The sequence below is a fragment of the Schistocerca americana genome, chromosome 1, assembly GCF_021461395.2.
Source record: "Schistocerca americana isolate TAMUIC-IGC-003095 chromosome 1, iqSchAmer2.1, whole genome shotgun sequence".
Lineage (NCBI taxonomy): Eukaryota > Metazoa > Arthropoda > Insecta > Orthoptera > Acrididae > Schistocerca > Schistocerca americana.
This window is the reverse complement of record NC_060119.1, coordinates 757,008,087-757,152,265: the sequence shown is the minus strand read 5'-3', so window position 1 is coordinate 757,152,265 and position 144,179 is coordinate 757,008,087.

Genomic DNA, 144,179 nt, shown 5'->3' with positions numbered 1-144,179 from the left:
TTTGACTTACGGGAAATCGTCACGAAAATCTGGAACACCTGAAATGATACTCTCTTGAACAACATCCCTGTCATCTCGCCGCCCCCCCCCCCCCCCGCCCCCTTGCCACCCTAAACTCCGCCTCCCCACACACCGTAACTTGTGATTGGAACATGTTAAACTGCTTTGTATTTCAGAGTATTAATACAGATGTAGAAGTAGATGATGCTATCCACATTGTTGTGCTGCCCTACTCCGAAGACGGTTTGATGCAGCCCTTGATCTCTGCAGTACAGTTGCTACCTACTGTAGTCAAGCCTATAATATCGTGCGGTAAGTAATATTTGTTTGACAGGGTTGTAGAATTCTAGAAAGGGGAAAGACAACCATACTAAGCTTGTTAATGCTTGCTGCGCAATTTTCCACTAGAGGGCGTCTAAAATTTAAAGGAGAATGTTTAGACTGCCGAGACAGGGCAGGTCCATTCGCAATGTCATGCATACATAGTAAGTTATGATGGAGCGGAATCTGTGCCGTGGCGGCAGCCTTGTTTCAATACATATCCCGTCTCTTTTAGTAAAAATTTCCACCAATAATTAGCGTCTGTGTTTTGGCAAAGACACTAGGGCGTTATGTCAGCGCACGTCGGTGAACATTAGCAGTACTTAAACGGAATGTTCCTCCCCCCACCACCGCTGACTTCACTCGTATTGCCGGCCGGAGTGGCCGAGCGGTTCTAGGCGCTTCAGTCTGGAACCGCGCAACCGCTACGGTCGCAGGTTCGAATCCGGCCCGGGGGGGGGGGGGGTGGATGTGTGTGATGTCCTTAGGTTAGTTAGGTTTAAGTAGTTCTACGTTCTAGGGGACTGGTGACCTCAGAAGTTAAGTCCCATAGTGCTCAGAGCCATTTGAACCATTTCACTCGTATTCGGAAGAGTGGCGTTCAAAGTCCCGTTCGGTAATCCAGGTTCATGTTTTTCCGTTTCCCGCCGTTTCCTGAAAACGCTTGAAACTAATGCCTAGATGAATTCTTTGAATGAAGGGAGATGATTTCCTTTCCTCCCACGAGATTTTAATTACAACCCCGTCCCCCGCCTCTCCTTGACACACACAGACACACACACAAACACACACACGTACACGCACATATTACTTTTAAGTATAGAATAAAAGTGGCATTGTCTTTTAGTTATTTAAGATGCCTTCAGATTAATTCTGATGCTTATAAACGCACATCTGTATCATACTAAAATGAATATATATCCAAAGTAATTCCAGTACAGTTTAAAAAAACCGTAATAATGCTCTAAAATAAACCACCTCACACAAAAAGTGAAACACCATGAAGATTTGGTTGGATGTCAATGTAAGTTGATGCATGCACACACCATCCAAGAATGGAAATCATTAGAGTTGGAATTCTCTGTGACATGTCACTAGAGTGGATAAGTATTGTTACCGCTCTTGATAGGATATACAACGGGCATCAATTGCGTCAGATACTGATTGATTAGTGTGAACGACACGTACATGCCGCATACACGTGTGCGACAGCGTTATCAGCATCTGAAAAAGTTTGGAAGGGGCCTTAACATGGGTCTCCATTTGGGCTTCTCGTCACGTTGTGCAATATCCATATTTGTGAGGCAATCGGTTGTGACAGTACCCCGATGTTGGACTGCATAAGAACGTGAGAAATGTATAGTCGTCGTCAAGGTTACTGAAGACCCATGTCTGACCACCACAAATGGATGATCGTATTGTGCACCAAGCACATCGTAACGCTTTCACACCTGCGCCTGCCATCCGAGGACAAGTAATGTACTCCCTGCGGCATCAGAGATTGCACTCTGTCGTCATGCCACGAGTGGCCTACCCGGACCATCCGACCGCCGTGTCATCCTCAGAGGAGGATGCGGATAGGAGGGGCATGGGGTCAACACACCGCTCTCCCGGTCGTTAAAATAGTGTTCTTGACCGAAGCCGGTACTATTCGGTCGAGTAGCTCCTCGATTGGCATCAGGAGGCTGAGTGCACCACGAAAAATGGAAACAGCGCATGGCGGCCGAATGGTCACCCATCCAAATGCCGGCCACGCCCAACAGCGCTTAACTTCGGTGCTTACGGGAACCGGTGTATCCACTGCGGCAAGGCCGTTACCAAGCATTAGGGATTGATGAGTACTATAATTTCAGCCGTCTCCTGGTTATCTTGAATATGATTTGCAGCAGTTTTCAAATACAATGTCCAGATGTGTTTTGAACGTGGGCGAGACGCTTCCTTCCATCCATCCTTAACGGAGGTGGATGCGGCCCAACCTGAGACGATCTTCCCTCTTTCTGTGAGTTCGTGCTATTACAATTTCACTCAGAGTGCCTTAAAGACTTGCACCTCCAACATTGCCGCTTTCTATAGTTACACTTCGTATTCATATTATTTGCAACTGCGGATTCTTTCCGATATTAACTGTGAAGGTATTACTTATTGGTGACACATAAAAATTTGTTCTGCACAGGGGCTTGAAACCGGTTTTCCCTCTTGCTATGAGTGATTGCGTTAACCACTTTGGCTATCCAAGCACACTTCCAGGATCGACACTAAGTTCCATATGTCATACTATCTACAACCCCATCGCTCTCAACTTTACTTGGATTCCCGCCACAGGATTTCAAGGAGGCAGACATATTCAACCTTAGAATTACGATAGTCATTTTGTCTGTCAAGGCTTCTAATATTTTTAACAATGTCTGAAGAAACAGACACTGGTGACGATATTACAATTAAGAATTAATATCTGCACTGCACATTATCTTCTTCTCCCATAGCGTGGTGACCACATCTACCTCTGCTAATGCTGCCGTGCATCCTACTGCCTCATTAAGAGTCTCCAGCAACTTCATGCGAACTCTACGTGACATATCTGAGGGTATCTCAGGTAAACATGCATCTGGTGCCGGTTGTTTGGCTTCCTGCAAAATGGGTTTGTTAGCATGATCATCCTTTTTGAGCTCAAATATAGTGGCATTTATTTTGCGAATAAGGTCTACAAAACCTTCTACTGAGTCTCTGTGCTTTTGAAAGAAATCCTTAAGTTACTCACTGTTGTATTCAGAGAGAATTTTTCTCTGCGATCTCTCCACTAATCATTCCCGTAAGTCATTAAATAACTGTTCTTCCCTCAACTTTTCGTGGTACATAACATACGTCCTAGCGTCTCCTATTAGTTTAGCTTGGCTACACTCAATAGTTGTTCCTCATTCCAGTTCCCTAATCCGTCTCTAAATTGTCTAATGTCACAACCACATCCACCCCTAACTTTTTGAAAATGGGGTAACCAGTATAGTGGTTTTACTAGTGGAAAAGATGGATGTATCAGGAACTGACTGTTCCCTTTTTTGCTCCCTTAGTTACCAAAATTCTGTCTGTTACTGAGCCACTTGTTCTATCATATGCTGAACCGCATATGAAACAGGAACTTGTTTATTCATTTTGTTCATTTACTCCCAGTATCAGTGTCTCTGACCCTGTAAGGAACGTCAGTGTATCATCTTCCGCTTTCAAGCTATGAGTATGGAAACCGACCAAGGTAGAATGACGAGAGGATTGGCACTTTTCATTCTGTTACAAAGGTTAATGCTTTGCTGTGACTCAACCAGCAATCAGTAGCCTTCCCTGGTTTCGATAATTTCAAACAAACAGGAAACTGATAATTACCTCGATACAAATGCGCACTAATCATTGTTAAACTCCTCCCCACTAACATCGGATAGGCGACAAGTGTAGCCCTACCTGGGACTGTCATAAGAAATGAGAGATGTTAACCACTTGCTGTTTTCTGCAATTTCTTGGAGGCGCACAAAACCGTTTATTATGAAACCTTCTGAAGCTGAAGGTACCTGTTCCAACAAGTGCTACCGTTTTATTGTCATGAAGATCCTCAAATACATAATCCCGTTCATATTTTATACGAGATCGTAACAAATGTGTATGAAATTTGGTGTACTTCCTGTGGTCACATAAACACTCTAATATCCATGTGTATGTTTCCAAATCTCAGCTGAGGTACGGTTAAATAACCCCATGCAAAATGAAAAAAAAAGATCACATGACGATTCCTTCATTACCAGCACAGTCTTTCCCTGCTAGTTTATTAAATTTATTTTACATTGAAGTAAGTCACCCTCAGCGCTTTTATTTTCATTGAAAGACGTGAGCAGAACTGTTCTACACGCAATCACGCCTGGTCAGTCACCGGGCAGAGTAGCCGCAGACGAGCTGCAACGACAGACATCTGATTCAGCGCGAGAACAAACGTAGGAATCGACACGTCGCGCTATAGGCGTGGACATGTCGACACTGTAGGGGCCAAACCAAATGTTTGATAATTTGTGGCATAACCGAAGCAGCCAACAGACATTGATGGACATCTCAGCGAAAGTACATTTTTTAATTAAAAGTTCCACTGCCGAAATGACCAGGCTAATAGGAACAAGTGGCTATCGTAGTGTCAGCCGAGCACGATCTTGTACAGACATCAGTTTGAAGTCGCAGCGACCATACTGCAGTAGCTGTTCACACTTTTGCATCGGTAGATTGATAACAGAATGAGCTGCGCAAAGAGTTTAGGTTAACTTAACAACGTTTATTGTCAGGTCTCCAAGTATTGTATATGATATAAATTGATGTCAGGGCATTATTTTTGAGAACTGTAAATCTTGCACTGACATATGAACAGTATATAGTGACAAATAAATGCTGCGGACTGATGACACAGTACGTCGTCTGTGGTTTATCCACTTTCCATTAAAATCCATCTATACCAGTATTTGTTCGTATGAACAGGTTGCAGAATTAAAAGGGGGAGGTCACGACGTTGGGATCACGGATTTACTTCAAACTCCGTGCGCCTTTAATAGGCCATTAAAGCAACATAATGAGCAAGTAGTAAGGTGACAAATCCGAGAAAATCGCAAGAGGAGTTTTACGCGTCTAATATGTAACTGATGTATCTCTGCGAAGCTATTGGTCGACAGAGGTCATTGTCGTGAAGCGGTTAGCATATGTGCATTCTAAGAGGGTCGTGGACGACGAAACGGTTTGAATCCCACTACCACTTATTCTTTAATCTATATTTTTCTCATTACTGATCACATTATTTAATTTATATAGCATTTGAGAGATAATACAACGAAAAAACCCACGTGTATTTTCATGAAGTTGTAGTAAATTTCATATTATTTCACTATCTGCTATTTGTAATTAAATTTTCAAGGACGAAGGACGGACTTAGACAGTCCAAGACAAACCTCGATAAATAATGATGCGAATGACATTATTCGCAATCAGTCATACAGTAAGTCACAATGTCCCACACCACAAGAGAAATGTACAATTACTCATCGGATGCGCTCTCGACGTCATACTTTACAGAATGGTATTTGTCATACAAACATGGAAAGCATAAATCGAAACCTCATGCAAATACACATGGTTTTCTTGATTATATTATCTCTCAAATCCTCCCCATGAACCATTGACCTTGCCGTTGGAGAGGAGGCTTGCGTGCCTTAGTGATACAGGTAGCCGTACCGTAGGTGCAACCACCGGAGAGGTATCTGTTGACAGGCCAAACACACATATGGTTCCTGAAGAGGGGCAGCAGCCTTTTCAGTAGTTGCAAGGGCAGTTGACTGAACTGCCTTGTAACACAAACCAAAACGGCATTGCTGCGCTGGTACTGCGAACAGCTGAGAGCAAGGGAAAACTTCAGCCGTAATTTTTCCCGCGAGCATGCAGCTTTACTGTATGGTTAAATGATGATGGCATGCTCTTGGGTAAAATATCCCGGAGGTAAAATAGTCTCCCATTCGGATATCCGGGGAGGGGGGGGGGGGGGGAACTACTCAGGAAGACGTCGTTATGAGGAGAAACAAAACCGGCGTTCTACGAATCGGAGCGTGGAATGCCAGATTCCTTAATCGGGAAGGTAGGTTAGAAAATTTAAAAAGGGAAATGGATAGGTTGAAGTTAGATATGGTGGAAATTAGTGAAGTTCGGTGGCAGGAGGAAGAAGACTTTTGATCAGGTGAATACAGGGCTATAAATACAAAATCAAATAGGGGTAATGCAGGAGTGGATTTAATAATGAATAAAAAAATAGTAGCACGGGTAAGCTACTACGAACACAAGGGGGAACGCATTATTGTAGCAAGATAGACACGAAGTCCACGCCTACCACAGTAGTACAAGTTTATATGCCAACTAGCTCCGCAGATGACGAAGAAATTGAAGAAATGTATGATGAGATGAAAGAAATCATTCAGATATTGAAGCGAAACGAAAATTTAATATTCATGGTGGCTGGAATTCAATAGTAGGAAAAGGAAGAGAAGGAAAAGTAGTTGGTGAATATGGACTGGGGTAAGGAATGAAAGAGCAAGCCGCCTGGTAGAACTTGCACAGAGCATAACTTAATCATAGCTAACACTTAGTTCAAGAATCGTGAAAGAAGGCTGTATACATGGAAGAGGCCTGGAGATACTGGAAAGTTTCAGATAGATTATATAATGGTAAGACAGAGATTTAGGAACCAGATTTGAAATTGTAAGACATTTCCAGGGGCAGAAAAATTAAAAGAAACATATGGAGAAAAGGGAACCACCTTAGGAATATCAAGAGCTCAAATGATAAACCAGTCCTAAGCAAAGAAGGGAAAGCAGAAAGGTGGAGGGAGTGTATTGAGGGTCTATGCATGGGAGATGCTCTTGAGGGCCATATTATGGAAATAGAAGAGGACGTAGATGAAGATGAGACGGGAGATATGATACTGCGTGAAAAATTTGACAGAGCCCTGAAGGACTTAAGTAGAAACAAGGCCCCGGGAGTAGACGACATTCCGTTAGAACTGCTGATAGCCTTGGGAAAGCCAGACATGATCAAACTCTTCCTTCTGTTGGGCAGGATGTATGAGACAGGCGAAATACCTTCAGACTTCAAGAAGAATGTAATAATCCGAATACCAAAGGAAACAGGTGTTGAAAGGTGTGCAAATTACCGAACTATCAGTTTAATAAGTCACGCTGCAAAATGCTAACACGAAACCTTTACAGAAGAATGGAAAAACTGGTAAAAGTCTACCTTGGGAAAGATCAGTTTGAATTTCGAAGAGATGTAGGAACACGTGAGACAATACTGATTCTACGACATTGAAGCTAGGTCAAGGAAAGGCAAACCTATGTTTATAGCATTTGTAGACTTAGAGAAAGCTTTTGACAATGTTGACTGGAATACTCTCTTTCAAATTTTGAAGGTGGCAGGGGTAAATTACAGGGAACGAAATGCTATTGATAATTTGTACAGAAACCGGAAGACATTTATAAGAGTCGAGGGATACCAAAGGGAAGGAATGGTTGAGAAGGGAGTGAGACAGGGTTGTAGCTTATCCCCGGTGTTATTCAATCTGTATATTGAAGAACCAGTAAAGAAAACTGAAGAAAAATTTCGAGTACAAATTAAAATCCAAGGAGAAGATATAGAAAACTTGAGGTTTGCCTATGACATTGTAATTCTGCCAGAGACTGCAAAGGACTTCGAAGAACAGTTGAATGGAATGGACAGTGTATTGAAAGCAGGCTGTAAGATGAACATCGACAACAGCAAAACGAGGATAATGGAAAGTAGTCGAATTCAATCAGGCAATGCTGAGGGAATTAGACAAGGAAATGAGACAGATAAAGTAGTAGATGAGTTTTACTATTTGGGCAGCAAAATAACTGAGGATGTTCGAAGACTGGCACTGGCAAGGAAAGCGTTCCGGAAGAAGAGAAATCTTTTAACATCGAGTACAGATTTAAGTGTCAGGAAGTCTTTCCTGAAAGTATTTGTATGGAGCGTAGCTGCGTACGGATGTAGTTTAGGCAAGGAGAGAATAGAAGCTTTTGAAATGTGGTGCTGTAAAAGACTGCTGAAGATTAGATAGGTAGATCCCGTAACTAATGACAAGATACTGAATACAATTGGGGAGAAGAGGAATTTGTGGCAGAACTTGACTAGAAGAAGGGATCGGTTGGTAGAACATGGTCTGATGCATCAAGGGATCACAAATTTATTACTTTAGTGAAGCGTGGAGGGAAAAAATCGTATAGGGAGACCAATAGATGAATACACTAAGCAGATTCAGAAGGATGTAGGTTGCGGTAGTTACTCAGTGATGTAGAGGCTTGCACAGGATAGAGTAATATGGAGAGCTGCATCAAACAGTCTTTGGAGTGAAGACCACAACAACCGCAACATCTCTCAAATGTCATATAAATTGAATAATATGACCAGTGATCAAAAAAACAGATGAACAATTAAGTATGAGCGGGAGTCGCACCGTTGCTTCACTGACGTTCGGCTTACGAAGTTCTAACGTTAATCACTTTACCACCATGACCTCTAACGTCCGGCCCCAACGCACAGATACATAAGCCACATAACAGGATGCCTAAAACTTCTCTTGCGATTTTCTCGGAATAGTGCACCTTATAACTTGCAAGTTATGTTGTTTTAATGGCCTACTAAAGGAGTACAAAGTTTGAAGTAAATCCGTGATCCCAATGTTGTGGCCTCCCCTCCCGTTGTAAGCAGCGACTTCCGAACGGTGAGTGGCAAAGGACTGTTAGTAACTTCGCAAGAACGCGCCTGGAGGTTCGCTCTTAATAGGAAATTATTACTGCGGTAGTCTGTTCATCAATATGGTTGCTGATAAACTGCACATGGCATCCATTGTGGGGATATCACACATGGTATTCGGGGAGGTGTTAGAGCTGCGCTTGTCAAATTGCGACCCGCGGCCGCCTGCGGCCCCATTCAAGTATTAGTGCTAGACGTTTGCAAACGTGGCGTTTTGGTCGCTCATACTCGCTTGAGCCTACCGCGCTGGGGCATGGCTTCCACGAATGCGAATGCTCGAAGCCGGCAGGCAGGCCGCGGTCAAACGAGACGCCTAGGACAGCGGTCACTGCACTGCTGTTGCTGCGACCGTTTTGGTAGCGGCTCTGTGTGTCTGCAGGCTGGTGTCGTTCCTGACACAACCCAATCAGCTGATGGAACTACGCTCGCATCAGTTTAGTTAAGCTGTAGCATATTTTTGGATCGTAGTGTCTAATCGCGACATGATTGTGATGGATAAGAGAAAATAGCTTGCTTTATGCAATAGCGATAATTTTGTGATTGTTTGGAGTTCGATAGGAACTTTAACAACCATTTGTTCTAATGATGGTAATCAAAAGACACATTTGTGTTTTTATTATAACGCCATGTATTTTATTGATTCAAATCAACTTGATCTCCTAAGAACTTAGATATCCGACAGGAAAAAAATTATCTCCGAATTTTTCCCTCTTACCGTAATTACGATGAATCGAGTCGTTTCGGATCAAGTCTGCTTCATTCGGGCGAGATAAGCTTCCATGCCGCACTGAAATTTCTGTAGTTTGTCGCACCTGAGGCTGGAACACAAAACATTCTCCTCGCTAAATTAGATAGCATGGGAAAGAGACTACGGTTACTCTGTCATCTCTCATGCCGATAATCGTCTTCGCCACTGTCCATTCAGGTTAAATATAACAGTCAACGTAACCGACAGATTGAGCACTGTATGGGTCACGGTCTAGTCACTCCGGAAAAAGAGACTATTTTGGTTGCTAAACACGGCGGACATTCGCTCAGCAGCCCCGAATAAATATTTACAGCCAATGCAAAAACACAGTAAGATATTACCGCACGTTACGATCTGTTCTAGCTTCGCAGGAACTGATGTTTCTTTACATACCTGGCTAACTGTGTTAAATAATTATTATTATTAAAATTAAATTTTAACGTCCCCACTCTGTCACACACAGAATTCTCAGTAATCAGAAGGGCGACCAGAGAAATGTTAGTATTCTGTGCAACGTCCAAATTTCTACGTTCTCCTCTATGACACGGAGACAACACTCTTTCAGAATTAGTAGTATCTGCAGTTTATAGACGGTACTGTACTGCCAAAATACCGGTGACACTGAAACTGGCGTTTTGCAATAAGTGCAGTTTTCATTTGCTGGGCTGCGCGGGATTAGCACAGCGGTCTGGGGCGCTGCAGTCATGGACTGTGCGGCTGGTCCCGGCAGAGGTTCGAGTCCTCTCTCGGGCAAGGGTGTGTGTGTTTGTCCTTAGGATCATTTAGGTTAAGTTGCGTGAAGAGTAGGGAATGATGACCTTAGCAGTTAAGTCCCATAAGATTTCACACACATTTGAACAACATCATTTGCTGGACACAAGACAACTCAGTACACAGTAAACCAAACGTTCCTCTTCGGGTCTTGTATTGCAATGACTTTTCAGTTTGTGCACCCATAACAAAACAAAATTACACAAAGAGTTAAAAAGAAAACTTAACTGCTGGATGGCCCTAAAAATGCCACGAGTTCTTTTGCAGTATTGTTGTCGTAATCAGTAAGTCTGTCAGAGACGCCTCCCCCCCCCTCCCCCCCTCCCCCCCCTCCCGCCCCCCCAGAAGCATTTCCACGATTTTATCGTACTGCCTAACTAAAGACTGTAGCATTCTAAACAAAGTTTCGCCTACTCTCCGTTCCTTGAATCATGCTTGTCTGAATCGAAGTTTTTTTCATGACAGGGACTGTCTCTTTAACGGCATAAGTCGTGGAATAAACCACAGTAACTTCATTTATCAGCGTCATCGGAAACGTGGTTCATAACTATGTTCAAAACATGTGTAATGTACGGTTCAAATGCCTCTAAGTACTAAGGGACTTAACATCTGAGGTCATCAGTCCCCTAGAACTACTTAAACCTAACTAACCTAAGGACATCACACACATCCATGCCCGAGGCAGGAGTCGAACCTGCGGCCGTAGCGGTCGCGCGGTTCCAGACTGAAGCGCCTAGAACCGCTCGGTCACACCGACCGGCTGTAATGTATGTATAATGCTAAATGGGTACAGTGCATTCCATATAACACAGTATGACAGATGAAATCGTATTAAAATGCTGGACAGTTACTCCTAACATTTTAAATAGTGTTTCCTCAATGTAGTTCTCAATAAATTCCCCAATTTTTTTCTTTGTTCTTAGAAAAGAGAGTTGTCACCAATATCATATTTTGCAGTAACCAATCTTGATAAACAAAATACACAGTAATTGATATGTTACACATTTTTCTATATTTATAGGTCACATATCCGCTGTACATCCTTATGTATTCACGCCTATGGACTGTATAATGCTTGGCATGATACTATTTAATATTTCATTGGCTTATCTTTCACTGTTTCCTGATACTGTCGTAAGATGAGGAAAATGCTGGAGACGCCTACATGTACGAATTCTGTACCGACGTTTACAAGCTCCACACATAAAGCGCGAGATCCTGCATTAATGTAAATGGACGAAGACCTCTTTACTGGGCGAGGCAGCGCACTGGTTAACACATCGCACTCGCATTCGGCCATCCGTATTTCCTTGATTTCCCTAAATTGCTCCAGGAAAATGCCGGGATGGTTGCTCTGAAAAGGCTCGGCCGATTTCCTTCCCCATCCTTGACACAATCTGAGCTTATGCTCCGTCTCTATTGGCACCGACAGGACGGAAACATAATCTTCCTTCCTTTTCCCTCGAAGGTCCCTTACACACATTTCTACGCACCTTTTTAATTACCGTAGCTTACAATGGCACTGGAAATGCTTCAGAACTTATACTTCGTCGTGTCAGACATATGCTTCAAATGTGTGATGGCGGATCCGTGAGGAGAAAGCACATGTAGCGGACATCCATATCAGTCACTAATGAAAATCTCTCGTTGACTAGGTTACCACGATCGTCTTTCGCACTCAGGATATATTCTTTCTAATCAAGTTCCCCTTCCGCACTATCCTTCATCATAATTTCACGTGCCGTGATCCTGGAGCAGGCGAATGAGGGCGTTCGGATTGCTGTGGTAGACAGCGTGAGACGCTCGAGCGAGCTTCAAGAAAGTCGAGTACAGCTGCTCCGCCAGTCCAAAGCACCTTTATCGACTTCTTCCGGACTTACGCAAAACTACATTCGAGCGAGCGTAAACGTCGGATGCAGAGCTCTAAATTGTGCGATCCGTGGCTCTCAGCCGAAGTTTATGATAATAATTATGCGTCTAGCAGCCAACGGCTAAATCCAAAAACGTCAGTGTTAGGAGCTTCTTATCAGTGTAGTTTTCATTGCTCAGTAACAAACAAAAATACTAACAAAGGCTAAACTGACGTTTCTGGAGTCGGAGGTGAGGTAAGCAAAATAGCCGATGCAGAACAACATGGCCGGTAGATGCGTAGTTGGCAGGGCATGCGTGGAGAGAGTGGTGGTGGTGGAGGTTGTGAGCGGGCGATGTAGGAGAAATGCCAATCAATGGAGGGGAAGTGATGTTCTGAACGGAAGCCAACACTCACATTTTTTGTAAAAATTAAGTGGAGCACCTGCATGCCCATTCAAAAAGATTTACTATCACCACTGCTTTGGTTAGCATCTAAAAGGAATTCCGCTGAAAATGCAACAAAAAAAGCGATTTGTTTTCACCTGATTTGTTAGCCATTTGTAACTTGCAGAGAAACGTCATCAGTGGCGAATTTTGAGTAAAACATACATTTCTCTTGCACCCACGTTAAAATTTGCTTCTTTTGCCAAAACACAGCAGAGTTTACACAATGTCACCTCACTAACAAGTTGCGCAGACGCAATTGCCAGAGAATCATTAATTTTATTGAGGAACTGAGGAAAAGTAAGGTCAATAGATTATGAAAAAGCACGCCCTCGGTACAAAAATTGACATGTAATGTCTTCACTTACGTTGTTCCAAAACCCGTAGGATTTCTCCTTTCGCCAGCTACTGATGGCCTTTAAAAATTACATTTTTTCATCTAAAAAGTCTGTAGTTAGTGAAATGACGCAGTAGATAGTGCAGTTTCGCATAATAACTGTAAGGAAAAATACTCTCCTGTTTGTGTGCTATCATTTGCCAAAATCTCATTTCGATATCTCAAACCATTTATGAAGTACGATGAATGTTGTGGATATTTCATTATGGCTTTGTCGCTGGCCGGCATGGTCGCAAATGAGTGTGCTACATCAGACAAATTTTCTCAAGACCTCCACCCAAGTCTGAAGAAAAATTCATTACGGTAGCTAAATTTCATACGCAGCAACCTATTGCGTAATATGCACAAGACGCAAAATCATAGCGACTCCTATTTTTCGTTCCAAACTTTTTCGAACTTCGAGTAGTGTCTTACTTCAGTGTAAATATCACAATAACTGTAACCATTAACGACATGACGGGGACGCCGTCATGAGGTGACATATAAAACTATAATAGTGTAAGGTGTCAGGCAAATCCAACACCTTCCATGAAAACCCTGACATGATAGCAAAGCCGGCAGTATGTCACATAGCTCCGAATAAATTTTGACATTAAATTAACCAAAGTAATACGATCAACGAGTGAGCAAATGGAATACCACAGACTAACACAAGAACGCCTAAATGCATGTCATACCTTCCCACAGTGAAACAGACGCCGTTCCGAGGGGAGAAACGAGAACAGAAGCCGAGAGCAGAACCGTGTTAAGCTAGAAGGCCCTACGATAAGGGACCGACACCTACGTTACCAGCCGACCGCCAAGACCACCCCCCAGTCCATATTAAAAGATAGAGCCCTCCAGAAGAACAGTATAGATCTTATGATAACACTAAAAGGGCCACACTAGCTGCAAGTTTTAGCGTGAGACTTTTTCGCGTCTCTGTTACGTAGCAAACATTAAAAACATTGCCCCACCCCGAAAAGTATAACGTTTCTCATTGGATAGACAGAATTTTTGCAGGCGGAGCTTAAGGTTAACATTGAGACCCAGATTGGTCAGTTGAAAACATAGCCAGATAGCTTTTCTTAAACCAACTTCGGTAAATTGTAGAAAGGAGAAGTTAGAAAGAGTTACTTCCGAGACGGCGAGGTGTGTGGAGCTGCGTTGCCCGCCGCCCCCTGACGCTGCCTAAACACCGACAAGGTAATGAACGCACGTGATGCCGCCCACATAAGAGCTCATGAGGCTTCACTCAGAACAGCAGAAGTCTCATCTGTTACACCCCCTTTTTGCGTAATACTAGTGTTGATCGTCAATTAAGGCTCATGGTATTCACATTTGCTAATTGAAGTTATAATCTGAAACGCGATGATTTTTCTGTTACATAATTATTGAGAAGCCACATGTTGTTGTTGTTGTGGTCTTTAGTCCTGAGACTGGTTTGATGCAACTCTCCATGCTACTCTATCCTGTGCAAGCCTCTTCATCTCCCAGTATGTACTGCAGCCTACATCCTCCTGAATCTGCTCAGTGTATTCATCTCTCGGTCTCCCTCTACGATTTTTACCCTCCACGCTGCGCTCCAATACTAAATTGGTGATCCCTTGATGCCTCAGAACACGCCCTACCAACCGATCCCTTCTTCTAGTCAAGTTGTGCCACAAACTCCTCTTCTCCCCAACCCTATTCAGTACCTCCTCATTAGTTATGTGATCTACCCATCTAATCTTCAGCATTCTTCTGTAGCACCACATTTCGAAAGCTTCTATTCTCTTCTTGTCTAAACTATTTATCGACCATGTTTCACTTCCATACATGGCTACACACCATACAAATACATTCAGAAACGACTTCCTGACACTTAAACCAATACTCGATGTTAACAAATTTCTCTTCTTCAGAAACACTTTCCTTGCCAATGCCAGTCTACATTTTATATCCTCTCTACTTCGACCATCATCAGTTATTTTGCTCCCCAAATAGCAAAACTCCTTTACTACTTTAAGTGTCTCATTTCCTAATCTAATTCCCTCAGCATCACCCGAATTAATTCGACTACATTCCATTATCCTCGTTTTGCTTTTGTTGATGTTCATCTTATAACCTCCTTTCAAGACACTGTCCATTCCGTTCAACTGCTCTTCCAAGTCCTTTGCTGTCTCTGACAGAATTACAATGTCATCGGCGAACCTCGAAGTTTTTATTTCTTCTCAATGGATTTTAATACCTACTCCGAATTTTTCTTTTGTTTCCTTTACTGCTTGCTCAATATACAGATTGAACAACATTGGGGAGAGGCTACAACCCTGTCTCACTCCCTTCCCAACCATTGCTTCCGTTTCATGTCCCTCGACTCTTATAACTGCCATCTGGTTTCTGTACAAATTGTAAATAGCCTTTCGCTCCCTGTATTTTACCCCTGCCACCGTCAGAATTTTAAAGAGAGTATTCCAGTCAACATTGTCAAAAGCTTTCTCTAAGTCTACAAATGCTATAAATGTAGGTTTGCCTTTTCTTAATCTAGCTTCTAAAATAAGTCGTAGGGTCAGTATTGCCTCACGTGTTCCCATATTTCTACGGAATCCAAATTGATCTTCCCCGAGGTCGGCTTCGACCAGTTTTTCCAATCGTCTGTAAAGAATTCGCGTTAGTATTTTGCAGCCGTGACTTATTAAACTGATAGTTCGGTAATTTTCATATCTGTCAACGCCTGCTTTCTTTGGGATTGGAATTATTATATTCTTCTTGAAGTCTGAGGGTATTTCGCCTCTCTCAAACATTTTGCTCACCAGATGGTAGAGTTTTGTCAGGACTGGCTCTCCCAAGGCTGTCAGTAGTTCTAATGGAATGTTGTCTACTCCCGGGCCCTTGTTTCGACTCAGGTCTTTCAGTGCTCTATCAAACTCTTCACGCAGTATCATGTCTCCCATTTCATCTTCATCTACATCCTCTTCCATTTCTATAACATTGCCCTCAAGTACATCGCCCTTGTATAGACCCTCTATCTACTCCTTCCACCTTTCTGCCTTCCCTTCTTTGCTTAGAACTGGGTTTCCATCTGAGCTCTTGATATTCACACAAGTGGTTCTCTTTTCTCCAAACGTCTCTTTAATTTTCCTGTAGCCAGTATCTATCTTACCCCTAGTGAGATATGCCTCTACATCATTACATTTGTCCTCTAGCCATGCCTGCTTAGCCATTTTGCGCTTCCTGTCGATTTCATTTTTGAGACGTTTGTATTCCTTTTTGCCTGCTTCATTTACTGCATTTTTATATTTTCTCCTTTCGTCAATTAAATTCGATATTTCTTCTGTCACCCAAGGTTTTCTACTAGCCCTCGTCTTTTTACCTACTTGATCCTCTGCTGCATTCACTACTTCATCCCTCAAAGCTACCCATTCTTCTTCTACTGTATTTCTTTCCCCGATTCTTGTCAATTGTTCCCTTATGCTCTCCCTGAAATTCTGTACAGCCTCTGGTGTAGTCAGTTTATCCAGGTCCCATCCACTTAAATTCCCACATCAGCCACTGTAATTTACGACAAGTTAAATAAGTAATTAAAGATAATTGAGGGTCACTGTAGACGATTTTTGATAGTTTTCTCTTTTATGAAACTTAATTTAAATCTAGATTATAGTTGTGATATGGCATAGGTCATCCTTCGATCCATTATAGAACTTGGAAACCCATTCAGTGAATATTCGTTCACATTTTTGTTGAACGGAGTTGGTTTTATCATCCTGTATTAAAATATTTCCTTTTATCAATAGTGCGATTTATAAACAATGTTTTGTGAGTAGAATAAAAATCCCAATGGTAAACTTAACTACTTTCTAGATGTTATTTTACCAGCTAACTACAAATAGGAAAGCCTTGAACCCCTTCCACTAAATTTAGTTAGTATTATGATTCTTTTACAGGGAGTGCAGTGGAGCTGACGCTGAAATCATTAAGTATTTGATTATATCATCGCTAGTCTCACTTAACTCTTCTGAACTCCACATGTCACGTGTGGTCCGGCGTCTCCTTACCAGCAGCAGGTCCCAGGTTCAAACTAGTCAATTCCCTAAAAAACACGCTCAGAGCGTCGTTGCGCGAAAGTGGTAGGGAGACACGACTTAGAACAAACAGACACCACGCAGATTGTTAGAATAGTGCAGAACTGAAATTTTATTACCAAATGATTTCTGTAAAATCATTTGAGAAAGACTGCAAGGATATGCGCCTCTACTCTGTCATCGTAGTGTGTTGCTGACTGACCGAAAGCAGGTGGTGACCTCCCTTTCCGAACAAAGGAATGAATTCGCCCAGTGCTTTGAACGAAAACTAGTCACTGCGCATCTGCACCCTATCCTGTGTTCAGTCTCACAAGGGGAGGCCGCCAATTGTGAAATTCAGATTCGATTCATACCGCGCATAATAAAAGCTCATGGCCAGAGGTGTAATGTGGCAAAGTACCAAGATGCGCTTCTCAGCCGTTGTCGAGAAAATCGATAGTTAAAAGAAACCGTTGCACTGAAATACTCTCAACGATTAGTATTCTTCCACAGCGTCCTGGCGCACCGGTAAGCGCTCAGGTCGTGATCAGAAGGTCGCCGGATCGAATCTCGCGCCATGCAAATTTTTTTTATTATTAGTTTTTTGTAATTCAAATATATATATATGCGCAGTATATATATATATATATATATATATATATATATATATATATATATATATAAAGTATTAATGAATTGCTTATGCATGTTGGTGAAGGCGGATCGCTCTCCAATTGTACCGCCTCCATTTTCCGTTTTTTTTAACAGAGTGTACCAAAGCTCTCCCGTCCGCACTGATTTTCGACAACGTTATAAGTTGCGCTAGGGACCGCATCTACCTTCTTTCGAAGTTAGTAGGCAACTACGCTGTTATGCGGCGGCTCGTTTCGGCCCATTCAACACCTGTCATTCAAGTGTAACGAGCGAGTAACGGAGTTTACATTTCATACCTGCCACAGCAAATTTGTGTTCGTGGGGTCTCTATTCAAATTCGAACGTTTGACTTACGCTATACGTATTCGTTTCGGAATATCGTTTCTACGTCTTCCGTTAACTATACGTGGTTAACATTATGAAGACAATTAATAACATTTGTGAAATACAACTTTGTTTGCGGAAAGCATAATGATGTCGCCAGTTTTTCCACGACAAACGACTTTCAACAACTTATTATATGCATAATTGTTGCAACTGATTGCCGGGAATTATCTATATATATATATATATATATATATATATATATATATATATATATATATATATATTTGAATTATAAAAAACAAATACTAAAAAAAAAAGGTTGCATTGCGCGAGATTCGATCCGGCGACCTTCGGATTACGAACCCGAGCGCTTACCGGTGCGCCACGACGCTGTAGAGAAATACTAATCGTAGAGAGTATTTCACCGCAACGGTTTCTTTTAACTGTCGATTTTCTCGACAACGGCTGAGAAGTGCATCTTGGTGCTTTGCCACATTACACCTCTGGCCATGAGCTTTTATTATGCGCGGTATGAATCGAATCTGAATTTCACAATTGGCGGCCTCCCCTTGTCAGAGGGGTAGCCGGCAAAGCCATTGCGAGGCTAGAGGATGTGAGAGGGGGAATGTTTTACTGTGTGTCGCCTAGTGCTGACAGTTGCCGCTGTGCCTCACGTGCACCGCTCAGCTGCTATGGTACAAACCTCAAACGGAAATAATATGGATTCGTTAAGGCGTACTAGAGAGTGTCGTCTTCAAATACAGTACCCATGTGTAGCAAGAAAGATAAAACTAAGTTAAGGCAGTTGTAATATAACGCAACGAGTAAGAGGAAAATGAAATTTTAAACATTTGATACATATTTATGAACCTGTCTCGTGCTGCGTAATACACTTAGATATAAGTAAAGTTGCTGTTATTAATCAATCATCTGCTCATACAGACAAAACAACTTTGTCAGGCAATTGGTTCAAATGGCTCTGAGCACTATGGGACTTGACTTCTGAGGTCATCAGTCCCCTAGAACTTAGAACTACTTAAACCTAACTAACCTAAGGACAACGCACACGTCCATGCCCGAGGCAGGACTCGAACCTGCGACCATAGCGGTCGCGCGGTTTCAGACTGCAGCGCCTAGAACCGCTCGGCCACACGGCCGGCTGTCAGGCAATTACAGTGTCACAACTTCGAGGTTGCTGAGCGTGGAAGCGATGTCAGAGTACACTCGACACGAATTGTTCTGAGTGGTGCCGACATTTAATGATCGGTATTTGGGGGACGACAGCCAATTTAACGCGTCCTTACGATAGATAGTCTGTTGGGACTCACAAAATACTATTTTAAGTAGATTACGATTTTGTAGTAATACAAAAGTTTCTTTTCTGATGGGCCCACAGTGCGTATTAGGTCGAAGAACGACATATTATACATATTAATTCTTCCAATTTTTTACTGACGTTTTATTGACACTTTACAGCTTACGTCTATAGACGTAAGAAACATAAATTTTATGGCAATTTTTTGCGAAAAATTGTACCTTCATTCCAGGATCACGAACACGGAAAAAATGCAGAAACGAGTTTGTCGTGATATACGTATAACGAATTAATAAATTGCCAGTAAGAAGGCAACAAAAGTTGAAAGAATTTATGTAATTAATACTAAGACCGGTACATATTCGACCAGAGGTGCTGCCCCACAATGTCGGTATAGGCTCTTCACCAAAAAAGTTTGATGACCACGTGTAGAGAATAAAATGTCTAATGAAGAACATAATGAAAGGAAGAGAAAGAATGGTTGGACGCATGTTACGGCATGAGTCATTGCTCAATACTTTAGGAGAAGACATGACAGGGAGGAAATAATTGAAGAGGTAAACGTAGATATGAGAACATAAAGCATGTGGATGCAGTAATTATCTTGAAATGAAGGAGATAGCTATCAGCCTTAGGCAACCTTAGGGTTTATGACGAAAACAACAGCTACTCTCGAATGTCAACAACACGTGGTGAAGGTGATCATGTGTACCTCGTGCCAGGAATCAGTAGCAGCTCCAGATGCAGCCGGTGGCAGCCAGTGAAACGAGGGCTTCGCAGTTGAGTGACGGCCCGCAGCCTGCAGCGGCCGGCCAACTCTCTCATTGCATTGCACATTCATTAGGCGGTCGGCAATCGATGGTAAACAGCGCACAGGCTCCGTTATTAACTCCCCAATATTAATACCGGAGGAGGCGGTGGCAGCCGATGACGTCCGTCGGTCCTCAGCAGCAGTGGCAGGATGGGGGGGGGGGGGGGGGGGGGGGCGAGGCTTCCCTGCGGAAAAAAAGAGAGGCGCAGGAGCGGCGCAGCGGAGGAGACATCTGGTGCCATTTCCATCAACAACGTTCGCGGCCTGTCACAGCGCCGAGGGGAGCACACTGAGTGACGAGCAGCAAATTTATTGAATTACAAAAGCGGAGACGCATTCATTTGCATGCATAAAAAATAAATCACACTTTCAAAGTAGGACCGAAGATATAATATCGGGATGCTCCGGAAGGGTGGGCCGCTGGGGTGATGAAACCGCTTTCGCTAATTAATCAACAGATATTAAATTTCTTTTGTGCGTGTAAAAGTGCGCATCCCCCGGCGCTGCTCCGGCTGGTAGTGAAAACTTTACAAGAAGTTGGCTGCCGCCCGCCGAGGCACATCTGTTCCACATTATGTTCGCAGCCTTAGTCTGCTCCGCTCTTTCCATTTGCATACTTCCCCGTGGGATGAATATGCAACGGCCGCGATGCCGCCGCATTTCACGCCTAGATTATTCCGTGTTTCTAATAATAGACGTCGCCAAAATTTTCATCTCCTCGGCGCCGACTTAGTTCAAACAATTACTCGCCACCAGTTAGACAGTGCGTTTTCGTTTCCCTCTGCGAGTACGACGAAGTCAGAACAAGACATTTCGCTTCAGAAAGTAATATCTCTATATTGCAAACTCTCGGCAGTTCATGGTAAATATTTACTATGATTGTAAGTGAATTGCTAATGGCAGTTTCCTCTCTATATTCCAATGTTTTCTCTGGATTTCCGGACCGAGAATACACTTCAAAACCGGCATGTGAACCACAAATTTGATTTCTCTAGGAGAGAAACAATTTAACTACTTGTAAGGCAGAAGACTTTCATTATTTGAATGGCTTAAAATAACAAGTAAAATTTGTGTGAACGAAGATATATGTCCATAAAAGGGCTTCTATAATAATGTCGTTGTATTTAGTATTTACTAATCAGGATTTATTGAGGCATCCTTTTAATAACTGACATTATAAAAATTAGGCCGCTGAGGAGTCTAACAAATGCACGGATTATTTCGTAAATAATGCACACAACTTTTATCTATTTTCTTTCCCATTTATTTTACAGTGTCCCTTCACAGTCCTTCAATATCCTTCTCGGTGACAACGATACAAAGTACGGGAAACTTTGCTCTTCCAAGCAAGGTACAATCTCAGTTCTCCTCTCGATTGATTCAGTTATGGGAGTAAGTAGAAGCATGGTAGCCTCGTGGCTATTCAGTACTGACCGTAAAGTCCTGTTCGCATAGGCTTTCAGTTACACTTCTGATGTGCGGCAAGTGTTACCATAGAGAATGAATAGCTCAGTCTTGGTCAACTTCTATCTGATCTTGTACATTTTCTACGTAGTCTTTGCACACATTCGTCACAAAAAGCGGCCGTGACGCTATGTTGTTCCGTGTGCAGCTCCGTCTGGCATGATTATTCCTTCATGTCCATAAGTAAAATCATTAAATGTTTATCTTTCTCCGAATATGTTTAAAATCTTATGCAGCTCCATCTCACAGGACAATTCCTTCAAGATCATAAACAAAAGCATCAACTGATTTACCTTTCCCTGAACATGTCTAAATTCCTCGTTCATCAAAAAACTTATCTTAATTCCTGCTCAAAGACTGTTACACGTTTCAATAGGTATTCCAAGAAGCCACAGTTTCCACGCTCCTGTTCAACAGTCAAGTAATGTTTAATTATTTCTCAGAATTCATTAATTCTGACGTCGGAAATCCATCATATGTGGCACAGTGACATTTTTCAAGAGCACCTTTCACAAGTTTTACACTTCTCTTATATGTTTACGTATCAGGAATTCGGGGCTTATGTACACCCTACGCCATTTCTTACGATCCTTTGAAAACCATGACAATGGTTAGATTAAGATACTATACTAAGGTCCACAGTTAACTCGCTTCAAATGTCATCTAAGGCTCTCTGGAACTTTATCAAGTACTTGCCATGTAGTGGTTCGCTCTTAATGTAGTGACTCATAATCTCTAAAGTTGCGACACCCTAGATCTACTTCAAGTTTGTGTTACTTAAAAGCAACAAGATGCTTAAAATGTAGCAATACATCCTTATCTGGGCAGTTTGCAAAGCAAAGTTAATTAGACAACTTCACAAATTAAAACTCGAATCGGCAGCTCAAGTTGTGTACGAGAACACGCACGAAGCGAGCTTCTCAGAATATGGATCTCACTACTGAAGATTGCGACTCTTACACTTCCCCAAAATAAGGAAAGTTTGCGCCTATCAGCCCGAAATGGTGGCCAGGAGATGAAAAGCCACAAATCTTAGTACTCCCTGCTCAGAAATACGCTACGTGGAGCGAATGACGCAGCGCTGTCGTAGACGAGAATGTGGCTTATTTCATGAAAAAACAGGGGAATACAACAGAAATTTATTTTCCTTAGTATGCAAAATGCACATTAACAAACACAACCAGCCTAGAAGCCTGCAGCAGTGTCTCCTCGATTGGTCGGCTTCTCCATACACTCATGTTGGCCAGGCAGTACTGCGCTTCTTGTCCACTGACGTTCATGCAGAAAAGGCAAAAATGTCATTCTCAAATACTCTCTCAACAAGAACAGGTTTCAGCTCTACACACAAAAGCGCGAAGCGTGCTACTGCCCTGTTTCCGCGAAAACTGTCAACCTTCTACATCTACATCTATATCTACATCTACATGATTTCTCTACAATTCACATTTAAGTGCTCGGCAGAGGGTTCATCGAACCACAATCATACTATCTCTCTACCATTCCACTCCCGAACAGCGCGCGGGAAAAACGAACACCTAAACCTTTCTGTTCGAGCTCTGATTTCTGTTATTTTATTTTGATGATCATTCCTACTTATGTAGGTTGGGCTCAACAAAATATTTTCGCATTCGGAAGAGAAAGTTGGTGACTGAAATTTCGTAATTAGATCTCGCCGCGACGAAAAACGTCTTTGCTTTAATGACTCCCATCCCAACTCGCGTATCATATCTGCCATACTCTCTCCCCTATTACGTGATAATACAAAACGAGCTGCCCTTTTTTGCACCCCTTTCGATGTCCTCCGTCAATCCCACCTGGTAAGGATCCCACACCGCGCAGCAATATTCTAACAGAGGACGAACGAGTGTAGTGTAAGCTGTCTCTTTAGTGGACTTGTTGCATCTTCTAAGTGTCCTGCCAATGAAACGCAACCTTTGGCTCGCCTTCCCCACAATATTATCTATGTGGTCTTTCCAACTGAAGTTGTTCGTAATTTTAACACCCAGGTACTTAGTTGAATTGACAGCCTTGAGAATTGTACTATTTATCGAGTAATCGAATTCTAACGGATTTCTTTTGGAACTCACGTGGATCACCTCACACTTTTCGTTATTTAGCGTCAACTGCCACCTGCCACACCATACAGCAATCTTTTCCAAATCGCTTTGCAACTGATACTGGTCTTCGGATGACCTTACTAGATGGTAAATTACAGTATCATCTGTGAACAACCTAAGAGAACTGCTCAGATTGTCACCCAGGTCATTAATATAGATCAGGAACAGCAGAGGTCCCAGGACGCTTCCCTGGGGAACACCTGATATCACTTCAGTTTTACTCGATGGTTTGCCGTCTATTACTACGAACTGCGACCTTCCTGACAGGAAATCACGAATCCAGTCGCACAACTGAGACGATACCCCATAGGCCCGCAGCTTGATTAGAAGTCGCTTGTGAGGAACGGTGTCAAAAGCTTTCCGGAAATCTAGAAATACGGAATCAACTTGAGGTCCCCTGTCGATAGCGGCCATTACTTCGTGCGAATAATGCACAAGAACGATGTTTTCTGAAACCATGCTGATTACGTATCAATAGATCGTTCCCTTCGAGGTGATTCATATTGTCTGAATACAGTATATGCTCCAAAACCCTACTGCAAACCGACGTCAATGATATAGGTCTGTAGTTCGATGGCTTACTCCTACTACCCTTCTTAAACACTGGTGCGACCTGCGCAATTTTCCAATCTGTAGGTACAGATCTATCGGTGAGTGAGCGCTTGTATATGATTGCTAAGTAGGGAGCTATTGTATCAGCGTAATCTGAAAGGAACCTAATCGGTATACAATCTGGACCTGAAGACTTGGCCGTATCAAGCGATTTGAGTTGCTTCGCAACCCCTAAAGTATCTGCTTCTAAGAAACTCATGCTAGCAGCTGTTCGTGTTTCAAATTCTGGAATATTCCATTCGTCTTCCCTGGTGAAGGAATTTCGGAAAACTGCGTTCAATAACTCCGCTTTAGCGGCACAGTTGTCGGTAACAGTACCATCGGCACTGCGCAGCGAAGGTATTGACTGCGTCTTGCAACTTGTGTACTTTACATAGGGCCAGAATTTCTTCGGATGTTCTACCAAATTTCGAGACAATGTTTCGTTGTGGAACCTATTAAAGGCATCTCGCATTGAAGTCCTTGCCAAATTTCGCGCGTCTGTAAATTTTAGCCAATCTTCGGGATTTCGCGTTCTTCTGAACTTCGCATGCTTTTTCCGTTGCCTCTGCAAAAGCATTCGGACCCGTTTTGTGTACCATGGCGGATCAGTTCCATCTCTTACCAATTTATGAGGTATGAATCTCTCAAATGCTGTTGCTACTATATCTTTGAATTTGAGCCACATCTCGTTTACATTTGCATAGTCAGCTCGGAAGGAATGGAGATTGTCTCTTAGGAAGGCTTCTAGTGACGCTTTATCCACTTTTTTAAATAAAATTATTTTGCGTTTGTTTCTGGTGGATTTGGAAGAAACGGTATTGAGCCTAGCTACAATGACCTTGTGATCACTAATCCCTGTATCAGTCATGATGCTCTCTATTAGCTCTGGATTGTTTGTGGCTAAGAGGTCAAGTGTGTTTTCGCAACCATTTACAATTCGCGTGGGTTCGTGGGCTAACTGCTCGAAATAATTTTCGGAGAAAGCATTTAGGACAATCTCGGAAGACGTTTTCTGCCTACCACCGGTTTTGATCAAGTATTTTTGCCAATATATCGAGGGAAGATTGAAGTCCCCACCAACTATAATCGTATGAGTGGGATATTTATTTGTTACGAGACTCAAATTTTCTCTGAACAGTTCAACAACTATATCATCGGAGTCTGGGGGTCGGTAGAAGGAGCCAATTATTAACTTAGTTCGGCTATTAACCTCCACCCATACCAATTCGCACGGAGTATCTACTTCGACTTCACTACAAGATAAACCACTACTGACAGATACAAACACTCCACCACCAATTCTGCCTAATCTATCTTTCCTGAACACCGTCTGAGACTTCGTAAAAATTTCTGCAGAACTTATTTCAGGCTTTAGCCAGCTTTCTGTATCTATAACGATTTCATCTTCTGTGCTTTCTATTAGCACTTGAAGCTCAGGGACTTTCCCAGCACAACTACAACAATTTACAACTACAATTCCGACTGTTCCTTGGTCCATGCACCCTTTGAGATTGCAGCCCACCCTGTACTTTCCCGAGGCCTTCTAACGTAAAAAACCGCCCAGTCCACGCCACACAGCCTCCGCTCCCCTTGTAGCCGACAGCTGAGTGTAGTGAACTCCTGACCTATTCAGCGGAACCCGAAACTCCACCACCTATGGCGCAAGTCAAGGACTCTGCAGCCAACACGGTCGCAAAACCGTACGAGCCTCTGATTCAGACCCTCCACCCGGCTCTGCACCAAAGGTCCGCAGTCGGTTCTGTCAACGATGCTGCAGATGGTGAGCTCTGCCTTCATCTCGTTAGCAAGACTGGCAGCCTTCACCAAATCAGATAGCCGCTGGAATCCAGAGAGAATTTCTTCAGATCCAAAGCGACACACGTCATTAGTGCCGACGTGTGCCACCACCTGCAGCTGGCTGCACCCTGTGCTCTTCATGGCATCCGGAAGGACCCTTTCCACATCAGGAATGACTCCACCCAGAATGCACACGGAGTGCACACTGGGTTTCTTCCCCTCCTTAGCCGCCATATCCCTAAGGGGCCCCATTACGCACCTAACATTGGAGCTCCCAACTACCAATAAGCCCACCCTCTGCAATTGCCCGGACCTTGAAGGCTGAGAATCATCCTCTGAAACAGGGCAGGCAGCTGCATCTGGCTCAGTCAGAGGCAGTACCTGAAACCTGTTTGTCAGACGTAACGGGGAGGCTTTCTGATCAACCTCCGGGGTCGTCTTTCACTGCCTGCCACGCCTTGGAACGACCTCCCAATCAACCACAGGCGAGGGCTCAGCCCCACTGTGGGCAGCTACCGGGGCAACTATAGCGGCAGACCGATCTGGGGACAGACGGGTCGAGGTTGACATCCCTGTGATACCCAAGTCCGGCTCCCCACAGTGGTGCCCATTGGCAACAGCCTCAAGCTGCGCGACTGAAGTCAGCGCCGCCTGCAGCTGTGAGCGAAGGGTTGCCAACTCAGCCCTCATCCGAACACAGCAATCACAGTCCCTGTCCATTCTAATCATTGTTGAACAACAGTTACTGAAACACGAGTCCGTGCCTAGATAACGCAAGGGAAACACGCAAAGAATGTATGAACTAACCTGTACAAATGCCTAACGACTGCGCTACGATCTGCCTGAATTTGCGATTACAGTAACTAAAACTCGAAATTACACCTCCTATACGAAACTCACACGCAATTTAAGTAAGAATCTACGAAGTAAACACAGAAAAGAAGCTATATACGTATCTTTCTGCGCTGTCGATGTGCACCAACTGGGAGCTCAGGCCACACTGGTCTCTGAGAGCCTACTGGACAGACAAGTGCCACTGACGTACCAAAACAAAACAGATGCCTAACGACTGCCCTACAATCTGCCTGAATTTACGATTACAGTAACTAAAACTCGAAATTACACCTCCTATACGAAACTCACAATCAAAGTAAGTTAGAATCTACAAAGTAAACACAGAAAAGAAGCTGTATACGTATTCCTGGGGAAGTTCACCTTTGCTGAGATTCACTGACTGCATTCTGCCAACAAACTGGAACTTGAGATCATGCCAGGAGTGCACCTTCCCAGCAAGAGAAACACAAAGCTTTCCTCCTTAGCAAATATGTCCAGTACTCACAACAAAACACCCATGAAATAGTGGCAAAAAAATGAAATGATATCTCTTAGCGATATGTGACACCAATGTCACTATGTCTTGAAGCACCGTAGCCATGGATGGTTGGAGAAAATTTTTCCACACAAGTGATTTATCATTTGGTGCCCTCTCACCCGTCCTCCTTTTCATTCGTACACTTGCCTGTGTCAGCCTTCGGTACTAAAAGTGAATACACAGTACACGTATCTTGCACTTCGGCGTCCCTCGCGCTCCTCTCAGCTTGGCGTCCAAAGTGGACGCTACCAGTTATGATACACTACTAGCCATTAAAATTGCTGCAACACGAAGACGACGTGCTAAAGGCGCGAAATTTAACCGACAGGAAGAAGATGCTGCGATATGCAAATGATTAGCTTTTCAGAGCATTCATACAAGGTTGGCGCAGGTGGCGACACCTACAACGTGCTAACATGACGAAAGTTTCCAACTGATTTCTCATACACAAACAGCAGTTGACCGGCGTTGCCTGGTGAAACGTTGTTGGGATGCCTCGTGTGAGAAGGAGAAATGCGTACCATCACGTTTCCGACTTTCATAAAGGTCGGATTCTAGCCTATCGCGATTGCGGTTTATCGTATCGCGACATTGTTGCTCGCGTTGGTCGAGATCCAATGACTGTTAGCAGAATATGGAATCGGTGGGTTCAGGAGCATTATACGGAACGCCGTGCTGGATTCCAACGGCGTAATATCACTAGCAGTCAAGAGGACAGGAATCTTATCCACATGACTGTAACGGATCGTGCAGCCACGTCTCGATCCCAGAGTCAACAGATGGGGACGATTGCAAGACAACAACCATCTGCACGAACAGTTCGACGACGTTTGCAGGAGCATGGACTATAAGCTCGGAGACCATGGCTGCGGCTACCCTTGACGCTGCATCACAGACAGGAGCGCCTGCGATGGTGTACTCAACGACGTACCTGGGTGCACGAATGCAAAACGTCATTTTTTCGGATGAATCCAGGCTCTGTTTACAGCATCATGATGGTCGCATCCGTGTTTGGCGACATCGCGGTGAACGCACATTGGATGCGTGTATTTGTCATCGCCATACTGGCGTATCACCCGGCGTTGTGGTATGGGGTGCCATTGGTTACACGTCTCGGTCACCTCTTGTTCGCATTGGCGGCACTTTGAACAGTGGACGTTACATTTCAGATGTGTTGCGACCTGTGGCTCTACCCTTCATTCGATCCCTGCGAAACCATACATTCCAGCAGGATAATGTACGACCGCATGTTGCATGTCCTGTACGGGCCTTTCTGGATACAGAAAATGTTCGACTGCTGCCCTGGCCAGCGCATTCTCCAGATCTCTCATCAATTGAAAACGTCTGGTCAATGGTGGCCGAGCAACTGGCTCGTCACAATACCCCAGCCACTACTCTTGATGAACTGTGGTATCGTGTTGAAGCTGCATGGGCAGCTTTACCTCTACACGCCATCCAAGCTCCGTTTGACTCAATGCCCAGGCGTATCAAGGTCGTTATTACGGCTAGAGGTTCAAATGGCTCTGAGCACTATGGGACTCAATATCTTAGGTCATAAGTCCCCTAGAACTTAGAACTACGTAAACCTAACTAACCTAAGGACATCACACACACCCATGCCCGAGGCAGGATTCGAACCTGCGACCGTAGCAGTCCCGCGGTTCCGGACTGCAGCGCCAGAACCACTAGACCACCGCGGCCGGCACGGCCAGAGGTGGTTGCTCTGGGTACTGATTTCTCGGGATCTATGCACCCAAATTGCGTGGAAATGTAATCACATGTCAGTTCTAGTATAATTTATTTATCCAATGAATACCTGTTTATCATCTGCATTTTTTTCTTGGTGTAGCAATTTTAATGGCCAGTAGTGTATATCCGACATAGAAATTTTACAGTTGTCGTACTCGTGGTACCCACGTCAACTTGGCACCCCAAGCAGAGGCACCCCAAGCACTGGCCCTGAGCATAACACACCATGCAAAAGTACCCATACCATATTGGTCCGGTATTTGAGAATGAGTGCACCTAGTAACATGTAAGAAAGTTTACACATAATTTCAAACCTTTACGACACATTTTCTCTCTGGCACTCCCAAAATGATGAGAGGAAGAACTTTATCGCTTATTATATTTTCGCTGCTCATGTAGTAAAACTTCAGGATAAGGTGTGGGATTTAGATTTACCACTTCTTTACTACTAACCAACACTTTTTGCAGACAGTATTCACATATGTACTCAGAGTCTTTTGCATCGTCATGCCTGAATAAAAGCAACCGACTTTCGGTTTAAAACGTGGCGCTGGCCCCTCGCACTGCAAGACGCCATTGGTCCTGCAGCGGACTGGAGCTGCTGCGAGCTGCACAACTCGCCTTCCGCGCACGCTTCACTTTGGCCCTTACTGGTTGGTACCAGATGCTGCCGTCGTACCCATATAACCGGAACATCGTGCCAGTCCTGGCATTCAGTGCTTTTTACTCCTGACGACGATAGTGGAGATGGCCATGGAAAGCTCGATTCTTTTATTCGAAATGACGTGGCTCGTGAACCTAGGAGATTTCGTTCATTATCCCCAAAATTATGTCATTGCATGGCACAGAGTTTAGGAGATATGATGACGTAAACAGCGAGATGTGTGAGAAACGTTTCCTCCTCTTTTAACTTTGGCCTAAAATGGATCGCAAATTAATAATCCTATACCCATCCAGAGTTTGATAATGAGCGACTTCCAACAAACTTGAAACATAATTTCAACCATTTCTAAACCTTTTTCTCGCTTAACTTCTTAAAGTAAAATATTTAACACATTAACTCATCATTAAAGTAATCAGACGTTTGAAGCTGTGATTTAACGAGCATTGCGCTCTAATTTAAGTATATGGTCGTAGGTTGTGTTCCAAAAATGAACAGCATAGAGACAGAAGTGATGACATTTTCTGCAGGACCTGACCGTCATTTTGTAGGACAATGCCCAGGCACGTGCAGTTCAAGCTGTTACTGGTTTTGTCTGATTGATGGGGCTGCACACCCCTGACTTAAGCCCTCGTAAGTTCAAGTCGATTTCTAAACTGAAGGAAACACTTCACGGCATTCGCTTCAGAACTGCTACAAATTTGTCGGGCAATATACCGCGCCGCTCGAACTGTCAACACAACTGGCACTGCCAAGAGTATCCTACGACTTCCACATCGCTGGCAACGGGTTATACACAACGCTGATGAGTACTTTGAAGGTCAGTAAAACTTTGAAACACGCATCTATTTTGTACGAGCTCTCAATAAATAGTTGCCACTACTAAAGTTCCAACCCTCGTAGATATCCAACCCTATCGGCCAGCAAACAAACGTAATCAGAGAGAAGGGATGAATAGGACACTTTTCGGAATGCTAAGTCTAGCAAGTTTTATAACTGATTAATCACCTACAATGCGAGTAAGAGACCAGCGTCTTGTAAGACGATTTCTTACTGGTCAGCACTCACAATAATTATCACTCAACCAACTAAAGTTACGCTACGCCAGAAATACGCAGAGACCAAAGTCTTCCTTGTCAGAAGTGAAGAGCGAAAAACTCTCCATGGGTGGTCTTCACTTCTAGATGACTTCTCCAGGCTCGTTTGTAATGAGAGGCTCTCATCTGATTGAATTGAACTTAGACGCAAGTTGGTACACAGCCAATGATTGATTTTGCGACCACTTTAACACCCACCTGAAGATTATGAGTATGATGAAATCCATTCATAACAGTGAGGTAAACCGCAGGAAAAGTCTAATCATTTTTAGCGCTGTTTAGTAAATTCAGTCTTCATTCTGAAGTCTTGGCTGCCGCTAGAGGTTCAACATACTTTCAACTCTGGCAGTGTGCACATGCATATCCTTTTGTGATATTTTCTATCTCTGTGCACTAACCTTCGGCAACTATGTTATGCCTTTCGTGAATGGAAATATTTTATCCAGTCACGTGTACATTTGATCACATGCCAGATTCCTTGCTCAGTTTTGACAGGGTATTAGCTTATCATTTTGAATGATTGTTAAACCATTTCTTTTGATTTTGCATGTCATAAACTAGGTTAATTGAGATCCTTGTCTAATTTCATGGTCAAATGAACTCCTTCATCATTGTTTTGGTGGGTTTATGTCTGATATATAGACCCATATTAAAATATTCAATTAAAGATCCAATTAAAGTACCCCACCATGGTCTCACAAGGACTCCCGACAACTTACACTTACTAGCGGTCCATCTCTCACTTTCAGTCCACCTCCACACTAGATCCACGTCCTGTTCAAGGAGGCAGCGTTACTTCAGGACCTTCACATAGCCGTTCCCTCTACCGCAGTAGAGGTCACATCCTCGGCCCTGAAATTGGTCTCAAAAGTATCTACTGCTACGCCAAATGCTGCCACTCGTTGAGAGAACACTCCGGCTACATCATCGCCAACTCTGACCTGCGGATTTAACGGTACGTGTTTGGTGAGTGGGTTTTATATTTTTGTGGCCTTTGTTGTGTTGTTCTTATTCATAACATTGGTGAATAGGACTGCTGTGTACAACAATCTGCGAGTACGGTTTTTGAAAGCAGAGGGCCCGCAGTTTAGGGGGAATTGTAGAGAGTATTATACGAGGCCAGTGAGGTACCAATATTGTAATTTAGCGGGTCGTGAATTACCGTGTATGCAGACAGCACCAGCTACGTGTAGCACATGCGAACGTTATGGGCGTGGTGCACACCAGTGCTCAGAGTCCTGATGGGCTATAATCCGTCGTAGGAATTAGTGTTATTTTCCTTGTATTTCTGTCCAAGCAGTTTGTGACAGACGTTCTTGATTTGTAGTGTACTTTAAGTACACTGTATGGTACTGTTAGATAGAGTTTTTGTAAATGCCAGAAACATTGACAATGACGATGCAGGAAGCGGTCAAAATTTTGACGAAACAGATGGTTGAGTTAGAGCGGAAGAATATCGCGTCATAAAGGCAGCTTGACACTTTAGCGGCACATAGTGAGAGCACACAAGCTGGAACGGTGGAGGTAAAAGATGCAGTCAGTATATCTGTTCCTTTGTTGGATCCAATTGCAGCTAGTTTAGTGGCTCCTTTTTCGGGTAAACCAACTACGAAAGCGTGAATGAGAATGAATGAAGTGAGAATCTGCCAGGGTTTATTGACAATCTGGGAGCTGCAACTAGTCTGGATAACTGGTCAGACTATGTAGTCCGCATATGGCTAAGCTACTGGTCTATGCAAAGACGAACGACCTGTATCGTGAGAGGCTGAATAAGGCTTACGAAGGGCCTTCATCAGCGTTATAACAAGCAAAACAGCGCTACATTCTTCAGGGAACAATTTAATGGGGTGTTCCAGAAATAAAACGAGCCGCTGGACATATTCTTAGACAAGATCAGTAAAATCAAGACCCATGTGTTGACGCAGGATGAAGAAGCGAATAAAATTATTCTGCAGCAGGAGGAGCACAGGGCGATGGAAGTACTGTTTAGAGGACATCCAGCCGATAGGTGGAACAGAGTGCGAACGAAAAATCCGAAGGATCTGGCTGCTGCCGTTAACATCACTACGCAGCTAGAGAAGGTGCATACAGCAGTGCGAGTGTAGGATAAGCGAAATGAATGTTATAGGTGTCAACATTAGGGCCACATACTTAAACATACCGCCAACCGAAATGTTGTGAATGTGGAATGATGGGATATATATTGCGCGCAACCGTCAAAACAGAAAGCAAAGTGAACGGCGTAATAATTAGGGTTCATTAAGCAGGAAGAGAATTTCTCAATCGCTGGACCGTGTTCCCAGTAGAGCAAAATGCTGCAAAACTATATACAGAGGTAGAGTGATGCAGCATGGCATGGTAAACGGAACGGAACATAGGTGTTTAGTGGAGAGAGGGACTCACGTGTCGGTTAGCGGTCTGGACCTGCTAGCGAGGAAAAAATTAATGTTCCCACGACATAGGTTGCGCAGAGAAAGGGAGAGCATTGCTCAGTTTCTGTATGGGAGCAAGAAACTTTCGGGAATATATGTAAATACTACCTCGAGTCGGTGAGGGGTACTGCACAATCACAGGGTGAGATTTTCTGAATAAGCGTCACATAGAAGCTCATCTTTCACAGCGTACTATCCAGCTCAGTTGGAATTAATTCCAGCTGGGAACGACAGCTGCAAATGATACATTGTTCCAAGGTTCGCAGATCATGAAGGTGGAGCCGAATGAACTGCGTACATGTTCATTATAGCTCAACTGATGTGATAAAATACGGAGAGGTACGGATAATTACATATGGAATGATTGTTATGTATCATAGAGCCTTTAGAACAGAAAACGAATTGGATATTTTGCATTGTTTTATGCTCAGACATATGACACGCGTGCAGAAAATAGATGGAGATTACATGGTTCTGGTGAGAGCGGACAGTTTTGGCTCTAACGAAGTGGATCTGCCAGAAGGCTGTTAATTGGCAAGTTAAACCCCCTGCACGAGAACGATTTGTCATTCCGAGTGAAGACCTTCGCCACGCGCATACTGTCAATGCATCTGCATCTCACGAGTTAGTCAAGCACTAAAAGGTAGGGGGTAAGGCAACTATAGACGCTTGTTAATACACTTCGTGGATTTGTTCCGCCCTAGTGGACCAGTACTGTCGACACTTGCGACGCAGCCTAGTATCCCTACGGTGGATAACAATCCAGACTAAAAGAAACCGTGCAGAATTCCCAGGCATCTGGAGCCGTAATGGAAAAATTCATCAATCATTGGTTGACTGATGGCATTATTGAGTGGAGCGGTAGTCTGTGGGGAGCAGCCGTCTATGTCTGTGTCTACACCTATATACATTCTCCGCAAGTCACCATATGGAGCGTGGCGGAGAGTACCTTGTACCACTATTAGTCATTTTCTTTCCTGTTCCGCTCGCAAATAGAGCGAGGGGAAAAGCGAATGTCTATGTGCCTCCGTACGAGCACTATTTCTCTTACCTTATCTTCGTGGTTCTTACGCGAAATATACGTTGGTAGCAGCAGAATCGTTCTGCAGTCAGCATCAAAAGCCGACGGTTCTCTTAGTTTTCTCATAGTATTCCTCGAAAAGAACATTGTCTTCCCTTCCATTTGAGTTCACGAAGCATCTCCATAACACTTGCGTGTCGATCGAACCTACCGGTAACAAATCTAGCAGTTCGCGTCTGAATTGCTGCGATTCCTTCCTTTTAATCTGACCTGGTGGACATCCCAAACACTCGAATAGTACTCAAGAATGGGTCGCACAAGCTTTCCACCATCTGCGTGCTTTACAGATGAACCATACTTTCGTAAAATACTCGCAACAAGCTGAAGTCGATCATTCGCATTCTCTACTACAGTCCTTCTGTGTTCGTTCCTTATGTGCACATCTCCTTGCATCGTCAAGCCTACATAATTAATCGACATGACTGTGTTAAACAGCACACTACTAATGCTGTATTCGAACATTATGGAATTCTTTTTCCTACCCTTCTGCATTAATGAAAACCTTAGATATTTTTTAATTCTTTTTATTGATGAAAGAGGAACACATCCTTTGATCATGTACGCAGTCACTCGTGCACCGACTGCTGCGCCTCTTCATCAGAACGCAATTTCTTTCCTCCCATCGCTCTCTTTTGAGTGGTCCAAACATGTGGTAATCACTCGGTGCGAGGTCTGGTGAGTATGGCGGATGTGGCAGAGCGTTCTAGGGTGAGCTACGAGGCACCCATCTTGCAGACATTTTGCGAAATTTAAGCACTTCACGAATGATGTGATGTGCTGAGCCATAACTGATGTTCAGATTTTCAGCTATTTCATCCAACTTCACAAGAAGATTTTCCATCCCAATGGTGTCAAGGTGAGCGTGACAAATGCGCTGCTCGTCTGGCGCATTTTTGAACTTTCTACTCAACTCACACACTCGCTGCAGTGAATGAAGAACCAATATGGTGATGTTGGTACTTCATTCGACGATGAATTTCAATATGTTTCGTACCTTTACTGCTCAGAAACGGTATGACAGAAGGCTGTTCTTCCCTGGTGCATGTCGCAAGGGTTGCAGCCATTTTTTGAACTGTAATTGTGGCCGCGTTTTGCTGATCTCTAGTATGATGCCGCCTGTATGGAATTCCTTATGTCATTGGTAACAGTATTGCCAAATTACAGAACAATGGCGTCAAATGTCGACTTCTAATTACATTTTTAAAGTTTTCGTTTGACTCCACCTCGTACATTTTTCTGTAAGTTGCCATTTATCACAACAACTAGAAATTTCTCTGACAAGGGGTCTGTGCCTACTCGTCACACCGATTTCGTCTCTATTTATAATATATTTAGGCTTCACCAGAAAAGGAATTGACGGAAACGAGAACTCCAGAAGGCTAAGCGTTTAGAAGAACTGGCATTTTTGGCACAGCTGGGATGAGATATGAGCCATTTATGTTGGTGTGGTTTTCATGAAGCCACTGGCGCAGCGGAAAGAGTACAGAACGGTAATACGAGGGTGACAGGGTCAAGCACCTATGCGAGAAATTTTCGTTTTCAATTTTTACGTTAATTACTCCGCAAATAAACTGGAATAATGCTCGGAATAGTGTATTTATTAATATTTTCTTAAAAGATTTAAGAAGGGAAGACGAAGGACAATTTGGGATTGTAAATAAATTTCAAGATAAGCATTGTAAGGCGTACACGACAAGTTCGTATATGAAGTTAAATACTTTTAATCATCTTGTGGTGTTGCAGTTCTTCTTGTTATGATCGTGCTTGCTATGAAAATAGGACGAGGAATTCCACCTTATGCAGGACGCCTTTTTTTTGCTTTGTTTTACACAGATATGTTTCAGCACTTTTTGTGCTAAATTCAGTGGGTTATTTTTTATTTTCTTACTGTAAAATTGCAGTTACATATTAAAATTTAGCGAAACTTTTGGTACATAATATTTACAATTGTGTATGAATAACTGTTGTGAAATAGTATACATCAATTGTTCATAGTTCACAGATGAGACATGTATTAACGACCTGATGCACTATGCGTTGTTTACAACATTATGTCAAAGTTATATTTTTAGCTTAATTGGCAAAAAGAGTGTATGTATGCATGTTTATGGTAAGATATGAAAACTAACGCATACATCCACTCTTTTTGCCAATTAAGCTATAAATAGAACTATAAATACATATCTCAACTGTGAGCTGTGAACAAATGATTTATAATATTTTACAACAATTATTCATTCACGATCGTAAATATTATGTACCAATAGTTTCGCTAAATGCTAGTATGTAACAAAAATTTTACAGTAAGAAAATAAAAAATAACTGACTGAAGATATCACAAAATATGCTGAAACATGTCCGGGTAAAACAAAACAGAAAAAAGGGTGTCTTAACTAAGGCGGAATTCCTCGTCCTATTTTTAAATACATTTATTATTTTACAGTCGATGATTTAAACACGCTAGTGTGGCATTCATCGTAAACACAGGAGAAGCAGTAATTTGCTCAGTGTCTTGCACACATTTTAAACGCCGCATGTTTACAGTTACGTAATTGTTTTTAAGTTTATACAGAGAAACAAGAGTGGTTTACATTCATAAAAGTTCTCTCTCATCGCGTTATTTGGCAGCAAAGCAAGCGCAACACATCATTTCGTCAAATGTTAGCGTTGATAGCTGACAATGGAATTATTTTGAGGCAGTCTTCTGAGGCTGCCAATTCTTTTTCACTCTCGATGACGTAAGAGTAGTTTAAAGCTTTTTGATCTAATTGTTTACCTGACGATAAAATCAGGTGTCGCAGAATAGCACTAGCGTAATGCAGCTGAGAGGGATCACTTTAATATCGCTTAGTAGCAACCCTTCTTCATATTGAAAAGTCTTGTCGTATGATTGTGGATCTGTTTGTCCTCCCTATGAGTCAACTGATAGAAGAAATTTCTTCTCTTGCAACAAGGGCTTCATCACTTATTAAAACATTTTTCTAGAAGGCTGTTTTAAGTTTCCCCGATTTCGATAGTAATGATGACTTCCTATATTTTGCCATGTTCTCATCCATTTCGGTTTATCTGCAGTGCAATGTTACGTGGCCAGTTTTTCTTTGAAAATATCACGCAACGTATTTCATAATATTTTATGCTCATACCCAAGTAATCGATCTCTAGCCCTGTTTAATAACTGCAATGAAGATTCAGTACCACCAGTAGCTGCCCCTTTTATTGCCTTCCTTCCTATTCACTTTTTAGTATGATAGAAAAGAGCAAGGTGAGCTTCGCACGAGCTTTTTAAATCTGTGCTGATTTGTGGACAGAAGCTTTTCCGCCTCAAGGAAATTTATTATATTGGTACCGGCAACAAGAAATTTCCAGCAAACCGAGGTTAAGGATATATTGTTCTGTAATTTTTCAGGGTCGTTCTTTTATGCTTCACATATGGAGGGATCACCTGCGCTTTTTTCTAATCGCTTGGCACTTTGCACTGGGCCGGCCGGGGTAGCCGAGGGGTTCTAGGCGCTACAGTCTGAATCCGCATGACCGCTACCGTCGCAGGTTCGAATCCTGCCTCGGGCATGGATGTGTGATGTCCTTAGGTTAGTTAGGTTTAAGTAGTTCTAAATCCTAGAGGACTGATGACCTCAGAAGTTAAGTCCCATAGTGCTCAGAGCCATTTGACCCATTTTGAACACCATGCGGACCTGGTGACTTATTTGTTTTTTACTCTTTCAGTACTTCTGTACGCCAGGGATGGTTATTACTCCGTGCGGAAGTCTATACGATGATCAGACAACCCTACATTTTTACGATACTCCTTACTTTTACTTACAAACTAAATTTAAAATTTTGGCTTTCCTTTTGCTTTCGATTGCCGCACTAGATGGGGTAATGATTGGCTGGATAGAATCCTTCAAAAGACTTAGCGATTTTACGAAAGACCAAAATTTTCTCGAATTCTCAGCATGATCTTTTTCTAAACTATGATGGTGGTAGTTGTGGCACGCTTCGCTCATCAATCTTTTTACAAACGCAAAATTTCTACTAACTTTTGCCTTCCGTCATTTGTGCACTCTTTTTAGAATCAAGAGTGCAACAAACAGGTCTCTGCTTGCTCAGCGATTACCGAATTTTGTTATTAAACCACCGTGTTCTTTTCCGTCCTTGATTTACCTACTCGGCACAGACTTTTCCAAAGCCCGAGTTGCAAACTCTCCTCTATATTCATCATATTGGAATTAAATGTTGTCTATTCATTTTCTAAGTGGAATGCTAACAATAGCTTATCTGCTCTTTTCAGAAAAAATACTCTCCTAGTCTTCTTGATGAGTTTATTAACTTAGTAACAATCATCGCTATGATAACGTCATGCTCACTAGACCCCTTCTCTATACCAACGCCGACGACAAGTTAAGGCAAGTATGAAGCTACAAGGTCTAAAATATATGCATTGCTTGTAGGCTGCCGAATTAGCTGCTCAAAATACTTTTCCGAAAATACACTCCTGGAAATGGAAAAAAGAACACATTGGCACCGGTGTGTCAGACCCACCATACTTGCTCCGGACACTGCGAGAGGGCTGTACAAGCAATGATCACATGCACGGCACAGCGGACACACCAGGAACCGCGGTGTTGGCCGTCGAATGGCGCTAGCTGCGCAGCATTTGTGCACCGCCGCCGTCAGTGTCAGCCAGTTTGCCGTGGCATACGGAGCTCCATCGCAGACTTTAACACTGGTAGCATGCCGCGACAGCGTGGACGTGAACCGTATGTGCAGTTGACGGACTTTGAGCGAGGGCGTATAGTGGGCATGCGGGAGGCCGGGTGGACGTACCGCCGAATTGCTCAACACGTGGGGCGTGAGGTCTCCACAGTACATCGATGTTGTCACCAGTGGTCGGCGGAAGGTGCACGTGCCCGTCGACCTGGGACCGGACCGCAGCGACGCACGGATGCACGCCAAGACCGTAGGATCCTACGCAGTGCCGTAGGGGACCCCACCGCCACTTCCCAGCAAATTAGGGACACTGTTGCTCCTGGGGTATCGGAGAGGACCATTCGCAACCGTCTCCATGAAGCTGGGCTACGGTCCCGCACACCGTTAGGCCGTCTTCCGCTCACGCCCCAACATCGTGCAGCCCGCCTCCAGTGGTGTCGCGACAGGCGTGAATGGAGGGACGAATGGAGACGTGTCGTCTTCAGCGATGAGAGTCGCTTCTGCCTTGGTGCCATTGATGGTCGTATGCGTGTTTGGCGCCGTGCAGGTGAGTGCCACAACAGGACTGCATACGACCGAGGCACACAGGGCCAACACCCGGCATCATGGTGTGGGGAGCGATCTCCTACACTGGCCGTACACCACTGGTGATCGTCGAGGGGACACTGAATAGTGCACGGTACATCCAAACCGTCATCGAACCCATCGTTCTACCATTCCTAGACCGGCAAGGGAACTTGCTGTTCCAACAGGACAATGCACGTCCGCATGTATCCCGTGCCACCCAACGTGCTCTAGAAGGTGTAAGTCAACTACCCTGGCCAGCAAGATCTCCGGATCTGTCCCCCATTGAGCATGTTTGGGATTGGATGAAGCGTCGTCTCACGCGGTCTGCACGTCCAGCACGAACGCTGGTCCAACTGAGGCACCAGGTGGAAATGGCATGGCAAGCCGTTCCACAGGACTACATCCAGCATCTCTACGATCGTCTCCATGGGAGAATAGCAGCCTGCATTGCTGCGAAAGGTGGATATACACTGTACTAGTGCCGACATTGTGCGTGCTCTGTTGCCGGTGTCTATGTGCCTGTGGTTCTGTCAGTGTGATCATGTGATGTATCTGACCCCAGTAATGTGTCAATAAAGTTTCCCCTTCCTGGGACAATGAATTCACGGTGTTCTTATTTCAATTTCCAGGAGTGTATGTTCAGAAGTACTTCATAAGATTGTGCAATGAATCCATACATGTCCCAATCTAATCTTTGCGAGCCTATGAGCTGGCTAACAAAAGATAAGTCTTAAAAGGAGCTGGCTATCATAAGACTGTTCACAGTCCAAGGCTGAGTCGCAATTCAGGTAGCCAGGGTAGCATTCAGTTCCCCATCCCTGAACTCCAGGTGATGGACGGGACAGTTATCTCACATAGAAAAGCTCAACATTGTTCAAAGAAGCACTGTAGGAAGATAATCTAGCCATGCGTCGCTCTCCTGAGGCTAGCTCTCCATTGCCTCCGGAGTGAACACGCAACATTTTTTGTTTAATTTTCAGAATCCAGCGTTTTAAGTGTCTATTACTCTTATTTTCCACAGAGCATGCAATTTGTCATCTGGGCCTACGTGGCAGCTGTCTCAACGGTCTCTTTCAAAATTGTACCATAGAATGGCAGTAATCTTCTGCCTTTCTCCCCACCCCACGGCTCTGTTGGTTAAACACAGTGTAAATACTCAAGTGTACGAAAAGATTTAGTATCTTCACTTGCGTTTTACTGAACGGAACTCGCAATGTATGTCACGATTGTCCAGGGAGGTTCTGCCTACGACAAATATAGCGCAGTTTCAAAGCGTTAATACTGGAAGACAGAGGCTGCTGGGAGATGGTTCATGTATTGTTCGAATAACTTGTTTTTACCACGCCCAGCCTTTGATGACAAAGTTAGAGTTCATCATTAGAACCCCCTTTACAAGTATGAAATGTTTAGTTATTTATCTCAGTGGATAACTGATGTGTTTTGCTTTTCGATAATAAACCTGCCTGTTATAGTGACCACTCGTTTCTGTTACAGTTTAGATGATTCCTCCTCTCATTAATATGTGTATGTGCGTCGTGTGGTAGCCGTATTGTCATGCTTGACTGGGCCATCGCAATTAAACATCATTCAGTAAGACGTTTCTGTTGCATGACATTATTATTTTCCTTAATTAATTTGCGTGATCATAGGGATTACTTCCTTTTTCTGTAGGTCATCAGAGATCTGGCTGTTGCGTGTCACAGGTGTGCAAAACAGCACAACAGACATTCCACAGCAAGTAACGCAAAAATTGAAAATAAGAAAAAAACCTTTCTGCACATAGTCTGGACCCCGCGATTCTCAGGTTACCACTGCGTACTCTTTCTGCTGCTCCAAGTGCTGCGTGGAAAGTACGATAACGTAGATGGCACTTGCCTCCCCTGAGCCGGCCCAAAAGTATTATTTTTTTGTTAACTCTTGGTCAACTGAAGCTTCCACTTCTGTCATTTTCACTTCTGACCAATCCCTACATATACCTTAACTTTGGTGATGACGAGTAGGTGCGGTCCCCTTGTAAGTCATCGTGTATCTTCCTACAGTCACTCTACGACGATACCTTCCCGTTCACCACAGTATCATCAGCAGCAAAAAGCCGCAGATTCCTGCTCACCCTGTCCGCCAGATCAGTTATCTATATAGCAAATAAGAAAGGTCCTATCACACTTACCTCGAGCCCTCCTGACAATAGCCCTGTCTCTGATGATCACTCGCCGTCGAGTACAGTGTACTGGGTTCCGCTACTTAACAAGTCTTCGAGCCACTCACATAACTGGAAACTATTCCTTACAGTCGTACCTTCGTTAACAGTCTGCAGTGAAGCACCGTGTCAAACGCTTTCCGGAAATCTAGGAATATAGAATCTGACTGTGGCCCTTCATCCATGGTTCGCAGAATATCATGATAGAAAAGGGCAAGCTGAGCTTCGAACGAGCTTTTCAAATCTGTGCTGATCTATGGACAGAAGCTTTTCCGCCTCAAGGAAATTTCTCCGTACCGAGAATATGTTCAAGAATTCTCCAGCTGACCGAGGTTAAGAATATATTGATCTGTAATTTTTCAGGACCGTTCTTTTATCCTTTATATATGGAGGGATCATCTGCGCTTTTTTCTAGTCGCTTGGCACTTTGCGCTGGGCAAGAATTAGCGATAAATGCAAGCTAATGCCGTGGAGTATCCTCTGCAAAACCGAACTGGGACACCATGCGGACCTGGTGACTTATTTGTATTTTACTCTCTCAGTTACATCTCTACGCCAGGGATGGTGATAACTCCGTGCGGAAGTCTATACGATGACCAGACAACCCTACGTTTTTACGATACTCCTTACATTTACTTACAAGTTAAATTTAAAATTTTGGCTTTCCTTTTGCTTTCGATTGCTGCACCAGATGGGGCAATGACTGATTGGACAAAATCCGTAAAAAGACTTAGCGATTTTACGTAAAACCAGAATTTTTTCGGATTCTCGGCATGATCTTTTTATAAACAATGACGGTGGGAACATATTGGTGTTCGTTTTTTCCGGCCACTCTTGGAGACTGGTATAATAGAGAATTATTGTGAAGGTGGTTTCAAAATGGTTCAAATGGCTCTGAGAACTACGGGACTTCACATCTGAGGTAATCAGTCCCCTAGACTTAGAACTACTTAAACCTAACTAACCTAAGGACATCACATAAATCCATGCCCGAAGCAGGATTCGAACCTGCGACGGTAGCAGCAGCGCGGTTCCGGACTGAAGCGCCTAGAACCGCTCGGCCACAACGGCCGGAAGGTGCTTTGATGCCAGGCACTTAAGTGTGATTTACAGAGTATCCATATAGATGTAGATGAACTATTGTCATGTTTGTGAATTTCTGTAGCTTTCCTGAACAAACGAGCGCGGTAGCCCTTCTCTACAGAAAGAACCTGCGTGTCGGCGAATTTTAAAATGTGGGCACTCTTTCAGAGCGCATGCTTCGGCACGCCTTATTTCCCCACTTCTCCCAACCCGCAATACCGTTTATATTCAACGATTGTCCACATGTCCACATGTACACATTATGCAGAATATTACTGATTTTTTTTAAGTTTGTAAAGAGTCATTACGTCATTAAGAACCTTCAACATCGTAGCACGTCAGCAATCGTTGGTTAATATATTAAAAAACTAGAAACCCGCCTCGATTGCGAAAAAAAGCACCTAGTGTTAACCTAGATTTCGGGCGTAGATTACTACACCTTCTTCAGAACAATAAAACCCAAAAGTGCCTGAGAAGACCTTCGTCAAAGATTAAAAGAACCCCATAGCTATACATTTATAAACGAAAAAAAAAGGAAAACACAAACAATACATATGTACAAAGTCAAAACCACTACTTAGCTTAATGGTGTACGCTCCACCTCACACCGGCCTTTGTTCGATGGGCCATGACCCGCCATAAACTGCAACATAGGCCGGTGGAAGGTGGAGCGTACACCATTAAGTTAAGTAGTGGTTTTGACTTTGTACATATGTACTGTTTGTGTTTTCCTTTTTTTCGTTTATAAATGTATAGCTATGGTGTTCTTTTAATCATTGACAAAGGTCTTCTTAGGCAATTGTGGGTTTTATTGTTCTGAAGAAGGTGTAGTTATCTACGCCGAAACCTAGGTTAACACTAAGTGCTTTTTTCGCAATCGAGGCGGATTTCTAGTTTTTTAATATATTTTTAATATCATTATGTCATGTTTGCGCTGGGCACTGCCGATTCTGTCCGTCACACGGGGGACGTGCGGCAGAAGGGCCGTGTCGAGTGCTTGGTGTTGCGGCATTTATGCAATTCGTGGAGTACTTAGAACATTTATCGAGACAATAGCCAACAAGTTTTACGTCATAATGGCAATAATTACGTGAGAGGCCGAGGTCAGTTACGCCTTCAAGCACAAGAGGAACCTGATTCCTCCAAATTATTTCTGTGAAAACTGTTAAGGCTTCTTAAATAAAACAAAAGCTGTTAGCACTATACATCTTTATTCTTCATGTCTACGTTCTTGCAGCCCTCTCCAGCTAGAGGGCTCCGAAATGCAGCGTGTAAAGTGGTTCCGCAACGGAACTATGTCGGTGCTTGAGAAACAGCGTGCTGTAATCGAGTTTCAAATTCTAAGAGTTTCTCCACACAAGGCGCACCCTCTCCATCAGAGTGACAACGCCATTTGCTGCAATCCGACGGCTTGGGTCCACTGTCAACGATCATCCCCCATACACTCCCGACTTGGCCCCATCCGATTTTCAACTGTTTCAAAAAAATAACACCTTCGAGGATTTCACTAAACAAGAAGAGATGAGGTTGTAGCTCCGTCAACGAAGTCAAACATTCTACAACGATAATATCAACATACTGGTCTCGAGAAATGTGTTCGTCGACAGGGTCATTGCATTGAGAAATAAATATGTAGACATGAAGAATAAAGATGTAGAATGTTGATAACGTTTGTTTTATTTAAAAAGGTGTAAGAGTTTTCACATAAAAAAATTGGATGTATTACATTTCAGCACATACTCGTAAATCCATAAAATTTACGAATATGACCAATATTACAGTTCTGTTACCACACTGAACGGCGGGATTTCTCCAGGCGGAAGCGCTACATCCTTGGGGCTGTAGACGTGGACGGCAAGCAGACTGCAGGACGCTGCGCGCCCCCACACAGCGGCCGGAGAACAATACGCGCGAAGCGCTCCGCCAAGGCGGCGCGTCTTAATTTGCAAAGGCAGAGTCACCGCTTTGCATCACAAGAGAACCGCAGGGAAGAGGGCGGATAATTTTTAGTCTCGGGACAAAGAACATTCCAGGCTATACTGCTATATGGCGCGGAGGGTGGCATTCGAGCTCAGGAGCAGCTACAAAATAAGTTCATTTCCAGTTCATGACAGAACAACGGTGAACACGAAATGTAATATACCTTTATTAGAGGAGACGTGCTTTTTAATCGAGTCTGTACTCTGACCTTCATCAGATGGTCTTATAAGGTATCTTGGAATCGTTTAAGTAGATTTATTACACCGGAAGACTAAGCTTCATAAGTATGTTTTTGCTTAAAAAACCACTGTCTGAATCTTGTAGCGAGAAAAGGTGAATGCGATGTTCATAATGTGTGGCAGTGGTGGTGAAACTGAGTAATTTATTTTGGACGCCATCCAGAACATTACGATCACCTCTCAACAGTGGAGATGAGTGTACTTAAGTCACAAAAAGAGCAAGTGGCGCAGTTTACAGTCAGAGCCAGTAATTGTTTTGGAATGCAACATACCGGGAGCCGCACAGATCGGCTAGAATTTCCTCATCGACGGGTGTAAGGATGGACGCCGCACCACCAAGTATAGCTTTGAAAAAACCAACTACCTCAACACTTGTAAATATGGACAGACATAAGGATACTGTAGGAGTTTATATTTTCATAGGTACTCGTTGTTATTTCTGCTTCTCTAGTATCTGTGATGGCTCAACTCACAATACGACTAAGCAACAAGTTCTTTACTCCGTGGCTCTGAGCACTTTATATGACAGATAATTCGCTTGTTGCTGTCTATTGATAGGCAATGATCATCAGGAATTACATAATTTTGAAAGAGCCCATCTATGATGTTACTACGTATTGTATGAAGGACAACATCGTCGTTATTTAAGGGGATCTGGATTTTTAATGTAACATTCCGAGACTGATTATGCAATAAACTAAGGTACTGACTGAATACAGGGTGGTCCATCGATAGTGACCGGGCCAAATATCTCACGAAATAAGCATCAAACGAAGAAACTACGAAGAACGAAACTCGTCGTTTGAAGGGGGAAACCAGATGGCGCTATGGTTGGCCCGCTAGATGGCGCTTCTTTCGTGAGATATTTGGCCCGGTCACGATCAATGGACCACCCTATATAGCTGTTGGAAGATTTACTCCAATTCCTAAGCGTATCGTTTGTGAACCCTCCCAGATCGACGAGCATAGCAAAAAATTTCAGTCTTCTCTCATTTACTGAGGAAGGATTTGCATCAGTCACTACTTGGTGTATCTTATTTGCTTTATTAATATTTATCGCTTTCGGCTGTCTTCACACTGATTTACGAAAGGTGCTTCACAAAACAAATAGGAGCCCTTGTGTTTGTTCTCAATATTCGCAACTTCTCCTTTCGTGTCTTTACCATAACGAGTGTAACATGTATATCAGACGTATAAACTGTTTTCCAAGTGTGTTAACGTTTCAGTAGTCACGATTGTAAGAAGAAAGACAAAGCTGCGAGCACTGAGAGTAAACATCAGGATTGTTATACATTGTATGTAGTGGAATTGATGTTCTTTTTCCCTGATTGGTGTGAAAACTCTCGAGGCCCGTAAAGGATAATAAAATAAATTTGATAACCTAACTAGTATCTTTCTGCTACAAATCCTTCCTTACTATTAAGTCACAGTCATAATTTTCCTTAATCCATTACGAAAAAAATGATGGCCCTATTCAGTCATCTGTGTGATCGTCCCTACTGCTGAAACCTTCAAGGTCGTGATAGGACAGTTTTTCTACGCCATTCCTGACGTATCTGTATTCAGAACGTCCATAATAACAGTGCCCGTAATAACTCGAGAATAGTTTTGAGAAGAGTGGCAGTTTATAAGGGGGCAACAGGAAGCAGCGTTCCAACTATAGAGGCATTAGTATCATTAAACCTTTAGGAAAATAACAGGGCAGAATATTTTTTTTAAAAAAAGCTAAATACAAGATAACGAGACGCAAATAGTTTTCCAAGCTGGCAGACCTTGCTTGGGTTTACGTTTTTCGTAATACAGATAACTGAGAAATCATTAGAACGAAACACGAACGTCCACTTAACAGATTATTCGTAGTCTTTCATAAATTTGATGCGAGTCCAAAGTAATTCGCATCAGCAATTTATGTGGAGACAAGCAACAAATTATCGAAATCGTTCAAAGTAAACAAATTATTTGAAATATGGATGCGCTTTGTCACCCACATTGGTTAAAGCTGAGATCTAAGACGCCCGTATGATTCACAGAAAGAAATGTAAAAAGATGAATATTGGGGTCGATGAACATTATTTATGCCTTCCCTTGCTCGTTAACGATTGTGGTTGCTTCCGGCAAAGATGTAATTACTTGATGCGATGGTCAATCGTGAGATATTCAAGATGACGTCTAGCTCTATATGTCGGAAGAATGGAATATTTCAAATTAAAAGTACGGTACATCCGGAATTAGAAAACAAACTTATTAATATACACGAGCAATATTGGTACCTAGGAATCTTTATAGCAGAAGACAGAAGGAACAAGAAAGACATGCAATATAGAATCGCATAACCGACTAAATATAGCGAAATTCTCCACTCGTTGTTCCAGTTCGGTAAAATAAAAGTAAATACAAAACTTAATATACTAACACAAATTGTAAGGCGAGTAGTACAGATGGACCAGAGACCCAGCGACTGAAAAATAGAGAAAAGAAAACTAGAAGGTCTAGAAATGAACGGTCTTCGACGTGTAATTTGAGTAAAAAGACTGCAAGAAATATCAACGAAGAAATAACAAGTCTTATAAATACTGAGGAAACCATTATCGAAAGATTATAACAAAGCCAACTCCTGTGATTTAAAAACGTGTTCAGAGTGAATGACAACCGCTGGCTAAAAAAGGCTCTAATGTATGTTTCAATACAAAGAAGAAACAGATGAAGACCACCGAGATCATGCGACAAAGGAAGAGATCTTCCAGCACAGGAAAGAGGTTTAAGTGATGGCGGCTGTAAGCTAAGGTACCGCTGGACTGCTCGTGTAGCTTAAACCGATGAGCATCGTCTTGCGTGCCCCCTGAAGTGAGACGTTTGACTCCTCATCCAAGGAATCGTGGGCTGTTATCTTCGTGCCCCGGCAACGACGGGTACCCCAGAGTTCCTGCTGTTGCCCCAGACTTCGACTCCCTCTTGCGAAACACCATATATTTTTCTAGTTTCGGGAACAGGCTTTACAATACCTCTTTCAGAGCGGTCCATTCACGACCCTTCACTTCTGGTCTCGAGCTGTGACAGCGCACAGTACGCTCACCCGATCGAACCATCACCGACGAAACTTACTGGATACCTCCAGAACGTTTTTCTTGACACCTCCCCCCCCCCCCCCTTCCAACCCGTTGGGGTGTGTCCCGTCTCCCTATTTCTTGACACATCCGTGATCGCCTTCCACAGTAATGTGCACCTACACGTACACGCCAACGAACAAATATAAAACGAAGCAAAATCTTGGTTTCTTGGGTATTGGTATCTCCTATTACTCATTCATGTCGCCCTTAAGAATTGGCAGTCAAACGATTGCCCTTTTTAGTTATCTTACTTTTCTTAGGTGGAGGGGGCAGGAGGTTTACATTTAGTTAAGACGGCGACACCTTAAGAAGGATCGGTTTATATTTGTTTGGTGGCGTCACAAGTGGTGGTGCCCCGTAGGGTTAGTCCTGCTTTTTTGTTTTCCTTTGCGAAGTGGGCTTAAAGCACTAATTAAACATCGTTATAAAAAAAAGAAAAAGAAAATTAAACGCGCAGCGCTCTTCCTTATGAGACAGGAGGCTGAGCCATACCCGGATGGAACTACGCGGTGGACTGATGAATGTTGATCTGCTATGCCAATAATCCTCGGAGTGATATTTTCGGCGGTTTAGGCTTGTTTACGTGATTGCTCCCCTCTGATTCAGAAATTATTACACATAGCTGATCTAATTAACACTGGTAGTGAGAAGGAATACATTAAGGGACAGGTGATGTATAAAAATCTGCTATCAAAAAAACATAAAGTATCTTCAAAAAAAAGTTTAATAAATTTTTTAATTTATTTCCGTTTATATTTTTCTATTAAATTCTCTAATGAATATTGCAAATGTTTGTGTGATAGCTTCGTTAACTGAACTTATCGAATGATATCTCAAAGAAAGTAACTTTGTAAAAGCTCATGGAAAGTTTCCCTCTATCGACATTGATTGTATCACATCTGTGACGGTAAAGTACTGGAGATGGGGATCGCGCCAGAGCTTAACGCGCGCGCCGCTATGTAAAAAGGAACAAGACACAGTCGGTGTCCTACACCGACTTAGTGAAACACAGACCAGTGACAAGTAATATTTCTTTGTAGGTAAAGTATAACTTATCTGTATAAAGTATAGTAAAGTGTGTCATCGTAAGTGTGTGACTTCTCGAAGGTGTGAGGCGAGAAGAAAATCAGGGAAGATTATTCAAGAAAATTGTTCTTCCCCAAATATTATTTCCTAGCCTCTAACAAATATCTCAGATCACGTACTTCAAGAGGAGTGGAATGATCACAGCAGGAGGAATTAGTTTTTTGTACGTTCTCAAAAGCAAATGGAGCCACATATAAAAAATGCCCACCACTTGAGCAGTAAGTAGTCTAAATATCGTTTACTTTACTTTTTTCTAAACTATAAGTAAAAGGGTGAAACACAATATTTGTTTGTTTGCAATAATAAGTGAATGAAAGGTAGTGTTTGTTTGTTTCTGAAAAGCAACCTATAAATCATGATAACTCTATGCCTGCATATAGGGAACTTTATTTATCTGCTCATAAAAGTAAAATCAGTAATGCTTACAGTACTTGATAACAGTGAATTTTTACAGACTGGATATATTTCAATTTAGCCCAGAGCTTTCACGCATCAAAGGCCTTTAGCCACACAGTATAGTAATGTGTATATAGCATCAATTTAGTCAGAATAGGATCTTTTGCTTCCATTAGGTAAACACGAAATAAGTAAAGTGTTACTGCAGTATTTGTTGGGAAAAGACTTTTTGCCGATTTAAAGCTTTCGCAGTAACAGTAATTAAACACATCCAGTAATAATGCATGTAATCAAAGCTATTGCACAATGTAAAAGTAAACAAAAATCTTAAAAACTTTTTTTGTCCCTTGACCACACTTTTATTATTTCCAAAAACACCTTACATATCTAGACATTCCATCGTTTCCAGAGGCTATAAAATACAACACAAAACTGTTATAAGAATGTAACATATTTTCACGTCTTTTGATAACAGTTTTGTGTTGTATTTTATGGCCTTTGAGAATGATGAAATGTCGAAACGCGTAAGGTTTTTCTGGAAATAATAGAAGTGTGGTCAAGACATAAGAGAATTTATTAAAGTGCATACAAATCGCAGCTTCGTCTCACAGCATTTTCATCCAAATTGCAGCTAAGCAGAGATTTCATTAATTGTTAAGTATTTTTCTGTTAAAAGAATTACTCACAGATTGCTAATGAAGTTTAACACAATTACTTTAACACTGTAAACAGTAAGAAATCTCGCACGTTTTAGAGTCTGTAAAAACCGCTAGGTTAAAGATAAAGTGTCAGTATCAATTTGTCAACAGCGGTCAAGCAATAGTAAAAATCGAACAATCTCCACAGTTTAACTGATTGTAGCTTTAGCATTTTAGTTTGACAATGCATACATTGTTACAGTGAACTGTTGAATCCATAGTGAAATATTCAGTAAGGTACATACCCTCTTTTTGCTAGGTAAATGATTAAACTTTAGTTAGAGTATGATGACAATATGTTCACATGTCTCAAAGCACATTAAATTTTTGTAAAGCATTCTGAGTTCATGCTTCTTTACATAGTTTTAGAAGTCACTTTAAAAATACAATTTGAGTCAGAATTGTCAAATCAAAGAACACATTTAAAGTGTCAGCTACACTAAAATTCATGTGGAACATTTATTGGTAAGTAGCAGCTCTTGTGTTTGCTGAATATGCATGTACCGCAATGTCCCCAGCGTACCAGTAGATACCGGAGAGGAAGATCACATCAGGTTGGAAGTGAAGTGTTAGTCAACAGCCGCTTTACAGGGTCTGGGTTCCTTGGATTCCGACTGCCTATGTTGGAGCTAGGTCATGGTCTAGACACACTGTAAAGTATTTCAGTGATTAGTTGGTGAATTCTGTGCGTAAATGAAAACAACCAAAATAGCTCTCCTGCTTTTCATTATTTAAGAATGAAATGCCCAAACAAAACGTAATAACAGTTTTAGAAACAAGACCAAGGGAACTTTGGACGGCTAGGCAAGATTCAGGGAAAACATCATTTACCCTTTAGTATACACACATTATTTGAACACGACCCAAAATTTTTCAATAACAAAACATTCCCGGTATTGTAATAAATATAATTTAGATAAAGAAACACGTAGCATAAACTGAAGACCAACCCAAGCGCTTCAGAAAGGTTCACAGTTACCCAATTCTTAAAAGAAGTGTTAACCATCAAAACTTATATTTTTCTCTCAGTTAAAAAGCAACGGAAATTTTTATTAAGGTATCACCCATATAAGAAACTCAAGCGTTTCGGAAACACTCCCAACACATACTTTCAAGGTGAAAACTATCAATTATTTATGATTGCTTTAAAGTATTAAGGTCGTAGTAAATCCACTGTATTTAATAAAATCTTACAATTTTTGGCAGTTAAACGAACAACGGGAAAATTATTAAGGTACTAACAATTTAAGAAAGAAACAACCATTTGAGAGACACCCCCAACATACACTTTGCAGGCAAGCTTTCTGTTGTGTATAACTGCTTTACATAACTCTTGATTCAGTGAGCCTTTAGCCGAGCCTTCGTCCCTCGGTTGTCGAAGGTCCAGGCGTCCCTCCACACCGTCAGATCGACGTCGTCTTCTGCCAGGCGTGGCCCTCACGTAGGCAAAACTAGCTGGTGCAAAATGGCACAGTGCTTTTGTAAAACCACAGTCAATATGGAAGCACCGAGCTACAAGTGTCTCGAAAGTCAATAGGCAGAAACTTAGGCCCGAAGTCCCACGTGGCCGTATCGCATCAACTCACAAGAGAAATGTAACAGAGACTCAGAATAGCTCAAGGGGTCCCCGACAGACACAAAGGTTAAACCAAACAGCCGCGCAACTTAGACCAACTCCAAAGAAGAGAGCAACATGCACAGTTCAAGGGGAGGTTAATGATACACACCTATTACCCTGAAGATGTCAGGAAATATCTAGAACAGAACACCGGGTGGGCCTTCAGATTAGTTGAATAAATACTAATCATCTGCCACCAAGGCTACACAATCCAGGCTCATTCTCTCATAAATTCACGAAAACAAACAGGCAGTCACAGTTTGCAACTAAAATACAAATTATTGTCCGAGGTCACAGCACTGCAGCCACTCCACCAAATAACAGGCGTTAAAGAAGGTCACTGAGCAGTGGAAAAGCTACCAGGGCGGACTATGATGATGTTTGGTTTGTGGGGGGCTCAACTGCGCGGTTATCAGCGCCAGTACAAAGTCCCAATTTTTTCACAGTCCAATCTAGTCACTGCCACGAATGATGAGAATGATGATGAAATGATGAGGACAGCACAAACACCCAGTCCCCGGGCAGAGAAAATCCTCAACCCGGCCGGGAATCGAATCTGGGTCCCCGTGATCCAGAGGTAGCAACAGTAGCACTAGACCACGTGCTGCGGGCACCCGGCGGACTATGATCCCCTTCAACCGAACGTAAACACCTCAGTGCCTTTCGTTCTGAAAAGCGACGGGGCCTCCTACTGTCCGTTCTGGTGGTCGCGTCCTAACTCATGCCACTTACGTCCGGCCAGAGCCGCTCCATCCGACTGCCCTGCATCAATCACTCCATCTGCCGTACTGCCGATCGCGCCCTCTCGCGGCCACAATCGTTGAAATCAAAGACTGCCCTTTATTAGCAGAACGCTTAGGAGATGCAACAATCCGATAAAGCATACAGTACGCTTTTCCGTCCTCTGCTACAGTGTTGCTGTGCGCTGTGGGGTCCTCACCACACAGGATTGGCGGAGGACGCCGAAAAAGTCCAAAGAAAGGCAACTAGTTTCGTACCATCGCGAAACAGGAGGGAGAGTATCACGGATACGATAAGCGAGTTGGAGTGACAATCATTTATAAACATTAACATTTTTCAACCACCTACTTTCTCCTCTGAATGCGAAAATATTTCGTTGGCACCCATCTAAATAAGGAGGAACGATCATAGTAATAAAATTAAGAGAAATCAGAGCTCGCACGGAAAAATTTAAGTGTTCGTTTTTCCTGCACGCTCTTTGAGTGCGTAACGGTAGAAAAATAATGTACAAGTGGTTCGATTAACCCTCTGCCAGGCACTTAACTGAGAAATGCTGAGAAGTCATGTAGATGTAGGTAAAAGTTGAATAATCTTTTTGTGTTGTTTGATTTCGATTCATCGAGGCCCCCAGATGCTGGAATAAAGTTTAACTGACAAGTTATTTAAGCATTTTGAATTGTTATTATGATAACTTACTAAACTTACTTCGAAGCAACAACCTTCGAGACGACGTCCGGTGGCGACCCAGTGCCGTTATCACGTGTTAATGGCGATGATTTTTTAATTTACTTTGGTGAGAATCGTTGCGGAAGACAGAGGCCAAAGATGCATTAAAGCTCAGTGATGGGAAGTGGAGTGACAAACCTGCACAGTGAAGTCAACTCTCGGCGTCTTCACACACATCATCACAGCCATCGTGTCAACCCCTGACGGAGTAGTTACGCTGCAATATACAAGCAGTTAAAGTACCATACAACACACAGAACAAAGCTCACACGATTCACTTGCAAATGGTGCACCCTATTTGCTTCCCTTAGGTTAACTGACTGCTGTGGCGGTACGACGAGCGTCCATCCACAGAATTAAAACAAAATAAATTTTTCAAATCATGATAACATTGTGTCCTGTGCGTCAGGATAAACTATAGAAGAAAGAGATTGCAAGGTCAGGAAAAGGTAGAAATAAAGACAGGACGCAGCAAGTTTTGTGTGATCGCACTGTGATGATGAAGAAATTAATTTTGTATCAAAGTATTTATGAACGTACTAACAGAATAGCTGCAAGAATAACAGAACTAAAATTCTAAATTGTGTGAACAATTAGACAGGAGTGTTGTCATCACATTCCAGGAAGTGCCCAAGGGCTATGCTGTGCTGCACCTTTCGATAATCGAGCCTGTCAAGGGAGACAGAATAACGCCTGAGCCTTCCAGGTGACGAGTGAGAGTCCACAAAGCAACAAACTTTCTCAAATTGGGTAGGAATCTACGCTGTCTACTTTCCATTTCAATTATAACGTGTCTGTTTCAGAACTGCAGTGAACGTGCGCGTGTCACAGAACGGTAATTTTTCGAGCTGCTGCTGCCGCCGGGTGCCACGGCTGGTGGGAGCCAGGCCGCCCCGCCCTATCAGCGAGCGCGCCTCGCACTGGAAATGACACAGGAGCGCTGTCGCTGTCGCAGTGCTTTACAGTGCGTTGTTAACTCGGCCACTCTCCGTGTCGCGCTCGGTGATAAAAATCCCGCACGCCAGCGGAGCCGCTATTCGGCGGCGACCACTTGGCCGCGGGCTGTACACGGCAATCGCGTTTTTTGCAAGATTTGCGCCCGGCCTTTTTTGGACGCAGCCCTCTGCAGAGGGTCCCCGAGGGGCGTGCGCGTGGCAGATGGCGACCGCGCCGGTATTTCACGGCGGTTCGCGACACGCCGAGATTAGCGCCAACAAGCGCCTGACAACTGCAGCGCCCGCGGACGCCAAAAACGCAGCCATAAATTTCGCAAAAAGCTCTCCGCCGCTCATCTGCTACGTGCCCCGACACGTTCCGCCCGTCTCTGCCTCCTGCATTTGTTGGTCTCTTTGAAAAAAAAGTGACAAAAAATCTACAGTATCATCTGAAATCTGCAAACGAAAGCTCGTACGTCTGAAACCACCATATCCCACTCTCCATTTTACCCTCTCGCCGCATCCAAAAGGGTGAACAGGAAGCTACGAAGTTTTCCGGTACAGTTCGTAGCGCTTGATGTGCTGCGGTGGAGCCGACAGTACGGTGGTTACGTGTGCGGCGGGTTAGCCGCTAACACAGGCGAACCCCCAGCCACAGCCGCCCTCTCGCGCCGATCGATTATTTACCCACTCAAAATTCTTCAGAAGTGGCTTCTGAAATTTCAGAGCAACAATTCGACTTATTTGTCGCAAAATGTTTGCTTCCTATTACAATATTCTGTGCGACTATCATAGTATTTGTGACGTGAGATGTATTATCATATTGCTTTCTGTATGACGCTGTTGTATTCGTTACTGAGTAAAGAATGCATCGCGACTTTCTAAGCATCGTCTCGTTATTGTTTGAAACGTTTCTTCACTCCCAGTTTTCCTTCCTTCCAGGCAGATCGTGTTCGACCCCGGCGGTATAAGTAGTTTTCGTACTCCTCCAGTTCGTTATCCTCAGCGGACTCGACATGTAAACGTTCCCTTACTCACATGCCTTCTTCCCGGCACGCAGTTTGTACCGATTCAGTAATTTTAGAAACGCTACAATTTTTCATCAGCCAGCTTACTCGGTAGTGATACGAAATGGCGAGTACATTTTGTGACTCGCCATGATTCCTTCCCCGCATGTAGTTCGTGTCCGACTCGGGCTGTGTAGGTAGTATTAGTAAGCTTTCAATTACTTACTCTCGGATACGTTACACTGGTCCTTTGAATTTAAGCGCCGTATGTAACCAATAAATGGCTGGAATAACTTGTTCGGCAACAGTATTTCTCCGGCATCAATTACTTCGAACTATCCACGTTTCGTACAAAGTGTCCAGATCGATTTTTACAATTGTTACTGGATTGTGATGAACTGAGTGGAGAGATTAGTTCTAGTTTACAATTACCCACTATCCCTTTTATTCATATGTGTTTGCGTTGCCAATAATTTAATACGTTTTGTCTTTGTGTAGCGTAACCATCATGGAGCAAGGGGAGATTAGCACTTAACGTCCGGTCGACTACGAGATCATCAAAGACGGAGCAGAAGCTCGGATTAGGGAAGGATTGGGAAGAATATGGGCCGTACCCTTTCAAGGCAACCATCCCGGCATTTGCCAGAAGTGACTGAGGGAAGTCATGGAAAACCTAAATCAGGATGGCCGGACGTGGATTTGAATTGTCGTCCTCCCGAATGCAATCAATGATTATTTAACGGAAGAAAACAAACGGTTTTCATTTTTTCTTTTTTTCCTTCTTTTTTCCAGCTGAGAATCAGGAAATAAAAGAATGTGTGGTTTATGTCAACAATCGAATTCGTTCAGCAGATGTGACCAAAATTCAATAACGAAAGTAACGAGGAACGAAAACTTGTGTGTCTCGATAGTACAGAATACATAGCATTCCGTCTTCAGGTCACGAGTGGCCTACCGGGACCATCCGACTGCCGTGTCATCCTCAGTGGAGGATGCGGATAGGAGGGGCGTGGGGTCAGCACACCGTTCTCCCGGTCGTTATGATGGTATTCTTGAGCGAAGCCGCTACTATTTGGTCGAGTAGCTCCTCAGTTGGCATCACGAGGCTGAGTGCACCCCGAAAAATGGCAACAGCGCATGGCGGTCTGGATGGTCACCCATCCAAGTGCCAACCACGCCCGACAGCGCTTAACTTCGGTGATCTCAAGGGAATCGGAGTACAGAGTAGATGCGGTACAAAATTTAGTAGTTCCTTTTACAGTCCTACTTGTGTACTGAGTTTCATTCTACATCTGTCTACGTGCGCCACATGTTATACTTCCTTAACGTTCCAGACGTGTATGTAGCACTGGAAGAATAATTGCTTAAATGCCTCTGCACCTACTGTATTTAATCTAATCCCGACTTTTCTAGATTCTCCACTTAATGGTGCTTCTTCAAACTTTGTTACACAGTAGGATATCACGGACTAATTTGCATCAATCTTCAAACCTCAGTCAGGTCAAGTTTCTTAGCATTTCTATGGCACACTCTTCCGCAAGTGAAACGAACTTGTCATTATTCGTGATGCGCTTCTTATCATACGTTCAGTATCCACTGTTAGACTTATATGTTACAGCCGCACAAACGTAAGTAACACTCTAGGCAGATATTTTGTAAGCAACCTCCTTTGCAGACTGATTACATTTTCCCAGTATCCCATCAATCAACCGTTGTCTGCCATCTGCTTTATCCACAACAAAATTTATATGACCATCCCACTTCACATCCCCACAAATTATTAGACTTGTATCAGCTGAATGATTCCAGGTGCCAGTCACTCACATTGAATCCATAGACTACATCTTTTCTGCGATTTATGACGTACATAATTTCCGTTAATTTTAAACAAGTTAGCAATCTTTTCGCAACCTTGAAATCCTATCAGGATGCGATTCGAGATTCTGATCAAAAATATCCGCACATCTATTAGTGGGCATTAATATGAGCTATGTCCACCCTTCGTCTTTATGAAGCTTTAAATTCTATTGAGGATACTTTCAGTGAGGTGTCTCAACGTCTGTGAAGAAATGACAGCCCGTTCGTCCTCAAGAGCTGAAACCAGATAAGGTAACGACTTTGAAAGTCCCTTCGGGTTTGCTGCCGGATCCTAAAGATTCGATATTTCGGCGATCCAACTGTTCGCCATCTTCAGGAGAGTGCTGCTTCTGCTGATGAGACTCATCAGCAGAAGCAGCTTTTCCAGAAGACGGCGAGCAGTTGGATCCCCGAAATATCGAATCGAGTTGATATTCGGATCCGGCAGCAAACCCGAAGAGACTTTAAGACTTATTACGCTGGGAAAACCTACGAAGGTAACGATGTTGGAGGCTGGGGTCTGGAGCGCAATCGCCTCTCTAACTCATCCCGAAGGTGTTTTATGGAGTTCATGTTGGGACTTTGAACAGTCCACTCCATTTGAGGAATGTTGCTATTCACAAACCATTGCTTCACAAAATGGTTCAAACGGCTCTGAGCACTATAGGACTTAACTGTTGAGGTCATCAGTCCCCTAGAACTTAGAACTACTTAAACCTAACTAACCTAAGGACATCGCACACATACATGCCCGAGGCAGGATTCGAACCTGCGACCGTAGAGGTCGTGCTGTTCCGGACCGAAGCACCTAGAACCGTTCGGCCACAACAGCCGGCATTGCCTCACAGATTATGCTTCATGGCAGAGTGCATCCTCCTGCTGGTACAGACAATCATCGCTCCGAATTGTTCCTTTACGGTACGAAGGACACATTGCTGTAAAATGTGTTCATACCCTTCCGCATTTTCTTAAGCGCAATTTGCGGACCACACCGTAATCACAGAAAACAGCCCCATACCCTAACATCAACTCTTCCGTACTTCAGGACTGGCATTACACATGATGGCAGGTAACGTTCTACAGGCATTCGCCAAACCCAAACCCTTCCATTGGATTACAACAGGATATAGAGTGATCCATCATACCAAATCATTTGTTTCCAGTCATCAAATGATCAGTGCCGTCTCTCTTAAGACCACCTCAAACGTCGCTTGGCATTTTCAGAAATTTGTGGCTCATTAGGTGCTGCTCGAAAACTTTACCCCATTCTTTCTAACTCTCTACGCACCGTCATTATGCCAGTTAGACTGCTGGTAGCAATGTGGAACTCACGAGTAATTCCTTCCGCTCATTAGATGCGATTTTTTCCAAACAACCTCCATGATGCATGACGGTCTCTGTCCGTAAGAATACGAGTTCTGCCTGCTCTTGATGTGACTGTGGTTCTTCCTTTGCGTTACCACTTCACAACTACGTCACAAACAACCGGTAAGTTTAGATGGGTTCAGATGAATTGGTCCTCAGATGACATCCAGTGCCTAGATAAGGATCAGAGTCCCTGTGACGACATAATCTGCTTTTACTGCTTCTCTGCTGACAACGCAACACTCCCCGCCTTCTCTTACGCTGGCGGGTCTGCCTCTCGTGACATCTAGTGGTCAACGCCGCGTTCCACAAGCATGTCCGGATACTTTTCATCAGACAGTGTATATGCACAGAGACTTGCAGACGCTACTTCGTTATACACTACTGGCCATTAAAATTGCTACACCAATAACAAATGCAGATGATAAACGGGTATTCATTGGACAAATATATTCTACTAGAACTGACATGTGATTACATTTTCACACAATTTGGCTGCATAGATCCTGAGAAATCAGTACCCAGAACAACCACCTCTCGCCGTAATAACGGCCTTGATACGCCTGGGCATTGAGTCAAACAGAGCTTGTATGACGTGTACAGGTACAGCTGCCCACGCAGCTTCAACACGATACCACAGTTCATCAAGAGTAGTGACTGGCGTATTGTGTTGGGTCAGTTGCTCGGTCACCTTTGACCAGACGTTTTCAATTGGTGAGAGATCTGGAGAATGTGCTGGCCAGGGCAGCAGTCGAACATTTTCTGTATCCAGAAAGACACGTACAGGACCTTCAACATGCGGTCGTGCATTATCCTGCTGAAGAGTAGGGTTTCGCAGGGATCGAATGAATGGTAGAGGCACGGGTCGTAACGCATCTGAAATGTAACGTCTACTGCTCAAAGTGCCGTCAATGCGAACAAGAGGTGACCGAGACGTGTAACCAATGGCACCCATACCATCACGCCAGGTGATACGCCAGTATGGCGATGACGAATACACGCTTCCAATGTGCGTTCACTGCGATGTCGCCAAACACCGATGCTACCATCATGATGCTGTAAACAGAACCTGGATTGATCCGATAAAATGACGTTTTGCCATTCGGGCACCCAGGTTCGTCGTTGAATACACCATCGCAGGCGCTCCTGCCTGTGATGCAACGTCAAGGGTAACCACAGCCATGATCTCCGAGCTGATAGTCCATGCTGCTGCAGACGTCGTCGAACTGTTCGTGCAGATGGTTGTTGTCTTGCAAACGTCCCCATCTATTGACTCAGGGATCGAGACATGGCTGCACGATACGTTACAGTCATGCGGATGCCTGTCATCTCGACTGCTAGTGATACGAGGCCGTTGGGATCCAGCACGGTGTTCCGTATTACCCTCCTGAACCCACCGATTCCATATTCTGCTAACAGTCATTGGATCTCGACCAACGCGAGCAACAATGTCGCGATACGATAAACCGCAATCGCGATAGGCTACAATGCGAGCTTTATCAAAGTCGGAAGCGTGATGGTACGCATTTCTCCTCCTTACACGAGGCATCGCAACAACGTTTCACCAGGCAACGCCGGTTAACTGCTGTTTGTGTATGAGAAATCGGTTGGAAACTTTCCTCATGTCAGCACGTTGCAGGTGTCGCCACCGGCGCCAACCTTGTGTGAATGCCCTGAAAAGCTAACCATTTGCATATCTCAGCATATTCGTCCTGTCGGTTAAATTTCGCGTCTGTAGCACGTCATCTTCGTGGTGTAGCAATTTTAATGGCCAGTAGTGTAGATAACTGCTCTATAAAACGACTGAGATTACTATTAATATTGTGTGCCTGGGTTCCAACACTCTCGAAGTTACTTTCACTTCTGTCGATGATTCCCCTGTGATACCATGCTGCGTCCTCCCTACGAAGAAATCCGCAGTCCAGTCATAAGTTTCGTTTTGATACTTGATATAATCCGTACTTTTATTAATAAAGGTAGAACTGATACCGAGTCAAATGCTTCAAGAACTACTGCACCCATCTCACTGCCTTCATCAATACCTTCAACGTGTCGCGCGAGAAAACCGCGAGTTAATTGCGGATTACCAATGTTTTCTGAAGCTATGTTTGTGGGCGTGGAGAAGGTCATCTTGTTCGAGATATATCGTTCTTATTGCTCCCATCGCAGAAACTGTTTATACTTAGCGGTCTCTGTGTAACTCGGAACTGTTCCGCGAACATTCCGGGGAAAGGTATACAACAGTCGAAACATACTTCAACAAGAACGATCATGTTAGTGACATACATAGTAAGGAAGAAATCAAAGTTTTTCAAATATCCTCACTTTCTCGCGTAAAAATTCTGTCAGCAGCTCAAGAAATTTGGTAAATCATCGTCAGCCATTCACTGGTTAACCCTGTGGACATTCTCATGCGTTATGATCGTTAGCTACACGCATCTATGTTGCCGCCCAGCCATCCCCCATAATCTGGTCTTCTCGGTTTCTTGTTATCTCTTGGAATCCAGCGAGGAATTTGTACGAGCCATCTGCCATCTATTAGCTTTGTTGCATGCCCCGCCCACTTCCATTTCTTTTTCATCACAGTCGTAAATGACTTCCACTCAAGTCTGTTCCCTGCTCTATCTGTTAGTTTTCTTATTTCTTCCAGTAATTTCCAAAACACATTCCTCCATCGCCCACTGAACAGTCCTCAGGTTATAAATGTTTTTGTCATCAATACCCATATCCAACTGCATAAATCAACTAGTAGTACCCTCTGATTGTAGCTTTTCTCTATAGTGTCATAGTTTGCTTAATTTTTAACACCGCATTCAGGTTATCTGTCAAAGATCTTCCAACGCATTGTTACTCTAAATTTCTTTTCATAATAAAGTAGTTGTCTTCAGCTGTCTGGTTTTATGACTTAACTGTGAATTTGTACATTTAAATGCACAAAAATTGACCATTGGAAGTAGTAGTCAAAGTCATTGACAACACTGACGCGGATGGGAACTAAAATGTAATTTTTTCCCATCTAACTTGAGAACACGCAGAAGCAGAGATGTTATCTCAAACATTACGTGAAAACTAGACTCGATAGCAGTGTACTCTTGTCCTAAGGAAATACAACAATATTTGTTAAAATATAACACGCTATTATTATCTACAATTACACTGTGTCCTACCTAAACAGGAAACATTTCACCGATTTTGTCTCTGTAGCAGAATGGTCAACGCACAGATTTCTCGGCGGAGGAGTACAAAGCTTAGCTTGAGGCCGAACTACATTTTTCTGGCTCGACAAGATGTTTTCAACGATAAATAAGCGTTAAATCTTGCCCGGCTTCCAGCGACACATGCATTTCTTCCAAAGTAGCCAACAGTGCAATGAAAAGACGCAGGAGTTTCTATAGCACCGTCGACCCAAGGAACTTTCGCCGCACTTAAATTAAATAAGCTGTACGATGTGAGTTGGTTTTTACCTCCACTATCTCAAATATTTCAAAAGGTTTTTACCTGAATGATGATTGTAATCCCAGATTGTAGTTGGGAGCGGCGCAATAGAGGATGTGGACCGATAGATTTCTGTATATATATATATATACTCTGCATATTGGGGATTCGGTAGTCGGGCTATGCGGTACGATTGATTTGAAAAACTCAACTTCTTCTCGGAATGACTGCAAGCTCCGCGCACGCAATTCGTAAAAATGAGCATTGCGAATAAGTAATGAAACCACACCAATGGCGGATCGGCGCCACATCGAAGTGCTGCGTCTTTCCTGCTAGAAATGCTGAAAAATGGAAGTTGTAATATAATAAATATTCGTATGAACATGTGATTTGGTGGATTAATAAGAAAGAAACACATAAATAACTCAAAATAAGTTCGTATATTTTGAAGTCATTTACAGCTACAGCCCACAATGCTTACCTTGCGACAGCTAAAGGTACTGGCGAACAGCCAGGGTGCTCCTAGCCGCTCTCTAAAAAAGTTGAAGGCTACGCCTTCTCTTATTACTAAACGATTTACATGCAAAATCGTTGACATTTATATCGGTACAGATGTTGATACACAACTACGAAAAGTAAATCTTTTAGAAAGAGGTGGTACTGTATTGGGTTCTAAATGTGAGCAGCCGTCTTATGATGAACATTTACGTTCAAAACCGGTAACGGCGCTGTTCGTTTTAAATAAACAGTATCATTGGCAGTGAATGTTTTACTTTAGTCTGAAAATTAACCCGTATTTTCACACAGGCGTGGTCTCACGATGTCAATTTTCGACAAAATAGCATTAGGTGAAAATTATTCGCAGCATCTCATCCAGATAATAAGACTTTATCAAATGGCTCTGAGCACTATGGGACTCAACATGTGTGGTCATCAGTCCCCTAGAACTTAGAACTACTTAAACCTAACTAACCTAAGGACATCACACACATCCATGCCCGAGGCAGGATTCGAACCTGCGACGTAGCAGTCGCGCGGTTCCGGACTGCGCGCCTAGAACCGCTAGACCACCGCGGCCGGCTAAGATTTTATCTAGTGAATTATCTAACCGCTGAAAAATGCTGAGAAGGATAGTTGGCGCTTGAATTTCTAGGTCAACAGGTGCCTTTCTTTCGAAACAAAGCACATAGAAGATTGGGTCCAGATTCCATAAGATCACCTAGTATAAATGTTAGTGGCTGTGTGTATAGACAAAGGATTACTCAAAAGCAATAAGTGTCTGTTCACACAGTGTGCGAAATGGTAACTATAATGTTGAAAACACTTGTACAGAAATGACAATCCCATGTGGACAATTGAAGTCATATGTACAATCCAGGTGTAGCACAAGTTCATAAATTATATAATCAGTTGACAACACCCATTATGAAAGATACAATTTCTTCCCCTTTCTTTTTAAAAGAGAGAGTTATTGCAGGTCATTTATGTTAAAGTATGGAATGATTATAAATGAATACAGTCACAAAGGAATATCGAAGTCACACAGCAAATCGAACAAACAGCTAATTTGAATAAGCAAGACTTGAAAGCATATTTGAAATGAAAGAAACGTAAGTGGAATGCGAATGAAATGCACAGCTAAGGTCTACAGCAGGCGGCAATCTCACCCAGTTGCAGCAATCTGCATGCTGAAACGCCGAAACAGTGACCAGTGTCAGCAATAACGTCTACATCGCACCAAAGCCGGATCCAGAAATACAAGTGAAGCTTTCTCTTTCAGAGCATGGTAGCACAACAGAAATTTTGACCCGCTCGTGAAGTAAGCCCCGAGATACATTACGCAAGGTGGCAACAAAAAGAGCAGCGGCTGCTCGGTCGAACTCTCCAGCCCGCAGTACCTTCAGAAACAAGTGACTCGCGCTGGGCGTATTTGTGCACAGTATATAATATTATGAAACAGGGAGGCGTGCATTGTGCCGACGTCTTTCGCTTATTCACTCCTTCTCTCCACAAAGATAATGGCACAAAATATTTCCCATATGTTCTGAGTGGAGACATGACCGTAATTATTTCATGATGCTTCTTCTATCTCGCCTAAAAATTACCTGTCTTTAAACTATTAAACATTTATACGTGAATGAAAGTAAGTAAAAACAATATCATTATGAAAACCTGGAAATCGGTGAAGCAAACAATTGATAAATATTCCTAATCTTTAATCCCATGAATTAACACAAATACTAATTAAATAAAACGTATCCATTCTTCTGTGATCCTACTGTCTCAGTTAACCAAATACATTAAACCACGTATCGAAATTTTAAAATACAACCACGTGATAAAGGCAAAAAATAGCCTACTGTGTCAGTTCTTGGAAAGAAATAAATTAATGCAAAAATAACAAAAATATGCGAACTAAGTTCCTTATGCGAACAAAAGAAAATTGAAATCTAGGATGAGCTGGTGTCCCACTCAGATTACGAAAAGCAAACATCATCGTGTCTGTTCTGTGACGTCTTGCTCTGACCGTACCAATACTGTCCATTCGAAGCATCATACTGTGATCAGTGATGACCTACCTCCCCTCACCACACCTCAGTGGTGAGTGACATCGGTTCTCAGATGAACCAGTATGCTACCCTGCGAAGACTAGCAGGTTTCCCCGCCAGTCACAAAAAAAAAAAAAAAAAAAAAAAAAGCTCTGAGCACTATGGGACTTAACATCTTAGGTCATCAGTCCCCTAGAACCCCTAGAACTTAGAACTACTTAAACCTAACTAACCTAAGGACATCACACACATCCATGCCCGAGGCAGGATTCGAACCTGCGAGCGTAGCAGTCCCGCGGTTCCGGACTGCAGCGCCTAGAACCGCACGACCACCACGGCCGGCCCGCCAGTCACAGATCTATTGCTACTGTACGAGATCATGTATGGTGACATGGTGTGACAGCCGTCCGTTGTTGCCCAAAAATCTGTGTATTGGCCCACCAAGAACCTGTACCATGGGATACTGACTATGATGTTTGGATAAAATATTGTCCATGTATGCCAGTACTGTGGCCATTTCCTCCTGTTTGCCACAACTGTACTCTGTTAATTTCTTTTATTTTGAAAATCCTTTCTCTCTCCTCTCCTAATGGTAACATAACACAAAAAATAGATAGAGTGTTAAACCTATTCAATTAATACTCCAATGAAAATGAACAAACGCAATATCGCAGGTGCCACAGAATGATCCATAACTGGTGACAAAATTTCTAATATTAAAACATAATTTTAGGACAATGATATAAATTAAGAAAATAAGAACAATCAGAAGCTGGACTCGGGTGACTTCCATTTAAATGTGCCCAAACCAAAATTTTTCCAAAGGATCCATTGTTCTGTACGCCAGGATCACAATAATAAAGTACTATTTTAGCTGAAGTCCATGTATTAGTGCTGCATCCACTTAACCCCAGTAACAAAGCGAAATGCACTACTTCAGTAACATAACCAACTAGATCCAGTACCTACAGCAGGCTCGTCCAAACTGTGCCCCTGGGGCGCTAGCGCCCGCGATCGCCCGCGGCCAGCGCCCCGGGCGAATTCGTATGTTGTCGCAGTGGCCGAGCCGTGTCGCTTAGCTGGCCGTGCAGACCGCCCGCCGAGCCTCGCCAAGCCGCTGTACTCAAATACCGCAATAGATAAAAATTTATTTTGCGACCACACATCGCTGTTCTTTTCAGCGGAACTGGGGGAAAACGCATCTAAAACCAATCTGTTTTGTTAGTTTTTTATTTGACTTTCACTGAATGAAACAATTAATTGTTAAAGTGATAAAAGTGTTTTAAAAACAGGATTGTACAAAATTAATTGTATGTTCTGTTTTGGCGTGGTACGAGCAGGAAACAGGAGGGCAAAGTTTGTGCATAAGTTACAAATGATCGCTGAGAATTGGGAAAGCAGGGAAACCCTTCACTGCTGGGAATCTCATCAAGGATTGATTGCCTGGTCGACTCGGCGGCTTGTATTTGTCCACCAGACCTCACAGAAAAATTGGAAAAAATAGCTCTTTCGCCTCAAACTGTTGCTCACAGAGTCGAAGATATGCTCTCAGATATGGAGCAGCAATTAATGGAGAGAGCGGCAAACTTCAATTCACTTTCTATCGCTCTTGAAGAGTCCGCGGACGTTGCGGACATACCTCAGCTCGTCATATTCATTCGAGGTGTCGACGACAACCTGCGTGTCACCGAAGAATTTCTCGATCTTATACCATTAAATGGCACAACCACGGGTTTGGATATTTTTCTAGCCGTGGAAAACGTGCTTGAGTCAATGGGTTTAAAATGGGAACGCCTGACCAGTGTAACAAGCGATGGAGCCCCTGCGCTACGAGGGATACGCACTGGATTTCTGAGTTATGTGAGGTCAAAAATGGCTGAAGTTGGCTGTTCCTTATTCACGACAGTCCATTGTCTGATACACCAGGAGGAACTTTGCTCAACATAAAAAATGTTATGGACACAGTTCTTCGAACGGTTAACTATCATCGCTCGCATGGACTCACACATCGCCAATTTAAAGAATTTCTGGCTGATATCGAAGCGGAATATCCGGACATCCCCTACCACGCCGAAGTAAGATGGCTGAGCAGAGGAAAGGTGCTTCATCGGTTTTTCTCCTTGAGGGGCGAAATAAATACCTTTTTGGAAATGAAAGGACGTCCAGAAGAATTACTTTGTGATCCTAAGTGGGTGGCGAATTTGGCTTTTTTGAGTGACCTTGCTGGTCATTTAAATACTTTGAACATTTCACTCCAACGCGAAAATCACAATGTCGTTGACTTAGTGCAGACGATTTAAGCATTAAAAAATTATGTTGCAATCATTTCGAATTACAAGAACGGTTTGTAAACAGATTTTTGGAGATAAGTGAGCTTCAATCGGCCTTAGATATAATATTTGTTCGCCCGTTTTCCCTTCGGCATAGGACGTCCCACATCTAGAGCTGATTGACCTGCAGTGCGATATCCGCTTTCTTATGTGTAAAACTTTGGATGACTTTTACAGCTGTCTTCAACGAGAGAAGTATCCTCTTCCGCACAAGCACGCGACCTAAGTTCTCTCAATGTTTGGTTCCACGTATATCTGTGAGCGCTTTTTCTCTCTTTTAAAGCTTGCTAAAACTAAGAACCGTTCATTACTTGGCGATAAAAATTTGACTAATTCTTTGAGGTTATCAGTCTCAGGAAATATTGTACCAAACATTACTAAAACCGTTTCCTCGAAAAAGAAAAGAAGTGTAAAATGTTAATTCTCTTCTTTAACAATGTTGACTGTAAGAGTTAAAGAGTTTATAACCTTAATTCTACTTTTTAGTAAGTTTTCAAACTTGGTCGATTAAAATTATTACGTACAAAACAGCAAACTAAGGATCCGATTTCTAAACTCTGAAAAGGAATACAAAGAGATGTAGCCCAAAGTATAACAAAAAATATTTACTTGTAACTGCTAACAGTAAGAATGAGACTCTATATCCCTTTATCACTCCGTTTTCAGGCCACGAGTGGTGTACTGGGGCCATCCGACCGCCGTGTCATCCTCAGTGGAGGATGAGGATAGAGGGGCTTGGGGTCAGCACACCGCTCTCCCAGTGGTTGCGATGGTATTCTTGACCGAAGCCGCTACTAATCGGTCGAGTAGCTCCTCAATTGGCATCACGAGGCTGAGTGCACCCCGAAAAATGGCAACAGCGCATGGCGGCCTGGATGGTCACCCATCCAAGTGCCGACCACGCCCGACAGCGCTTAACCTCGGTGATCTCACGGGAACCGGTGTAACCACTGTCTATATCCCTTACATAAAGTTATTTCTAAAGTAGAATATTTGTGACTCTAGTTCATTTAAGAAACTGATATGTTTTTCAGAAGACGGCTATTGTACATATGGCGAGTGTGGATGTGCAGTACTAATAGAATGAACCTGTGGGTCAGAAAACAACTAAGATGTTCTTCGATTCTTGTTCTGGATATTGTTGCCTAAAGCTTGGCGTAGTAATTCTGCCACACGAACACTAGTTGTTACCTAAACGGCAAATGGTTTGCTTGTTTTACCGCTCATCGGCCTCTTTTACAGAGGTGCGCTTCCTCTGTTATTTTGTTTGCGTTGGATCTGACTGTGGGGACAGTCCACCGCAGAACCAGAACAGCGGTGTGCGGTCTCACTCGCTCCGCAGCTCTCTCTCCCCCTCCTATACCGACACTAGCGTCACACGGTCGCGGACGGGACGCTGAACTACACTGCCTGGAGCCCGCCGGGCGCAATTCTTGGATGAGCCTGGCCTACAGGATACTTCCTACAGTGCTCTGAGACTACTCAACTATTCTAACTGTAGTCCGTAAATTACACGTTAATTATTTACAAAAATATTTCTATGACCTAGTTGGACATTTCATTATTCATTACGAAATATTGTCATCATTATTATCATAACACTCAGAACCTGTAACAAAAATATGCACACGACATGTCATATTAAAAAACCGTCGCAATTGAAATTACGTCCATGAGAGCCAAAAATGTTATCACTCCTTCAGAATTCACAGATCAACGAGAAGATAACAAAAAATGATCATTATCCACAAACAATTTATATCACAACATCACACAAAAAAAAAATGAGCATCAGAAGTACTTCATTAAGAAAATAATTACAGTCCTAACACAAAAAATAAAATTATCAAACAATGCAAACGACAAGTTGGAAAATGTAAAGAAAAGATAGACTGCTGCTTACTACAAAGACGACACATTAATTTGCAGCTAGCCACAACTAAAAGATATGTGCACATTAATTCGAAACTCCTCTGCTGTCAATACGATATCGTCTCATTTAATTAGTTTCAATTCTCACTAACCACAACAATCTCATGAATAAGTTTAAGCACTGCATTCCTTTACTGACAACTGCCCTACTTTATTCAAACAACCACCAAAAAGAAAGATCGCTCTGCACTAGCCTCCACATGGAGAGTTCCAATAAACCATGACGCACTTCTGGCCAATCCACAAGTAAAGAATAATACAAGCACGAAAGAAAGTGACATTCTCACAGCCTACACCTTGAGGAAAAAAATAACCACACAATTCGGCAGTGAACAACCTTACATTCAGTAGTAAAAAAAAAAAAGTGTGTGAAATCTTATGGGACTTAACTGCTAAGGTCATCAGTCCCTAAGCTTACACACTACTTAACCTAAATTACCCTAAGGACAAATACACACACCCATGCCCGAGGGAGGACTCGAACCTCCGCCGGGACCAGCCGCACAGTCCATGACTGCAGCGCCTTCTGCTCGGCTAATCCCGCGCGACATTCAACAGTACTCAGTACAATTGCAGCATGGGAAATTCACTAATAAACATAACATGAAAGAACGTCACCGGAAACGATTTTTACAGTATTCAATAGTACTCAGTACAATTGCAGTATGGGAAATTCACTAATAAACATAACATGAAAGAACGTCACCGGAAACGATTTTTACAAAACAGTCTTCTCCACGATACAACAATTCAGATAACCCCAATATTATTCAAAGTCAACCTTGGATATATCCAGTCTTATCGCAACATTACCAAAGTGCACTGTCATACAAACGGAATTAGGACTGTTAATCACTGTCTGAACTTTTGGTCGACATGCACATGATATACACAGATTGTATGGCCCCCTGAGTAACCTTTTAATGGAATTCTCATTTCATAATCAGCTCACTTTTTTATCGTAACTTAATTTTGAATGATGGAATAAAGGAAGCATCTTTCACATCACATGATCAGGGCAGGTTCGAATCCTGCCTTGGGCATGGCTGTGTGTGATGTCCTTAGGTTAGTTAGGTTTAAGTAGTTCTAAGTTCTAGGGGACTGATGACCACAGCAGTTGAGTCCCATAGTGCTCAGAGCCATTTGAACCATTTGATCAGGGCACACAGGTCAATAGGTAATAAGTGACAAATCAAAGTAACTTGACAAGATCCAACAGCAAAATAATATATTCATCCAAAAACTGAGTAACCATCCAGTCAGAAGAAAAAATTCAAGAAACGCTATGAATATATCCAACAGTGAGATACTTCAGCAGTAAACCACATCAGATTATGCATAAACAGACACCTCAGTAAGGACTGGTCTCCACCTAACAAAACTGTCACTCACTTACAGCAAATGTCATCAACATAGAAAATACAAGGCCGCTGCCAAAGCTACATCCATCTCATATCAAACATCCTACTCATCATTCAGTCCTATAGTAAACACTAATGCATAGAAAACTCATGTGCTGATTGTCAAAATTCCTAAGGCAAAAAGCAAAAATTTCCATCCTATATCAGCTCACGACAATCATACAATGCTCATGCAAAATCAATACCCTTGCAACAAAATTATTAAGCAGGAGAGCATATGAGGGAAACGTCTGTGACAAATTACCCATTGTCAAACCAGCTTATGGAATAGTTTAACACATTCCTCGTAACAGATACGACAGAAATACTGAAAAAAACAGCACAACAAATATGAATACTGGTCCACCAAGGAGGCAAATATTAATGCAAAAGAAAATTATCCAATAGAACATGTAAAAAAACACTATGCATATTCCTCTAGTGTGAGCTGTTTAGAAGATAATGTATTTTGAAATATTTCCACACCTACACTTGTTTGTGCCATTCAATCTGTGTAGTTGTGAGGTATGATTTTGTTATGTTTGCCTACAGTGTGCTTATGTGTCCCTTGAGTGCACTGTGACTTGCTAGTCAGTATATGACAGTCCATACATTAGGTTGGGAGTGGACGATGGGATTTTCCAATGCAGAAAATGCTGACATGCTCATGTGTAGGAAGAGTACAGTACTAGTGAAACAAAGCTGAACTCAGTGCATTCTGCATTGTTGCCAAATTTATTTACAATGGCAGCTCTCCTTGAGTGGTCCTTCACCTCCTCTTCGAGGGGGCTAGATGTGGCAACAGCGCACTGATGGCATCGCCACCCGACTCCTTCCCCTTTCCACACTTCCCCACCCCTACCCTACTACCTCATCTCTCATTCACATGCTTGCCCTCGCCTCCCCCCTTGTGAATTGGCAGCAAAAAAGACTCAGTCTCTCCTGAGCTGCAGGAGGGGAAGGATGTAAGGTATCATCTTTATTAACTGGCTTCATTTAGTTTTGAGAGTGTTATCCTGCTGCTAGATTGTCCTACGGCTGCCTTTACACATCGCCACTCCCCGTTCACACTTTCTGCCGCCTTACGCCCCATTTTTTCCAATTTCGCATGTGTGTGGTTGCCTCGAAGTTTGAAGACTGATTGCTCTGATCCACAATACTGCCACCAGAGGGTGCTCAAAACTGTCCTACAGCCAACCCCCACTTGCCCTCTCTTTCGCTCCTCTCCCTCACTTGTGAATGTTGAGAAAAGGTCAATCCACGTTGAGCTGTTGGTGAGAAAGGTACTGGGTGTGTGCGTGTGAGCGCAATACTTACAATTGATCAGATTTGGGCATCGAGCAGAGAGGAGTATAATAACTGTATTTCATATAAACATACAGTCGAAGACTGTGACAAAAGCTTTATACTTTATGGTTGGAAAGATGAGATAACAAAGAAGCGTAAAAAGAATATTTTTCGCCAAATAATGGCGATCCAGCAGAATGGGGTGAAGATGCATTTCGCAACGCATACAGACGGTTGTTGGTGCTCGAACTGCTGATCTCTTTCTTTGAAATGGCTCGATAACGTGCCTCTTCCAATACACAAGAGGCGATTGCCATTAATCCAGCAGGTATGTAATATTATTCCGAGAGGCTAAATTTTCTGCAGTGGGCAGCACACCAACAGCAGTATTAAACTGAAGTAATAATCGAAATTCGAAATTCGAAAAAATAATGTACTCAAGAGTAGCCTCACACTTAAAAGGAAACAATTTACTCACTATATCACAGTTCGGTTTCCAGAAGGTTTGCTCTACTGAGAACATTATTTATACATTCACCCACCAAATAGTACAAGCCTTAAAGAACAATAGACCGCCAGTTGGTGTTTGTTGTGATCTTTCCATGGCGTTTGATTGTGTAGATCATGTTACTCTCTTACAAAAACTCAAGTTTTGTGGAACTGATGGCTTTATGCACAGTTGGTCTGAATCATACCTACAAACAGAATGCAGAAGGTTGTGCTGAATAATTCAGAACATGTTCGCAAGATAGAGAATTTTTGTCACTGGGGAAAAAAGATAACAAAGGCAGGCCTACAGGACTCTTGTTTGGGTCCAGTCCTCTCCCTTACATATTTGAATGACATTCCACTTAACATTCTACAAGCAAAATTGATACTTTTTGCTGACAATAATGTTATAATAAATCCCTTTAGAGCAAAAGCAAGAAAAGAGTTGGTCAGTGATATTTTCCAAAAAAATTAATAAATGGTTCTATGAAAATGGACTCTCCCAAATTTAGAAAAAACACACTTCATTCAGTCCTATACAACAAACAGAAACAAGGAGCTAAGTATTTTAACTGTGCATCACAATACACACATTCTCCAGTGAAAGTCGTCGTAGATAATCCATAAGATAAGAACAGTGATGTCCACACCTATAACACTAGAGGGAAAAATGACCCTTATTGCCCGCTGTAAAAGCTGTCAGAGGCTCAAAAAAGAGTTTAATATGCAACAAGAAAAAATTTTGATGATTTGCAAAGTAAAATAAAATGACTGACAGATAGCGAAGCAAGTTTAAAATCTGATTTAAGATCATTTCTCCTGAACATTTCCTTCTATTCCTCTGACCAATTCCTACTTAAAAACTGGCAGCCAGAAGAAAGAGGGTAGTGGCATGAGTAGGTCTAAAGATAATAATGTGTTCATTAATGTTAACACTAAATATGTATACATATCCTGTAAGCTCTCATTCCACATCATTTCAATAAAAAAAATTCGTTCAAATGATGTGTGGAACATGTAACCCACTAACCTAAAGTAACTTAATCTACCTTAAGTCTCCTTTTCTGCCCTCCTCCCTTCTGTTACAACCCCCAGAGCTCAGGACCGCCGTCGTTGCAGTGAGCCTTAGCAGCTCCGACTGTCTATCCTGGGAAACTCAGTCAGCGGCCGCAGACAGCTCTGCACCCAGGAGGCCGCGAGTTCGTGGCCCGGCCCCGCCCCTGCAGTCTGCCAGATAACGACACCCAGTGAGCGGAGGCCAGCAGCATTCCCGTTCCTCACACCGGTGCATCTCCAAGGTGCGCCGAGCCCCGCCACAGCTATACGCGTCAGTGCAGTGGAGGCTGGAGGTAGCTTCAACAGGCCGATTGGCCGCCGATACTCATCACCAAAAGATCGTCGTGGTTGGTCTGCAACTTAAACAGTCGTCATTCTAGACGTGGACAGAGTCGTGACGCGACTGCCCGCTTTCAGTCCCCAGCCTCACTTATTTATACGTCCTTTCCCCGCGCCTCTGACGTAGTTGCTGTGGAGGGGACAAGTGGAGTGCTCTTTAATAATTGCAGCGTCATCTTTCCTCAGCCCGCTTTGGCCCCTACACACTGGTCACTAGGCGCTGTTGTAAGTGCAAAGTGTGGTTTCTTCACAGCATGTCAGTGCCGTGTGCTGCCCTGATTATTCCACACTTGCATACAGTGCCCGCCGGACCGTGCCTTCTCGCCTGCGATCGGTGTCGTAGACCTATATCGCAGAATCGTTTGCTAAATATCAACATCGCCCGCGCCTGCCAACTAATGTGACAATCGGTCCCTTAACTACTTCCTTCCAGCCATAGCTGCGCGAAATTTACAAGAACTCCCAAAATCCACGCCTGTACTTATTCGTGGCGCAGCACTTCTCTTACCTCGTTGCTACAATTACGTTTAGGAGCAGATTCTTCCTTTTGGTTCAGATATTTTGTCCATACACCAGTTTGTTCCCTGTGTGTTGTTTCTTCCAGCCTTATTATGCAGTTTTCTTTTTAGACAAATCCTTAAACATTTGGGGGGGGGGGGGAACTTTCTATTTCGTAATACGCTATTTACACTTTCAGTGCTCTCCATCTGAGACCTTTTACTTCTTATAGCACATTTTATGCCAAGCACTCTGTACATTCTTCAACAGCGGTTGCGACACTTTGTCGTTTAATTCTTGTTCTGAAACTTTCGTTTCCTTCCTTTGTCTTCTTTTTGACAAGAAAATGATAAAACACTGTCAACAAACTGTAACCTTGTCTCACACCCTTTTTCGTATGAAATTATCTATTATGGCTTTCCATTTTCATTACAGAATACATATATTTCTTGTTCTGTTAATTGCTTACATTTCAGTGTACACTCCTACCGTCTAACAGGATTGAAACTTCGTATTGTAATTTATTTCTGAAGATTCACAAATACAGAAATTGTTCTTTCTTTTGCAAGCTTATTGATTCCTTTATAATACAGTGCCGGAAAAAAATTGCAACATCTTCAAGGACTGTGTTCAATAGCACTGGAGTATAATACGTGGGTACTGAGGGGTTTTCGTGTTAGCGATTCACCTAACACGGACATCGGCGATCAGCTGGTGCTCAGGGGGCCTCTGTGCGCCCACTGTTTTGACTCTGCACGCAGTAACTGCGCTGAGTTTAGAGGTTAGCAATGTTTGCAACATTCATTCACGGTACAGACATGTTCCGCTGACGAGAACGTACTCCTCTTGAACGCCTTCAGCCGTTTCAACTGGGTCGACTTGTGGGCCTGCGTGAAGACAGACGGACGAATTGACGGATCGTTGTATATGTTGGATACAATGCGTCAGTGGTGCGCTGCTTTCATCAGTGGTCTGTGGAACACTCCCACACCTGTAGACCAGTTTCTGGACGTCAGTGTAGTATAGGTGCACGTCAAGGAAGACGCAATGCGCGAGCAGCGGTGACCGACCGAACATCATCCAGGGACGAAATCCAAGCACATGCACCTGCTCTGTTTTCAGAGACCATTCAGAACCATCTGCTTGCAGCAGGATTACTCGTAAGATCATGTGGCCTTCTGATCAGGCAGGTTGCCACTGACACTGCGGCACCACTGTGCATGGGTGCTCTGGTGTCGTGAGCGAGTTGGCTGGAGAATGGAATGGCGTTGTCTTCAGTGACGACAGTAGGTTCTGTTTGTGTGCGAATGACGTATGTACAAGATCCATCTCATGGGTGTGTGGGGGCCATGAGTTACAGCTTGCGATCACATTTGGTGTTACTGCAGCTTCAAGTAACCCATGCCCGCCACATCCCACAAGCTATTACCCCCGTGAAACTACCATTACTTCGGCAGGAAGGTGATGTGCTTCCTGAGAGGGACGATGGAGGTCCAGATACGGCTGCTGCGATGCAACGTCCTCTTGTAATGTACAGCTGACCTGGCCAGAAAGATCACCAGACCTCTCGCCAAATAAACACGTATGGGACATGATGAAGCGGGAACTTCTCGTTGTCCAGGGCCTGTCTTGAATTGCCAAATCCAACAGAAGGCGCAAGATGCTTTTCGACACCTTTATGCACGTTCGCATGCGAGAATACACGCCTCTATTGCTGTTAGACAGAGGTGCGCTGCGTACTGATGCGACTTTTTTGGGAAGCCTTTACCATGACATGCTTGTTTTATTTAGTCTGAATGTGTTATCATATACTTCTGCAATGATGAACTGCCTCTCATCTCTCTTGGCAATAAAATGAATGCCGGATAGGTCATCGTCTACTCTAAGGTGAGTTCCATTCAGATCACTTGGTTACTGGAGACAGGCAAGACTGTCTTCTGTTCAAGATCGAAACAAATGTGTATCCCTCACTACATGCTTTCACAACATTGTATCTGTTGAGCGGCGATGACTGCCATGAGAAGTGATCTGTGTTGTCTCTTGCATTTGTTGTTATGATTTTGTATGTTTAACGAAAGAAGCTATAAAGGCGAATTCGCGCGCAAGCAAGCCGCCTACTTGTGCTTTAAATCACCAGCTATATACCTGGGCTTGACGTTTCCATCCAACGAACAGAAAAACCTATTGTCAATGTAAAAGACAGTACAGAAATGTTTGGAATTTAACGCTGAACGTAGTGAGCAGTTTGGTGATGAGTCAGTCTGTTATCGCCTCTTCTCTCATTTATATCAAAATACCGGTAACGAAAATTTCTGTTATTATCAGTTTTCGAACAGGCTAGCATCCGGGCCAGTGCCAAGCAGGCGCCAGCATTAGCGATCTGCCTACGGAGATGCATCACCATCAGAAACCTAATTAATCTCGTTTCCGGTTCTGTATGACAATCTAGTTAACAGCTCGTAAGAGTATGGTGTCCTGGGAATCTATTGCTACTCCTTCTACGCTGAAGAGCCAATATCGTATAGGGGCCCCGCGAACACGCAAAAGTGCCGCAACACGATGTGGCATGGACTCAAGTAATGTCTGAAGTGGTGCTGGAGGGAACTGACACCATGAATCTTGCAGGGGTGCCCATGAATCCATAACAGTATGAGGGGCTGGAGATCTCTTCTGAACAGCACGTTGTAAGGCATCTCAGTTAGGCTGAATAATGTTCGTGTCTGGGGAGCTTGATGGCCAACATAAGTGTTTAAGGGGACTTGTTTGTGAATAACTGTAAAAAAATCGATTTTTTATTTTTTGTCTTCAAAAATCCTCTGTAGTTTTCTGAACGAGAAAAAGTTTACTTGCTGGAAAATGGGCCACAGAAAGTTCCAAAATCAGAGAAATTTAAAAATGGCTGCACGCACCAGGACGTCCCCATGGCACACAGTCACCTCTTTTAACAATAAAGTTTTGCTCTCATTTGTTTTGTTTTTATGACCTTCTAGTCCCTCAAGTTGGCTAACTGCGAAAGCCTTACAGTTGCTTAATTGTGCGCTGAGTTTCTTTTGTGTGCGTGAGTTTCTCATTGTGTGCATGAGTTTCCTATTCCACCTGAAAGCAACGGAAAGAGTTAAGAAGTTCGATGTTAAACAACGTAAATTTTATGCAAATTGGTACACCAAACAGATTAACTCTGCTAATACTGAACTACAACGTGATACAGCACTTGAATCATCTTCAACTACTCCAAGTGCTTCGAAGCTAAAACTGAAATATTTGGACAATGGGCTTGGCAGTATTAATGCTGATAATATAGAGACGCCAACTATTGATTCAGGTTGTGTTACTGTTGAACTCTCTGCTCTATCTGAACTAATAAATAAAACTTTGCAGTGTAAGGAATGTGGCAATAGCGGTGTGAAGATAGTCGAGGAGATACGTGCTAGAAGAGGTTGTGCATAAAAATTAAGAATTGTTGTAATTTTTGTGATTTAAGCGAGTGTGGATATATTTGTGGCGTAACTAAACAGAGAGTGTCTTACACAAATATTAAACTTCCTTAAGCTATGAGATGTACAGGTAAAGGTACAGAGCCGCATAAATTTTCGTGCTCTTATGTACTTGCCTCCCCCTACGAGGTTTGACAGGTACAATAAAATTAGTCCACAGACTTTAGAAGAAGTTGCAAATGATGGTATGAAAAACGCTGTTCAGGAAAGTGTAGACATGAATGACAGCAATACATGTATGTTTGCAGCCCTGGATGCAGAGGCCATAGTTTCCTAGATAGTCTAGTGACAGCTACCTCCTTGGACAATGGTAAAGTCATTGATGTGGAATGTATTGCCAATTTCTGTCATGGCTGTACTAGTGGAACTTAAAATTATAAACGTTTGATTAATTTTAGTGGTTATAGTGGAGGTGTGGAATTTGAAGGTGTTGTAAAGATATTTCACAGGTCAGTGGAGAAATATGGTGTGATGCACGCATCTTACCTAGGAGATGAGGGCTCAAGAGGGTGCCGAAAAGTTTGTGAATTCACACCTTATGCTGACACACAAATTGAAAAACATGCAATGTGTTGGCATGCCCAGAAAATGTTAGGTACAAGATTAAGGAACTTGAGGAGGAAATAGAAGGGAAAGAAATTAGCCGACAGTAAGTGCATTAGTGGAAGTGTTCGGCTTACAGACGAAGAAATAGACAGGTTGCAGTATTATTATGGACAATCCATAAGACAAAATAAAAATATCCTTCAGGGAATGAAAATGGCAGTATCGGCTACCTTCTTTCATAAATCCTCCACAGATGACAACCCATCTCATGCACTCTGCCCACCTGGCAGTGATTCATTGTGTGGCTACCAGAGGATAGTTACTAAGGGTGAGACCTACAACCATAAACATTCTTTGCCATTTACTATAATGGAAGTTATAAAACCTATATATACGGATCTTAGTGACAGGATTATTAGAGAAATGTTTACGTAGTAGGACTCAAAAGCTAAATGAAAGTTTCAACAATTCGATATGGGAACGAATACCAAAAACTGTTCTAGTAGGACTAAATACTTTGAAAATTGGTGTGCTAGATGCTGTTCTATGTTTCAGTGGCGGTGCTGTGTCAATACGTAATGTTATGAAACTGATGGGAGATCCTGGTGGACTAAATATGTATAAAGCTCATAGACCAAAGGAGACTCTTTGAAGCAGGAAAATCAATGTTCGAAGCCACAAAGAAGCAAGAATAAGAAGAACAAGTGTGAAAAAGAGAAGGGAGGAAGAACAACACGGGAAACAAGACGAATATAGACCTGTGATGTATTAGTGCCATGAAAGTTTGATAAGAAAAGCAAGTTTTAACTTTAACTCCCGGAAAGTTAAATTATTTCATGTTCCGGTTCACTTTGGCTAAAAACTATTAAAGATGAGACCCGAAATATTGTATACTGTTTTAACACATGCTTAGCTAAAAAGGGGATTTAACTTTGAAAATAAAATGCTTTTTTTGAAGAAAAACCCTGAATTCGTTTCCAAAATTTTTGATAACAATACTTAAAAAATTTTCGTACCACAATTTATGACAGCACCACCTTTTCAGTAGTCTTCTTTAAAGATAATAGTGTAAAGAACTTACAGGAAAAAAATAAACCTTCTACTTTGTTTGTATTTTGAGTAATGTGTCCCCATGATGTACATAAATTATTTGCATGGTTTGTTTCACTTGCAACAAAAAAATACAATTAAAAAAAGTGTGAGAGCTAAAGCTGTGATTCATTCATAAAAATGTTCCCAAAAGATGTCTTAAATGATGGTAAGCATTATATGGGTTTATGAATTTTATTCTTTGAGCTACACTGTTTAGAAAACTGACAGCGTTTAAGGTATCCCCTGGTATACACGGACCAGTCCTCTTAAACTCGGAAGAGTGTTCCTGGAGCCACTCTGTAACAATTCTGGAAGGGTGGGGTGTCTTATTGTCCTGCGGGAATTGTCCAAGTCCGTAGGAATGCACAATGGACATGAATAAGTGCAGGTGATCAGACAGGATGCTTACGTACGTATCACCTGTCAGTGTCGTATCTACACGTATCCGCGGTCCCACTTCACTCCAACTGCACACGCCCCACACCATCACAGAGCCTCCACCAGCTTGAACAGTTCCCTACTAACATGTAGGGTCCTTGGATTCATGAGGTTGTCTCCATACCCGTACATGTCCGTCCGCTCGATACAATTTGAAACGAGAATCGTCCGGCCAGGCAACATGTCTACAGTCATCAACGGTCCAATTTCGGTGTTGGCGGGCCCAGGCGAGGTATAAAGCATTGTGTCGGGCAGTCATCAAGGGTACACGAGTGGGCCTTCGTCTCCGGAAGCCCATATCGAACATGTTTCGTTAAATGGTTCGCACGCTGACACTTGCTGATGGCCCAGCATTGAAATCTGCAGCAATTTGGGGATAGGTCCCGTTCTTGCAGGATCTTTTTTTGGCCGCAGCGATGTCAGAGATTTAATGTTTTACCGGATTCCAGATATTCACGGTACACTCGTGGAATAGTCGTACGGGAGAATCCCCACTTCATTGCTTCCTCGGAGATGCTGTGTCCCATCGGTCGTGCGCCGACTATAACACCATGTTCAAATCTTGATAACCTGCCATTGGAGGAGCAGTAATCGATCAAACAACTGCATCAGACACTTTTATTATGTAGGAGTAGCCGACCGCAGCGCCATATTGTGCTTGTTTACATATCTCTGTATTTGAATATGCATACCTATACGACTTTCTTTGGCGCTTCAGTGTACTTTATGCGTTCTGGTTCAAATGATTCTAATGGCTCTGAGCACTATGGGACTTAAAATCTGAGGTCATCGGTCCCCTAGAACTTAGAACTACTTAAACCTAACTAACCTAAGAACATCACACACATCTATGCCCGAGGCAGGATTCGAACCTGCAGCCGTAGCGGTCGCGCGGTTCCAGACTGAAGCGCCTAGAACCGCTCGGCCACACCGGCCGGCTGCGTTCTGGTGACAGTCTTCAGAATACTGAAAATTCCAACGTCTCATAAAACTTTTTTATTGACAGCTGCAGTCTTCCGCGAACTGAAATATTTCTATGACGTGTCAGATTCATATCATAAAACCCGTATCTCTAAAATTGTTCAACAAACTATTCTTCTTCTTCCGTCAAGTTTCTGGGCAGTTCTTTCTGTTTGTACAGAATTTCAGTTCCGTTTTCTTCTATCACTGTTAACATTGATCGATATTTAATAGATGTTTCGCATATTTATGTGTTAAAACACGTATCTTTGTGTCTTATACTATGTTTAATCTCTTACGAATCGTATGTTCCTTCAACAACCAGTTCCCATTCACTCTCTACTTTTTCCTAAGCGATTGCTCCTTTGCTTCTTTGTGTCTGCTGTTGACTTCGTCCCCAAATGCCCTAAGTTTCTACCTCTTCTTATAACTCCTTTACCTCTTTGCATTGCCACCCATGTCAAAATGCTGGAACATTTTCTCAGTTCTCCGTAGGTTCTGTCACCTGTATTATAAATATAATGTTTATGGTTTAGTTAATTCCTATTTTACCTCTGCTATTATTCTATTCTAATAACCGATGTTGTTGCTTACGTGAATAGTTGAACACATTGACACTTTGGAATAAATCTAATGATTTAACTAAATGTTGATGTCACATTTTCTGTCCATTTTTATTCTCTTTAGTTTTAGCCAATGCTTCCTTACTAAAGTTGACTGAAAATTAAAAGAATTTTGCTTTGAGAAAGATATGTGTCTTTCTAAATATCTCCCTCCTCAGTGTTACCACAGATTATGTGTCACTGTTCCTATTCGTACTGGGAATGCAGTGCATGCGAGGTGTCTAGTTGCTTTCACCGCCGCTCTGAGTGAAATGCAGGTGGTTTCTGATAAAGTTCACCAACCTGCAGGTTTCTATAGATGTCCCTGTGCAGAAAACAGCACGCAGGTCGTAGATCCGTTGTCTTATGCCGTAATGAACTGGTAGCGAGGAATTAACACTACTTAAATTACTGATTTTTCATTTGTTTGGAATACCACTCGCATTTATTCTAGCAGAACACGAGAAACTGAGAATTTGCATCTTTATCCGCTATTTATGTAACAATTCACGCGTCGGTAATAATGTCCCAAGTTCTCTCTCTAAACAGCGCTAATTGATCACACATTTACTTATTCTTTTGACTGTTGTACACTTCATATTTCGTGACAGAACTGAATTGCAACCGATCGCACAATACAACGCGTCTATGCCTCATGTCTGCTCGCTCCGGAGTGATTGGGCAGCACAAATCACGTCGCTTGGGCGAGCAGTTTAGGCGGGACTCGAAGATGTCTGAAGTACTTCGTGTTATGTTTTCGTTTGCCTTTTGCTGTTATTTTTGGTTTTTATTACGATTTCTGCTATGGGTGAGCAATAGCCTAATTTTTAGAGACGCTTAAATTTGAGTATCAAGGAAATTAAATGCATAGTTTTTGTCATATTAACGGTAGAAAATTAACGTTTTGGCAGGCTGCCTCCGAACACAGCAGCCAATCGCATTGATGGACTGTAACTGGGGCTGTGTTTGCCACGAAAGGGGCATCGGTCATACTATCTGTTACTGGTACCTCACACTACTTACTACGTCATATGCTTAGTGCTGCAGGCCGGCCGGAGTGGCCGTGCGGTTCTAGGCGCTACAGTCCGGAGCCGCCAGACCGCTACGATCGCAGGTTCGAATCCTGCCTCGGGCATGGATGTGTGCGATGTCCCTAGGTTAGTTAGGTTTAAGTAGTTCTAAGTTCTAGGGGACTGATGACCTCAGAAGTTGAGTCCCATAGTGCTCAGAGTGCTCAGAGCCATTTTGAACTTAGTGCTGCAATCTCAACTGCTCTGAGAAGGGAATCTCGGAGCTAGATACGACGGCTGCTAAGCCAGAAATACTACTATGTTTGTTCCTGTGTATAATTTTGTAGCCAAGAACAGAATTTCTAAGTCATTGTGTGTTCTTCGTTTGTTTTTCTTGCTCTTTCTGGTGTACATGTTCCGGCCAAGGGATTTTTCTTGCCATTCTGCTTTAGTTTTGGGAGCAGTACAAAAAGTAGCTTCTACCATCAAAAACCACAAAGACAACCGTATGTGGAACTGAGCGCTAAAATAACTCATTACGGTATTACAATAGAACCATACTGCAACGCGTTCAGGTTTAATCAAACAAGAAGAAATTATGTTTCTGTCAGGGCTAAAACCTCAAATTATTTCACTGTCTTTGATATCTGAAAATGAATATCAGAAAGTGACACGAAGAGCATAATAGGCAAGAATAACAAGTACTGTCGTGAAGTACGAAACGTACCCAGCAGAGGCTGCCGCACCTCGTACGCATGGCTTTGCGCCTACTAGCATCGGCCAAGTTCCGCATTTCCATCCTGTAGCGCAGCTACACCAGCGACAACGGCGATACATCAGGCCTCGAACGGCCGGGATAAAAAAAAAAGAAGGGGAAAAAAGCGGAGGTTGGATGGAAAACGGTGAAGCGCAATTTCATGCATATGGGCGAGCGTGATATTGTTTGGTTAAGCCCTTTTAGGTTATGAAAAAAATGTAAACATATCTCTCAAATAGATACGGCCCGCAACAACAGCAGCACCAGCGGCGGCGACGGTGGCAGAAGCGCCGCCAAATGCAGTAATTTAAAAACTGTCAGCGATGAATCACCACAAACAAACAAAACAGCAGAGCGCGCCACAGCGGGGCAGGCGGCTGCTTCGCACAGCGCCATTATACGGGCCCGCCGTGTAAGCGACGGTGTTTGCTTTTATTGCGCACTCGTTTTCATTCCATAACTAAACACCGAAATGTTTTTCCTCTTTTCGAGGCGGCCGGAGCGCGCTCTGCCGCCGAATCCACCCCCTGCTCTGCCGCGGGCGCACTCCGCACTCGACACACGCACCCCCGCCGCCGCCGACTCGCAGTCCTTCGCTATCAGCAGTTTTACACAGCGTCATAACTCATGTGTAGTGCGGCAGATAAAAGTAAAAAAGAAGAGTGCGAAAACCAGGGGTGCGGCATCCCCGCGAGCCGCCACTGTCCCCGAGCCGAGCAAGATGTTACGTTTAGACCACGCCCCATACCGCCCGGCCATTTCGCCGAATAAAGCGCCGTGTCGAGCGCCCCATCGTTACGCTCGCGTCGCTGAATAAAAGTGTTAGTGCCTGCCCTTATCTCTGTCGAAGCACGACGCTGTGAAATAAATCCGCTGAAAAATACACGAGACGCCTCGACATCTCTGAGGCACTCGTCGTGAAAACTTGCGGTCGCCATTAGCTGTTTTCGATTTGCGACCTCAAAAATTAAATTAAACGTGCACAGTTATAGGATGCGAGGTAAGCTAAGAGTGTGGTTTGGTAAGTCTGATAAACTTCCATGGAAGAATGCAACATTTTTGTAGCCCCTTGATTGTTGGTAAGCTTGATAATTCCGAGGATCTTATACATAATTTCAACAATGTACAGCGTACAGCTCATTATTGACAGCCATCTGAATTGGTCAGTGTGTCGACTGCGATTGAAAATGGAGAAAACCATGTTCCTTGTCGGTATTAAACGTTTTCATTTCAAGGGCTGGGCTGCCACGAAAATCGAAACAGAATGGGATGAAGTTCAGACGGACTCTGCGCCATCATTGAAGACCATTTATTTATGTATTAATGAATTTAAATGTGATCGGACAAGACCGAAGACGAAGTGCGCTTCGGCCGTTCGACTGAGGTCACCACAAAGGACACCACTGACGAAATCCATGATATGGTAATGCAAGACAGTGGAATAAACATTTGTGAGATTACAGAGACTGTAGGCATGTCAACTGAACGATTGCATAATATTCTGCATGACGAACTGGCTATGAAGAAGTTGTGTGCGAAGTGGGTACCGCGACTGCTCATAGTCGACCAAAAGGGCATCTGGCGCATTTCAGCACAATACCTGGAGATGTTTAATCGCAATCCAATTTGCGCCGATTTGTTACTGTTGATGAAACCTGGATCCATCATTACACAGCAGAGGTAAAACGGCATTTAAAAAAATGGGCAAAGGTCAGAGAAACCATAACTAGACCCTATCGTCCTTCACTGTTGGGTCGTTTGTGACCTTGCGTCGGTTGAAAAGGGCTCTTGCACTAGGATAATGCACAATCCTACATCCATAACAATGGCGGAAGTGCATGAAATTGGGCTTTGAACTGGTTCCTCATCCACCCTGTTCATCTGACTAAGCCCCAAGTGATCTCTTCCTGTTCCCTAACTTGAAACGTCAGCTTGCTAGGTAGAAATTGTCATCAAATTAGGAAATAATAGTTACAGTCAACGAGTATTTTGCAGAGTTTGACAGAACCTGTTTTATCCAATGGGATGAGAAAGCTAGAGAATCGATGGACAAAGTGTATATCCCTCAATGGATACTATGTCGAGAAGTAAGGTGGGTTGTTTACGAAACAAACACTTTTCTTGCTTTTATACTAGACTTATCAAACCACCCTCGTATTTGTTTTTCAGTACAGTTCATATCACCCAAATAGGTCACTGGGCGCTGTGTATAGTACAGCGGGTCGCATTCGAGAGGACGACGGTTCAAATCCGAGTCCAACCGTACCGATTTAGGTTTCCCATGGTTTTTTGTAATCGCTCCAAGCAAATGCTGGATGGGTACGGCCGATTTCCTTCCCCAGCTCTGCTTAATTCGAGCTTGTGCTCTGTCTCTGATGACCTTGTTGTCGACGGGACATTAAACACTGATCTTTCTAAAACTTATATCCATTCTGGATTTGGAACACTGCGACTGTCTCGTTAAAGGTTTCAGGGATTACTGCAACCAATCGCCGTTTTTTCTTCAATTTTTATTTATTCATGACCGGTTTCGAGTCGCCTGGCGATTCATCATCAGATAATACGATTTAGTTTGGAGCATTGTGCGGGTCGTGCATTGTTTTTATTCTTGTTGCAATCACTGCTATGGAAAATATAATGTATGCTTTCCAGTAGCGTTAAATAACAAGTGAAACAGGCACTTTTCCACCGACAGCGACCCCCACGTATGTGGCCTGTTTCCCTTGATATTTAACGATGCACTGTAATGTTGTTCGTATATATATGGCAGTAACGTATTAGTTTTCTTAAGAACATGCTTATTGTGTATCCCATTCCTTCGTTAAGCTGTCGTGCAGAATGTGCGTAGATTAACAGGAAAAATACGAGTATATTGGTTGCTTTGCTTTATGAAAACACTTACCGATTATCCTGTTTCTTTATTAAGTTGTAGTCACAGAGTGGGAAGCTTACACATGTTCGAAACGGCAGGGATTAAGATCCTACCTGAAAATTTATATAGAAAGTATATGGTGATAAAACTGGAGTTTCAGCCTATGACAGGTAAGGAAACACATTTAGAGCGTGTTTTGTTGTGTTTGTATTGGTTTGTGCTTTTGCGATGGGAAACGCCGTTGTCGGGTTGTGCTGTGAATCTATCTTTTACTTATATATCGCATTCACAGACCCGTAAAGAAATTGCCACCTATCAGCCTAACTAAGATCGCATGGTACGATACAGATCAGTCTGTCACCTTATCCAATATTCCGTGGGGTTGTGGGGGCACTACCACACGCTAGCCACATTTCATAGACTAAAATAAAGGCAAGAACAGTGTTCGTAGACACCAGTTTAACTCTTTGCCTCCTTGCATGCGGCTTATTTCATTGATTACGATTTTCAATGTTGTTAATTTTTTCTTCTTTTGTGAGCACACTACCGCCCTCCCCCCTTCTACCCCTCACTGCCACGCCGAAAAAGAAATCTTGATTCCGGAATAGTTGTTAGGTTGAAGAGTCAAACTGGTATCTTCATTATGGTGTAAAGTCTTTGCCCAGTTTTGAGATGCGATTAGATTGATTTTAGTTCATAATAAAATGTGTTTTCTTAAGAAAGGCATTTTTACAACTTGTTAAAGTGACCATTAATTTATCGTAATTGATATTTAGATATTTAGAGTTGCGATTAGGACTCTGTATTGTTCCATCCATGCAATACCAAGAAAATAATCAATATTCTTGGTACTTACAATCATTATAATTCCGTGAAGTGTTGTCTTCTACAATAGTCATTAAGAATTTGGACATAGTGATAACTAAACATGTGCATACAACTCTTTTGATAGGCCCATTTTTACGTGTCCACTATCACACTCAAGCTATATTTTTTAGACAAAAAGGCAGAAATAGTATTATTTTGTAAGGACCAATAGTTAACTGTTTGTCTTCTTGCATGTTACTTGTTTAATCCGGACAGTCTTCTGAGCTGTAACTTTCTTCTTCCCCAGTTGTGAGCTAGCGTGGTATTGACACCTCCCCCCCCCCCCCCCCTTCAAAAAAACAAATCATGATTTAAGAATAGTTGTTAGGTTGAAGAATCAAACACATATTCTCAGTATGGTGAAAAGTCTTTGTACAGTTGTGAGGTGCGGTTAGGTTGATTTTAGTTCAGGATTGTGTTATATTGAACAAAGCAACTCTACAAAATTGTTACGTGATTTATCATAACTGATACTTGTATATTTAGAGTTGGAAGCAGAAGTCTGGACATTACGTCACCACAGACGACAATGCATGCTCTGCAATATGCTCTCATGCTGGCCACAAGTTTGGTAAGTAGTACTTGTGGTAGGGTTTTCCATTCCTCCAACGGCACAGTTGACAGTTGCAGTATGGTTGTTGGTTCATGTGTATGTACTGCAGTATGTCTCCCCAACACACCCACACATGCTAGATGGGAATTAAGGCAGGGTAATTGGCAGGCCAACCCATCCGCAGAATGTCTTCTCGTTCCGAGAGCTCTTGCACGTGCGGTGGTCGATGCAGACGTGAATTGTCATCCATAAGAATGAAGTCAGGGCAGAACGCACTCCTGAAAAGTCAAGTATCTGGTAGGAGTAGAGCGTCACAGTGATGTTGACCTGTAAATGTACTGCATTCGAAGATTTGGAGGCAGTACGCCCACGCAACATTATGGCTCCCCAAACCATAACACCTAGACCACGAAAATGCTCATGTTCGACAATGTGGATGCATTGCGTGTGGCCTCATGATTGGAGCACAAAATGCACCCAAATAACATTGTCGAACATGATAGGTATGGGCTTCCAGTTGTTATGGTGTAGGAGGGCACAATGTTCCACGGACGTACTGGCTTCAAATTTTTGAACACAGTATAATAACAAGTCAACATCATTTTGATATCCTACTCTTTCACAATGTTTGGATTCCAGGAGCCCATTCGCACCTGACTCCTTTTTTATGGATGACAATGCACGGCCACACTGAAGAACGCAGGAAATTCATCGAATCGGCTGGTCTGCCTGTTGCCTCGACTTAAACCGCATCGAGCCCGTAGGGGAGACGCTTGCAGCATGGCCACTTGCGTCAATGACCATCCAACTGTCGTCAACTGCACGAGTGAGGGAATGGAACGTCCTGCCACAAGTACTCCTTGCCAATCTGCTGACCAATGTGGGAGTACGTTGTAGAGCATGCACTGCCGTCCATGGTGATTACACACCCTATTAAGATCCATATCCTGCCTTTTATAATGTCCAGGCGACAGTCATAAGCGACGCTGACTTCAATGAAATTACCGTCTTTGAATGAAAGCAAAATTTCTGTTAATCTCGTAGTGTACTTCTTTCGGTTACCTTCTGTACTATACTCAAGTAGTTATTTCTCTGTATGGTTTCACCGAGCTATGTTACTTAGCAGTGACACCATCTTTTGCCCTTATGTTTTCCGCACCACTATAGTATGCATGTATGAGCCTGTGAATGCTCCCAGGAACCCGTTGTTGTTTACTGTGGTATGAAACTAATGCGTGTTATAGAATCTGTTGCATATGCAACACGATCACCATCACAAGATCTTGACGAGTTGCAGAGCCATATTTCTGTTGCCATCTCCATGCTGTTAACAACTTGTGACTGTCATCGACTCACTCCTGTTATCAACCTGGTGTAATTGTCAGCCTACTGTACTTGTCAAGCTGAAGATGTCTTCAATACATTGTAAACCAGGCGCAAGAGAGATACCAGAAGTAGACCTGTTGTCGGTTTCTTAAACGCGGACTTTTTCACGAGAACATGTGGACGAATGCCAGGGCGAAACAGTGTAGAGGTTTGTCCCACTCATTCCAAAAAAAGTCAACTCAAAAGAAATTCCTGGCATTCTCCATGTAATACAGCTTGTATCAAAATTTGTTTTAATATAAAGTAAGGAGTACACCTACATGTACTGCACAGGGTGTCCTACATAAAACCAGTACCGGTTAATCATCCCCAGTCGAACTGCTTGTGGCCACCACTTCCAGTATCTCTTATAAACAGGTAGAACCAATATTACTAACACACTAATTGAAACAAATTTACCAAGTCACTCCATTAGGAACACATTAATAGTATGAAATATTAATATTTTTTTTTTAAAAAAAAGGATAACTGGAGACTTTTTTATGTCGGAACTGCTTCCTGCATGAAACTATAAGTGATTAGACTTGTTAGAAACATCGTACTGTTCAAACTACTGTAACACCCCTATATAGATAAAGCAGCGATGAGCTGGGTTTAAGAACCTTAATCTCTGTGATACATTTTGTTTAAATAAATCAATAATTCAAACTTCCTGGCAGATTAAAACTATGTGCCGGACCGAGACTCCAACTCGGGGCCTTTGCCTTTCGCGGGCAGAGTGAAAATTTCATTCAGGAAATGATGAATTGTTTTATGACTCCCTCGCTGCCGCGAAGGAGACACACTTCTGTTTTACCTCTAGTTATGACTAGACGCCTTTTCCCATTACAGATGTGGTAACCATTTTGTAATGTTTAACATTTTACGTAAATATTGTAAAATATACTTAAGTTAATTCAATCAGTTGTTCTAATAATTGAGCATTAATCATCGCTATATTAAATAATGATCCATGTTTCTCATTACAGCTTTAGATTGTCTGTGGGACTGTCGCCATATGCCGATAACAAAGAGATGCATTTAGCCAGCAGAAATTGTCATTGCTGTTAGCGCAAATTATACGGCTAAAATATCTAAGAACCTCGTCTTCTAGAAAGTTTAGTACGAGAATTGCAAAGTCCGAAGCCTTCAAATTATTCTGTCATTTTCAGTTTCAAATAACACGGTCACGGCATCGCTTTCTTCAACAGGCAAGGGCACAACTGTTAATATTTTCGCAATAAGATTACAGGTCTTCCAGCCACTCATATGCACTTCGCCGCTGCGTAAGTAAGATGCTTCTTTGCATCTGATCCTTCTATCTGAGTTGAATTTTATTACAAGCACTAATTCCGAAGTCCAGTATCCAATTGCTAATCCTATCACGGGATCTTCTGGTAAAAGTCATTGCTCTCTTTTTGTGTTATCCCTTCTTAGTAAAATAACAGATATGATCTCACGAAATACGCGAGCGAGAAAGAAACAGACATACTATCATGTTTATCGTTTTAATAATGCAATTAGTAGAATCAAGGCAATGACTCATGTAGAAAGAAAGTAATAATTGTATTTATGAAGAACTGAAATCAAGAAATGTTGACACTTTTGGATACAGTCTATGTTTTATCAGTCTTCTTGTTAAAATTATATACTGTAATGTAACCTCCTTACTTCATTCAGATATAGAGGAATAATTACCCTACAGGTAAAATTTAAGAGTGGTGCCTTGGCGAGGGTTGATTTAAGTGTTGTAGTAAACACGAGTAATAATGTTCCACTGATAACATTTATTAAATGAAGACGTTTTCAACAAAGAACGATCCATTTGTAATAGTGAATGGTGCTTATCAGTCTTCATATGCTTGTAGTATGTCGGAATATAAACCTAATAACACCATCGAGTCCTAACAACGCATTAGTGACGCCCTATGGCCATTGCTAAAAGTAGTACGTTTCACTATGCTACAAGTTTACGAAAGAAGGAGATACACACTCGAAAAGACCAACTACCGTTCTTAGTGGTGTTGATTACACAATTCGCTTTACTTATTCCCACATTAAAAAAGTTAGAGGTGAGTTTAGGGAGATGCATATGAGGAACTTGACGGAGACGCATATGAGGTACTCGACGTCTACCTCTATTTACTTACCAGTTGAAAAGCAATACTGTATTTGAATTGGGAGCTGTGACTGAATAAACATCTTAAATGAAGTATCTACAAGAATGGTTACATAGTCATTTAGGATGGGAAAAACATGAACTGTTTAATGAAAGGATGAGTAAATGTTGTTACAAACAAAGAATATTTCAGTACTGCTGACTCATTTAAACAGCAAAACGTGTGGGCTACGCAAACCATATTACTATTTAGCAAACTGTGTACTAAAAATATTGTGTCTAAAAAGCACTGTAACTTCAGATATTGATTATGTTTGCCACTGTGGTACTGTGTCATAGGAGAGTGAGGCTCTCTACTTGCAGAGAAGCGTTTTGATATGCAATCAGATTTGGTCGTCATCATGTTTTTTGGTGGTAATAAACATGGAAAAAGCTACGTTGCTTGGAAATCGTGTAGTGTACATTATTAGCACAATTTCTATAAATCAGTTTACAGCTATTCTACGAGACTTTGAACATTAAGAGTCCGAGGGCATAACGGAGAAATGCATGTAGGCACCATGACAATGTAGTCATACCTCTGGAGCACTTGGGGCATCTCAAGCAACATCGTGCATACATCACTTCATTTTTGGAAAAACAATCAGTGGGAGTAAGACACCTTTAAGAATTCAAGTGTGAAGCGAACAATATGCAAGCTCAACTCTGAAGTATCCAAAGAATTTTTGCCCAATTCTGTACAGGAGAAAATACTGCTGGAATAAGATGAATACAACTGTGCACGATCTTGTAGAAAAACTGGATATGCAAGACATTTTCCCAGGCTATATTCTCCTGGAAAAATCATTCATCTTCCTAACTCTCTCTCTCTCTCTGTCTCTCTTTCTCTATGTGTGTGTGTGTGTGTGTATGTGTGTGTGTGTGTGTGTGTGTGTGTGTGTGTGTGTGTGTGTGGTATCTGGATTTGTCAAAGGCTAAGAAGATTAAAAATACGCATAAGACCCTGTTTTGGTGGAGGGGGAGGAGGAATGACGCGCCCATCCACACACACACACGCACACACACACACACACACACACACAGAGAGAGAGAGAGAGAGAGAGAGAGAGAGAAAGAAAGAATGATCTTAAGCAAAATCATATAATCAGCTATTTATAACACACAGTTTTAAGTTTTGTACACCACTTAGTTTTATTCCTGTTGTGCATATGGTGGCACCAAATAACATATCAGCATACCATTGCTCAGTCCTCTGCAGACTGACTGTCGGCAATCTTGTGATTTTGCAACAAATGTTTGTAAATAAATTCTTGAATGGGCTACTTCATAACTGAATTCCGTCTCTTTTTCGCCTATTAGACTTCTGTAGCTTCTATGTGGCAGGCTCACTCCTGAAACAAAATACTTACTCTTTTCATACTTTGAACCTAAGGAGGCAAATTCTGCATTCTCATGTGAAGACTTTTTATGTACGTGTTTGCATAGACTGATCTCTGTCATGCAGCGAGAAAATATAGACAATTACTGTGGGTAGTTCACACACTTTCCAATTGCCAACCACACAATTTCAGATTTACTTTGTGAGCAATAGTATATAATGACCTGTCTTCTTGAAGAAGGGACTAGCAAGAATTTTTTGTGGTAAGATAATTTTCTGAAACTGGACTTATTCTGAGACCTCTGTCCATCACTGCTGGCATTTTTCATGTACAGTACCTGCATTACTCATAAGTTTGTTATTTGCATCAGAAGGGATTTTGCTTAGCGCTTTCTGCAACAAAATGTGAACAACAGACTTTTCTGTAGTTGTTTTTCAGTGTAAGGAAAAAAAACTTAAAAAGTCTCCTCAGAAATTTTTGAGGTGAAGGATACAGTAATTTATAGCCGAAAATTCATAACCTATGTGTTTTTAGACGAAGGATAACGTCTGAGAATCTCAGGATAGAGTTCTGTGCCAACCATGTTTAGAGCAAATCATAACATCAGGTTTAGGTGAGAGAGTATTACAATAATTCTTTTGCAATTAGAGCTATATAATGAGGACAAATTGCATAAATTGCCATCAGTTAATATTCCCGCAACACAGGCATATTACAACACATGGACTCTAAGCAAAATCCCAAACTTCAATCTATGAAATCTTTTGTTTACATAGCTGGATACTATCAAAGGAACAATATGACCATACTAAACAAATATGGTGTGAGTTAATTTTTTTATCAGGCTTATGACATCTGCCAGAGGTTTAGTGTTGCTTCTAAGGCAATGTTTAAATGGCAGGATTCTTAGCTGCTATAAAACTGCGTATCACCAGTTTCTGATTTTTGGTATAACGTATGATCTACGATTAGCAAGCTTTCCATTTCAACTTATGAAACAAGTACACATTACACGATCTTTGGAGTGGAGCAGCAGGAATTCAACCAGACGTAACAGCAAAATTATGGTAGCCTATGACTGCGTGAAATTTTGCAGCTGCATATACCTTTCTGACACACATGAATCGTCATCAGGTTTGATGCTATGTGGATTTTTGTCCAACATATGAATCTGCTATCAATTGTTTCTCTATTCCAACATAAAATACTGTGACCTCAAGTGTCTGAAAGCAATCATCATCTCTGTGTCTTCTCTACCTGCACTTGCCGCCAACATATCCTTCTTCTTCCACCCACATATGATGGCAAAACACTAAGAAGATGCGACAGATCCACTAAAGAGACAGCCTACATTACACTTGTCCGCCTTCTGCTGTAATATTGCTACGCGATGTGGGTTCCTCACCAGGTAGAACTGACGGAGGACATCGAAAAAGTGCAAAGAAGGGCAGCTCGTTTCGTGTTATCGCGCAATAGGGGTGAGAGTGTCACTGATATGATACACGAGTTGGGGTGGCAGTCACTGAAACAAAGGCGGTTTTCTTTGCGGCGAGATCTATTTACGAAATTTCAATCACCAACTTTCTCTTCTGAATGCGAAAATATTTTGTTGACACCCACCTACGCAGTGAGAAATGATCATCATAATAAAATGAGAGAAAGCTTGAACGGAAAGATTTAGGTGTTCCTTTTTCCCACGCGCCATTCGCGAGTGGAATGGTAGAGAGGTAGTACGAAAATGGTTCGATGAACCCTCTGCCTGGCACTTAAGTATGAATTGCAGAGAAGCCATGTAGATGTAGATGGTTCTTAGTTATTAATCTGTTATCTAAATGTGCAGTCAATTACAAATTAGTAGACTCTGACATCAAAAACAAAAACTGAAGACAGGCAATTACTCCTCTGTAGATAACAGGTATATATTTTTATGTATACATTTTTATGTTTACTATATCTGATATCTCAAGTTCTTGAGCTATACATATTTTTGTGGCATGCACGTTCTAGATGAGACTTACACGTGCACACGTAGACTGAAACATGAAGCTATCTGTTTTGTGTGCAGAAAGTAAGAAATGGCTCAGAGGCTGCAAGAAGGTAGTACAGAAACATTGACCATGGTAGTCTGTGCCCCAATTACCGTAAAAGTAGGTGACTGAGGGTGTAATACATAGAAGACGTAATCCATACACTTCAGAAGATTCAGTCCATTCTAACTAAGATAACCTGACACAGCAAAGATAAAGTTATCTGAAGCAGAACGGACAGACTGTGGAACAGTGATTATTTGCCTACTGATCATACTTTCTGACATATAATTAATACAGTCACTGCTTAGTGACTAGTGCCTTCACTTAGTTACAATTCCAGGATCAGGTTAGGCCCAAAGCATGAAAACTCACTAATATAAACGAACTGTTATCCCGCACAGTCACTTCTTGTTTTACACACTACAGCCAGGGCTAGAGGTTCTATTGTTGATCAGAGCTAAAAAACAGCATGAGCAATACACAAAATTGAAATGCAACAACTAGGTGTACCAATTACAGCTACTTCTACAGAAAAGTCTCACAGCTTTAACAAGGAAACATAAAACTCCATAAGTAACTCAATAGTTGCCCAATGTGTTACATCAAATCTTCATAAATGTGTTGCTATTCCAAAAGTTAGCATTCATGTGCATTTTTTTAACATTTGACGCAGCGTGCACTTATATTTTTAAGTTTTCTGTTAATGTTCATATTCGTTTACTTTTTGGAATTAAGATCTTTTGATTTTTGTTTTCATTACATTTCGTCAAAATTTATATGCTTTTTACCTAGGTTACTGAATTGCATCATCATGGACTTATGTGGACTCTTTGTTTGATAAAAGTATTGAAACTGATCATGAAAAGTGTTTTTATCCGTTTTCAGATTTAAAAAAGAAATCATGGTCACTTATGATGGAAAATCTGAACCAAGCCAGAAGAAATGTTGCAAGTACATTGAGTCGTATAGGAAAGAACAACAGTTTAGGGAATTAATTAACACTGAGCATTTTTTCTTTGAAGTGCCAGGCGCAGTAGACAAAAGAGAGAAACAGACAGACGGTTGAATCTGTAAAATGGATTGCTATGCTACAGTTTACCTTGCTTAAAATTTGATTTTTGTGTCAACAAAAGAACTGTTAAAAAAGATTCAATCCAGTGAAAAATACACAAGGGACATGAGATCTAAAGTAATGTGGGTATGCGTGATGTGTAGGCTATAATATTTTTATTTTGTTTGTTTCATATCGATTATAGCCCCATAACATCATCATAAAACCAAACTAAGGATGTTTCATTCGGCGGTTTAGTCTGTATTTCGTTACGAACATCACAGACACTGTTTTGTAACACCGATTACGTGGGCTACGTAGTCATACTTCTTTATTTAAAAAGAAAAGCCATTCTAGAACAGCTTTATGTGACGTGACGTCATTAATCTTTGCGTTACTCTACCCTCTTATCGAGGTCTAGACTATATTTAGAACTGTCCTAAAAGCAGGGTGATCAGTCCCATAGCGGGTGTCCTCATTTTTGGGTTTCAGAGTATGGTAACCCTATCACAAGTACATAAAAATACTCAAGTGTTGCAGATGTCATACCTCCCATAAACAATACACCTTTCTACTGGGAAAATGTTAGCAGCTCCCTTATTTGTTTTTAGATCTGTAAAGCTCCATTCTGTAATGAATAGGTAGCACACATGTTCAAGTAATGATAATTTAATAATTATGCTTTAACTTGTTTTCTCTTTGTTCTTTTATACGTGAAAATCTCTGATTTTTTCTTTCTTCTGTCTGTATCTTGTCATGGTTGTGTGTGATTGGAAGTGTGTTAAGTAATACACTGGTATTCACTTTTCTAAATACCTGGTTTCGGTATGAGTTAAAAAAAAAAAAAAAACAAAGCTACGCTGCAACCACTTTATGTCCACGGTTTTAATGACTACCACAACACAAAATCAAATTAGGACTACATACACAAAATATAATCTTGGATTTGTGGGGATACGAATACTCATTTGTTTTTCATTGGTGCATGATGTTTACGTTACAACAGACTTCATATTTACAGAGTCAAAGAATCGCACAATACAGTATTAGCAAACACGAAAGATACGATGTCAGAGTGAATTCTGGCTTTGTGGGGATAAAGGGAGGCAACACAAAGTTTCACGTTGTGCCGAACTGGCTCGAATAGTGGTTTTTGCACCTTCCAGCCGGTTTCTGACGAATATTCCTTTTCTTCCTCCAATCATTTACTGACGCACAAATGTTTTGTAAACGTCAGAAGTTAATTCCCGGTCAATTTGCACCCATCGTTGTCATTGGTTGATGGTAACTTCAGCCTCATTAGTTGACTGCGCCGTCGAGACCTGTCTCTGGAATGCAATGTGTCTTAGGTCGAGGAAATAAGCGCACGTGGTCATTGGGCCCTCAACTGGCCTACTTCTAACCAACACACGGCCATCACTGGCACCGAAGGAGAACCAGTTTTCATCAGAAAACACAACAGACATACAGCGTTGCTAGCGCCACTTTCACGCCACTGGCGCGAAATTTGAATAGACGCCCTCTTTCAGATTATAAACAAATCCACCAACTTTCGTTTATGTCACACACCTACTTGGTGTTGCGATTTTTTTTACGTCAGTGTATCAGCGGCAGCAACGCCCTCAAACGCAAACTTTTTAATTTCCCCCCGGTGATTCTGGGACAATGTGTCCTAGGTAGAAAAATATGAAAGTGTACGTATAAGTGTTCATAGTACAGTTGGCGATTTGTTCGGTATGTTTGACGTACCTACACTGCTGTCAATGTATGTTTACAGAGCGGAGATGTCGACTAGTGTGCGCACAATCCATTACATTTCACCCGGATGAAGAAATTCGCGATGGTCATTGTGAGAACCCACAGAGACAAATGTGATGCACTCACCCCGCCCCTCCCCGCCTGTGGAAGACACGCAGTAACACATTTCCTGGCTCCTCTGCCCCTCTCGGCCGCAGACAGAGGGAGGCCGGGGTCAGCGCCATTAGCCTTGACGGGCGGCCGGCCAGCGATCAGCGCCTCTTCCGGCGCCTGATTGAATTAGGGCGCACTCTGGCGACAGCGCAAGCGACTTAGCTCATTACCGGCAGCGGTGCGCCCGCCACACCTGTCCGGCGCTCGCCGCCGTTAACCCACTGCCTTTGTCGCAGGCTGAACCCGTCTTGTACCGGCAAATGGGCTGCCTCCAGCTTTCAGGCTTCCAATTACGCTGCAACACAGTCACGCAATCACGCGGAGAGCGTTACATTAGTGCCGTACGTTATATGAGCCGGACTGTACCATTTAGCTAATGTTAAACTTCTCAATTGCATGAATAGTTTCCAGACAAACCATTAAACTACTACAGCAAGTAACTGCTCAGTTTCTTCCGGCATATTTGTTGATCGAACAGTGTTCTAAGTGTCCTTAGTGTGTCGTAGTGTTCAAGCACTGTCAGCACATCTGACGACGGCAACGTCTCTAATCGACGTTTTATTGCGCTTGTTGGACACTATGCACCGGAAGCATACCCGTAAACTTTTCGAGCATATTTCAATAAGATCCTTCTGGGGGCGTGACCACATCACGAAATGATATAACTACCGACTATTTGGTAGCCACTGTACAATCACTCTGCTGAAGATTGCGTGTAGCCAAAACGTCGGTGTTTCGTCGTATCATGGCGAGGTGACATACCCTGAAGAATCTTTATGAAACAGGCTCCAGCAGCGGAAGTCTACGCTAATATATAACTACTACACTGCGAGTCATCAAAATTGCAACACCATGAGAGCGGCACCAACAAACGTCAAACAGGCATGAAGTATTACACACGCTTGAGTGTGCTAATGATTACATGGTTAAATTTTTACGTCTTTTGGAGGTACACAGTGCGCAAAATTTAGAGTACAATGTTGCTATATTCAGCAGCATCAACTGCTGTAAACCAGCTGAGCATCAAGTGTGAGCTTGGATATGTCTTATAGCAGCAACGTTCTGGCTATGTTCAACTGTAGTGTCTAGCTCTAGCGAGTGGTGGCGTGTTTACATTTGCGTACATACACTACTGGCCATGAAAATTGCTACACCCAGAAGAAATGCAGATGATAAACGGGTATTCATTGGACAAATATATTATACTAGAACTGACATCCGATTACATTTTCACGCAATTTGGGTACATAGAACCTGAGAAATCAGTACCTAGAACAATCACATATGGCCGTAATAGCGGCCTTGATCGCCTGGGCATTGAGTCAAACAGAGCTTGGATGGCGTGTACAGGTACAGCTACCCATGCAGCTTCAACACGATACCACAGTTAATCACGAGTAGTGACTGGCGTATTGTGACGAGCCAGTTGCTCGGCCACCATTGACCAGATGTTTTCAATTGGTGAGAGATCTGGAGAATGTACAAGCCAGGGCAGCAGTCGAACATTTTCTGTATCCAGAAAGGACCTTACAGGACCTGCAACATGCGGTCGTGCATTATCGTGCTGAAATGTAGGGTTTCGCAGGAATCGAATGAAGGGTAGAGCCACGGGTCGTAACACATCTGAAATGTAACGTCCACTGTTCAAAGTGCCTTCAGTGCGAACAAGACGTGACCGAGACGTGTAACCAATGGCACCCCATGCCATTACGCCGGGTGATATGCCAGTATGGCGATAACGAATACGCGCTTCCAATGTTCGTTCGCCGCGATGTCGCCAAACACGGGTGCGACCATCATGATGCTGTAAACAGAACCTGGATTCATCCGAAAAAATGACGTTTTGCCATTCGTGCACACAGGTTCGTCGTTGAGTGCACCATCGCAGGCGCTCCTGTCTGTGATGCAGAGTTAAGGGTAACCGCAGCCATGGTCTCCGAGCTGATAGTCCATGCTGCTGCAAACGTCATCGAAATGTTCGTGCAGATGGTTGTTGTCATGCAAACGTCCCCATCTGTTGAGTCAGGGATCGAGACACGGCTGCACGATCCGTTACAGCCATGCGGAAAAGATGCCTGTCATCTCGACTGCTAGTGATACGAGGCCGTTGGGATCCAGCACGGCGTTCCGTATTACCCTCCTGAACCCACCGATTCCATATTCTGCTAACACTCACTGGATCTCGACCATCGCGAGCAGCAATGTCGCGATACGATCAACCGCAATCGCGACAGGCTTCAATGCGTCCTTTATCAAAGTCGGAAACGTGATGGTACGCATTTCTCCTCCTTACACGAGGCATCACAACAATGTTTCACCACGCAACGCCAGTCAACTGCTGTTTGTGTATGAGAAATCGGTTGGAAACTTTCCTCATTTCAGCATGTTGTAGGTGTCGCCACCGGCGCCAGTCTTGTGTGAATGCACTGAAAAGCTGATCATTTGCATATCAGAGCATCTTCTTCCTGTCGGTTAAATATCGCGTCTGTAGCACGTCATCTTCGTGGTGTATCAATTTTAATGGCCAGTAGTGTACTCCGCAAGTCATCGTACGGTGCATGGCGGACGGTACCCCGTTCCGCTACTAGTTATTTCCTTTCCTGTTGCACTCGTAAACACAGCGGAGAGAAAACGACATTGTATATGCCTCCATATGAGCCCTAAATTCTCGCATCTTACCTTCGTGGTCCTTACACGGAAAGTGTATTGGCGGAATCGTTCTGCACTCAGCTCCAAGTGCCTCTTCTCTAAATTTTCGCAATAGTGTTCCTTGAATAGAATGTGGCCTTCGCTCCAGTGCTTCCCATTTGAGCTCAAGAAGCACCTCCGTAATACTTGCGAGTTGTTCGAATCTACCGGTGACAAATCCAGCAGCTCATCTCTAAATTGCTTCGATATCTTCCTTTAATCTGAGCTAGTGCGGATCCGAAACATTCGAGCAGTAGCGAAGAATAGGTCGTACCAGTGTCCTATATGTGGTCTGTTTTACAGATGAATCACACTTTCCTAAAATTCTCCCAATAAACCGAAGTCACCTATTCAGCTTCCTTACCAAGATCCTCACATGCTCGTTGCATTTCATATCGGTTTGCAACATTACGCCCAGATATTTAAAAGACGTGGCTCTATCAAGCAGATCACTGTAATGCTCTATCCGAACAACACGGGCTTGTTTTTCCTACTCATTCGCATTAGCTTATATTTTTCTCGATTTAGAGCTAGCTGCTATCCATCAAACCAACTAGAAATCTTGTCCTAATCATCTTTGTAGCCTCCTACAGTCTCTTAACTTCATTCTTTCCCTAACGTCACAGCATTATCAGCAAACAATAGCAAATTGGTGCCCACTCTGCCCGCCAGATCATGTATAGAAAATAACAGCGATCCTACCAGACTTCCCTGTAGCACCCTTGCTTCCAATGAACACTCTCCGTGGAGGACAACATACTGGGTTTTGTTAATTAAGACGCCTTCGAGCCACTTACATATCTGAGAACCTGTTCCATGTGCTCATACCTCCGTCAACAATCTGAGGTGGGTCATTGTGTCATATGTCTTTCGGAAACCTAAGAATACGGAATCTGCCTGCTGAACTTCATTCGTAGGTTGCCGATTATCATGTGAGGAAAAAGGGCAAGCTGCGTTCGTACGAGCAATCCTTTCTAAAACCGTGCTGATTCGTGGACATAAGCTTTGGTCTCTAGAAAATTTACTGTATGGGGACTCAGGATATGTTCTAGAATCCTGCAGCAAACCGATGTCTTGGCAACCCATGATCAGATGTTTTCAAGAGTGAGAGATCTGGAGAACTTCACGCCTAGGGGAACGGTCGAACACATTCCGTATCAAGGTAACTCAGGAAACCACGAGCTTCATACGAGCTTCCGTCATCTTTTCGAAACGTAACGTCACAGAAACCTCGAAACTAGGCCTGAGTCACCGCCTTAGCTCGTCAGCAATGCAACTGCTGTGGTTCAAATAACTGGCCACGCGATCCAGAGGTGATCATGTCGTACAACCAAAAAATACTCCACACGATCAATTCTAGATGCTGGACCCATATGACAATAACCGATGTAATCTATGTTCGTTCTCCTTAGGGCCCTGACATACGGATATAAGTCCATCCTGATGCTGTATTCAAGTCCCGTACCCGTCTGAAAGACGATACAATGCTCTTATTGCGTCAGTGTTGTTGTTACCTGCACCACTGTCAACGTGCCTCTGTTGCAGCATCAGGGAAGCTCAACAACGGTCACTGTGCTGAAACCTCCTGGTGCTCCAGACCTTGGCACACGATCCGAATGAACGTTTATCTCGCTGCAAACAAGACCATTCCCAGTCTCCAGGCGCTTGACGCGGCTGTACAATCCTGCAAGGCCAAGCACGCAATACGTCTTTCCTCTCGGGTGCTAACCACGTAGAGCCACTGAGATCCTGGATGCCGTTGAGTACGGTCCTCCTGAACCCATCGATTCCACATCTGCATGACAGTCGCTAGATCCTAAACAACATGAGCGGCAAAATGGCGGAGCGATAAACCGCAGTGTCGATAGCCCACGCTACTGCTGTTTTTGAGTTCCAACACGTGCTGGTAGAGGTTTCTCTTTCTTACGCGAGGCATAACATTAGCTTCTCACACATAGACAACATTCAAATGCGATTTCTGAAAGATTAATCCACTGCATAATTTTCCTTATATACAGAATGTAAGTAGTAGGGTACTGGAGCTCCGACCCATTAACATCAAATTGATATGAAAACTAATTAAACTGATCAATTAATTACCCCCATCCCCACCCCAGATGACGTCATGTGTTTTCCCCAGCCGGCACGTGGGTCCCGCCCCTTCTCCCTCTCCATTCCTTCCACATCATCTCCCCCACCTACTCTACAGGTGGGAATTTCGAACTTTGCCGGGAATTTCGAATTTTTGCAGGAATTTCTTTGTTGTCCCAGGGCTGTGCAGACGCCCCACTCCCGGTAATTGGCAGGACATTGAAAATGGCAATGCCCTTTGCGGGACTCGAAAATCGGTCCTTCTGGATGGAAAGCCCAAGTTCACCCCCACCGCCCAGACACAATTATGCCACCAGAGACGCTTGAAATTGGAGTAGCCAATAGGAAATTGGAGCATCCGATCAGATCGGGGATATAAGATGGGCCCAGCAGCTCTGCAGTCTCAGTTGCAGTCACTCAGCCGGCATAATGCGCCAACCGAGATCATCCAGCGCTGCCCAGTCACAGCAGCAGCAGAATAGGAAGAAGCCACCGAAGATTAAGTACCCCTTGCTTAATGCCTGTGTTTACTGCTGTGTGAGGAAGATGAAGTCTTTGTGCTGCTGCTGCGGCTTGTAACGGTATTTCTTCTTCGATCACCTGTGGATGTGACACCCTCTAGCCTGCCGAGGTCTGCAGTAGCAAAATAACCCAGCCCATCAGGACCCACAGCAGCGGAGGCACCATGGGGTCCTGTCGCGCACCTGGTCAACTTGTTGGGGAGGACATTGAGCTGTTGTCGGTTGAAGACACCCAGCCATTCCCTGACTCGCAGAAGTGCACCAGAGGTACTAATCGCTACTGGACCCTATCATAAGCGCCATCGTAGAATATTCCAGTGATACTGCATGGACAAAGTGACGATGTAGTGGATGTGTAGATAACAAATAAGCCCTGTGCACCACTACTGTTCACTTCAGAGTATAATTTAACTGAAATTACAATTAGATCAATACGATGAAATGAATACCCTTAGCTGCACGCAGGCGTTGATGTATGTAAAAGGGGACAGTTGAAAATTTGTGCCTCGGCCAGAATTAGAACGTGAGATCTCCTGCTTACATGGCAGACGCTCTATCCAGCTGAGCCACCGAAGACACAGAGGATAGTGCGACTGCAGGGACTTATCTCTGGCATGTCTCCCGTGAGACCCACATTCCCAAATTATTGTCCCGCTCTATATTCGTAGTGCCCCTGACTATTACACTCATTTCTCGCTGCTTTACCAATTCGCGTAAGAGTTCGGGCAATGTTTGTGCATCCGCACAGAAGATGGTCAAATGGCCGGTGAGCCTTAACTATACATATAAAGATGGTATCTGTTCTTTCGGACAAGTCCCTGTAGTCGCACTATCCTCTGTGTCCTCGGTGGCTCAAGTGGATAGAGCGTCTGCCATGTAAGCAAGAGATCCCGGGAGCGTGTCCCGCTCGGGGCACACATTTTCAACTGTCTCCGTTGACGTATATCAACGCCTGTGTGCAGCTAAGGGTAGTCATTTCATTGTATTGATTTAATTGTAGTTTCATCCTAACGAGCTGTACGCTCACCGATGGCATCTGTTCTTTCGGACGTGTCCGAAAGAATAGATACTGTCTTCATATGTATAATTTAACTTCTAATGGTTCAAAGCATTTACATACAGGTATTGGTATAGAAGCATCCACAGCCAGAGATTGGCGCGTTGTGACGGAGATTGAGAATGCAACTACAACTGTTAAAGTGCAGTTTATGGAGATGGAATGGGATGAATTGTGTCATGCAAAAGCATACATCAAGCAGCAGTTGACCGCCGAGTATCATCCGAGCCGTCCTCCTTTGGACATTTAATGTGCTGCTCTAACTCTATCCATTACAACAGTACGATCACTCTGCACTCTGCGTGAAACCGGGTGACGTATCCATTTATCTACAGCGCTCCACTGTTATAAACTTGTTCGGCCTATCGATGGTGTTATTCATTGCGTTGGAAAGACGGAATAGATGGCTTGTGTTAAAGCTGTGTATAGGGACATTGCAGAGTATCACCGTATACTTGTAACGCCGGAAATGCATATCCTCCTATTTCCATCTGATGTACTCTGAATTTTTTCCTTATTTTGTTACCTGAAGATATGACATTTCTGTGTCTTTATATATTGCAATTGTTTTACTATATATATATATATATATATATATATGCATTTATGTCGATGTATAATTGGTTTGTTTTGTAAATATTATTTGTATTTTTACGCTGGGTGCTGCCTAGGGAAAACTATGCTATCGAACGAATACATCGATAGGCCGTGTGGAAAACCAAAGTGTTTAGGATCTTTGGTAGTGTTAACTCTGCCTCGTGGAGCTCGGGCAGGGCAGAGAGAGTGTGGCTCACAGAACACCAATATAGTAGAAGTGCAAAGACCAGGTTATTATACGGAAACACAGAACGACACCAGCGCTACTTGTGGCCTGGCTGTGAACTTCAATACGAAAAAATATGGCGCGAAAATCTCTTATGTTTATTTCTAAATACGCGAATTAGATGACAATATTTTTCATTTAATCTTTGAATGTGGGCCGCATAGTGCAGTAATAAAGGTTTTTGAGATCTTGCAAAGTAATATATAAAAGAAATCTCAGTCAAAAACAAACATTAACTACTCGTAGTTGCAGTTTACATTGTGAAAATTTTCGTAAATTACGTCACCTTTTGACTGTGAAATTTTTTTGTAAAACTCAATATTGCCATTTTGGCCGTGTGGCCATTATCATGTGGAAATAATCTATGTAAATGATCTTTACGTTTCCACATATCCTAAAGCACATTATGTCCACTCGCATGATGGAAAGTGGAATAGTAGGTTACACAAATAAATAACTACACAGCTAAAGGATAACCAAGAGGTCATTTACAAAAAAATCTGTGCTACAAACCAAGGATGTACTGTAAAGTCTACAAAATCCGATTTATTATTTTTTCTGTTGTTATTTATGGATATTCAGTCATCTGAAATTGAACTTCTGCACAGTTCAAATAAATTTATGAAACACACAAAATACTACTTGAAACACGTATGTATTCAGTAGCAGCGATGGCGAGGCATGACAGAATCTCTGACCAGAGAGTTATTTATCGTTGCTAGTCTGCGCTTGGCTGCGCGAGTGTTCAGTTGCGAGAAAGTAGTTGTACGCAGCGAGTCGCGAGAGCATGTAGTTCTGTTGCGAGTTAGCAGTTGCCTGTCGGAGTTGTGTGTGAGGAGTCGGAGGGCGTCGACTGATTACTGTATTGAGATGATTACTGTATTTAAATGACCAATGATTAATAATGCTTTGTAACAAGGAAATGAATCCTACTGATTACGGTATTGAAATGACCAATGATTAATAATGCTTTGTAACTAGGAAATGAATGCTACTAATTATGCTTTGTAACAAGGAAATGAATGCTACTGATTATGCTTTGTAACTGGGAAAAGAATGCTACTGATTACTGTATTGAGATGATTACTGTATTTAAATGACCAATGATTAATAATGCTTTGTAAGTAGGAAATGAATGCTACTAATTATGCTTTGTAACAAGGAAATGAATGCTACTGATTATGCTTTGTAATTGGGAAATGAACGCTACTGATTATGGTATTGAAATGACCAATGACAATGTTGTCTGTAAATCAATTAATGAACATTTTTCTGTAATACTACATACATGGTACAGAAATGTTCAATAGCTGGGCTATGAATGCCGCAAACTACGAATGTAATTCCCAATGAAGACTAGTATGTGACTTAATGTCCTTCACTTTCTGACCTAACTACCTACCCTGAATTACTGTAATATCCATTTGTCCTGTATATCCTCTTGATCATGGAGCACTATATTTGTTTTTTGCACTAATTCTACGTTGGTGTGCTTTGTAAGAGCGTGGTGTTGACACGACATGCTGTCCACCACCGTGAGCGATGGAGACGTTATTATGGTCCCACTGTTTGGTGTACCTGATGTACTGCCAAAATGATAACATGGAATATTACTACGACATTTCAGTGTCTTGGGTATGCTGATAAATACTTCTGGGAAAAGAACTTCAGATTGTCTGACTTGGTGTTGTACTTCTGTGGAAAGGTATGGACTTTCAGTGCAGCTGCATGCAACCTAAAGTGCTACAACCATGGTGCAATCCTTCCCTTTCCTATCCTAATTCTTGTAACATAGTGAAAATCATTTTTTTGCTAACATCATTTGTATTCATGGCCTATACATTTTTTTCGATATATTGTGAATTTCAGTGTGTGTGCATTTTTGTCATTTACTAACATGATTACTACTCATGGTATGTTCATTTTGATTTGCTGATATATTCTGAACTACAGTGCATGTGCACTTATGTCACTTGTCAACATGATCTTTTTTTTTGCGATTACGTTTATTTGTTGTGAAAATGCTAAAGAGTTTTTCCGTGCGTGTGCACTTTTGTCATTTTCTAACATGATTATTACTTATTGTATATACATTTTGTGATTTGCTGATATATTCTGAATTTTAGTGCGTGTGCACTTTTGTCATTTTTCTAACATGATTGCTACTCATTGTATGTACATTTTGATTTGCTGATATGTTCTGAACTGCAGTGCATGTGCACTTATGTCACTTATGTCACTTGTCAACATGATTTTTGCCATTACGTTTGTTTGTTGTGAAAATGCTAGAGAATTTTTCAGTGCATGTGTACTTATGTCATTTGTTGATATGTTTTGTACTCACGTTTTGTTATTGTCTAATATGTTTTGTACTCGGTGCATGTGCACCACATTTACTGCATGTTCTACATCTGTATATTCTGTGATTGTAAAGTTAATTAGTTAAGAAAAAATTTGTTGCTCATGGCAAGTCCAAATGACTCACCATTGCTGCCAAATTTTTGCCCCCCCCAGTGGAGGGTTATGAAACACGTATGTATTCAGTAGCAGCGATGGCGAGGCATGACAGAATCTCTGACCAGAGAGTTATTTATCGTTGCTAGTCTGCGCGAGTGTTCAGTTGCGAGAAAGTAGTTGTACGTAGCGAGTCGCGAGAGCATGTAGTTCTGTTGCGAGTTAGCAGTTGCCTGTCGGAGTAGTGTGTGAGGAGTCGGAGGGCGTCGACATGGGTCTCTGGTCAAGGTTCGGGACGAGGTACATTTTTAAATAAGGTAATGAAGCAGCATTGCGCACATCGGATAATGTAATGTATGTTAATTGTAATTAATTTATTCAAGAAATGCCCCAATAATAATTTTGTTTTAAAAGCAATCGTTTTTAAGAAAAGAATCATTACAATTGAAACAATATTTCCTATGCTTTTCCTCCCAGAATCAATTCATCAGATTAATTATTGCACAGGGCCTAAGGTCAGCGCAGCTGCCCTTATAAAATTTATCAGGTTGACCTTAACGTTAATTTTGTGGGGACTTAACATTTTTGCACATTTTTATTATCATTGACTTTTATTACTGTGGGAAGCTAACATTTGGCACTATTTGCAATTCTATTCAATCCTTTTCACTTTAATATTTTCACGGGGAGGTTACACTTAGCACGATGTCTATTCTCATTTAAATATTTTCTTTTATTTTTTGTGGGGAGGTTACATACTTTACATCAACTGAAAAACAAATTGAGATCAGAGCAGGTAGACACTCCATGAATGTAGCCAAAATGTTTTTGCCAATGAGACATACAAAGAAAATGAACTGCAAAACATTACATTTTTCTTTTTTCCCCAACTTGGCTGTTATTTTGGCAACACACATAGTGTTTAAATAATGAAAGAAGACGCTGGAACAACATTTATTTTTAACATTTTTATTTATCTACTTCCTCTTTGAAAACTTTGTTTGATACACTACTGAAAATTAACACAAATTCCCTTGACAGCACTTTATTCATTATACTTTTAGAGTCCAATCATCACATCTAGAAAGTGTAAAGTTATGTTCCTGCTGAATTACCAGATTTTGTCATAACAAATCAAAGGCATGATTTTGATACAAGAACATGTAATTCTCTGCTTTTAACACAACATTTGTATATGTATAGGGAGCTTACTGTCATTGTACACATAATAAACACTGAAATACAAAGTCTTTTAACATGATTTGAACTTCTTTTTAAGTTGTTGCATACACAATTTCCTCTTGTTTGTAAATTTCTTTTCTTTCACATACTCATATATTATAAATGGAATACTTGTCTTCAGAAGTCTCTCTTCAATGTCATGTTTATTACAAATTGTTGTGTGAGACAGAATAAATTTTTTTTAAAATTTATCATGTAGTCTTGTTGTGTGACCATGACTATTTAGATACTCATACAGCTGATCATGGAGTGCCCTCTTAGGAAAATCATGACTCTTTCACTTGCATATTTAAAATGAGAATGCTCTTCACTATTCTCTTTAAATGAGGTAAACAAATGATTTTCAGTCACAACAGAAGAGTAGAGACTGGTATTACATGTTTCACAATCATCTGGTACATCTATTGCTTTTAGTACATAGCCCGCTACATAGGCAAAGGATTGTTGATCTTCTACAGACTCGATGATACCATCTGAGTAAGAATAAATTTGCTCAGGTGTATCAGCGTCATTCATCTCACATTCACTTAAATGTTCACTCCTACCACTAGCTGCCAAAAAGTGACACAAACTGCTCAAGGGAGTGTAATCATCATTTTCACAGTTACTTACACTCATGGCTTTGAAAGGCAAAGTCATATGATTGACAACACAAGTCTTCAGAGCTTGTACAAGCTGAAAACAAGTTGGGTTTGTATTAGCAATACCATGTTGTCTTATACAACAAAAGAAATTTTCTAAAGCATCTTGATTGAACGCCTTTAAATTTAAGTACTTAAAGCCAACCACTTTCAAGGTCTTCCACAAGAAAATAATAGACTGTAATGTAATCTGCCAACCATTTATGAAGCTAAACACATTAGTCTTGTTTCTTCCCATTTTTAAATCTATTATTTGCCAGCTGCCTATTTGCCTCAATACGCTATACCACATTTCTAAATGTGGCGAATTTTCTGATAAAGCACACCTAAATTGTTTTCCATCCCTGGGATATTGCTCATTACTGTTGAGTGAATCAAAGAGATTATCTACCTTTTCCACAAACTCAGCTGTATGTACAGCTTCAGATGGTAAAGTGTGAGTAGAAACATATGTTTCAATTGCAGCTCATTTGCGTAGCAGCAACTTTTACCTTTATTTTGACATGGGAATCAGAAAAGTTAAAGTGTTGTGCCTTTAATTTGGGTAGAGTTTTTAACCTTTTTTTTTTAATCCAAAAAGAACACTGTACTGATGTACTCAAACTTTGCTGCTATGTGAGGTTCAAATTGAATTTTATTATCTATCAAAGCATTTCTAGTGTTTTGGAGCAGATGTGGTACATCAATAATGGTAACAATTGGTTGATTATTGACGACAAAATGAAATATACTGGGCTTCAACAAATTTGCTTCACACAGTTGCTTAAGGGCCTTTTGGTTTGTTGCATTCTGGTCACATACAGTAAAAACCACTTTGAACCCAATATTCTGTAGTTCACTTATGATGTGAACAATGAGTGATTTCAAATGGGTGTAGTGGAAAGTGGTTGCGGTAAAGTAATATGCTAGAACTTGTTTCCAAGTTCTGTGAATGCCTTTCAGCATAAAAACCAATGCTTGACTAGCAGCTACAGGTGAACGTCCTAAATGACCCAAGTCCTGATACCCATAGATTAGCTGTTTGTGTGCATCATAGTACATACCATCATCCATTGCATCACAAAGTAGAGCACAATACTTGTCATTTTCATGCATATTACTTACTTCCCTTGCTAAAAAGTTTAATAAAGCTGGATTAAGTCCTGTATCAAATGGTATGTGGGAAAGCACTCCCTTGAGCAGCCTGACAGATGGAAGGGAGAAGTATGTGGCCAAATATCTGTACAATCGGGGACTACGCTTATAAATAGATAAAGCAAATGCCTTATCTTGTATAGACTACTGTACTGTTGTGGGCTGCATATTGGCATTTCTTAACTGACTATTAATAAAAGTTTTAGTCACATCATTCAACTCTTCTTCAATTAACTGAAATTTCCTGTCATCATACAACTCTTTTAGAATTTTCAATTTATTCCTCTCATTCTATAGCTGTTTTTTTCAATTTACACACTCTGGAAACTAATTCTATGCAGTTTATACATTTTGTGTTTTCTTGGAGCTAAATCACGTTTAGAAACGTCAGATCCCATTACACCTGGACTACTTTCAACATCATAAACAGGTGAGGATAAAAAGCTGTACTCACCATCATCTGTGCTCTGTAAAGGGGGACTGCTTCGTTGTATTACTGTAGATTTTGCATTGTGACCTGTCTCGTGCACACTTGTATTTGCACCCGATGTGGTGAAACCACCACCAGTGTAACACAGATGGGTGGGGGGAGGGTGATACAACACCAATTCCATGTGCTTTGGTATAACACCAGGGTTTAGCCTGTGTCTAGTAAAGTTCACAAAATCTGCTTCATAAAAATGATCCTCACACACATAATAATAACTACAGTTGACACCTTCATCTATATTACAGATCAATTTCCACTTCTTTAAAGTCTCACTTTTTGATGCAGCTGGAATTTTATAGAAATGTTTCTTCTTGTGTTTGGAATTTGTTTTTACATAATAACTACTCCTGCATCCGGGAAACTTGCACGAGTATTTCAATTTCAATCTCAAACTGGATTCTTCTCTTCCTGTATGATCCATCCTCATGTGTCTGAAATGTTATTCAAACCAAAAATTAGGAACGTGGAAAAAAGATCAGGTATGGTTTACATTGATTAATGTTAAAGAAAACTCAATGTGAAATTAATTTCACTATCAAAAATCATATTAGCTTATGTCTAAATGCAGCTATCCTGTACTGAAGTATTGATAACTGTTATCATGGCTTGTAATCTGATGTGGTATTGCTACAAAATAGTGAAAAAACGAAACAAATTCTCATTTCTACTACGGATATGCACATCACTCTATATATATAACTGCGTGGGAGTAATTGCACTATATTCTATATTTAACACTACTTCGTTAAACAGTGCTATCAGGCAGTAGAAACACTGCTTATTGTACCATTTCAGTATATTTCAGCATCTAGATACCATGGTAGATACCAAATTCAACTGTACATTATCAGTAACAGTCACAGCTGTAAATCTGTATTACAGTGTGCTGAGCATTAAAGTGCGAGAAGATTTCTACTGCATTGGATATTGCCACAATAATACGTGTAAATGTCCAACTGCTTGAAGGATCTGCTTTGTGTCACTTCCAAACAAATGTCTTATTATGTGAGAACACAACCTTTGTCGATACAACAGCAACAAACACTTTTAACCTGGATAGAGTGTTATGTACTGTACAGAATATTTACTGTCGAAAACGGGAAATAGAACACACTCGAGGCATTACGAACCAATTGTAACATGTCCAATATTTGGCATGAAGTAAACGGCACAATAAATGGTGCTTATTATGTCACTAAGAGTACTTCGTGGCAAAAAGGAAGATGAATCAAAGCCAGAATTATATTCCATTACAGGATTCGGAAAGTTGAATACCAACTATGTCAAAAGCTGCTAGCATGGGATTCTCTATGAAATACGAGGAAATATGAACAGAAATAAGAAATATACTTACCCTTTAAGTAAACTGAGCAACGGAAATTGTATTTCTTTGCAGGAACAAATATGCAGGAGTCCACAGAACGTAATGTGATGATACAACCTCGTGTTCTATATGAAACAAAAGTAAAAAAGTAAATTCTGAATCATCACACCATCAAATATTACGAATGCATCCAAAAATTAAGCAGAATAATAGCAACATACTTACACTGCAATTTAAACGAAAAAGCACGATCACGTTGCTACGATACCAAAATAATTATGGAAGACTACGTCATCCAATAGGAACACGAGACTATAAATTGCGGGTCTAGTGCAGCAGGGGATACAACCCGTCGGCTTTGAACAATGACGTCATTCCTTAGTCATAGATCGTAATGTCTTCACTTCGAGGCATAGATAATAAAGCAGTTCTGTGTTCTAATAAGCACTATCATTAAAACAAAGCTTCAGAAACAAAGCTCACTATTAATTTCAGTCACTGGATTAACTTTCAATTTTCCGATTTTATTAATTCTTTTGGTAAATTAAGTCAAGTGTAGCGAAATTTATTACTTCTGACAAACTTTCAGTTTTCAAACTACACGTGTCAACCTTCAGTTGCCACGATTCTAGTGCTAATTATATGTGTTTCTTTTTCAGTTACTATAGTAATTGTCCATAGGACTGGCGACCGTAATTTCCCCAAATCTCAAATATCTAATTACCGCTAGTTAATTGTTAACGTAACGGCCGCACATTTACTTTCTTTATTAACTTTACCCCTTTTCAAAATTAATTTTCACCAGTTTCATTTGCATTTTTCCTTTCATTTAGATGTAACCCTTTCCTCCCTCTTTACCGACAGACGATTGCTTTTCCCAAATTTCCAGTAGGTACACGCGGTTTAATTTTTCACTGTCATTAAGGTCGATAAGTGAGGAGGAGGTTACATACTGTGCATGTAGACGACTACGAACAGTGGGTTAGTATGGTGCCAACGGAAACTAATGTATTGCCAATAAGTATAAGAGAAACAAGTGCTGAATTCTGTACTTACAAAAATGCTTCATTTTCTATATTCTGTCTGGTGTTACTATAAAGAAAGAACCTGTTGATGTTGTGCATCCTGTGTATGATTACTGAATAAAAGTGTATATAACCATGTATGTGTTTTTATTTCTTACCCTACATTATATTACAAGTACTAAAGAAATTACTACCAGTTTTTTCACTGCAAATATGCAACAGCAGAAAATAACTTAATTTCACCAAATTCTCTATAAAAGCCCATTGGACGCCTGTGCCCTACATAGTCAGTAGCTTGGCAGGGCAAAGTGTTCATTATTTTCTACAAAAACCCATTCCACCCCAGTAACTGATGTAGTAGGTATCATAGCAGGGTGGGTAAGGAATCAAAACTTTGTTGTAAGCGACTGGAGCTGTGATGGCGCGCAAGCAGACCGGTAGAAGAATGGCGTACTCGTTCCTGACAACATAGTGCAATAATTGTAGATCCATCCAACTGTGGCGAGACAAATGTTCTCATGTCACTGCTAACACATACGTATAAAATCTGCTTTGAGCATGTTTGTGTATTTTCAAAAATACTGTTTCAGCCAAAATACCAAATATTACAGGACATACTGCAGGGTGTAGATGGCGTGACGTACACGACATTCAGTGAGAGCAATGACATCTATCCACCGGAAAAAGTAAACCCAAAAACAGTGTTCATGTTGCTGTGGAAAAACAAGATCAAATTCGACGATATTTCCTTTTTGGTGGCCATATGGCTGTTGATGTATTTTACCTGAATCAGACATATTCCAGAATCCCAAAACAGCTGGTGAGTGATAATGCAAACCTACTTATAGCATTCAAAAAGGACAATATGAATTTAAAAATAATTTACCAGGCTCATATAGGAACTGGTACGTCGTTCAATGTTTTTGTAAAGGTATGTCAGGATTGGTGGAATCACTCACAGTATGGGTTTCTCGTTAATGATAAAAAAAAACCGAATGAAGCAAGATATAGATAGAACTTCCAGGAGTTCCTATACATACAGCCATGGAAAGAGGTGAGTACATCGATATATGCATTACCATGGATAAATTCGCATGCATGCCAAGAGCTCAGTCTGATAGGATGGGTGTGCATGGACAAAATATTAGCTTGTAAATTGACGCGAAAATTCAAACTCATAAATGTAAAGTCGGAGGCGTACACAAGGAACTAGAGACGTATTGTCGTACCCTTCTGAGACTGCCGGCCGCTGTGGCCGAGCGGTTCTAGGCGCTTCAGTCAGGAACCGCGTTGCTGCTACGGTCGCAGGTTCGAATCCTGCCTCGGGCATGGATGTGTGGGATGTCCTTAGGTTAGTAAGATGTAAGTAGTTCTAAATCTAGAGGACTGATGACCTCAGATGTTAAGTCCCGTAGTGCTTAGAGCCATTTGAACTTCCTGACACTGAACAATACACTGAATGATGGGGTTAATACAATCGAAAAGAAAGTAAATGACTTAACAGAAGCGGAAATAACTGTTATTGAGAAGGGGACATTCTGTTTACGGGTTAATGCAACTGAAATGAAAATAGGTGACTTAACTGAAGGGAAAATAGCTGTTGCCGAGAAGAGAGAGCGGTAAGAAGAAGAAGAGCGGATATATAAACCTTACGCTGCACAGAAGTGCGATTAGCGTAAAATGATATGTCGACCAAGCATATAGTCATCGAGGCACGGAAGGCCGTTTGAGAGAAGTTACGGTTGCTGAGATTAGGGCATTTGGAACGGGAGCAAACACTGCGAGAAATCTTCAAACCAGTTACTGAATCTCTCGATGAACTCTCAGCGAAATTCCATAACAACGACGACGACACTATTGCGGGCTTCATTAACCGTCACAGTGACACTAGGACAGACAAAACATAGGGTACAGAATGAGATTTTCACTCTGCAGTGGAGTGTGCGCTGATATGAAACTTCCTGGCAGATTAAAACTTTGTGCAACTCAAGCACGACTCACGCCCCGTCAAGCTCAGATGGTAGAGCACTTGCCCGCGAAAGGGAAAGGTCCCTAGTTCGAGTCTCGCTCCGGCACAAAGTTTTAATCTGCCAGGAAGTTTCAAAACGTAGGGGTGATGCCTCTGGATCACGGGGTCCCGGTTTTGATTCCCTGCAAGGTCGGGGATTTTCTCCGCTCGGGGACTGGGTGTTTGTGTTGTCCGCATCATTTCATCATCATTCATGAATGTGGCGAGTATGGACTGTGTAAAGACAGGAACTTTCATCATTCATGGAAGTGGCGAGTATGGACTGTCTAAACGTTGGAACTTTGTACGAGAGCTGATAACAGCGCCGTTGAGCGCCCCACAAACCAAATATCATGATCTTCTTCATAAAACATAGGGTGTCAGTGGTCAAAAACCATACATGCTGAGCACGCAGCCTACAACTTTAAACGAAGAAAGACTGATGATAGTTTCAAAGATCACCTGATCTATTGAACCTAATTTTCCTAAGACCCAGAAAAACTGTAAATTATTCGCCTAAATAACTGGAAATGCGTCGTGAAATATCGAATTTTACTGATCAGCATAAGAATGCAAAAAGCTGAAGCAATGTAAAATGCAAATACATTACAAAACCTGTAACAACCCTGTTAAATTGTTAGAAGCTTAGTCAGCCGGTGTCGTAATTTTGAAATGAAGCTATTATGAACGTCAAGTAACAAATATTTCGCGGGAAGCGCCGTTGCGACACAGGCAAAGGTCAATTGTGGAAACTAAGCCATTGAATATTAAAAATAACGTTATTAAGAAATATATCCGAATTACTACACAAAATAAGAAGGCACGTACATTCGCGAGTGAGTGGTTCAAAATAAGAATTAATACTGTGAAGGAAATGGGTCATAAGTATAGTTACGTTGGTATACACTCGAATGTATGTGAATGTACGACCGGGATAGAGACAAGTACGTTCTAAGTACAATCATTCCCCGTGGCTTGCGTAAAAAGAATTGTGGAAAAAATGCATTTATTCATCTAAGAAAGAAAATAATTGGACTTCGTAATTAAATGAAAAGAAATATGGCTGGATCTGAATGTCGCGGCAAAATGACCTAAATATTGAAACTGACATTAGCGGCCACGAAGGGAAATAGATGAACACCTTCACGTACCTATATTGTTGAGCAGCGCCGTCGTCAAGATCGTCGCCTCCATCTAAATTCTCCATATAAAATTAAAATAATAATAATCTTCCAGAGCTACAGAATCTGGGATCCATGGTATCGTAAATAAGAAAGTCGCTTCGTTTCAGCAGTTGCTTTCATTATTTAACACAATTTCACTAGCTGTTACACAGCACGTCTTATCATCATGACACAAGAACAACGAAAGATAACTATTACTAAAACTAACAAAAGAAGAGCGTAAATCTTCTTTCGCCCGTCAGTTTTAAATACTTTTTAAATGGACCTTTGGTATGAGAGTCGAATAATTATCTATACATTTATCAATAAGAAAAAATTATTAAGTTCCTTTTTAAACCTATACTGAATGGTGAAAAAATAGCAGCGGCAATGGCATTGATATTCAGCATAAAAGAACGAGCAATCGACTCCCGCTTTATATATATTACGACGACACCAGTGAGATAATAGATTGGCTACGTCTGCTCATAGCATCAGCTGCTGCTGGTAATACAGCTCATTCCGCTGAAGTTGTTTCAACAATTTCTGATCTTAGGGAGAGAGGTATCATCGAATAAGTATGGAGATTTTAGATCAACAACTACACGTACAAGCAGGCAAAACACTCCCTCGTAGATATCTTATGGTTAAAGGTTTGGGCGGCTGTGGCTGGTGGATCTTGTGGACAGGAGGGAATATTCACGTGTGATAATGGATTCAAATATATTTTGATGGTTTTTGATATTTATTCTAAATCTGCCTGGGCATCACCCGTGAAAACGAAAACAGGGAAGAATACCGTGCATGTGTTTGAGCGATTGCTGCAGATGGGGATGAATCGAAGCCCAGACAACCTTCAAACAGATCATGGCAGCGAATTTTACAATAGATATTTCAAGACTGTGATGAAGCGGTATAACATAGATAACTACTACTCCACATTCACCTACCTGAAGGCGAGTATCATTGAACATCTGGTTAGTGAAAGCCCAAATGGACCGAAATCCTCCCACAAATAATTGCACAGTATAGTCGAAACAAACATTGCACAATAAAAATGAGACCAATCCATCTTCATGATAAAAGACTTCTAAATACGGTATGAAATCATATTAAAATGCAAAATTCACCTAAACAGCAATTTAATGTAGGTGATTTAGTACATACGTCAAAACACAAGACAGCATTTGAAAAGTCATACATGCCAAACTGGTCAACCGAGATACTCATAGTTTTCAAAGTGCAGAGAACAAATCCTAGAACCTACCTCTTAAAGGGCAGCAGTGGTGTTGAAATTGCAGGATGCTTTTACACAGACGAGCTACAGAAGAGCTCGGACCCAGATGTGTACCTCGTGGAGAGGTCATAAGGCGTCGAGGGAATAGAGCGTTAGTTAAATGTCTTGGTTTTCCTGCATCAGAAGACAGCTGGATCGACGCTGACGATTTGCTATATACCAGGGTGCGCAGATCACAACAACGTCAATATCATAACATGTGTGATAGGAGACGTATTAGAGGAGGAGGCGGTATTCTCGACAAACCACCAGTCGAATTACACATTCCTGGATATAAGTACTGTGGCCCTAGAATAAGGGTAAGCGCTTGATAGAAGGAATAATCTGCTAAAAGAAACATGTATGGAACACAACATCGCATACGCAGCAAATGAAGCACGTCACACCCCCGATCAAATTTTAACTGCTTAATTTAAGGCAATGCGTGCGAGAGGGGGTACTGGTAAAGGTCAATGCAATGCAGCATTTGCAGCCGAAAAATCTATGCATGGTAAAGCCAAGATGACAATAAAATGGCACATGAATAAAATATTCGCTATTGTAGTGCTAGGCAGGTGGATGTGAACAGCGCGTACCGTTGCGCAGTTGGAGGTGAGCCGCCAGCAGTGGTGGATGTGGGGAGAGAGCGGATGATCTGGACATGTGTTCATCAGAAACAGTAAATTTGTAAGACTGGATGTCATGAACTGACATATATATATATATATAATTAATGACTTTTGAACACTATTAAGGTAAATACATTGTTTGTTCTCTATCAAAATCTTTCATTTTCTAACTATACCTATCAGTAGTTAGTGACTTCAGTAGTTAGAATCTTTATTTAGCTGGCAGTATTGGCGCTTGCTGTATTGCAGTAGTTCGAGTAACGAAAATTTTTGTGAGGTAAGTGATTATGAAAGGTATACGTTATTGTTAGTCAGGGCCATTCTTTTGTAGGGATTATTGATAGACTGCGTTGCGCTAAAAATATTGTGTGTCAGTTTAGTGATGATCAGAACAAGTAAAGAGAGAAATGTCTGAGTAAGTTCAATTTTGCTCAGCTGTTTGAAAATCAAATAACGTAAGGGGCTTATCAGCTCAATCATTTATAATTTTTCTAAGGGGAGGTTTCATATGTCGACCCTTAGCCGAGGATACCTCACTGGAATCTTCTGATTCTTTTCTTGCAGTTTGTGTAATTAGTGTAGCTATTGTTTATTGCTAGAGCGTAATTGTAGAGACATTTTCCTTTGTAGTTGTAGTTTTTCATTGTTGTACAGTAAAACAGTTGTGGCATGCATGCAGATTTGCACCAAGTATTTAGCAGCTGCGCTTGCAATTAATTAGATATTATTTTCAGTGCTATGTTAATGTGTTTTCTTCTTTTTGCTCTTCAAATTGTGCTTTTCTTGTTATCCTGTGAAATACGTGATAATTATGGCGAGTGAAAAAAGTAACAACAGGCTCCAAAGTAAGTTGAGAAATGATGGTGACGACGAACGTAGCTTATCAGCACTACTGTGTAATGATGGTTCAGATGGCTCTGAGCACTATGGGACTTAACATCTGTGCTCATCAGTCCCCTAGACTTAGAACTACTTAAACCTAACTAACCTAAGGACATCACACACATCCATGCCCGAGGCAGGATTCGAAACTGCGGCCGTAGCGATCACGCGGTTCCAGATTGAAACGCCTAGAACCGCACGGCCATACCGGCCGGCTCCGTGTAATGAATTTACAGACATTCAAATTAGTAATTTGGTAATTGTGCATAGGGAAATGGAGCAGGCGGCAAATAATGGTGTAGACAGTGAAACAATTAGTGAAGAGGGAAGCATTATCGATCTATTGCTCGGCAACAGCTCGCCTCAGGATTCCGAAATGACAGAACACAATCTTGCAAATACTGTAGATTCAGGTTTTGCGTCCTCACCGTTTTCTCAAGTAAGTCAAGACACATTTTCTGATTTTCAAAATGCGAATATTGCCGATTCAAATGCACTGCCGAATAGCAGTGAGGAACATGTTTCAGACACCAGTGCATTGTTATTACAGTTAATGCAACAAATGGGACAAAGGCTACAAAAGTTAGACACAACGCTTGAACAAAATCAGAAACAAATGGGACAAAAGCCTCAAAAGTTAGACACAATGGAACAAACCTTCGAAAGTTAGACACAATGGAACAAAACCAGAGACAAGCACAGCAACAGCTTCAAATGTTAGACACCACGCTTGAACAAACACGTGAAGGTTTAACTGCTGAGTTACTTAAAATCGAATCGAAATGTCAAAAAGTCCGTAATGACGTAAAAACACAAATTTGTGAACATTTCCAACCTATTTTTTCGCGTCATGAAAATGCATTACAGAATCACGAAGCAGCCATAAAGGAACTGTAAACTATTGTTCATGAAAAATGACGACACTTTGCAAGCTAAAATTGACTCAGTTGCATCTACCGATTCGGTTACGCAACTTGCAAAAACTCAGGAAAACTTCAAGGACACAGTAGATACGTTTTCAACACAAATGGACACTCTGAAACTTGGTTCAGAAAAACACACTGAGGAAATCAGTTCATTATCGGAGAAAGTAGCCGAACTTTCGGATCAGTTCACTAACTTATCTACAAAGGTAGATGATGATCTGAATGACATTAGACCCATAGCCTTCACTGACACAGAAGAGTATGAACAAATTAAGAAATTCAAACAAAATCAGAATCAAATTAATACGCAACACAAAAGAGAAATCCGGGAAGTACAAGATCAGTTGGCACAAGTAATACAAGAATTACATATTTCAGAGGAGACTCGCACTCCAACACGGGAACAGGGACTTAGAAATACGGAAAAGCCACAACATAATAACACAGGGCATTTCGGAAATTATGAAAGAAATTGGCAAGGTGCACCGAATTTTGAGATGGAACCGCCGACACGACGTAACAATGACCGTTATGCGACTCGCCGACATGATGACTTTGACTATAAAGCTGTTCATTACTACACATAAATTCAAAACATTTATGAATTCTGGCAACGACATTCATCCACAAGCATGGCTTCATTAATTCCCTCATTGTTTTCCTCCCAACTGGTCATTAGAGCACAGATTAGAATTTATGTGTGGCTACTTAGAGAATGAACCAGCTGTAAGAATGCGATCGGTCATTCACGATTGTCACAGTGAAGGAGAATTTTACCATGCCTTCCTCTCAGCATATTGGTCTCAAGCTACACAAGACCGAGTAAAACATAGCATCATAATGATGAAACATTTCGAACAATCTGAATTTCCCTGTCTTGTGAAATATTTTGAAGACATGTTGCATAAGAATCAGTATCTGTTAAACCCATACAGCCCTCAGAACTCATCCGCATTTGCTTAATCAAATTGCCCGAACATTTACGACATATTATTTTGGCAGGACGTTACAAAGACGACATTGAAGCCTTTCAGGGACTCTTACAAGAATTGGAAATTGACACTGACAATCGCGGGACGACGCGAAAACAGGAACATGACAATTACAGGCCACATCCTTCACAATTCCGCGGTGAAAAAAATAATAACTGGACACGACAAGGCTATTCTTACAACGCAAATCGTGACCAAAACAGACACCACCCGTATGACAACCGTTGGCAGAGTAGCAATAGTTACAGAGAAAGATCGCATTTCCGTAGTATTGACTATGGCAGAGACGCTCAGAGAAACAGACAACATGAGAACCAAAATAATTATTATCAAGGGAGACAGAATAACTTCAGATGCAACGGTCCACCACGCAGTTATGACTCAGGGAGAAATTATCCACCACGTGACCGACAAGAAAGATCCTATGGAATCTACCGACATGACGACAGACGATATAATCATAACGACAGACCTTAATTTCATCAGAACTGGCGAGATTCAAACAGGGCAGGGCCCTCTCGACAAGGTGAATTTGTAGAAGTTAGATCTCCAAATCCCAATAACGACGCGCGCCAACAAAGAGACAGACTATGACTCGCACCGCAGGCAGCCACGTGCGCCAGCTGGCTTAGAGAAAAATAACATAGACGCTAACCTTGAGGAAAATTTTAGCATTCCTTACCGACGTATACAACATGACAATTGCTCTGAAATTGAAACTCTGCGCACTAGAAAGGGTAAAAGATTGCACCACATTTCATATGTAAAACCGTTTATTGAGAGATAATCTGTTTTTTAACTTAGTCTTTGCCATAAAATCTTTCACTTCACGTTACTAGTACGCTTATCACACTTAGAAACTGTTAACATGCAACTATGTTTTAAAATTAACTATCCAGTCAAGAACCTAGGGAACTTATTTAAACAGTAATGACAAATGCATTGTTATAGTGAACAGACGACACAGTGTTATTGTGTGTGTACATTCTTGCCTATTAGTTGCATGATTACGTAACGACTATAAGGCTTACATACTTAGAATATATACCGGCACTGCTAATGTGATTTTAGTGCAACATTTTGGTTTACGTGAAAATACATTCTGGGTTTAAAGTACTTTCTGAGAGATATCAGATGACACAGAGGTTAGTTTATTTGACAGCTACACGATTATATCACGACGCTACTAATGAGTGACACAATTTACATTGTTGCTTTTGCGGTATATCTGTTTTATATCTGCACAGTTTTTCTGTATTATTCTGGAAAGTAAAACATGTTTTAGTAGTAACTTTTGTGGTATAGCTACAATGAGACAGCCTTTTCCATAGAACAACAATACGTTACAGTACAGTGCTTTCTTCATCAAGGCAATAAGTGTAATAACTACGATATCTATACGCAAAGCATTTCATTTTTGTTTATGATGACTTCTGCAGAACTTTGCTTACAGAGGACGATAACTACGGCACTTCCACAGAATTATCTTACAGCAAGACGCACATTTAGCGCTACAGGACACGCATTTGAGTGATTAATTTTGTACTTATAACATTTATTTTTAAAGATTTTTGAATTACAAATATACAGAGGTTTTCCGTGATACATTTCATTCCATTGCTGTAATCTTTAACACCTGAGGGTATAATTACTTTAATCCTCAGGGGGGTACACGCTTACTTTGTGTACCATGTGTTTGGCAAGCTAATATGGTATTTGCTTATACAATTTTATGCATCGGTACAATATTTCTCTAACACATAATTACACAGCTATCTGATCATTTAACTGAGAGAGTCAAACGTTTTTTAGTACATCAGTGACAGATGTTTACGTAATTACACAGTTGGATAACTTCACACTTATGAAATTGTATTTTGTCTGTACTTTGTGAACTGTTCATGTTTTTTCGGAACCATTGTGATACTATAAGAGCTTTGAATGATGTATTTGGTATGGGATCAAGATTTTTAAAGTACTTTTGAAGTAGATGACACTATTGAAATGAGCAGAGAATTTCTTTTAGGTTTTGAAATTATTGCAGAAAGCTACAACGTTTATGAGATTTGACTGAGGTGTTATGATGTTATTATTATGACAACGATGTGTATTATGCTGTTGAGGTATGTTTACAATCAATAAGCTGATGCTATATGAGGAATTTGATTATGCTACGTATTTATTATGATGAAATATTGAAGAAGTGTTGGCAAATATGTATATGTATAATAAGGTAAGGCATAATGAGTAGTGGTTAGGGACTCTGGTTTGTGAAAAAGGATGTTGGAAACCAAGAATCGTACTTTAAGAGTTATGAAATGTGTGAAAATGCGTGAATGTATCACAGTGCCGACGAAAATTTTTTGGACACTTATATTTAAAGGACTTTGTTTCTACACATTTGTAATGCAAATTCCCAACCCGTGAAATTTTGTATATGAGACTGTCACTGTAGCGCAAACTGCTGTCGTAAATATTTCAGTAAGGAAGCTAAGTGACCTTGATGTAATGTGTTATGGGCGTCCAGCTGTGCCAGTCGCCTGGAGAAAAAGCCATTAGGTAAAAAAAAAAAAAAGAGGCCATTAACCTCACTATTGACATTTCTTTGTAGAAAGCATTTCAAATAAGACAACTCATACTTGAAACATATGATTACACTTTTGAGCTCATACTTTCTGATATTTACTGAAATGCCTAATGAAATGATGAGAAATATTTTATGTTTTTATATCTATACACTTGATTATGACTACTGTCTTTCTAGTTGAGACATTTTTTACTGCCTTATGAAATGCCATATGGCTAGTGAATGATGTTCCATGCTTTGTTTTGTATATATATTTGCCTATTTTGTTTAATATCTGGTTTCTAGCTGCACTGCAGCATTGGTTAAAATAAAATTTCATAGATGTACTAATGCAAATATTTTCTGTCTACAGATTCATTAAACAATAAAAATGGTTCAAATGGCTCTGAGCACTATGAGACTTAACTTCTGAGGTCATCAGTCCCTAGAACTTAGAACTACTGAAACCTAACTAACCTAAGGACATCACACACACCTTATCGGTCGCGCGGTTCCAGACTGTAGCGCCTAGAACCGCTGGGCCACTCCGGCTGGCTGAACTTTAAAAACCTACCTTTAATGGCTAGCAAGCGGCTGCATGTGGCTGGAAAATTGGACACTGCTGCAGTCTTTAGAAAAATGCCCTTTGTTCATTCTGAGACAAACAGATAGCCTAGCACTTTGACGTTAGCTGCGTCCCTCGAAATACATATTGTTGTTTGTTAGGGCACAGCTGTGGAAGTAAACCGCTAACCTTTGAAAACAAATCTATTTCTTGTGGTAGATGCCCACTGTCGCATGCCTAGGGGACGGCAGCTCACATTACCATCATCGTCATCTGCCATTTTCTCTTTGACACTGTTGCAGGCCCTGCTCCCTTTTGGCGCTGAGTGGTAGTGGTCTACGAGGAGGCTATTAACGTGGGTAGGTGGTGGGGTGGGGGTGGGGGTGGGGGTGCAGGTCCAGTGTGTGTGGTCCAGTAACGTCCTACAAGACGATGTAGCTGTGGTCCATCCTGGGTGTGACTCCCATGGTTCCGCTGTGGGCTGCCAAATACTGCGCCAAGCGGCGCGCGTTAGCTGCTTGAAAGCTGGGAGAATTTCTTCTGATCCAAAGTGAACACATCATTGGTACCGACGTGAATCACCACCCGCAGTTGGCTGCACTCTGTGCTCTTTATGGCATCCGGAACGACGCTTTCGACATCTGGAATGACTCCACCTGGTACACACACGGAGTGCTCATTGGCTTTCTTCCCCTCCTTAACAGCCATGTCCCTTAGGGGCCCCATAATGCGCCTAACGTTGGAGCTCCTAACTACCAATAATCCCACTCTCTGTGATTGCCCAGATCTTGCACGCTGAGAGGTTCCCTCTGAAACAGGACAAGCGACTGCATCTGGCAGAGGGACAGTGTCAGCCACAGACAGCACCAGACTAACTGGGGAGGCCTTACGTCCGGCCCCCTGGGAAGTCTTTCGCCGCCTGCCACGCCCCGAGGCGACCTTCCACTTGACCACGGGTGAGTGGTCAACCTCAGTGCAAGCAGTAACTGTGCTGGTCACCGGTGCGGGCCGATAGGCGGACTCAGGCGCGCTGGACGTTCGTTGGATCAGCGTGGCCGGCCCACAACAGTGATGCCCATCCACTGCAGCTTCAAGCTGTGCAACCATTACAGCCCGCAGCTGAGAGCGAAGTGTCACCAATGCATCTCGCCTCCGTACACAGCCATCACGGTCCCTATTCATACTAAAAACCATGGAAAACTACACTACGCATACAAACAAGGACAACCGATACGCGCTGCAGAACTCTACTGTAGACACGAAGGCAAACTCAAGAACTGTGTCCAATTAATTAGATTAACACTCATAAATTCAAAAACTAAACTACCAAAGCATGCTGGTGAGAGTAAATAATTCGCTCCCCATTACGAACTTGTAATATGTCACAAACCTGGTTTACTTTCAGACGCAAACAAAAACGCGGCAACTGTGTCTATTAAATATTAAATTAACACGCAGTACTAAGCTACCAAAGCACGCAGATGCAACTATACAATTCGCTCCACGTTATGAACTCGTAAAAGTCACAAAATCGGTTACTTCCCTGTTGTTGCTTGTGTCTCGGCCGGCTGGTGCTGACTGTTTATTACTTTGGACAGAGTTTAGTAATGACGCTCCGATTCGGCTGGCATTTCAGTCGTCTAGAGACCTTGAGTATTTCGTGATACAGTGGCAAAGCAACAGCGTCAGCCGTGCGGGAAAGTCCACCTAAGTTTGCCACCCCACACTTTGTTGCCTAAACCTGCTCGTGGTTCAGTATTCTCTCTGACGTGTTCTCAGTTAAGCTTGCTTAGTTCTAGTTCATTCTGTATTTAGTTTTTTATGATTTGGCAAATGTCGATGACCGCCCCCCGCGGCTAAATATTACTCCGTTCAGTTCCAATTTCAGAATGCACTTTTGCGTTAAATTTTCTAATTTTTTTATTATTGGCGTTGTTATTCCTACCACCTTTTCTCAGTATCCATACGAGTCAGTGCCCTCTTGTTAATCGACTGTTTTTCCCAAACTGTCGCACAAATGATGTAAAACCCGAAATAAAAATACAAATCACATCGGAATAAACTAATACCAACCAACAAATGAAAGGTGAACAGTACCCGTGATTGCCAGCACTTAACTACGTAGGTTACAATATTGCCAATACGTAACTATTGGTAGCACTTAACTATGTAGATTATAATGTCCTATATTGACTAGCCTGCACACGTAAACAAAAAGCCACGTTGGAGCAGGATGCACAGCTGTTGGCGAGAAGATGCACTGTGGGCAATAAACACCAGCCGGGGACACAGCCCCGGTAGAAATCGCGGAAGAACCATTGGCCATTCACCCGCATACGAGGGACCCACTGGTAGGTCAGGCTCGACAGTGTTTTGAGGAAAGTCGACACCAGACTCACAAAAAGTCACAAAGCATATTGTACGAGGGTTATTCAGAAAGTAGGGAACGTTTCCGTCTGACGCCGCTAGGCGCTAGCCGATCGCGTATATTCTGGTATGTGCGTGCTCGGCAGCTCAGTCGGCATCCATCCGTGACAGTGGGAACGTCGCTGCGTGTATGGTTTATTCGATATTCGAATTTGAAATGTGCGCTGCAATCGAAAATCCCGCCAGTTGTGAGGTGCGGCCTGTGATACGGTTTTTGTTGGCAAAAAACCTAAAACATATAGAAATTTATCGTGAATTGTGCGAAGTGTACGGAACAACGTAATGAGTGAATGGTCCGTCCGGAAATGGAGCATTCGGTTTAAAAGTGGCCGAACCAACGTTCATTATGAAGAGAAAAGTGGACGCCCGACCATTATGGCTGACGATCTTGTCGTTAAAGTTGATGAAACGATTCGTGGAAACCGTCGCTTCACAATAACGGAGCTTTCGCTTTCTTTTCCACAAGTTTCACGGACTTCGTTGATTGAAATTGTCGCTCAAAAGTTAGGCTACCACAAATTTTGTGCACGATGGGTGCCCAAAATGCTTACAGAGCACCATAAAGCACAGCGAATGGGGGCAACAGTGACATTCCTGGAGGCCTACCACAAACATGGTGATTCATTACTGGATCGTATCGTAACTGGTGACGAGACTTGGGTGAAACACGTAAATTGCGATACAAAATTATAGGGCCCTCCAAAAACCAAGAAAATGTTTGCAAACCTTTTCAGCAAGGAATTTGATGGCGACAGTGTTTTGGGATAGGCAAGGTGTGCTTCTTATTGATTTTCTCGAACGTGGAGCAACCATAAATTCTGCCCGACACTGTCAAACTTTGCAGAGCCTTAGAAGAGCAGTTCAAAACAAACGCCGAGGAAAGCTGACGTCCAAAAATTTTGTTTTTGTACGACAATGCCCGACCTCACACGGCTAACCATACTAAAGAACTCCTTAATTCATTCAAATGGGAAATTTTCTCTCATCCGCCCTACAGCCCCTATCTTACACCAAGCGACTTCCACTTGTCTCCCAAGATGAAGAACTGGCTTGCAACGCAGTGCCTTGACGACGACGTGGCTGAAGTCTCACTGGCTGAAGTCTCAGGCGGCAGAATTTTTTACGAGGAAGGTCTTTTAAAGCTTGTCCACCGCGATGATAAGAGCCTCAATGTGTTTGGTGACTATGTGGAAAAGTAATATGTTAGTCTCTCTTTCAGATGTATATAATAAAATGTATTTCTTGTGCTTCGTTTTTTTTTTTTTTTTTTTTTTTTTTTTTTTTTTTTTTTAAATGCTAGAACGTTCCCTACTTTCTGAATAGCCCTCGTATTTCTAGGCTATTCAGGGGCAACGGAGACTGGTTTTAGCGAGCTGTGTATGGTCTCGGGACACGTGCTGTTTTAGCAAAGTCCCGGAAGCAGTGTATGGTACAGCAGGCAGTCAGAAATCGCCGAAACACACAGGTCGTTAAGATAAGAGGAATGGGCACAGAAAAGTTTAGGGTGTCTTTGAGAGCAGGGGCAACGGAAACTGGTTTTAGCGAGCTGTGTGTGGTCTGCGGGCACGTGCTGTTTTAGCAAAGTCCCGGAAGCAGTGTACAGTACAGCAGGTAGTCAGAAATCGCCGAAACACACAGGTCGTCAAGATAAGAGGAATGAGCACAGAAAAGTTTAGGGTGTCTTTGAATAATGTGAGAAATTGATAGTACGCCCAGGTCCTGCAAGAAAAATGTTTAATGAGCTGTAAAAACAGTTGCCATTGATCAATCAAAACGATTTAAAGTGGGAGTAGAAACATAGCTATGTTTACAGAGGTCCACCCTTGCTGGTCGCCACACGACCACAAGCAGAGATTGAGAGAGCGTAGGTCACACTTTTTAGCGCCAAATAAAGTTAGTTTTGTAACTAGTTAGCCACCTGAAACGAGAGTAAGGGAGGGAAAGCCGCGTTTTCTTGAACCACCACCACCACCAATAAATCTAAAACCGACAGCTTACACATTGAAAGTAGGGACTAACAAGGAACCCCTTGAGTGCGAGGTCGCAAGTTCAATCTTTAATACGGTTCTTTTGAAAAATGTTGTGTTAACAATTACCACAGGAAAAATATTAGCTGCTAATGACTTATCACGTGCATCAGGAGGGTGACAGAAAATGAGTGTCCAAGAGGTGCGGAGATCAACCTTCTATGGGATGTATGTATTACATTTCACAAATGGGACATCGTCGACATTCAAGAAATGTTCAAAACAAACCATTAACTTGCACCGTGAACACCGGATGAAAAACGGCGTGCGACATTGATCACAAAATGGCTCTGAGCACTATGGGACTTAACTTCTGAGGTCATCAGTCCCCTAGGACTTAGAACTACTGAAACCTAACTGACCTAAGGACATCACACACATCCATGCCCGAGGCAGGATTCGAACCTGCGACCGTAGCGGTCGCGCGGGTCCAGAGTGTAGCGCCTAGAGCCGCTCGGCCACTCCAGCCGGCGATCACAAAGAGTCGCACTATCAGGATCGAAGGCAAAAGCATTGGGAATACAAACTGTGAAGGACGATCAGCTAGGCATCCACTCTTAAATAATGCATATAGAATCATATTGGTGTAACGGGATGATGATAACTGATGGAATGTGATGGCATGAAGCGAATGTGAAACATTCTGTTGTGTAGCTTATCGAGGAAATGCCTATCCTCTAAGGTGAAGCAGCAGACAGTGCGATAATATGTTTCACAGCCAGGGTTTCCAGGTGATAAGAGTCCCAGTGTCACACAGCTTTCAGGAGGGATAGTTTGCTCTAAAGGAATATGATTTTTATACGCAGACCAGAATCAAACTAAATGAAGTTATTTTGATCAGCTATTGGCCAAAACCAGTGCTCATATACTAGATGTAGTGCTGTTACACCCACTTTCCTACTCTTGCATTCTGTAACATAAATATTCCCTACTGCCCTTGCAAGATCACGCACAAGAGAAAGAATCTTAGAGGGCAGAGCTCCTCCGACTTCTCAAAGCACAGTAAATAACCATCCAACAATCCAGGTTAACAGTCAGCATGAGAGAGGACGAGTCACTCTCTCACTAATCTCCATATTCTAGGGTACAGTTTAATGTTGTTTTTTACCCAAGACATCGTATGTGTGTGTGTGTGTGTGTGTGTGTGTGAGAGAGAGAGAGAGAGAGAGAGAGAGAGAGAGAGAGAGAGAGAGGGAGGGAGAGAGAGAGAGAGAGAGAGAGAGAGACGACAGGAAGTTATCAGCATGAGCAGGCACTGAAGGAAGCGTGTACATTGTTAATGTATGCGGGGTCTTTATGGTGGCTCTCCTTCGAACAGTATTTCTCTGGAGTTGGGAATAAGCTGGCAGTTTAGACGTTTAACGATAAACCTAGCAGTGGATGTTTGGGGCTTGAAAGCCACATGCAGCTATTCGGGAAGGGAACATCTCGAAGCACTTACTGGGGACAGAATGCTGGCACCAACAATTCCTCCCACGTTGTGCAGAGAACGTGTTCGGTCGATGAGGCGGAAAAACAGCCTATCTGAACCTACTTATTAGGCAACTCTTGCTACAGCAGAGACCAAGGGCGTGAGAGAAATCTAGGTCACCGTGCCAATGCATTACGACGTCCCTTGGCCTGCAGAGTTTTTTGGGAAGCTTCAGGCCTACAAAACGCTACATTTATGGCAGCTCTGAAATGATCTATGTTGGAATACAAAATCACTTCTCTTAGTTTAGCCGGTGCCCCTTTTCGGATACTCGGTAACGTTCAGGCCACCCAGATAACAATGTCCATGACAAACGTGTTGTTCCCTTTACAGCTGTATGAAAACTCCAAATAACCGCAAGTCAAGTGTAGTCTTGCAAACATGACTGAATATGAATATGTTAAGGCACTGACGTTAGTTGCTCTTGCTACAACTCTCTTGATACCTCAAATTTCGAGGGTTCCTTTCATACGCATTTCCTCTTCAAATCCCGATTGATCGGAGTTGAAAACAAATTCCTTACTGAGCGACGGCATAAGTTTATCTTATCTACAAATTTTTGGTTGATTCCCAGTTACCGAGTGTCTTACAAGTCTGTAGCACTGTCTGAAGTTATGCAACCATCCACTACTTCTCTTGAAATCGCTGTCTACGTCGCGCGCAATCTGATATACGTAACGTGGTAGATCATTATCACACACATCCTGTAAATTGTATCGAGCATCATTGAAACGCGCGAACATCAGATTTTACAAGTGCACATTGTTATCCCTTGAATATCCGTAGTTTTTCTTATGCGCTATGCGGTGGTATTGCTGTGGACTTGTTCGAAATATATTCATAATTGGTTTTTACTATGTTGCGGATGATCTTCCATGAACGTAATTATCTTTGGTATCCGCTCCTTGGACAACGATTGTCCTTTGCTACGTTTCACTGGAGAGGGGATTTGTGGTTCCCCGTCCCTCAAGGATGATGAACCACATGGCTCGACACCTGTTACAATATCACTTTCACTTGATAAGCACGTATCGTCATCACTGTACCTCTCATGTACATTGTACGCACAGTCGACTGTATACGACACCAAACATTTCATTGTCTCATCTTGCAGAAACACTAATACTCCAGCTGCCACTTCTTTCTCACTCTGCGAAATTCTTTGGGTTCCATTCTGATGAAATGTCAACTTCGACAACTTTTGCTGTAGATATAATGCACTGTTTGCTTTGCTTATCGTTGGCATTGCTCTGCTTTGTATCAACAACACTTGCATCGAAGAAATATTGTGAGTTACTCGTCGACCAAGCAATTCAACTTCGCTCCATAGTCTCATGCTGTGTTCACCAATGGATACCTCCAGTCCTGCCCCCTGTTGCCATTAGCAGCCAATACTGTGTTTGCATGGTAGACAATACGTGCGGCGTCGAATGCCGTAAACATCATTGGCCCTTTGCGTCCACGCACTCACGGGTTTCGTTGTAAGTTAATGCCTTTCCACGGTCTGATACTGGATCGGAAATTAATACGAGATCCCAACGAGCTATTGATACACACATCAAAAAAGTTTTGCATCACCTCGGTTCCGAGAGTCCCGGAATCTGTACAGAAATCTGGAATAGAGGTCAACAAAAACATCATTTACGCCCTTTTTATTGCTCATGAAAACCACACATTGCATGTTGTACCATCATACAGTGAGACCTTCAGAGATGGTGGTCCAGTTTGCGGTACCTCTAATAGCCAGTAGTACGTCCTCTTGCAATGATGCATGCCTGTATCCTCGTGATATACTATCCACAAGTTCATCAAGGCGCTGTTGGTCCATATTGTCTACATCTACATCTAAATCTACATTTATACTCCTCAAGCCACCCAACGGCGTGTGGCGGAGGGTACTTTACGTGCCAATGTCATTACCTCCCTTTCCTGTTCCAGTCGCGTATGGTTTGCGGGAAGAACGACTGCCGGAAAACCTCCGTGCGCGCTCGAATCTCTCTAATTTTACATTCGTTATCTCCTCGGGAGGTATACGTAGGGGGAAGCAACATATTCGATACCTCATCCAGAAACGCACCCTCTCGAAATCTGGACAGCAAGCTACACCGCGATGCAGAGCTCCTCTCTTGCAGAGTCTGCCACTTGAGTTTGCTAAACATCTCCGTAACGCTATCACGCTTATCAAATAACCCTGTGACGAAACGCGCCGCTCTTCTTTGGATCTTCTCTATCTCCTCTGTCAACCCGACCTAATACGGATCCCACACCGATGAGCAATACTCAGGTATAGGTCGTACGAGTGTTTTGTAAGCCACCTCCTTTGTTGATGCACTACATTTTCTAAGGACTCTCCCAGTGAATCTTAACCTGGCACCCGCCTTACCAACAATTAATTTTATTTGCTCATTCCACTTCAAATCGTTCCGTACGCATACTCCCAGATATTTTACAGAAGTAACTGCTACCATTGTTTGTTCCGCTATCATATAATCATACAATAAAGGATCCTTCTTTCTATGTATTCACAATACATTTGTCTATGTTAAGGATCAGTTGCCACTCCCTGCACCAAGTGCCTAACCGCTGCAGATCTTCCTGCATTTCGCTGCAATTTTCTAATGCTGCAACTTCTCTGTATACTACAGCATGATCCGCGAAAAGCCGCATGGAACTTCCGAAATTATCTACTAGGTCATTCATATATATTGTGAAAATCAATGGCCCCATAACACTCCCCTGTGGCACGCCAGAGGTTTCTTTAACGTCTGTAGACGTCTCCATTGAGAACAACATGCTGTGTTCTGTTTGCTAAAAAGTCTTCAGCCACACAGCTGGTCTGATATTCTGTAGGCTCTTACTTTGTTTATCAGGCGACAGTGCGGAACTGTGTCGAACGCCTTCCGGAAGTCAAGGAAAATGGCATCTACCTGGGAGCCTGTATCTAATATTTTCTGAGTCTCATGAACAAATAAAGCGAGTTGGGTCTCACACGATCGCTGTTTCCGGAATCCATGTTGATTCCTACAGAGTAGATTCTGGGTTTCCAGAAATGACATGATGCGCGAGCAAAAAACATGTTCTAAAATTCTACAACAGATCGATGTCAGAGATATAGGCCTATAGTTTTGCGCATCTGCTCCACGACCCTTCTTGAAACCTGAGACTACCTGCGCTCTTTTCCAATCATTTGGAACCTTCCGTTCCTCTAGAGACTTGCGGTACATGTCTGTCAGAAGGGGGGCTAGTTCTTCCGCGTACTCTCTGTAGAATCGAACTGGTATCCCGTCAGGTCCAGTGGACTTTCCTCTGTTGAGTGATTGCAGTTGCTTTTCTATTCCTTGGACACTTATTTCGATGTCAGCCATTTTTTCGTTCGTGCGAGGATTTTGAGAAGGAACTGCAGTGCGGTCTTCCTCTGTGAAACAGCTTTGGAAAAATAGAATTTTACTTTCGAATTCACTGAGCGCTTCACGCATAGCCCTCCTTACGCTAACTTTGACATCCTTTAGCTTCTGTTTGTCTCAGAGGTTTTGGCTGCGTTTAAACTTGCAGTGAAGTTCTCCTTGCTTTCGCAGTAGTTTCCTAACTTTGTTGTTGAACCACGGTGGGTTTTTCCCGTCCCTCACAGTTTTACTCGGCATGTACCTGTCTAAAACGCATTTTACAATAGCCTTGAACTTTTTCCATAAACACTCAACATTGTCAGTGTCGGAACAGAAATTTTCGTTTTGATCTGTTAGGTAGTCTGAAATCTGCCTCCTATTACTCTTGCTATACAGTCCCACTCCACAACAACGATTCGGCGTAGATCCCTCAGAGTGGTTGGTGAGTCACGTCGTCCAAAAACAGCCCTTTTCCATCTATCCCAGACATGTTCAATAGGGCTCATGTATGGAGAACATACTCGCCACTCTAGTCGAGCGATGTCGTTATCCTGAAGGAAGTCATTCACAAGACGTGCGCGATGGAGACGCGAATTGTCGTCCATGAAGACGAATGCCTCGGCAATATGCTGCCGATATGGTTGCACTATCGGTCGGAGGACGGCATTCACGTATCGTACAGCCGTTACGGCGCCTTCCATGACCACCAGCTGCGTACGTCGGCCCCACATAATGCCACCCCAAAACAGCAGGGAACCTCCACCTTGCTGCAGTCGCTTCAGCGTGACCAGGTTGCCTCCAAACACGTCTCCGAGGATTGTATGGTTGAAGGCCTATGCGACACACATCGGTGAAGAGAACGTGATGCCAATCCTGAGCGCTCTATTCGTCATGTTGTTGGGCCCCTCTGTACCGCGCTGCATGGTGTCGTGGTTGCAAAGATGGACCTCGCCATGGACGTCGGGACCGAACTTGCTCATCATGCAGCCTATTGCGCACAGTCTGAGTCGTAACACGACGTCCTGTGGCTGCACGAAAAGCATTATTCAACATGATGGCGTTGTTGTCAGGGTTCCTCCGAGCCATAATCCTTAGGTAGTAGCCCTTGGGCGGCTCGAGCGAGGCATGTCATCGATAGTTCCTGTCTCTCTGTGCCTCCTCCATGTCCGAACAACTCGCTTTGGTTCGCTCCGAGACGCCCGGCACAAAGTAACAATGCGGACGCGATCGAACCGCGGTATTGGCCGTCTAGGCATGGTTAAAGTGCAGACAACATGAGCCGTGTACCTCCTTTCTGGCGGAATGACTGGAACTGATTGGCTGTCGGACCCCTCCATCTAATAGGCGCTGCTCATGCATGGTTGTTTACATCTTTGGGCGGGTTTAGTGACATCTCTGAACAATCAAAGGGACTTTGTCTGTGATACAATCAATATCCACAGTCAACGTCTATCTGCAGGAGTTCTGAGAATCCAGGGCGATGCAAAACTTTTTTCGATGTGTGTATTTACCCCGCTCACAAACTGGGGAAGTCTGCTTTCATTTATACCGCCTGGGAAGTGAGCACTGAGTCAGTCAGTTTAGGTGTAGTGGTGCAATGTATAACCTACAAGTCTCATTCCGGCACTGCACAAATGGCCAGTGGAGAATTATTTTTGTCCGATTGGCTAATAAAGCGGTCATCCTTGTAGATACATCAGAATCAACTAACCATTCGGCACGTAAGATATCTCCGCAAAAACATCTAGTAACTCGTCTACATGCAAGCGAATGTTACTGACAAGGGAACCTCCCCATCGCACCCCCCTCAGATTTAGTTATAAGTTGGCACAGTGGATAGGCCTTGAAAAACTGAACACAGATCAATCGAGAAAACAGGAAGAAGTGGTGTGGAACTATGAAACAAATAAGCAAAATATACGAACTGAGTAGTCCACTTTTCGTATAGAGCTCTGATGAGATTATGAAGAAAGGGAATACCCTGAGGAATGATAGCTTCCTCTCTTGTAAATCCAACTGACACGTAAATTTCTCGAGCAAGTGTCTGGAATCAATGGGACCATAGTGTCTCTTATCTGGTGATCTCTTGATTATATATAATAAGGAAGCTAATGACGACGACACACCGAGATCTTAAATTGTAGCCTTCCTTCTTTATCCTATCGTTCGTTAATTTTCTGTAAGTTCTTAGTGTTTCAAAATTAAAAGTTTGAAAGTTTCTTCTGGTGCTTTGCTCGATAGAATTCAACATCGCCACTATTTTCAATTGAGACGGAGGGTTAACTCACTTGGTAAAGAAAACGTGCGGTAATATTCTGTGAACGTGTTGAAAGAACCATCCCCGTATTCGCTTATTGATTTAGGGAAACCACAGGGCGATTAGCGGTACACCATCTGTCTTGAATAAGACTCCAGTGTCTCAACTAGCCAGCCAGTTGACAAGTATCATGCCTGTGTGGTGTCCAGACTAGTCTCTGGCGTGGCTACAGCTTTGCGTAATACACACAACTCAAGATAATCTGTCATAATGTACAGAACTGATAAAGGGGGCAGACAGGCGTTCTGGATTCTGAGCAGTAGAGTGCTGCCGTGGACGTTGGGCGCCATAATTCGCGCCTACAGCGCTCGGGAGGAAGTTGGCAATAAGGCCGGGAGCGGCTGGACGTGGCGGCGCGGCGGCCGCATTATGCAAAGCCGGCAGGCGCGTCGCAGCCGTCGCTCATCCGGGGATCAGCTCGCGCCATCCGTCAGCCGGAAGAGGCCGCCACCGCCACTGCGTGACAACTGACCTCTTTCCTTTTTACTTTTAGCCTGGCCCTTACAGGAATTTTCTCTTATTACCTCTATACTTCTCTTTCCGTCTGTCTGCACTTCTTCAATATTACATACGGAGATGGCCCTAGTGCCGGAACAGATAACTATAACTTAAAGGAAAAACTCCTTAAAAAAATTTATTTTCAATATCATAAGCAGGCAATGCTGATCGTTAGAAGATTGTTCTTCCACAGTACGCAACATCTGCCACTGATCGAGTGATGCTGAGCACGAATGAAATTAAGTATGTGAAAGGGCCGGCCGGAGTGGCCGTGCGGTTCTGGGCGCTACAGTCTGGAGCCGAGCGACCGCTACGGTCGCAGGTTCGAATCCTGCCTCGGGTATGGGTGTGTGTGATGTCCTTAGGTTAGTTAGGTTTAATTAATTCTAAGTTCTAGGCGACTGATGACCTCAGAAGTTAAGTCGCATAGTGCTCAGAGCCATTTGAACCATTTTTTATGTGAAAGGACAGTGTACGGAGCAACCATTTCCGTTTCCGGAAAAGACGACGCCGGGTGAATTCACTGCCTATTATTCGAGAATTACGTTGGCAGCTGAGAGCTAGTACTGATGAACACAAAGAAACCCGAAAAGTAAATACACGACTGGCCATTAAAATTGCTACAACAACAAGAAGTGCAGATGATAAACGGGTATCCATTGGACAAATATATTAAACTAGAACTGACATGTGATTACATTTTCACGCAATTTGGGTGCATAGATCCTGAGAAATCAGTACCCAGAACGACCACATCTGGCCGTAATAACGTCCTTGATACGCCTGCGCATTGAGTCAAACAGAGCTTGGATGGCATGTACAGGTACAGCTGCCCATGCAGCTTCAACACAATACCACAGTTAATTACGAGTAGTGACTGGCGTATTGTGACTAGCCAGTTGCGCGGCCACCATTGACCAGACGTTTTCGTTTGGTGAGAGATCTGGAGAATGTGCTGACAAGGGCAGCAGTCGAACATTTTCTGTATCCATAAATGCCCGTACAGGACCTGCAACATGCGGTCGTGCATTATCCTGGTGAAATGTAGGGTTTCTCAGAGATCGAATGAAGGGTAGAGCCGCGGGTCGTAACACATCTGAAATGTAACATCCACTGTTCAAAGTGCCTTCAATGCAAACAAGAGATGACCGAGACGTGTAACCAATGGCACCCCATACCATCACGTCGGGTGATACGCCAGTATGGCGATGACGAAAACACGCTTCCAATGTGCGTTCACCACGATGTCGCCAAACACGGATGCGACCATCATGATGCTGTACACAGAACCTGCATTCATCCGAAAAAACGACGTTTTGCCATTCGTGCACCCAGGTTCGTCGTTGAGTACACCATCGCAGGCGCTCCTGTCTTTGATGCAGCGTCAAGGGTAACCGCAGCCATGGTCTCCGAGATGACAGTCCATGCTGCTGCAAACGTCGTCGAACTGTTCGTTCAGATGGTTGTTGTCTTGCAAACGTCCCCATCTGTTGACTCAGGGATCGAGACGTGGCTGCACGATCCGTTACAGCCATGCGGATAAGACGCCTGTCATTTCGACTGCTAGTGATACGAGTCCGTTGGGTTCCAGCACGGCGTTCCGTATTACCCTCCTGAACCCACTGATTCCGTATTCTGCTAACAGTCATTGGATCTCGACCAACGCGAGCAGCAGTGTAGCGATACGATAAACCGCAATCGCGATAGGCTACAATCCGACCTTTATCAAAGTCGGAAACGTAATGGTACGCATTTCTCCTCCTTACACGAGGCAAAACAATAACGTTTCACCCGGTAACGCCGGTCAATTGCTGTTTGTGTATGAGAAATCGGTTGGAAGCTTTCCTCATGTCAGCACGCTGTAGGTGTCTCCACTGGCGCCTGCCTTGTGTGAATACTCTGAAAAGCTAATCATTTGCATATCACAGCATCTTCTTCCTGTCGGTTAAATTTCGCGTCTGTAGCACGTCATCTTCGTGGTGTAGCAATTTTAATGTCCAGTAGTGTATTAACGTGCTCCCCCTGAAAAAAACTGATCAAAATTTCAGCTCGATTATTTGTATTGTACACAGATGGACCTACTGTAGGCGACAAACGACTTACATTGAAGTTACTGCCCAAGAAGGTACGTTCACATAAGATTCAGTCACCATAGCCAACGTGTCTGTTGTACAGAACCGAAATACTGTTGACTGCAGACCAATAAAATAGATACGATTTTCTCTTTTATTTGACTAGACTAGAGCTTTTCTCAACAAAGGTGAGTTTAGGTCGCGTAGGTTACGGTTATCTGCCGACAGCAATGAGCACTAGTAGTCGAACAAAACTAGAAAATATTGTACGTGTATCATATTTTTACGTACCGGCTGCTTCCCTGAAAACGTTACAAACTTTCAAGGAAGTTGCAGAAGAGTAAATGTATCAATTTGAGGTAAGGGACCCGGCCTAGAAACGAGTGACGGAAAAGGACAAGCGAAAATCCGCCTTAGCCTGGCACAACGGTCAAACTAAGGGCCTCACCTTCTGAACCCTGATGATGATGATGTACAGAATTCCCCAATACGCTGTTGATGGACTAGTAACGGTGCAGATAACTAGATGTCAAAAAGACCGAAAATCCTAAGCCTACAGTACGGTAATAATGAATTCCATTTGCCTGCACAAGTTTCACAAGCCAATACATTTACAACGGTTGTTGAAAATTGTGTCCCTCAGTGTCAAATACAGGCATGGCATCGTCATACAAACTTCTGTCCTACCCGTTCTAAATCCCTGGTGTTGTTTGAACTGTGTCGCAGGCAATGACAGGTATTGCCAGCAGATCGTCCTCAGTTCTGACAGTCGTCTCATACACAAAACTTTTCACGTGATCTCACAAGAGGACATCGAGTGGGATAAGATCAGGTGAAAACGCTGGCCACGAAACAAGACCTCGTCTACCTATCCACTTTTCGGTGAATATCTGATCCAGCTGTTCAGCCGGCCGGAGTGGCCGAGCGGTTGTAGGCGCTTCAGTCCGGAACCGCGCTGCTGCTACGGTCGCAGGTTCGAATCCTACCTCGGGCATGGATGTGTGTGATGTCCTTAGGTTAGTTAGGTCTAAGTATGAAACTTCCTGGCAGATTAGAACTGCGTGCCGGACCGAGACTCGAACTCGGGACCTTTGCCTTTCGCGGGCAAGTGCTCTACCAACTGAACTACCCAAGCACGACTCACGCCCCGTCCTCACAGCTTTACTTCCGCCAGTACCTCGCCTCCTACCTTCCAAACTTTACAGAAGCTCTCCTGCAAGGTTCGCAGGAATCAATTGATTATCTTTTTCATATTACAACTGACATTTACTTTCCAGGTTGCACAGCAGAATATGTGTGCCGGCCAGTGTTTTGTTAGAATTGACTAGCAAAGAGCAGTCGAGTACAGCAAGAGTACGTGTGGAGCTGAGATGTGGAGAAGATTTAATTAGCATATATAAGTCAAGTTTAATAGATTGGTCCAGTGCTGAAAAGTCAGTGCTGAGGTCATAAGACAGGAAGACAGTAACAACACTGTCGGTGAACTATAATGTATCTCCTGAAGTTTACTGAAAGCTGTGTGTGTCCTGATGTCGAGTATGACAATTGTTTTACACAGACTGAACTGTGATTTTTTATCGTAAGTAATTATGTGTGAAAGTCCTAGTGGGATGCTTGAAGCAGGCAGTTGACATAAGGAATATCGTAGTAAGAAAAAAAAAACTCCCGTTCATTTATCCAAGCTGGATATTATGAACTAGTCGCCGTTAACTATTTTTGTTGAATAACGGAACCACCCACAAATACTTTTAAGTTGCTTTATTTCAGTGCCACAGCCGGTTTGGGGTATGCCTGTCCATCTTCAGATGGCTAATGTTTCCAATTACAGATCACTTGCTGAGTGGAACATGCAGTATTATGCTTATGTAGACAAGCTGATCGACCGCCTATAATTGGTACGAGGTAAGATGAATTTGTTGTACGTCAGAACTCTAGCGGGCGTCGCGGCAGTTCCAATTTCTGGCTAGGAGGGACGAGTCCAGGTATGAAGTCTAGCAGCGTCGTCATAAATAGGGAAAATTCGAGTACAGGGAATTTTGACAGCTGTCACTTGCATGGCCTCTGTGCAGGAGACAATGCTCCAAAATATGGTGAAGTTTCAGACAATCTTAAACATGGATAAGTTACAGCTCTTTGAGATTCGACAATAACTCACAGTCAAATGTCAATTCAAATATGGATAAATCTATGATCTCAGAAAAATGAAGCACACACAGTGGCACAACAATATTTCAGTATCTTTAAAACTATAGAAGTTGGTATTTCACAGTGAATAATCTTTTACACAAAGGACCTCTGAATTAAGAACATTTAATCGCTTTATGCGATTTCAGCAAACGATATCTCAGATGAGAGCAATGCGCTGTAGCTATCATCTCTGAAAGCTACGTAAGCCTATCTCTATCTATTTTATTTCTTGATTTATTGCGTCTTTTACGAGTTTATCTTTTGATTATGCAAACATTTATCAGAACATCGTATTCTCCACATGTACACAGCAAATGAACACTGCATCACTACATCACATTTTGTCATACTTGTATTTTTATAAAATGAACGGTTTACTGTTTTGCCAGTAACTTTAATTAAATGTTGAGTGCAAGTGCTATTAAAAACCGCGATAATTTAAAAGTTGTCAGGCGCATTTGATAGTGGACACCACTTTTGAAAAGAGAACCAAAACATAGTTCTGTTAGGAAGACATAAATAATTGTATAAATAATTTTTAGCGATAATCTGTAGTCATTTAACGTGAGTGCACTTGCACAAGAATACTGGCTTATTTATTTATAAACCAACTATTACTTATATTTATTGAAAATGATTGAATGTAACTGAATGTTTATGGCATTTCTTCTACTTAAATATTTTTATGATATTTTAGTGTAGTGGAACGAAGTGGTCAAGATGAGCCAAATCATGTGTGCAGCATGTAAGAATGATGTATTTTTGGTGGGAATGGCCTTCAGCCAATGGAAAAGCAGACGGTAGAGGAATACTGAGGGACTCATGTGGAGACTGGGACTTTTTCGTGTGAAGAGCTTATGGCAGCGCTTTTGGAGACTTTTATGCTTGTGCTGGAAGAAGAGAGACCTGCCTGTGGTAACGTGCATGATTCGGACGTATAAGTGATAGATTGTGGGCGGTGAATGGCCGTTACATATTCCAGCTTTAACTTACGAGAGGTCTGAAAGCGCTCCTGTGTAGGACTCTAATTTTTTTCTGTTTGTATTACAGAACTGAGGATAGAGAGAGTATGAGTTATCATTCTTTGTACTGTGTGTGTTAATTTGTGAACCATTATGTCGAACTCTGAAATATTTTGAGCTGACGAATATTTCGTGTACAGTGTATACTAAATGGATTTAGCTTCCACATATCTTTGACTACTATTTAGTTTAGGGAGTTTACTACCATTCTCGTAACGTTCTCAATAAAACTTTACTGCATTTGATAAGGGTATTTTCTAACTGTATTTTAACTGAACGTCATAGGATCACTTTCCATTTTTATGAGCTGCCCTTTCCTGAACAAACAATATTCGTCATAATTCTATATCATCTACATCAATTAACGATGTTAGACTAGAATCTTTGTTATTAAATTATTCATTTCACTTTTATTTTGTATTTCCGTGTATTTTAGTAACTCACAATTCTATCCAATGCCTAGAATGTTTGACTGCAGGATCACAGCTACATGCTATTATTTGCAGCAAATTGGTTGCAAGGCATGAAAGCAGATGTGTGTGGCTTGACAATGTGACTACATCGAGTTATCCTTTTTTAAACACAGCCGTGCATAGCCCAAGTACCTAAAGTACGAGTAACAGCATGTACAGATACAAATGATTTGCTCATAAGGGATGGTGTTTGGAAGAGCAACTACTTTCATACAAAACAACACGTAATAACACTGCATAATATGGTAACTTTTAGAACCAGAAAATCTACTGAACTAATAATTTCACTTTCTGTACTAATATGGACGAGCCATAAATACACAACAATACACTACAATGTTTACTACAAACTTCGTACTGTCTATTGATCTGATTAAATTCGGGCATATGTTACCCTAGCAATAGCACTTTCGAAACACACATACAATGTCAATTTTGAAAAAGGTAAAACACTAATAAATTTTGGTTTTATATTGACTTTAACTTTGCTGGTCAAATCAGTTCAGTACACTTCAGAATTTAAATGAATAGAAAAGAAAAAGGGGGGGGGGGACCCTGAAACTGTTATGATCACTGTATTGAAAATATTGATTAAAGGATTCATTAAGCACTCAAGATTTCCAATAGGTGAGTTACTACTCTTTTTAGCTTATTTCCTGCTCATTTAATTACCATTTTATCTGCCTCAAATAATTAAACTTCATTACTAAACCAATTTCAACATTATCTTCCAACTTTGCCAGACCTATATATTCATTAACAACAAAGTTCTTTAAACATCATTCTAACATAGATAGGTCTGCAGGTAAGTATTATTAACATAAACTTTAAATCTTCATTTCGGGACACTCGGATTGAACAACATGTGGAAAGGACCCTGTCTAGGTTAGTTGTGAGGATAATTAACTGATAGGACAGATCTGGTAAAATTTAAGTTGTTATTGAACAGTATGGAACAAAAGTAACACTGGTCCACACGAATACAGTACTAAAAGTTTCAACCTGTTCGTGTCGATGCGGCGGTTGGCGGGCGGTGAGATGGCGAGGCGCAAAGCACACATACAATCACAGCTTTGGCTCTTGATGTATCGGCACTTTGCTTCTTCTTAGCGTCGCAATACTTTTCCATTTAATGCCTATGGAATATAGCCATGCTGTATAGTCGTCGGAAACGGCACATCCGAGGCTCAATGAAATCACGTTTTCCAGGAGAGCCTCCTCGATCCAGAGCGTGTTTCTCAGACCGATGCCCAATTCCGACTACTACTGCTGAGCCCGTTATGCCGTGCCGCGCCCGTGTGCATTTTCCCGCGCTCGCCTGCCATCCACCATTTACCGCTCCCCTACAGACAGGGTATTCACCAAAGGTTTTGCATTCTACATATCCTAATACATTGCCTACGTATGGACCAGGCGCACAATTACAACTTTAACATCTTACAACAGTTTCAACATTTCTTACATTTCCATTTTGTTATAATATTGCTTGCAATTTGACATAAACATTAATATTCACATCGAAAATTGTTTACAGTTTCTTTAACATAATGACATGAAAAGAAAAGAGAAATGAAATCAGAACATCGCTTACACTAATTTATCGAAAATTAGAAGAAAAAATTATTATATGTACAGTTGTTGTTGTTACAACCTCAGTCGATGAAACTGTGTGAAAATCTATACTATTTTATCACTGATTTTACACAGTTTACAAGAGCACTACTTCCCGAAAATGCTACCAAAATTTTGTACATCAACAGCTCCCATGAGAAGATTTATTGATCTCCTATGCGTTCACAACTTGTTTTATGCCCATAATGTCACAGCCACGGGTGCCAAACAATTAACCATTTTAGACATGGAAGCCATCCCTCAGTAAAACAAGTATGTCCCATATCCTCTGGCTCATCGTAGCGTAAAAACGCATCCGTCAGAAACTTGACAGTGGACTACATGCGAAATGTGACAAAAGCAGCGGTGAGAGAATACATGTAAATCGTATAATATGAGCCAGGCTGCTCCACGCATATCCTCTCACCTCTGCTGATCTTACATCTTGCATGTAGTCCTCTGGCAAATTTCTGACAGTCACGTTTTCACGCTACGATCAGTTGGGGATAGGGGACATCTGTGTTTTACTGATGGACTGTTTCCATGTCTAGAAAGTTCAATTGCTTGGCACCTGAGCATATGACTTCACAGCCACGAAACTAATGGTGAACCAATAGGAGATCAATAAATCTTCTCACAGCAGCTGTTCTGATTATTTATCAATCAAATGATTTCCAATAACACCAGTCTTTTCATCAGTAGCATGTTATCAGTTCCAGGAATGCACAAGAATATTGATTATTGCCATTTTATACAGGGTGTAAAGCTTATAAGTGCATATACTGTGATCACTGGTGCCTTAAAATTTACCCACTTTAGTGTGTTAGCTGTTTTTTTCTCTTTGTCTAATATTCTTCCCACAAACACATTAATAATTTACTAGCTGATGTTTTCTGCATGGTCGTATCTGTGACATGAATTGAACTACGCCTGTCAGTATAGAGTTTCCGTCTTGCACCCACATGTCCACACATCAGTACCTAACCTGCAGCACAGGGTAAAATAAACATCAGTGGTTGCTTCTATCACGCATACTTGGAGTTAATAATCAACCTAAAAGTATACCACTTGTAATGGTTACAACTATTACTCTGCAAATGAAGTAAATACTAATGTAATGTTGTTAAGTACACTGTCCTCAGTCATCAATAGAAATATCTGCATTTATATT